This window comes from Streptopelia decaocto (genome assembly GCF_964273445.1).
Source record: "Streptopelia decaocto genome assembly, chromosome: 2".
Lineage (NCBI taxonomy): Eukaryota > Metazoa > Chordata > Aves > Columbiformes > Columbidae > Streptopelia > Streptopelia decaocto.
The window spans coordinates 39135864-39280042 of NC_138655.1; the positions used below are offsets into that span (position 1 = coordinate 39135864).

At 39.5% G+C, this 144179-nt stretch overlaps 1 protein-coding gene across 3 annotated transcripts; it reads left to right on the top strand.

Annotated features, from left to right (window-relative positions):
* Window positions 1-34855: 34855 nt before the first annotated feature.
* CA8 (carbonic anhydrase 8) lies at window positions 34856-89298 on the top strand. 3 transcript variants are annotated; one of them, XR_014183309.1, is made up of 10 exons: window positions 34856-35084; window positions 35430-35621; window positions 39541-39665; window positions 61788-61883; window positions 64347-64409; window positions 65782-65830; window positions 68378-68490; window positions 75062-75234; window positions 86382-86620; window positions 89110-89298. XR_014183309.1 is itself a non-coding variant. In XM_082045192.1 (9 exons), exons 1-8 carry the CDS (start codon window positions 35006-35008, stop codon window positions 75194-75196), a joined length of 852 nt encoding a protein of 283 aa, XP_081901318.1. In that variant the 5' UTR covers window positions 34856-35005; the 3' UTR covers window positions 75197-75234; window positions 86382-86978. The 3 variants fall into 3 exon arrangements, 2 of the variants coding, with proteins under 2 accessions (XP_081901318.1, XP_081901319.1); XM_082045192.1 differs by lacking the exon at window positions 89110-89298 and having other exon boundaries at window positions 86382-86978; XM_082045193.1 differs by lacking the exons at window positions 65782-65830; window positions 68378-68490; window positions 89110-89298 and having other exon boundaries at window positions 86382-86978.
* The last annotated feature ends 54881 nt before the right edge of the window (window positions 89299-144179 follow it).

Sequence of the window (144179 nt, forward strand, 5' to 3'; positions counted from 1 at the left end):
GAATTCCCTTTGAGAATATAAGCAATTATGGGTGGATCTCAGACAATTTATTGGCAAAATTTAGGTATTTGGAAACTTTAGTCCTTTCTGGAGCAAGGAGCTGCTGATTGGGGGCTTCAGGTTGATGAGTTTTAAATTCAGTGTGTAAATCCTTGACCCTAATATTTTTATGAATCTAACTTTATATTCCCACCCTTGCTCTTGTGCTTCTAATTGCTAAATGAGGGAAGCCCTAAAGAATGAGAACAGCCCCTTTCTATAATTGCAGGGTGAAATCCCACACAACTGGCAAGGCACCCATTGCCTTCAGTCATGCCAGGAATTCACATGTGGCTAAAAGATAACTGGTTTTGGTTTTATTGTGTGTCTTTCCTCTTTGTTCATGAGCATTAGCAGTGAACCTAACATAATGAGATTTACAGAACTTCCCTGGACAATATTATTAAGAAAAAAGAAAAAAAAAAGAAAAAGGAAGCTGTCTAATATATCTAATAATAACTGAATGATGGCAAACTATTCACATGGTTGTCTTTGTCAGCAGGGAATGTATTTAGGGACTAAAGGTGGGGGGGCTTCCAATCTTATATTTCTATGAAATATGCAAAGCAGTGAGCAACAAGGGTGGCAGAAAATATCCATATCCATATCCATATCCATATCCATATCCATATCCATATCCATATCCATATCCATATCCATGTGAAACAATGTAAATAACCTTTCATTAGAAAAATTCTGAAATAGTTAACTACAATTCCAAGTTGATACTTGATAAGCATTTAATGAGTTAGCAGACTTCTTTTCCAGACATTACCAATCAGTCTGCATTTATACATAAATAGCATTTTATGACGAAAAAATGTGAATAAAATGTTTTTGTGACCTAAGAATATTGTGTTTAACCCAACTCAGTCTAAGCATTTTTCCATCCTTTTATCCACAAAAAGATTTGTGCAGCTCGATTAGAAAAAAATGTTTATGCCAATAGTCAGTTTTGTTCTCATTCCCTCAAATATTTCAAAATTAAGTGTTGTGGCTACTATGACTAATACTTTATGGTTTCTATTTGTTCTTTTTCAGACTATAGGCTTTGTTGTTGTTACTTGTCATGATGTCTTTTACATTGCCTCCTTGTTTTGTTGCTAATTAAAATGTAATTGTTATGACCAAATTGTTCCTGCTAGTTAGAATACAGAGCATACAGCAAAAATTCTAGCACCTACGTGTCTCATGGGATATTTTAAATTATTGTTTTTCTTCAAATTAACTGATTATAGATTGACTCAATATACTTACTAGTTTCGTGAAATTGTTCTACATATGGCCTGTGTGTTTGTTTGGCTACAGGCACTGCTCTGCTATTAAACCCAAATTGGTTGTTGTTTTGGGCAAATGTTTGTGTAAGGTCCAAAGTGTTATTCACAACAGTGTTAACAAGTAAGTAATTGATTCACAAATTACACTAAAATCTGTCTACTTTGGATAGTTCTCTGAGTTTATATTGCAAAATAGCACAAATGTGGTCCTTCAGTAGAGAATGCCTCAGCTATTGAGCTGGACTCTTATATTTTTTTTCCTGCTTCCTTATTCCCTCATTTAGTAATTGACTTTACAAGGAGATACTTACGAAGAAAGCATTTCAGTCTGTGCTGTCACAATGATCAAGATTTTGATACTGGATTTGGTTACATGCACTGGTTTATCCCTACTCGCATTCTTGTGAAAAAGCTACACTTGTGAAGAAAATGTCATTAAAAATATTTTTGCTCTGTTATTTTATTTTATTTTATTTTATTTTATTTTATTTTATTTTATTTTATTTTATTTTATTTTATTTTATTTTGGTTTGGTTTGGTTTGGTTTTTTTTTTTTTACCTTTTTACAGTGAACACAGCATCTGCTTACATCTTCAACTACATTAATAAATATCTTTTTGGTTGCATATCTCCACTGTTTTTAGTTGAATGTTCAGCCACCTCTAGTTTTGCTGTGTTTTGCTTTTTCATCATTGAATCACAGTTCCACACTACTTAAAATGTAATGTTCCCCTTTTCACCGTAATTTCACATATTTTTGTTAGATGTGTCAAAATCCCCATCCTTTACAAAGCCCTCCATCTTATCTCTGTGCCAGTATCCCCTTCAGGCACTCCTTCTGGGTTCCCATGCCTTGTCCTTCACCAAAGTAATTTCTCTCCCTTCAGCAATGAGCGGGGCTTTCCTGAGGTCAGGCGAGGAAAAAGGTGTGCCTTTAAAGACCCTTTCTGCCTTCCTGCGAAGGTCACCTCCTGGAAGGTGATAAGAGCTTCTGGCTGTTGCTTTTGTTATCTAGGACAGCTCTTCTGCTGAGCAGAAAAATCATGCGGGCAAGATGCAGGATGCAGTGGCCTTTGTGCTGTTTTCCCCCTGAGGCACTGAGCACCCAAGTCTGCTTTCGGCACAGGCTGGAATCTTCTGCATGGATCCAATTATACGTAAATGTGTGGGACTCGGTTTCATAAATTGGATTCCAAACTGCTGCTAAAACCTTGCATGCTGAAATGTTAATATTTCATAATTAAGATTATTACACAGAAATTATGTTGTTATGTTATGTCTAATTTTTCCCATTCATCAACATTTAGATTTTACTTCGTGTCATAGTTTGGACGCATTTGAGCAGTTTTCATCCAACTTTGTTGAATAATTACTTATCTGTCATCTGTTAACGTCTGCTTGATAGCTTAACAGCCAAGCCCTGGCATCATAGCTAGGGACGTTTGCTAGTTTACTGCTGTTGCTTTCATATTCATTGTTTGTTCTGTAATGGCCCTAAAACATTTCCCATTCATATTTGGGCTAGAATGATTCTTTCAATAATGCCTTAGAGGAAAACAAGGTTCTTCTAATGGCAATTAAAATTAGCAATGATATTAGGCTCAGAATTTAAAATCACATCTCACTTCTGTGCAAATTCCCTTTTATCATTTAAAAAAATCAATTTGCAACAATGTTGTGTACCTCATGCATAATACACAGCTTCAGTGATTTACTTCTTGTTTTGGCACAGGCACAGTTGAATGATATAAGAGGTAATTTTGTTTTTCTGCTTTAATAGCTTGTATTGTCTGCGTAATGCACCCTGTCTGAGTTTCATCAGGAGAGTTACACTGTTCATATACTTTTGTTAGTAAAACATTTCCTGTTTGTTCTCTGAGAAGTTTGTCTTATCTGCAGTTTGGAAGAAGACAGTCACACAAATGCAAGGAAGAGACAAATCTATAGAGTTGTTTTTTTTGTTAAGATGGTTGTTACCAAGTGGGTGCAGGAAACAGAAATGTAGAACAAAGGTGTGAGGTCACTAATAGTATTGAAAGAATTTCCCAGCCATGCTATACATCTTGATAAATGCTTCAGACAAGGAACGGTGCCATGCGTGGAGAGATGCTCAAAGAAGAGACTTTTTGTAGCCAGAAGTAGATTTTTTTTTTTTTTTCAATAGAGAAGAATGGCAAAGAAATAACAGTGAAGTCTACCAGACAGATAAAGAATTTGAGATATCTGGGCTTTTGGGATGTTTGACCATTTGGCAGTATTTCAGAAGCTGAGCTCCTTTCAGTCTCATTTATAAAGAAACAATTCAGATTAAGAAATGAAAGTGGAAGCTGGGAGAAGCTTGTGCGACCTCCACTCTCCATGTTCATCATCAAGAAAATAGGGCAAATGAGGGGAAAGCAAGACTTATTAATACAGCTAAAGGAATACCAAAGGTCCTAGAAGAAAGAATGAATGCAGTTAAGAGTAGGTTACAGCTGGAGGGCAACAGAGCCACTGGAAGGCAGCAAAAGTAGGGAAAAGATCCGGTTGGGGAAGAGGTACTCAGAATGGTGGGAGAGGTACAGGAATGATGGAACTGCTCATATATTAATTCAGGCCAACATATATTGCTGATTTGTTTCTATGTTTTTGAGAGAGAGATTAGTATGTTTTTGTTTGCCTTAAGCTATGTAAGATTTATCACAAATATTTCTGATGAATAATTTTATGTTAAATAGATAAAATTTAACTTTAAAATAAGTATCTTTTACATAGAAAGTATTTGTAAGATTAGCAAGTGGATCAAGGTGTGGGAAAATTATTTTTGTAGTAATAAAAAATGTATTAGTGCATGCCTCTGTCTGCCTGGATTCAGAGTGAGTGTTTAGATCCTAAATTTATGGTGAAACATAGTGATAGAAAATAAACAAAGTCAGCGTTGAACAGACATCCTTTGCTTCATGCATTTGTGTTTGCATAAAACATAGAGGTTTCTCTGCTGGGTTATGTAGGTAGAAAAGGAAGCTAACACTCTCATTGTAGTAATTTCACTCATATAGATGGGATTCCCAGAAGCTAAATTGCAGTGAATACCAGCTTGAAATCGGAGGATGAAGGAAGCAAAATTGCTCTCTGGGGATCACATATGACAAAGACACTCAAAGAGGGCTTGCAGAAGCTTAAGGCCATCCCCAGTGCTGAGGGAAAGTTAAGCTTCTACCCTTTATGAAAAATATTGAGAGAATTGGTATAGGGTAAGTGATGCCATATAGTGCTTAGACATTTTCTGTAAATCTCTAACAACCATATCTGTCTAACTAAGCAGATTCCAGCTGTGAGAGTTGGGAAAACAAAACAACATAAAAAAGAAAGGAAAATTGGTTGATGATATTCTTCTTGTACACGCGCTTCTGGTTAGAGTCATTCATGTGTTTCCATCCCAAGCACTCTGTGAGAATAAACACCCATCTGATGCACTTTGGAGAATTTTTGTAGGCACTGAGAGTGATGATATTGCTTTTTACAGAGACATCTTGATGAGGCCTCTGTCAGAGGGTAGATGAAATACACTGGGGCTAAATTCCAGCATGACAAATCCAATACTCAAAGCTTGCATCTTTTTTACTATTAGTAGGTAGTTTTTTCTGGTTATAATAGCACTGTTTGTCATATAGATTCTGAGGATATGTAGCAAAGATGGAGCAGTTCAAGTTAAGAGGACAAAGACTTGTTCCTTTTATTTGTGCAAAACCTGGATGAACCAGAGGGATTTTGCTTGCATGGATACTACCTGAAAAGTACTTTTTGCATTAAGCTGAAGTGATATAAAACCCCCCCCCAAACCAGCAATAGGATACAAATAAATAATGCAAGTAAATAATAAAGCCTATAATATCCCTTCCTTTAGAGTTTGCATATTTCTTAGCCTGGTGAAGGAATAGAAATATCAAAGAACGCAAATTTTTCAGGTGATCTGGACAATCTAAAGAAATACCACTCCTAAAGAAACATTTGGCTTGAAGAAATAAGTGGGTTTTGCTTACTCAGCACTCAGAGCACTGTACCTCACTCATCTGTGGAAGAATAGAAAATGCAGCTATACCTATGCAAATTCTGGGACCGGAGGAAAATGTTTTTTCCTGTGCCCTCCTCAACTTTAGAAATTGCTCTTGACCTTAATTGTGGATTATTTTCTTCCTCAGGGCATGATGGAAAGCCTTTCTTCTCCTTTACTCCTTTTCAGGAGTTGAAGGAAGGGATAGAAAGCAGGAATAAAGTACAAGTCGGTCTTGTGTGATGATTACTGGCCATGGGATGAAGGCAATGTTAAGGAATATGTTGCTTCGGATATCTAAAGTGATAGATTTGGTTCTTAATAATTTCTATAAATAAGAGGAAAATATATATACTGTAACAAACATTTGAAAGGTTTTGAGGATATTTCCTTGACCAGCATTTCAATGAAGTTATGCCCAATGCTACTGCCTCACCCTGAACTGCAGCATGGAAATGTTTTCAATGGAGAAACCCAACAGCAAAAGGAATCTCTTTTCCCAAATCTTTCTGACATTACACAGAAACCACACACTTTTCTCTGCTTTTGCAAAATAGAGCTTGTCCATTATATTGTGTGAACCTTTGATATACGTTACCTAGAGAAAGTACAGCAGCTAAACCATGAGTCATGGCAGCCTGTGGTAATAAAGTCATGTTATCTCTGGGTGATGTGGAAATGAAGTGGTGCAATTGGCACTCAGGGGTTTCAGTTTGCTATTTACTATGTCTTAGTTGTCATGCAAAGGCAGTAGGTCATAAAGCAAGCTACCACTCTTTGATAGAAAGAGAATTAAGTTCTAATATTGTAAACAGAATTACTTGTCTATCCAGGTTTGCAAAAAACAAGCTTTCTGTAGTATTTACTGAACGTATATTTTGGATACGTTCTATTGCTCTTCATAATAGCATCACTGTCATGCTTCTCAGTATGAAAAGAAATAAGTGTGCTCATGATGTACAATTCTGCAGTATGATGGTCTAGTAAACAGTCTCAGAGAACAATCCTGTAAATATTCATATTCATTTAGTGAAGACATAAATTAACCATATGAACAGCCAAGAAAAATACATATGTCAAGTATGGAATTAAAAATTACATCTCCTTTTGAAAGTTTAATGTAACGAATTGCAATAAATCTAGGACCACCTTCAAACAGCCTAATCACCCATTGAATTTTGGATTAGTAGTACTCCCTGTTAACCAGGTGACTCTGAAGGCCTAGGGCTGGCCAATGGGAGACAATAGACCAGGGAATTTAGATAAAAATTGGGTCAAATGAATATATCTATAAAGCACATTTCAGAAAGTGTTCTAAAAAGTAAATCCAATTGTAGCACAAGCCACAGCTCAGCAGATTACACAACCTGTGTTTCACTATGAGAAAGTCATCTGAAGAGCAAACATTGTTTTTCAGAGCTAATAGGATAAACATATATATTCCAAGGGTTTTGAGAAGCCCATTTTGGGTCCTTTGTTGTTTAAGATCAAAATGCTGTCTTAAGCTTTTGGGCTAAGACTTTTTATTACTTTATTAAAATTAGAAAAAAAATAATTGAAAGTAGTGTATAAAAACATGATGTCAAATGTTTTGTTTAAAAGATATCATACCAAAATATTCAGTGCTTTCAAAATAAGGACTTTCATTAAAAAGGAAAATATGAAGCTAAAATATTGTGACCTTTTCATTCTCTGCAGTCAGTCTCTGTTTCTGGCTGAATTTATTAGCTGATTTTATCCGAAGTTCCTTAGTTCCAGTCCCCCCCAGAGTTCATTCACTTTACACAAAAGCTTATTTGCCCAGCTCTGATGCCAGCCTTAAATCTCACCTCTTTTGTAACTACTCCTTGGAAACAGATCAACTTTCTAAAGCTTGCAAGATTCAGAGAAGGGAGTTTGGTAAAAGACTATTCTCAAGACCTCTATTTCACTTTTTTGTCAAGAAAAAATGTTAATGCTGTTTTGCCTAGTCTGTGGTGTACAGATGGTGATAGTCAGTGGGTACAGTTAATATGTTCTAATAACATAATATTTCATATCCTGACCTTTGAATATATATCCTGCACATAGTAAATTTGATGGTTTCACAAAGGTTGGAGGAGTTCTTGAAGCATTGTGTTCAATATCAATGTGTATTTTGCACCAGTGAAATGAACAGAGAGATTTTATGAAAAAAGGATGAGGTTTTTCAGAGAGATTAATTATTTTTTGGCTTTGGTAGTCGAAATATAACGTGTGAAAGGGGACCACTTCTTTTTTCCTTTTCAGAAAATGAGAAGCATGTCTCTTAAAAGTGTTTTCAGCTTGAAACTCAAAAAACTAAGCTAGATTTTACAAGACTTTACAGACCACAATCAGCCTAGATGTATTTTTCCTGCAATGTTGCAGAATTTTGGCTTGATTTATTCGAACATGCAACATTTGTGATTATTATACTGATCAGCCCTTTACTTGTATGGCATCAGGCATGTACATTGTGCTTTGCATATGCAGCAAGGACACTGCCTATTGTCACTGAAGTGCTTCAGTGTAGAGAGCAAAGTAATCCTATGTTAGGGAGCTCTTGGCTCCATTTCCCCATACACACCTGGACATTTCCATGCAGCTGATACACACAAGTGAAAGCAGGTGGTCTTACTGTCATTCTTTCATCACGATTCCCAAAAACAGAGAGGAGGCAAAACAAAACAGTGCTACAGAAATAAGTTTTCAGGGGTATGTGCATCCCTAAGATATCTTTGAGTCTTCCCTCCGCTTTGCTTTCAACCAATGTAGCTGGATTATGTCAGTTATTATATTTGGGCTGTATGTACAGCACTACAAAACTTATTGCATTTGATTATTAAAAGAAATCTTCTACCATCTTTTTCAGACTGATGAAAATAATGTTAGATTCTAAACTAACTGAAAGTGAGTTAGTGGCAGAGGTATTACACTGAAATGTCACTGCAGCAGTCCTCACAGAAGAGAAGTAATAATTAAATGCCTTTCAAACACCAGGATCCAAATCCCAGAGCTACATCATTTAAAAGCTCTACCTCCTGAAGCCCACTATGAAGTACTGAAAGCACAGAGACTGACTGGCAGTCAGACTAAGCACTGACAGTCTGAAGTAAATAATTAAAAGAAGCAGTATAGTGTACAGCACAATTTACAGAAAGTCAGGATGAAGATAGGTGAGCATTCAATGTATACACTAAATTATACACATTGGTGACTATTTAACATCTTGTGTCTGTCACGTATTTGTTTTATATACTGTGATAGCTAGAAAGGAAAATGATCATAAAATATTTAAGAGTCAGTGTAAATGGAAAAAATGTTTTCCCAGGATAATGGACTCTTACAGCTATTAGGCAATGAAGCAAAGTAGAAACATTTATTTTCCAGGCAGAAGGCATTGCTTCTGAGATAAATTTCTGTGATAATGAACATAAAGCAGGCATACAATATAATTAACCCAAAGGTATCTGCTTTTATACACTGAGCATTGAACAAGCAGTGATGTTTGTTCCTTGTGGTCCGATTCCCCGTAGCCTGGCTGTTCTGCTCAAGCCCTGTTTCTCACCCAGGGTCTGCCACAGCTCAGTGTGCTCCACAGAGGTGCCATCAAGTTTACCAGCAGGTGGAGGGAGGTTGTCCTGCCCCTCTACTCTGCCCTGGTGAGGCTGCATCTGGAGCACTGCGTCCAGTTCTGGGCTCCCCAGTTTAAGGGCAAGAAACTACTGGAGGGAGTCCTGTGGAGGGCTAAGAAGATGAGGGGTCTGGGGTATCTTTCTTATGAGGAGAGACCAAGAGAGCTGTGTCTGTTCAGCCTGGAGAAGGCTGAGAGGGGATCTTATCAATGTTTGTAAATATCTCAAGGGTGGATGTCAAGAGGATGGGACCAGACTCCTTTCAGTGGTGCCCAACGATAGGATGAGGGGCAACAGGCACAGACTGAAGCATCAGAGGTTCCATCTGAATATGAGGAGAAACTTCTTTACCTTGAGGGTGCCAGAGCACTGGAGCAGGCTGCCCAGAGAGGTTGTGGAGTCTCCTCTGGAGACATTCAAAGCCACGTGGACACATTCCTGTGTGATCTGCTCTACATGAACCTGCTTCAGCAGGTGGGTTGGACTAGGGGTCCTTTCCAGCCCCAACCATTCCGTGATTCTGTGATCTTCAGCAGCATACTAAATCCTGGAGAATAATGCTGGCTGAAAATGTACCTTTCCTTTCTAACAGAAGTGATTTTTGTACGGGGAGTGAGGAGAAGGCTTTGACAGACTGCATTTACTGCACAGCTGTCCTTTATTTGTTTCCTATGAATTAAACCCTTTGTAACAGATGAAACTTCTAATCCTGTTTTCCAATGATTTTTATAGGTGACATTGCTTTTGCCCATGGTTACTTTTTATGCAGTAGCTGCCCGCCTGCCTGATTGCCTCAGAATGACACTTCCCTCAAACTTTCCAAGCAAACTTCAGGCAGGATTTTAAATCCTCTCCTCATGCACCTCTTGTGCTTTACTCTGGGCACAATTAGCACTTTATTTTCTTGCTGACTTCTCACAACTTGGGTCTCAACATCTGATTGTCTCAGACTTCATGTATCTTTGAAGGTGCAGACCACTTGATAATCTCCCTGAGTTGCCTACCTTTCTCAGCACTTCCACTTTCTTTAGTATTTTTTCAACATTTTAAATGTTATTTTACAAAGTATCAGATTTAAATGTAGTCTCTGGATTTTTTTTTTTTTTTAATTTTTATTTTAAGATCTGAACATAGAATCATAGAATAATTTTGGTTGGAAGAGACCCTCAGGATCATCGAGTCTGACCATAACCTAACTCTAGGACTAAACCATGTCCCTGTGTATATCTTTATAATTTTAGAAATATTTTGTTTTGCCTTGGTAGTAATTCCATTCCATTATTTCAGGAAAACCTTCACTAACCTAAACTGTAACTTGGTAAATGCATTTTTAATTATTGTATAAAACAATTCATTGGGATGTTATCACTAGAAACTATTCAAAGCCAAATAAATAAGTAAAACAACCCGGTGATAGTTGTAAAAATATGCAGGATAAACTTCAGGAATTAAGAATTAAATAAAAGTTTCTGTCACCCTGGGCAATAGGTCCTTTGCTTGGGCAGATCAGACTGAACGTGTCACAACTTTCCCTTATGGTTTGAAGTACATGTACTTGATGCTTGGACTATTTGTTCTTAAAATGTCACTGGGGCTATTTGTGCTGGGTCATATAGCTTCAAACGGAGTATTATGAACTCTTCTCCCTCCTTCCTTCTTATCTGATAGGTGGATAGCTCTGCTATTGTTTGCTGTAAAATCAACAAACACCACTTTTTTCTTTTATCTTAAATCACTGCTTTCCTAAATTGATACTATTGTCTACTTTGAAAAATTGATATTCTGGATGTGTATGTAATAATAGTAGTAAAAAACACTGCTAGACTGCCCAAAAGTGCGTTTAACTCTTAACATGTTCATTACCATGCTCTGTCTTATGGCCAGAGTCAGTAAATACAGAAATAACTGATGACTCACTACATCTCCACTCCACTTTCATATTTCATAGCTATTATTCAAATTATGTTAAAACATTTCATGACAACAATAGGACTCTGGCATTAGCTTATGCAACTTCAGGAGTCAACTTTTCAGTATTTTGTAGACAGATTTGTTTACCAGATTCAATCTTATTGGCAACGTGAAGATTTAGAAGAGTGTTCGTACAGCAGATGCAGGTACCTGATGCAGCTCTGCTTGACCCAGGGCCAGAGCTGGAAGTGTTGGGCAGCAGCGCTGTGGAGAGAGCCGGGGTAGTTGCATACAAGCCAGGGCAAGACCCGAAGAAGTGTGTGGTAATTCTGGTGAGGCTGGTCTATAGTGTTTACATGCACTGGATGAGAAATCAGTACAACATGACTACTTGTAGCATGGGTTTACCATTTTAGGTCTCCATGAATTTGTGGAGACAGTGATGTTAGTGCAGGCATCAAAATATTCAGGAGCATAAAACTAAGGCAAAAATATCTCCATCTAGCTGAAGGCAATGAAAACAGTTTGGTAAGAAATAAACATTCTGGGAAACTAATGGAGTCTGATAAAAGTCATATTGAAATGGTGAAGCGCATGCTATGCTTTCCTTAAAAATGACGTATTTATATGTGATTGTCCAATTTGGACTTTTAATTTAAATTTGAATGCATGTTTGGAGAACTTTCCCCTCCCCTCATGCAAGACTCATCCCTTTTAAAAACAGTAAGGTACCATCTCAGCTCTAGGAGAAACAAACTTTTTCTAGTATAAATTAGTGATTTGGCTGAAAATCAGAGGTGTAAGTAAACAAACATTTGGCATGATTATGATTACTGTCTGTAAAACTGGGAACTCAGTGAATTGAAGACTACTACTGGAGTAACGGGAAAGGAGATGTCTCCATATACATTTTATCTTCATTTAAGAAAATGAAATCTGAACTACTACTGAGGGTAATAGGGGTGAACCTTGGAAGTCTGAATTAGTTTGAGGGAAGCTCAGGAAAATAAATGTGGCCTTTCGCAATCGCCTTTACCTGTTGTTTCAAATTTCTCCCCTATTTAGATAGAAAATATGGAAAAATTCACATCAGTTCAGCTCTCGCAGACATAATATTTTGAAATGGCACTCACTGACTGTATTTCCAAAGCTGTGCAGGCTGGTAATATCTACACAAGGGAAAATAAAAGTTTAAAACAGTAATTATAGTTCCAGACTAGAGCTTCCTTTCCTGAGGAGCACATAGCATGGCCAAGCAAAGCTCCCCCCGATAACTGAAGAAATGCTGCTCTGCAGTTCCTCCTGACTGCATGTCTTTTGTTTTATATGACTGTGGTTATGATTATCATCTCCACAGTGCCCAGGAGGCCTAAGCACGGATGAAAACCCTATTCTGTACCTCCAAATAGATATTTGGAAAGACAACTCCGGTTCCAGAGAAAAGATATTGTGTTTGAAAGATGAGCAAGGTTGTTTTCAATACTGTCGGGTAAGCATACTCAGATAACACCCTCACAAATAACTATTATTTAACTGAAGCAGGCATTTTCCAGGCAAATAAAGAAACATGTATATTCACATCAATATAGGGATCCATGGTCTATCTCCTGCTTCTGAAAATTTGGCTCTGTCTACATGGAAGTGGAAAACAACAGCTGTGAATGAGGGAATTTGGAGCACAAATGAACACCAGACCCAGCTGCAGATTTGCATTCTTTGACATCTGGTGCTGAGTAGACTCTGGGGAATTCTGTGATAACATGAGATTTAATGCATCTGTCCGCTAAATCTAGCATTTCTCTTTGGGACATTTGCATGGATGAGGTTGATCTCAGAGAGCTTTTTTAAGCCAGAACAAAAAAGGAAGAGGATTGTATCTGATTTGGACTCTCAATTTGTATGCAGAGCTGGCGGGCTGCATGGAGCTTGCCTTGAACTGGGATCACACATCTGTTCTGCAAGAATTTGCAAGACAGCTTCCACAAAACACCAACATGTTTGATTTCAGAAGTGCTGTGGCTTGGGGTTCCGCTGACGTGTTTTGGTGCATAACGAAAAAGGTAAAGAGAGTGTCTGCATATGTGTGTGTATGTTGGAAACTCAACTAAAGGAGAGAGATCAATACGGTTTAAAAAGGGGATTTTCAACACTTTTCTGAACATTATTGGAATATCACAATAAATCCAGATACTCAAGGAAAAGAAGGGTTGTGATCACATGATGCAGTCTCTGGAACTAAAGTAATTCTGCCCTTACCTTTGTAATTTTACCTCATTCCAGTACAATTGGGTTCTTTTTTGAGATGAGAAGTCTTGTGCTTTATGCCAAGCCAGTTTGTGTAATCACACTTTACATGCAGACAAAGGAACAAGAGTTTGGGGGCCAAAGACATTACACATCATCATACATTGTAAATCCTCATGTACCCTCTTTAGGATTATCACTCTATATTGTTGGACCGTACACATTGTAAAACATCATTGCAAAGTGAAATTAGTTCACTAATTCATAGAATTTTATTTTAATCTGTACTGCACAGTAACAATGTCATTCTTGAGAAGGGAGCTATTCAGTTTGATTTTAACTGGATTCTTCTTTATATGCCATGAGGATAAACACAGACTTCACACAAAAGCATTTAACCTCTTTTCCTCATAACCCTGGATAATCAAGGATGGGTGTAGACTGAAGCTGGTTAGAGATGCTGTGAAGTCAGTGGTTGTGACCTCTCCACCTCATACATCCGAGTGCACACATTGTGCAGCAGACAGTGCTAATGAAGACTGCCCTTTCCTGATGTGCTCACGCTTCACAGTCCCTGTTATGGTATATTGTGTAATCTGGAATGATCTAAAAATGATTGGCAGTGTAGAAGATGAAATAAACCTTCCTCCTTCCTTCCTCATCTTCCTCTCGGGCTGCTCAAATGGCTTTTGTTTGGGGATGGCCTTTGTTCCAAGTGATTCCTGCACCAAGAGAAATGCAAAGAGATTTTTACAAATGCTGGACACCATCTATGTGGACTCATCAGATATCCATCCATAGGTCCATTTTTATCGTGTTGCCTAATCCTCATTATCTGCTCACACTAATCAAGTTTGAGACATTTTCAGATACAGTGATGTAATAAGTTCTAGTGCTCATTTTGTTTTGTTTTGTTTTGTTTGTTTGTGGGTTTTTTTGGGTTTGTTTGTTTGTTTTGTGTGTGTGTTGCTTGGTTTCTGTGTTTTTTTTTTCTTTTTTTTAAATGAGAAGTGCTATCACACTTCTGCCATGTGAATGTGAAGAAATACCCTGAATTGCTTTAACTGCCAGTTTTCTCTTTACAGAGTAATTTTTGTGCTACACGTGATGGCAAGTGTTTCTGTAATACAGCCCTTTACTCCTTTAATTACAGTTTATTACCCCATGAAGGATAAAAAGCAACTAAAGCTCTTAAATAGACTTTGTTAATGACAGCTATACATATTACTTTAGCAGTACTGAAATGGAATCTGGCGTGATGAATGCAGGTCCACAATTTTCTAAAAATACACTCCTGTAACTCTGAAAGAGACACAGGTGGAAATTTAGTGGGAGACAATGGGCTTGCTTGACACCTTGTGGCTGAGAAATGGTAAAACTCAATTTCTGAGAAATTATCTGTTGGTTATAAATTAGGCATGAGAGAAACCTTGCTCCCTTGAGATGACCAACAAGTTTTCATCCTGCATACAGATGCAAATTCTTAAAGGCAGAATGTATTTACAGCCTATAAGATCCCTGCTATTTTTAATAATACCTTTCAACAAGCAAATAATATACATTTTTCTTTACATTGGAAAGTCTTGGTATGTCTGTGTGTTGTGTGTGTGTGTCATGGTATGTGAATATAGCCCTTGCACATAATGTGCAGCCCGTGTGTGGCCATGGTGGGTGTTGTTCTAGTGTAATTAATGAAGTCCAGGCTCACCCTAATGTACAAGCCCCAGGGTGTGCACCCATCAACCTTTCTAAAACTGGAGCACTAGATTACAACATTGACACGCCTCAGCAAGGGACTGATGTTAACCTTGTGCTAGATTTAAATCATTCCAGGCAGTCTGTTTTGAATTTCCAAATGTGCCGTACTGTTCTAATGAGTTAATTCATTTGGTATCCACTTCCTCTTGTCAGCTGCTTTTGGAAAATAAATCGTGCATTGTTATCTTAGCCTTGTCCATCCTATTAATGTTTTAGAAAATGCAGCTGAAGATTATCTGGAGTTTTCTATGGCAGCAGTTGACCTGCAGCAACTAGACAACGATCAATCACATCTTGAAAGAGTCACGAACTGCAAAATTCTTATTCATTTTCTTTTCTGTCTGCAGCATAGTATTTAAAAAATGTTTTCTACCTTCATGCAGAGGGGTAAAAGCAAGAGTGTAATCTCAAGAATTTTATAAAAAATGTCAATTTCAGTGCATCAGTGTCACGTACCTAAAAAGGGTAGATATACCAATATACTACAAATTCCACCTTTGCCAGCAGCACATTGGAAGTCTTCTCTATTATATTCTTGTTCAGTTGTAGAGATTAAATTGACAATACCATGACAATCTGTGTGTACTTTCATAATGTTGACATTAGGCTTGGTGTGGAGCAGGGAGAGATGTAGGGCTTCCACCCCACAGTGTCTGCCAGTGCTGGACTCACAAAAGAGTGTTGTCCAGAAGGACCTTGGGGTTACTTTGAACGCTGGTCTCGCTTGGTTCCATGGCACAGCTTTCGCCTGCCATTTGTCAAGACCTGCTCTCTGTTTCCCAATATGATGTTAATAGCATTACCTGTATCCCCCAATTTTCTCTGGTGAGAGACATTACTGGTAACTGGTCCTACCTGAGTTTATAAAACAAAGCTAGCTGGGGTGCCTCTGATTCCTGCTTAAGAGCCAGAAAAATTCCAAAGAGCGTCAGGCTCCTGAAGAAATTCTTCACTATGAGGGTGAAGAGGCACCGGAACAGGCTGCCCAGAGAAGTTATGGATGCCCCATCCCATTCAAGGTCAGGCTGGATGGGGCTTTGAGCAACCTGGTCTAGTGGAAGGTGTCCTTGCCAATGGCAGGGGGCTGCAACTAGAGGATCTTTAAAGTTTCTTCCATTCTGCGATTCTTTAACTGGCAGCAGTAGCCCTTCCTGCTCTTTCCAATCCCTCCATCACTTCCAGAAACTCCCATTTTTTGCTTTACAAATCTTCCTCAGTTTCCTAGTAAGCATTTCAAATCTGGTATCTTAAGATTATTTCGGCAATTAATTTTTAGAAAAGCCTAGACATCTTTGATCTCCAGTGTTCTGGCTGTGTTGCCCATGTCAGCTCTTTGCACAGCGCTGCATGCTAACCCCACTGCAGCACACAGTACAGCATTACTTGTGCCCATACTCTCCCTTCTCCCCAACCACAATTAGATCATCTCAAAATATCTGTACTGCTTGGAGGCTCTAGATCTCATGTGAAGGTTCATAGATTAATTTAGCACAACTAGATTACCTGGGGATTTAAACAAGCTACTAATTTAATAGCCATGAATTTTTCTGGCAGTCCCTGTGCTGAAGTTCTATGCTTCCCCTAGGACCTGCAGGAATAAAGAGTATATAAAAAGAAAAAGAAGCACAAAATTCTCAGCCTTTTCAGCCTTTCATTTCCCTTTGACTTTCAGACAGTTCTGACTTGCACACTGGAGAGACACAGAGGTGGTTTTGTTTTTTTTTTTTTATTTCACAAGAAACAGATTGAATGCGCAGGTTTTCATTGATCTCAGTGCAAGTGAAGTTCACCTCTCTGAAGAAATCCCAAAGAGTCTAATGCACAGTGCCAGGCATAGTCAGGACCTTCTACTCCAGTCTGTTCTCTGCTCTGCTTCTGTTCTCCTCAGCAGGTGGTGGTGGGAAGACCTCTTTATTTTTCCTTATAATGTTTTTAAGGATTGCAAATGATTTTGACCATTCTAGCTCTACTTAAGCCACCAAAGTGGAGCCCTCAGATGCCCTTTAATCCTCAACTGAGAGCTAAGTGGGAGGAGAAGCTGCTTACACAATAGTGGGGAAATTCGTTCTCTGAGAAGGAATTCTCCACAGCTGTACATGGCGTTGCCTGAACACATTGCTCACCAGCGCTGCAGCGATGCACAAACATGAGCTGGGCTGAACAGCTTGCACCTTGTGCACATCTGAATTTCCATTGTTGCAGGGTGTTCCACAGTGCGTGCAAAAAACCTCTCCCTTGGAGATGCTGGTGACTCTTGGATGGCCCCGTGTGCCTGGGGTGGGCTGCATGTGTCTGGCTGTTTGCTAGTGTCTGTGGGTAGCTCATATTTTCCTTGATGTGGAAGAGCTGCAGCTGCACATCTGCAAGATACTCCACAAACAGCAGGACACAGTTTGATTTTTATAAATAGCCTCTCAAATCCAAGATTTGTGAAAGAAAATGCTGTCAATGCTTTTACTTAAATTCTATCCTTATTTTAGAACTTACTTCAATTTTAACAAAAAATAATAAATGTCCTGTATTCCCTTTAGCATATAAATATAACAATAAATTGGTGAAGTTCCACTGAAGTCTCTGGAACTGCATCAAATATTCTGGCACAGAATTTGGCCCATGAAGAGAAAAGAAGCCTCAATAATGCTGTGCTTTCAACATGAACATTCATTTTCCTCATTGCCTGTACCAAGAGATCATTTTCTCTAGTCAGAACTCCAACTGCATTTTTTTACTATCAAGAATATTGCTTTTAAATAGAAAAATAAAAAGTAAACTACAATAATTTTCAATAACTATACTACTGTGGCCTTAATTTTCAAGGAAAAACATTACCAAACTCAATTTCAGATAACATTCTATTATGCACAAACCACTGTTGATATAATAACTTCTATTTTAGGTTGCTAGTAAAGAGAAGAACAATGTGACCCATTTAAAAATGGGCTCTCAGAAAAATATTAGCAAGCCATTTATCATTTCTATTTAATATTGTTGATAAGAACCATTTGATAGAAACATTTCTTTGTTACAAAACTAACAGTAGCATAGGACATATTTGACACATGCACCTTGCAATTGTACTGAGAAAAGGACTTTCTGTTTGTTGTAAATTGTTTGGAAAAGAAATGAAAAAGGAAAACACCTTAGAACTCCTCAATAGGTGGAGCCTAAACTTTTAGAAATCTTCAAGTAATGGGTAAATCACACTCACACAACTGGAGTGCTGCAGTGGCTGGATACAGGCTCTTTGGGAAGGCCAGAAGTGGATGGTGAGGAGGGACAGTGGCCTTGTGTTTGAGAGAGGAGCAGGGATGCCTGGAGCTCTGCCAAGGGCCGTCTGAGAGGTGATGGGTCTGGGCTGGCTGGCAGAGCAACGTGGATGACCTTGGTGTAGGTTTCTGCTGCAGACTGCCTAATCAGGCCTCCTTCAGACAAGCAGAAGAAACTTCATGTATGCTGTCCCAGGTCCTCATAGGAGCACTGATATCTTTTGGAGGTAGAACATGGCAGGGCAAAAGAAATCCAGAAGGTTTCTGTAGTGCACTGATGACAATTGCCTGACACAGGTGGCTGAGGAGATGAAGAGGGGAGATGCTCTGCAGGAGTTGATTTTTACAAACAAAGAAGAACTGTTTTGAAATGTGAAGGTTGGGGCAGCCCTGTCCACCTTGACCATGGGATGGTGAAGCTCAGGATCCTGGGAAAAGGCAAACAGCAGGTTAACAACTCTGGATATCAGGAGAGCAAACATTGGCCTGTTCAGGGATTTACTTGGAAGAATCCCATGTGAGACCATCAGAAGAAGAAAGGAGGAGGCCAGGAGAACTGTCTGATTTTCAAGCATCACCTTGTCCAGACTCAAGAGTGGTCCATCCACATGTGCCAGAAGTCAAGCAATGGTGGCAGGAGGCCTGCATGGATGAATAAGAAGCTATTGACAAAACTCAAAGGTAGAAAAATAAATATTCAAGAGGTGGATGTAGGATTAGATGAGATAGGAGAAATATAGAGACACTGCCCAAGAATGCAGGGATCCAGTTAGGAGAGTCACAGCCTATCTGGAGTTGAATCTGGTCAGGGATTTGAAGGGCAGAGAGAGATGTTTCTAAGGGTACATCAGCAGCAAAAGAGAGACTGGGGAAAATGTGTGCCCACTGCTGAATGAGTCAGGGGACCTAGTGACCGAGGAGACAGAAAAGTCCAATGTGCTCACTGCCCTTTTCACATTGGTCTTGACTAGTAAGACAACTTCAGGCATCCCAGGCCTCTGAGACCTACAGAAACATCCAGAACAAGGAAGAATTACCATTGTTGGAGAGGGACCAGTTTATGGAACACTTAAACAACTTTGACACACACAAGTCCATGGGATCTGATGGGATGCAACCACAAGTGCTGAGGGAAGGCCACTCTTGATACTCTTTGAAAGGTCATGGCAATCTGGGACTGGAAGAAAGCAAATAATGCTCCTTTCTTCAAGAGGGGACTATAGACCTCAGCCCTTGGGGAAGAGATGAAATAAATAATCGTGGATGCCATTTGCAAACACATGAAGTACAAGAGGTAATTAGGAATAGTCAGCATGGATCTAGGAAGGCAAAATCATTCTTGACGAACCTGGTAGCTTTTTATGACAAAATGGCTAGTTAGGTGCATGAGGGGAGTGCAGTGGATGTTGTTTGTCTTGAGTTTAGCAAGGTTTTTGACACCATCTGCCACAATGTCATCATTGGCAAACTGATCAAGTACAGAGTAGGTAAGAGGAAGGTGAGCTGGACTGAAAACTGGCTGAACTGCTCAGCTGAAAGTATTGTGATCAGCCACATGAAGTCCATCTGGAGGCCAGTCCCCAGAGGTGTACGCTGCGGGTCGATGCTGGGGCCAACACTGTTTAGGATCTTCATAAGTTACCTACATGGTGGGACAGAGTGCACCCTCAGTAGGTTTGCAGATGATACATAACTGGGAGGAGTGTCTGGTTCACCAAATATTTGTGCTGTCATCCAGAGGGACCTTGACAGGCTAGAGAAATGAGCTGGCAGGAATCTCATGAAAGTAAACAAAGGGAAATGCCAAGCCCTGCCTCTGGAGAGGAACAACCCCGGGTACCAGGCAGTGCAGTCAACCAGCTGGAGAGCATCTTTAACAAAAAAGACTTGAGGGTCCTGGTGGAAACCAGGCTGAACATGAGCCAGAAATGCACCTATGCAATGAAGGCCAATTGCCTCCTGAGAGGAGTGTTGTCAGCAGGTTAAGGGAGATGATCCTGTGAGGACACAACTGGAATACTGTGCCCAGTTCTGGGCTTCCCAGTATAAGAGACTCTTTGACATAATGGAGAGAGTCCAACATAGGGAAGATGACTAAGAGACTATAGCATCCTTCCTATGAGGAATGGCTGAGAAAGATGGAAGATAAGGCTCAGGAGGATCTCATCAACATGAATAAATACCAGATAGAGGTGAGTAGAGAGAACGGAGCCAGGCTCTTTTCAGTGGTGCTCTGTGAAGGGACAAGAGGCAATAGGGCAATTGAAATACATGAAATTCCACCTAAATATTCAGAAAAAAACCCTTTTTAACTCTGAAAGTAGTTAACCACTGGCACAGGTTGCCCAGAGAGGTGGTGGAGTCTCCATCCTTGGAGATACTCAAAACTCAATAGGACATGGCCTTGAGCAATCTTGAGCAAAGTCAGCTGAAGGCCCTGCTTTGAGCAGGGTGTTTGGACTAGGTGATCTCTAGAGGTGCTTTCCAACCTCAGCCATTCTGTGAAATCGTTGCTTATATAATTAAAAAAAAAAAAAAAAATTTAAAACGTCCTTCTCTGTAGGAAGCCCCATATTGTAGGCACAGATACAGTCATGCTCTTCTGCGGTTAATAAGTTCTATCAGAAAGAATTCCTGCATAAGCCAGTGGGATGTAGGAGCATGCATGATCCTGGCGTCCAAACAGAGAGACCTTTTGGCACCTGATTCTGGGGAAGATGGAAGAGGCTTTGCCACTTGACACCAGCTGCAGTCCTTAGAGGGTTGGCTGTCCCATCCCCAGGTAAGGAGCACAGTGAGCATCACGACCTTGGTCCATCCAGTGTGCTGGAGAGGAGTGAGCTGCGGGTGGGGAACAGCTGGCTGTGCTGGCACTGTGGCAGCTGGGGAGCCCTTCTCTCAAGGAGAACCTGCAGCTGATTTTTCCATCCTACTTTCGAGACCTTTTGTGCTGATCCCACAAAGCACAAAGGGAATAGAGCAGGGCTGGGAATATATGAAAAAATACCTCCCCCAGCCTTTTAGGTATGGAACAGAAGGAATATGTAACAGCATGACTTTTGCACCAATTCCACAGAGAAAAAAACGCTTCTGAGAGCAGTTTTTGGTAGTTCAGGAAAACTCATTTTCTTCACAGGTTTGAATTATACAAGGTCATTTTATTTTTTTTTTTTCAGCTTCCTATTATTGTTATGATTATTATCACCAATGAATTGCTTTGAATATCAAGCATATGGAGCAAACTACACTTTTTTTTTTTTTTTTACATCATCCTTGTAATAGTAACTTTTGGTTTGCATTTTAATAAATGAGGAACCACCACTTACTCTGTTTAGGATTAATGCATTCATGAGTCTTATTTTCAGTAGCTATGAGGGAAAGACAACATTTTAAAGCAAATTGAGGTGGCTGTTATCTTCCCTAATGCATTTTTAATGTATAAGACATGGTAAGGACCACAAAAGCATTCAGTGCTCTGTAATACTATTTGACAACAACAATAAAAAACCCAAAGAAAGATAAAAACAAGCTAACAGACTGTATGGAAGAAGGAAAGATACAGTCATGCTATTAGTCTCTGGTTAGATAATTTTATTGAGACTTCTAGCATATGATGAACGAATATGATAAGTGGTGGGGGATGAGGATGTTGTGATATTAATAAAAATGTAATTCCATATGAAACTGTCCTGTGATTTATAGCTAATAATATTACTGTAATGAGGCTAATGAAGCCAATCAATCCTGTATAAACTTTTGTTTTTGTAAATCTGATTCTCAAAGACTTTCTGATAGAAAAAGGACAGATTTGTCTTCTCCTCCCAGCAACTCCTTCCCTGCTGACATGAGAAGTCCCACTGAAATCAACTGACAAGCACACTGTGGAGTAAATAAAACTCTGTGGAGGTTCTTCTGTTCTGCCCTACTTATGTGATTCCTCTCTCGTGACAATGTCCTCAGAGCCACATTTTCTTTGAGTCAGAACTTCTTACTGTCATATTTTCCAGCTTGCTTTCATCTAAGTAACCAAAATCCATCTTCAGTGAGATTTGTCAGATCCCTGAAAACTTACAGAGACAGGCACTTTTTGCCCTCTTTGTTCTCCTTGCCTCTAGTTTCACTACCCATTTTCCTGGGAAAGGAGAATGGGATTTAGAATATATATCTTTGTAGCATTTGGAAGAACACGTATTTCTTCAGATAAATGTCATGGGATATATTTAAGAATGCAGATATGTAAGAAATACTTGAAGTAATTTTACTTTGTTTTACTTTGCTTCAAGTACAGAACTCATAGTTCTCCTTAAAGAGGAATGACTACAATGAAATTACTAATCTTGTGAATTTTGACTACCATTCCTGGCAGAGAATGTGAAGAGAAGCTCCCACACATATTTATTTCCTCAAGTCCAACACCTTCCTCTCTAGGATTCTGGAAACAGGCAGTCTAGCAGAGGTTGCTGTCTCTGTCAACATGCTCATTTAAGTCAATGGCAATAACCTTTTTGATGTCAGCGAGGTCTTGCGTAAACAGCCAGCACTCACATCTTTCCTCGTCTCAAGAACCTTGTTGATATCTGATTTAACACCTTATATGTCCACCTCACCCAAATACATGAGTAGGCACAGATATGTGACAGAGAGGAGTTGTGATGGTGAAGAAAAGGATGTGAATATGAAGTTGGAATAAAAGTATGGCATTATGGACAAGATCATACCACATCTTTTCCTGTGTAAGGCTCTTTCTGGATTTCAGTTCCAAGCAGCTGCTGAGGCTAGTGCCATCACACGCAGGAGATGATTGTCAAAAACACATTTGAAATATCAGATGGTAGGAATAGCTGGCATTTCATCTTGATGAGAACAGTCTGAGATATTGCATGGACTGGAGAAACACCAGCAACAGAGCAAGCAAGTGAATGGCTACTGGTTTCAAAAGAAAAACAGTTGATTATGTTCTGTCAGAAAACAAAAGATTTTAGTTAGAGCCCTGACTGGTTATTTGTGTTTGAGGTTACTTATGAAAACCACTTACCACAGAGCAAATTAGATCCTAGCACTGTTATGTTGTCATCACTGTAAATTCATTAATGCTTCACTGAACTGTTCTAATGCCATTAGACTGCCCCATGTCACATGTGTTGTGTCTATGAATGCTCTCTTTGTCTCCCTGCTTAGCGTGGAAGGTGAAAGGCACTGGAATTGAACTGATTTTTCAAGCCAAGAATCTATGCAATCATAAATAGAATAAGTCCCTTCAGCTTGACATTCATTGCTTCCTTTCTCACACAGAAACAGATGGCAGTAAAAGGAGAAAGCAGGTGCAGAGTGCCTCTTTCAGCTGCTTTTGATGGAAAACAGAAAGTGAACAAGTCACAGTGAGGTGTGTTGTACGTATCTTTAGAAAGGCACTTACAACTTCTAGATACATTTCTGCTAATGAGGGTGTAAGACGTCAGCTCTTTGGAGGTTACAGCATACACTGTTGCGCTCTCATCAGGTCTGATGGATGTGGTTTGTATGGGAATATAATTTAAACATGAGGATATAAGGAATGATTTATTAAATTACTGGAGAAAGTACTTACGAAAAGAGGCCTAATACTAGAGAAAATGTCTGCCTTATTTGAATGCTATTAGAGCTATAGATTTCTTATAAGCTGGAATACCCCAAATGGAAACTCTCCATACTTTGCAGCACTGTCTGAATCTGCATATAAATATCCTGAAGTAGTACTTTTGAAATATTGCCATTCACAACAAACAGTTTCTTAACTCCTGAATCTAATGGAAGGCCACAATCCTATTGTTGCCAATCATATTATTGCTGTTAAAGTGAACAGCAATGTAATCTGAGAGCATGTTATGTTTGGGTGGGTAGTGAGGATTTGGATACTGCCATTTTCCTACTAGGCCATCCAGCTCTCATGCAAAACATCATTGTCTGTTTCCAATAAGGGAAAGATTAGACCAAATATGGTCAACAGTCTCTACAAGAAGCCAGATCGAGGTGAGTAGAAAGGAATAAACAGTGCCATAGCCTCTTTTCCCCCTGTTACCACATCTATCAAGCAGAGCTGGTTTGATGTGGGTGGAAACAGGCTGTTCTTTGTGAAGAGCTGGCACAATTTGCCCTCATTAGCAGAGCATGCCCACTTTTATTTGCCGCTCTTGCAGTACCTCATTCAAACACCATGCCGCAGGGATTTTTGTAGAATCTCTGGGATTTCAACTATGAAAGGAGAAGTTTTTTCTTGTAAACTCCTGCAGCTTCCTGGGCTTGATGCACTGCATTGCCTCGCATGGATTTAACTTTCCCCATGACGCTGAAAAAGCACTAGCCCTCCTGTCACAGAACAACTGGCTTCAATGCCCCATGCTAGCAAAGAAGCTCTGTGATAAACAAGCTTTTAATCTTGTATTTCCACACATCTAGTTTGTAATTTGCAACTTGACAAAGCTGTGTGTCAATGACTGTGCCAAAAGCTCAGCCCTGAACAGAGACGCTAAAAGAAGTGTGATGGTAGGGGAGTAAGCGCTCACAGGAAACTCACAGAAGAATTGTACTTTGTAGATGCTTTGATTTAGTGCCATTGGTCTTATTGCTGCAGGTCTTCTACTTAGTGCTAATGTAGACAGTCCAGGAAAAGCTGCAAGAAACTAAAATGATGCCTTTCAACCTGAAAAGTATCTTCTGCCTTCCTGAATGCCAAGGAGGGATCTGCCAGAGCCAAAAATGTGTGGGGACTCATGAGGAGCCAGCCCTTTCACATGATAAGGTCTCTTTGGAATTAATTGTTGTTTAATCAAAGCATATAGGTAGCCAAATCTTATGGAGCATCAAATTTTCAGCAAAAAGCCCTGCTGGCTCCTTTGTATGACGCCAGCCCAAGTGTGTCAGGTAGAACTGCTAGAGATGGGCCACCTTCTGCGTGAAGGGAATACCTGGTGCTCAGATGGGTATGTTAACATACCCAAGACAGGGGTTTTCAGTGCCAAAATGAGATTTTAAGTGCTAAGCAGGAATAAAAATAGAATTCAGGAGAATTTCAGTTCACTATGAGGATTACTGACCCACAGCTGGGAGCCAAAGATCAGCTAATTCAGAGAAAGTGCTTGCACACAGATGAGCAGTTTGGGAAGAAGCACAGGAACATAAATAGCAGAGGACCTTTTCACAGAATGGCTGGTGTTGGAAGGGACCTCTGGAGATCATCTAGTCCAACCCACCTGCTGAAGCAGGTTCATCTAGAACAGATTGCACAGGAATGTGTTCAGCTGGGTTTTAAATGTCTCCAGAGAAGGAGACTCTGCAACCTCTCTGAGCAGCCTGTTCCAGTGCTCTGGCACCCTCAAAGTAAAGAAGTTTCTCCTCATGTTCAGACGGAACCTCCCATGCTTCCGTCTGTGCCCATTGCCCCTTCTCCTATTGTTGGGCACCACTGAAAGGAGTCTGGTCCCATCCTCTTGACACCCACCCTTGAGATATTTATAAACATAAATAAGATCCCCTCTCAGCCTTCTCTTCTCCAGGCTTACCTAACAGTAATTTTGTTCCCTGAAATCTTCACCATAATCCTGACGGACTGCACTGTCTCCGGGTGCTCCTTTTCCAGATGAAGAGAGGCTAAACTTGTCTGTTTTGGAGATGCAGATCCAACAAAACACACTGTGCTAATGAACTAACTCCCTTCCTGTGGAACAAACATAAGGAAGCAGCTGAAGAGATATTTATGATTCAGTGTAAACCAGAAAAATGCCTGCTTTCAGATTCTTAAACAGGAAGGCCGAGACTGTGAAACACAAAATCTTATGGGAAAAAAGAAGAAGGGTTACATCAATCTTTTTTTTTCCGAAGGAGTCTTCTCTGATGTTTTTTTCTTCCCCTCTTTTATATAAAACTGCCATATATGGATGTATTACAGGACATTGATAAAATGTTAGAACCACTGAATAATACTGCAATCTGGGGCATTTTGGGCAAAGATTTCATATTCAGTGTGTAAAGGGATTTTTATTTTTACTGGCAGCTGCCTGTTGTTGTTCAGTGGCTTTGAAAGTTAACAGTCCCTTTGCACTTGTGAATATGAACATTTTTGTGTCTGTGTAAGTTTTTTGAGGTTTGGGATACAAAGATCCCTTTACTGATCTTTTTTACAACACATCTAATCTAAGACAGGTATGATTACATTATGTTTTATTGTATCATCACCCTGGAAGAATACTAATTCAAGAAATCATTATTCACTATTCCTACTCCAAACATTTCAATTAGAACAAAATCAGTTGCTTCTTCCTAGTTATCTACATTGAAACATGATTAATAAATGGTCAATTTAAATCTGAATGGAAACATGTTCTGTTCTGAGGTTCCAGCTAAAATGTTTTGAATTGCAAAATTCAGAATGTGAGCTAAGAGTCTTTCTAGCAGCATTACAGTGTTATTTCACACCATTCTCTATCAGTTACTGCCTGGTGTCCCTTTAAATACTTGCTCCTTCATAATTATTATCTGCAGTTGACCACTGGACTTTGAAACTGCAAACCAAATTGCTTTGCATATCTTTTGCTTCTTGCCATATATACTTTGAAAACATATTGTTTGTTTTCTGTCACTAAGATACAGGTGACAAGACTTGAGAGGAAAAAGGTAGGCAACGTTCAATGCAAATAGGGAGCCCTATGATTGCTATAAAATGTGACAAAGTGTCACAACTCTGCAACTAAAAAAAAAAAGAACAGCTGTGCTTAGGATCTAGTGCTGATTCAATGGTGAAGGGAAAACTATTTAGAAATAAAAAATATAATAAGTGGAAAAAGAAAGAAACAAATATTGATATGAAGTAGAAAATGTGGACTATAAAAATATTGATCAATACTTCAGGAAAAACCCATAACTAGGTTTCACACAAATAACTAAGTTTTCTAACCACATCAGTAAGAAAAGAAACCAAAAGTCAATTACTCACTGAGACTCTGAATTTGTTAATGATGATAAAGAAAGAAAATATTCATAAATATTCGGGAGGTTCCATGTTTGGAGAGGACTCTGATCTGCTTACATCATGTGTGGGTAAAGAATTTTGCAGTTTATTAATAGCTAAGTGATATTTTACAATGTCATAAAACTTAGAATTTTAAAATCTTATTTAAATCTATGTAATCACACCCTAGAGTTCTATAAGAATTGGCTGAAGGGATCTTCAGTCTTTTCTGTAAATTTTTAACAAATCCAGGAAAATGTTACAAGACTTAAAGAATTGTAACATGATGTAAATGTTAAGTAAAAAAGAGATAAATGAGATAATCTAGGTAATTACTGTCTGGTTAGCCTGACAACAGTTCGAGGAAAAATACAAAAAACATTGATATGGGATTACAGTCTTAAAATCTTGATGGAAAGGAATATAATTAATGCTAGTGACAATACTTTTACTGAAAATATATCTTGTCAAACAAACATCTATAACGAGATTAGAGATTTTTATGAGGCATATGATTTACTAGTGTAAAAGATTCTAGTTGAAAATGAACACTGGGAATCTTTCAAATGAATGGCATTTTAGGTCAACTAAATGCAAACCGATAATGCAGGCCGTGTCCACATTCCATAGACTGGCTCCTGGATACCCTGACTCAGAAAGAGGATTTAATGTTTATACTAAACAGCAGCAGAACAAGAGCTCCAATGTCTGATTCAACAGCAAAGAAAGGCTAATGTGGATCATCAATGTGCAGATAAAAAAAAAAAAAGAAATTAATTAGAACACAGGGGTGAAAACATGAGCTATGCAGGAGAATTCTGGTGTCTGTATTTTTAATGTGGAAAATGGGAAAATGTGTGGAAAAAAGCTAACAAGATATCCTGGTCTTAGCCCTCTAGTAAGTGTTAATGAGCTCCTCTTGTTTAGACCACACAGAGGTGACCAGACCAAAGGCAGTGAGAAAACACAAAGCAATAAAGGCCCTTCTGTCAAGGCAAACAAGCATAATGTGAACCAGTGGCTGGAAGTTAAAGCCAGATAAATTCAAATTAGAATTGGCTACCCATTAGTTAACACTGAAGGGGACTAACCACTGGAACAAACTGTCAAAATAATTAATTCTTCATTTCCTTATGTCTTTAGGTCATGCATTCCTGGAAAATGTGCTGTGGCAAAATGCAAATTATTATTTATTGAAAGTCAAATAATTAACTTAATACATGAGTAACTGCATGACATGTAATAGCTTGTGATATAGGAAGCCAGATTGCTCTCCGAATGTATGATTTCACAGCTTTGCCAGAACGGGGCATGTGAGCACTTTGTCATCCATGGGTGTTTACACATTGATAAGAAAAACTTGGTAGAATGAAGAACTGCCTCTCCTTTTGACATCATTTTACAGACTCAAATATGTTGTTATTCCCTTGCTACTTTATCCCGATCAGTGCTTCCCCTTTCTCATGAGCTTTCCAGGTGAAAATCCAACACCTTTAAGCCAATACCTGCTTTTGCTCTTATAGTGAAAAACTGCTCAGGCTCATTATTTAGGTCATTCTGTCTTTTTGTTTTAAAAAGTAGAAGATATTATGCCTTTCCCTGATTCCGTGCTTCTTTTTTTTAAACATTTAATTTGCACGTAGTGGATTTAACATCTATCAGTTCCACTGACAAAGAGCCACTTCATTTCAATAGGTATTAGATGAAACTTGTAATCCTTCAGTCATCTCATCTAATGTTAAAGAGCTCAGATTATTACAGTTAGGTAAATAATATTCATCATCTCCTCATTGCAGATTTTTCCTCTGAGCTTCCCATCTTCTTCCTTGAATTTGGTTCTGGGTATATCTTTAGTTCTACTTCCTTCCTAAAGAAATAAAAAAGTACTTACATAGGAGTTTTGCCATGTCAGGGCCCTTGATTATCATTTGCATTCTGTATTTCAGAGAGATCCTATTTCATCCTTTAACTCTTTTTCCTTTTAGCACACTAGGGGGAAAAAAAAAACAACCCTCATTTCCCTTCGATGCTTCTATTGTCTGCAGAATTTCACTTTAGTTTTGTACTTATTTTACTTCATCAGCAATTCCTGTTGTCTTCACCAGTTTTTACAGATTTCTCCAGGGCTAGACCCTGTTAGGGAAAAGAAAAACTCCAGGAGACTACGCTAGATTATGCTCTAATTTTTTTAGTGTGCCCTTACTCACACTGTATCTTCTATTATTTCTTTGCTTCCCTTTTGACTGTGGTATTTTTAGTCCTTAGAAATGCCTTCCTATTCCTTGGGTTTTCTTTAAAGAACTTGAAATTATTCTGTCGTAGTTTTAGTGTCCTCTAGCTGTAGGTGTGAATTCTCGTGGGCACCCATAACAGTCCTGTTTTATACATTTGAACACCGGGACAACATAAGACAATTATGCCCATTGATTTAGAAATATTAGCTGGTTCCCATTTTCCCTTCATCTCTGGTGCATTCTTATAGACACAATTTTGCATGTAAGACTTTTATACTTGTACTGTAGAAAAACTTGTGTACATACTATCAGATCAATGTGTTGATCTTTAAATTCCACCCAAAACTATGTATATTATGAAGTGAAACATGTAAAGTGTGCACAGGACCAGCCCTCTATCCTATTAGCTGGCAAAGCCAAGAGCACAAATTTACACTTACAGACCATAAAACACACAATGCCACTGAAACTACCCTTTGGTGTGGATAAGGGGGAAATCGGGATCCAGCTGACATATTTTGCAATGTTTGCAGGACAGCATTTGCCAGTGTAAACCTGACTTGCAAACACAAGGAGCAGTTCACTGGAAACAGTTTCTCTTTGCTATAAATGGTGCCTTTATTGAAAATCTTCTCTCTTTACCTTTTTAATTCTGGACTATTTATACTACCTGACCATCCTTTTCCTTTTTGTAACACATTACTTCAGCTGCAGAAAAAATGAAAAATGATAGGCAAATAATATTATTCCAAGAATACTGAAATATTATTCCTTGTAATGAACAAGTTCCTTTTAAAATGTGCAGAGATTTTCAATTTTGTTATATATAAGCTTGTATTTTAATGGTCATATGCAGAAATTTTCTGCTTATGCTTCTAAGTTTGGAAACTTATTTGAGAGAGTAACCTGGCAAGAAATAAAGATAGAAACAAGTTTATGTGAGAGGTGATTGCTGGCAAACCTCATAGTCCAAAACAGAACACAAAATAGGAAGCCCTGTTCACTGAAAAAGCTGGATGCTGCTGATCCCTTCAGTTGCCTGTGCTGCTGTATGGACACTGCCTTGTCTTTCAGGACACCTTGGCAAGAGCTGAAGTCTGGCTTAGAGAGGAATAAATGTACCCTAAATTGTCCCAAATGGAATAGTCTAATATCCCACATAATATTTACCTCTAATATGAAGTCCTGTATGCCATCAGCTACTCTTCTCTGGCATTAAGGTAATAAAGAAAAAAATGAATAATAATAATAAAAAAAAAGATCCTCTCACAAACTGAATTTTTCATCCATCAAATCAGAGAAGTAACCATCAGTTCTGCATCCTGCAGAGAATCTTGCAGGTAAGACTTTATAGTTTAAAATAACTTGTAGGGAATTCTGCTTTTATTTTTCTACAGACTTCGTCGTGACCTGTACAGTTCTCTGCATTGGATTTTCTTTCCCCTTCAGAGTGGTGAAAGCAGTAAGTACAGTTGTTGAAAATGAATGCCTTAAAAAATGTTGCTAGTCATTAACGATAATTTACGCATATAAACGTCACAGTGTTTGGATGCAGAATTTTTGTTCAGGCCTGGTTTTCCCAGTATATAAATTTTAAGGTGTTTAGGAAAGCTATATTGTCTTTGAAAAAAAACAGTAACTGTATATGTATATAAAAAAAAGTATATCTAGATATAGGAAATACAAGAATTGTTGTTTGTAGTCTCACCAGGATTAAGTATTATACCAAACATGTTTCAAAATGCCACTTCTTATTATTTTACAAGAGAGAATATCAGAAGCTTTGCTGCTTCTGAACTACTGTCCTCTGAGTTTAAAGAGGAATTGTTAGGCCTTGGATCTATGCCTGAGGGTTTGTTTTGTTTTGTTTTGTTTTTCTTTTTTTTTTTTTTTTTTTGCGTTATCATCAAAGGGTGTGATCATTAATCCCAGTTAAACAAGACGTCAGTGTGTTCCACAGAATTAAAGGCTGAACTGGAGAGAGGAGAGAGGTGGCCTGCTCTTGCTTCTGCTGGTGAGGCGACATGTCACAAGGGTCATGCTGGCAGGGCTTCTCCTTCTTTTCATCTATCAATTTGATACAAGCTTGAGAGCTGTAACTATGCCTCCCTACAGGTTTTTCAATACGCTGAGCCAATGTAGCAATCTCTGAGGAAAAACACCACAAGCAGTGCATTTTTACAGAATAAAGAGTGTATTTATGTGTATTATAGTTATATATTTAACATCTTTTTACAGTAAAGTCAACTATTGGGAGCTTCTGCACAAAATTAAGCTTTAGATATCTAGCAATAATAAAATTTCTGAAGATCAATAGAAGATTAGTTTAAGAGAGAGACAGACAGCTGATATAAACCGTATGATCCCTGCAAAGAGTGCACTTAATTGAAGAGGAAAGACCTGTAACGTGGAAGTGGATGCCTTGGGACAGCTATATCTGGTGACATAACACTACAACCAGATGATTGCACAGTACAACATGTGGCAAAAGCCAGTGCGTAGGGCACCGCCAGTACATTGTATGTGGGAACAAAAATGCACTGACAGAGAACACAACACTTTCAAGAGTGCCTACAGCACTAAAGGACACCGATTCCCACTGATCTTGAACAAGGCTTAGATCACGCCACTGTCTCCATTTGATTGTCTCAATCCTTTTTCTTGAAGCTGGTTTGTGCAAAGACCAGTCAGGTCGATATCTGTATTTGTGGCTGGAGTTAAATGTGTCCCATGCTCTGTTTCACTGTTGGGATATACCCTTGAACTCCTCTGTTACTTACACACTTTACCATCAAATATGTTGTAGGAATCTTGAGCAGATCTAAACTGCTGATCAGTCATGCTATGCCTGACATCAACTACAGAAGGATATTTGCACAGAAAATACTGAGCAGACATATAACAATAAAGGAATGCCCATCATTCAGCAAGGCTTTACCTGCTATGCGTAATATCGAAGAGAGATTTGGGAAGAATGGGAAGGTTGAAAGGAAGGGCAACGAATATCAAGTAGCTTAGTTCTTGAGTTATGAATGGAAACGATGGAAAGTATGGAAAGCCATGAAAAGTATTTATCACAAAACAGGAACTTTCAGGTCTGATTATGTTGCCCCTCATAATTGTGAAATTCTAGAACAGATGTCCCACAGGAAAGCTACTGCAGGAAAGGAATTAATAGAGGGCATGAATGAAGTACTTGTGCTTCAAAGAGCAAGGGAACAAACCCAGCCCCCTAGGACTGTTTTTTTTTCAAAATGTGTGACTGTTTGAAGAGGAAAATGAATTTCCAGTCAGATGGACCAGAGTCAGGGATGTTTAAGGGGAATATCTGGTCTTTTTTTTCCTCCATATGGCTGAGCAATGATTCAAAGTAAATGACATGAATAGGAACAACTAGTGTGTGTTTAACAAGTGATTAGGAGAGAAAACAGCAACCAACAAAGCCAGGTAGGTAGGGGAGACAGGTATGCATATACAACATATCTCACGTGACTACAGTTCATGTTAAAAAATCGGAGTCTTCTGTTGGTACTGATATCAGGTGCTCAGTATATGAAGAAAAAGGTCTATTTGATTTCTTGCCTCAATAAGCTGCACCATGGTCGTAGTTTGCTTGGGCAGTATACACTCGTTTCAATCATCAACAGTGAAGACAGTAACTAATGATCCTGTAGAAGGAAACTTGTGTTTCTGTTCTGATCTTGAAAAACCCCCAACCCAGTACATTCTACATGTTTTGTCCTATTTTCATTTCACCTTGCACACCACTCAGGGATCAGTACTCTCTTCCTTCAGTAATGAAGTTCCAGCTCAGTCCTCCTTCTCCTTCCGTGTCACTTTCACACTGATGACAATTTCTGCTACAATGTCAGCCCTGCACAGATACCACTGCTGAGCTGGGGAACAGTACAGCACAATGAGGTGTACACCTAGATCAAAGTCTGTGGATCAACTGCACAGGATCGGGATGTTTTCCTCTTGGGATACTAGAATGCAGGGAGGTCTGTCCTCTATCTGTAAGTGAGCAAGGACAGTAAGCAAAGGGCACTTCCACTTACCATTGTAGCAACTCTATTTGACTGCCTCTTTTACCTTTCCTGGTTGCTGTCAGGGATTGCAGATGGTGAGTGCTGGGTTTCCATTCCTCTTGTTGTCACTGATGCAAGTGTTTGGGTTGCTGCCTAGGGGAGATCTCTTTTATAGAGGTCTCTTCTGTCCTTTTTTCCCTTGATAGAACGAGTGTTCCCTAGGTTCATACATGGCTGTTGTTAAGGAAGAAGGAAGAGTCCTTTCATATGCCCAAACTGAGGCTTCCTCTTGTTGGGGAGAGACTTTCCTGTATATTCTGCAGGAGGCTTTGCCTAAATGAAGGGCTGACTGTAAAGATTGTGGCGGCATTGATCCTTCTTCAGAACAGAAGGGACAGAGCAGGGTTCCCTTGCTTTTTCAGTGGCTCCCTTATCATCACTGAGGGCCTCCATCCCTCCATAGAATCACAGAATGGTAAGGCTGGAAGGGACCTCTGGACATCACCTTGTCCAAGTCTCCTGCTTAAGCAGGGCCACCCAGAGCAGGATGCCCTGGACCATGTCCACAAGGCTTTTGAATATCTCCAAGGAGGTAGTCTCCAGAACCTCCCTGGGCAACTTGTGCAGCACTTGCTCACCCCCCCACTGAAAAAGTATTTCCTGATGTTCATAGAGACCCTCCTGTGCTTCAGTTTGTGCCCATTGCTTCTGGCCCTGTCACTGGGCACCACCAAAAAGAGCCTGTCCTATTTGCACCCTCCCTTCAGGTACTGGTACCTATTGGTACCTTCTCCAGGCTGAACAGTCCCAGCTCTCTCAGCCTTTCCTCATGTGAAAGACGCTCCAGTTCCTTCATCATCTTCATGTCCCTACGCTGGATACTCTCCAGTAGCTCAACACCTCTCTTGTACTGGGGCGGTCAAAACTGGACCCAGTACCCCATATGTGGCCTCAGCAGTGATGAATAGAAGGGAGGGATCACCTCCCTTTACCTGCTGGCACTATGTTGCCTAACGCAGCCCAAGATATCATTCACCTTTTTTGTGGCAAGAGCACATGGCTGGCTCATATTCCACCAGGACTCATAGGTCCTGCTCTCCAAAACTGCTTTCCAGCCAGTCATCCCCCAGGCTGTGCTGGGGCCTGGGTTGGACTTTGCCCTTCCCCGTGTTGAACTTGCTCTCCCGGGTGTCCCCTGGCACACAGGCCGCCTCTGTCCAGTACAGGGGGGCAGCGGGAGCTGCGGGGACACTTCCCCAGAGCTGCGGCTCCCGCGGCCGCCCGGTCCCCTCTCCCCGCTCCACCGGCTGCAGCCTCCCCCGCCCCACCGCACTCCTGGGACAGCAACCGGCTCCCGGTCCCGCCCGGCGGCTGCGCCGCGCCCCCTGCCCCGCCACACGACGACACCCGCCGGCGGGGGCGGGAGGGCGGAGGGTGGGCCGGGACACGCTGCGGAGCGCCGGCAGTCCGGCTCGCCCCTCGCACACACACACTCAGATACATACACTGACACTGACACAGACACACGCACACACACGCACTCACACGCACGCCGCCCGGCCGACGGGAGCCGGGGCCGCTCGCAGGACGCCCGCCCATGGCTGACAGGAGCCTGATCGAGGGCGACGAGCCCTTGCCGCGCCGGGAGGAGGCTCCGGAGTGGGGCTACGAGGAAGGTGAGGAGCGGGCGGCGTCTCCGGCGGGGAGAAACTTTGCCGGGGGAAGAGAAGGTGGTGGCGGTGGGAGGATTTCGGTGGCGGAGCGGAGGGAAAATCGCCCCCCGGCCGCCGCCAGCCACGGGAAGCGGGGAAGCGCCGGCCCGCAGCGGGGGGCCGATCTGTCACCGCCCGCGGGAGAGCAGCGCCGCGGGGCCGCCCGGTAGCGGTCGGCGGGGCCGGAGGGACGAGGTGCGCGGAGCGGCCGCCCCTTCCCGCACCGCTGGGCAGCGGCGGGGCGGGCGGGGAGGGTCCGGCTGGCGGGGCAGCCGGGTCTCCCCGTAACAGCCTTCCCTTGTGTCTCAGGAGTGGAGTGGGGGCTCATTTTCCCTGATGCTAACGGGGAGTACCAGTCGCCTATTAACCTGAACTCGAGAGAAGCTAAATACGATCCCTCGCTCCTGGAAGTGCGTTTGTCGCCAAACTACGTCGTGTGTCGTGACTGTGAAGTGATCAACGACGGGCATTCGATCCAGATTGCCCTGAAGTCAAAATCAGGTAACGCGGCCTTTGCTTTCCCTGCTAAAGATTATCTTGCCTTCAGAGTGTACATGTATCCCGGCGCACTGGAACAGCAGCTGTGCCCAGCAGTGAGTGATTGTGCTCACTGGGCACTAAAGGACACCAAATCCCACTGATGTTCAACAAGGCTTAGATGATGCCACTTGATGCCACAAATCTCCATTTGATTGTCTCAATCCTTTTTCTTGAAGCTGGTTTGTGCAAAGATTGGTCAGGTCAATATCTGCATTTGGGGCTGGTCAGAGTGGTGTTGTTGACTTCAGTAGAAAAAGGAATAAGCTTGCAATGAGAGCTCCAAGTTTTGACACCGAACTGAATGGTCAGTCAGATTGCTTCAAAGCATGTCCAGAATTTCCTCTTGTGGTGGTGTCCTCCAGTTCACCGGCATCAACAGTTGTCTGCATTCAGAAGCTGTCCAGACTATTACTCAGCCACTGTCATGCCAGCCTGGCAAAATTTGCCCTTGGTCCAAAGACTATGCAATTTAAAAGAGCATCTTCTATTAATTTGGGTGGCATGTGAATACAAACTACAGAATTGGGCGGCTTTAGATACTCCAGGTATACATGCTTACAGTATTGATGAAGAGCAGGTAGCAAGGCAGTCCGCATTTCTTAAAGCATTTTTTGCTCTCATTCATCAAATAAGAATTAGAAGCAAATAACAAAAGAAACAATTCCAACTTAAGTCAAATCGCAGTATCACATTCAGACCTTTCATCTGGACAAGCTATTCTGTATGAAGGAGGCAAGTGTCAAGAAAGTAGGAAGAAAAAGAGTCCTTTGTGCTTTCCAGCACTGTGGTAGTTCTTACCATGTGTTTGGAAGAGCATCCAAGTTATTCTAACCACTCTTAGCTAGTAACAGCCTTTGGGGGGCATTTAAACAGCTGAACATTGTCAAACCACGAGACATTCCACTTGTGTTTCCTTCTGAGATCCCAGTAGTCCTGGGAGTGAGGGACTCAGTCCAGTTCTACACTGAATTTTTAAAGAAGGAAGGGTTTGTTATTTTAATAATGATGCTTTTCTTTATGATTTCCTTTCCACAATGAATTCTGTTTTTTTCCACAGAATTTTGCAGATTTTCAATAGAACAGAAATTTTGTACTTCCAGTCAGCTTTACTGCCTTCATCAGGAGCAAAACTCTTTTCCAAAGGAGTCAGGTTCTGTCTGCAGGGTCAGGAAGGTTCTTGAATTCTGCCGTGGAGGGAGTGAGAGTGACCGAAAATGCTGTCATCACTTGCATGCCACAATGCAACTGTTCAACCCTACCTTTCCGAAGGCCAGTTTGTAACTCAGAAGTAATAGTTAATAAGAGGGGACCAGCACACCTAAATGCATGTGCAAAAACCATTGGACACTTAGAAGGAAAGACTTGATTGCAGTGTGATGCCAGACTGATGAGTCTTGAAATATGGGAAAATGTGAAACAGAATAAAAGCTTATAACTGAAGTGTGGAATTATGATTTAGGAAATCTTGTTTTGGTTTCAGCTCTTCCATAGATTTCATGTTACATAATTTCCCATTTCCCATTTGTAAACTGGGGATAATTTTTCCATTTTTGGGAGGGAGAAAACAACATTTGTTAACCCTGCCAAGAGGAGAAAAGAGTTAATAAGCTGTGTTTGACCTAGTATTCTGGCCAATTTTTAGGGATTGCGGAAACTCCTGCAGCTTCTTTTCCTCACGAGGGATCTCTGATGACAAATCCATTTAGCCAGATTATTTTAATGGGAACTGTTGAGCGCTAAATGCTTTTGAAACTCTGTGCAATTATGTGCAAGAGATCCTCATCTTCTGTAATGTTAACAGTCAAAGAAAAACTTCTTTGTGGAAAAAAGTAAACTGATTAAGACACATATTTAAAAATCAATTTGTCATTACCGGTGATTGGTTTCATCCTTTAATTCAGGACATGCAGTCCATCTGGAATTCCCAAATCCTTGTTATTTAATTGCAAACATTTTCCCAGGCTGCTTCAAGTTTGATCATTGTACATATGTTATGCGTTAGGTGGAAGAAGCATGACCAACTGTGTAAGGCAATCGTATATTTAAAAATGCTTTAGAGGATATCCTGTTGACAGAGGGACTTCTGTTAAGACAGCAGTGGGTTGCACAGTGGATGATGGTTTCAGAATAATTTTCTGATGAAGATCAAATATTGCTGAAAGGCAAAGCAAAGTTAAATGTGTTTCATGCATTGACAAGGATCAAGATTGGATGAAAGGCAAAGGAAGGATAAATGTGCTTCATGCATTGAAATACTTTTGTCACTATATCGATGTTATAACTTAAGCCTCAGAAATAAACTCTTTGAAGCTCCTGCAGATCCAGAACTACATCATATAGATAATATCAGTTCTAGTTACACTTTCTGTAAGAGCAACATTTTAAAACAGAGAAAAAAAAATGCTTCATTTTCCTAAGAAACAGCACTAATTAAGTATAATGTTTCTTTTTATTTGCCCAGATTTCCCTAAATACTTTTAATTGGTTGTTTCCCCACAATGTTCATCAGATCTGTAGATTTTCCCTGTAGGATATAGATATAGATAGAATACAGATAAAACAAGTTTAAGAAGCAAATCTGATCTGTAACTATATTCCAGACATTTCATTTTAGAAACCCTAATGGCTGTTAGATTAGTTTTGAAGAATTGTTAAAGGAGGATTAATCAGTATATTTTACTTTTTTCTCCAATGTAATTGCTTATGAAAACCATAACTGATCAGTATCCTTTCAGATTTTTAATAGTTCTGTACTTTTGTTTTTATGTTTGTACAGTTGCTGAATTATGTTTTTAGTGTTTCACTATGTGTTGTGCTCCAAACAAAGACTGTTTACTTTGTGTGTCAAAATAACTTTGTATTATGGAACTGTAATTCCTTGAATCCATAGGTTATGCAGTTAAATAATCCTAATCAATTAGCAGAGATTGTAAAAGATTCATTCAAAGTCTATGAAATGTAAGCTAGATTTAATGGATTCTAGGGAAGATTGTAATTGCTCTTAAGTAAAATCTGACCTTGCCTAGGAGCCAGTATTCAATGATTTCAGTGGGAAGTTGCCTACAGGTTGTGGAGTAATATTTGATCTGAAGCATATTCACAAATCCCTGGGCAAAATGCTTCCGTTGATTAATTCCAAAGTAGATTGGGCCTTGCAAGGTACAGTTGCGTGCTTTTACTACTTATGGTGGAAGTCTCTATTAATGCAAAAGTATTGAGCTATTATATGATTTTTTTGTGTATGTTGCAATTGAGGATAGATGCTTTTAAGAAATTCCTGCTGTTTACATAACTGAAGGAAAAAAGTCGTGGCTGCCTAGAAGCTGTTTTTAAGTAGATGAGGTATGTTGTTGCTCCTGTGTGTAGGTTTGATTATATGTGGACATGAAGGCATTCTGTCTTGCAGAAACCTGACAGGTGGTATATGACTGAACACCTAGCAGAATATTGGTATTCAAAAGTTTTCTGTCAGTTTCTGTGACACATAGCAAATACAGGTGATGGAGATTAAGCATTCGGACAAGGTGGAGGTAGTTACCAGTTCAATTCAGAGCCCTCGCCATCTGTTTAGAGCACACAGCTACTGTCTTGATAGGAGCAATAAACACATTCACTCTTCTGGCTGATAAAGGTACAGTGTGTTTATTTTGTGTTGTGACCAGCTGTTCTGCCTCATAAAACAGTGCCTAAAGTTGCCTTCTGTACTTGCACGGTACTTCAGAAGTAAAGATGTCAAGTCTGTCAATTTTTCTCCTCTCTAGTACCGCTGATAATAAAGAAGCTAAGCTTGCAACAATCTCCCCATTGTATTTGGAGAATATGTTCAGTGGCTTGTCTGCTTTGGAAAGCCAAGTTCATTACCATTTGTCTTCTTTCACAGTGTTAATAGGGGGGCCATTACCTCGAGGACATGAGTTTGAACTACACGATGTTCGATTTCACTGGGGGAGAGAAAACCAGCGTGGTTCTGAGCACACAGTTAATTTTAAGGCCTTTCCCATGGAGGTAAGAGTGACACTGCATTGCATAACACCTGCTAAACACAAAAGATTTTATTTCATAGCCTGGATTCCTGGTAGTTCAAAAGAGAGTTTCTTTGAGCTCAGCATTTTATTGCTTTATATTTCAACCACAAAGCTATCTTGCTGAGGTGTGCTTTAGTGCAGGTAAATTAGGATATGCATCTGGAATAGAATGCCTCCAGCACTCATCACATTGTGTGATTAATTGGTCATAAAGTTAACTTGCAGAATTATTAACTTCTGTCTTAATAATATTAGTGTTCTAACAAGATCTGCTGTTTCAACACTTCCTATGTCACCTTGACTAATAGTTATAGATGGGGAGAACTAGCCAGTGGAAATATTTCCATGGTGAATAATAACAAATTAGGTAAATTTGGAGTAAGTGTGGAGCAATTTGTTCATGAAATAGCTTTACATACCTGAAAATTGGAGATTATACGATATTCAAGGGTATGTTCTGTAATATCTCAGTGAATTACAAAATTTTGAAACACAAAGTCATAGTTCAGCCTGAAAACATTCAGCTGTTCATGGGGTATCAGTCTGGGCTCCTAGGCAACCCAAAATGCTGGGACCTACTTTTCCTGCCCCCCAGTAGCTGTTCATCATGTTACTTCACTTTCCACTGTACCATTGCTTACACTTGTAAAGTGGCCTGGAGTATCTCTTAAACCCTGTGCTACAAGACTGGTTTTAACAGATGCCAACCCTGATGTTCGGTGACTTCAGCTTTGCATCTTTTATTTGTTGTGTGCTATTGGTTGTGTGCTATTGCCATATCTATCTATCTATCTATCTATCTATCTATCTATCTATCTATCTACCTATCTACCTACCTATCTACCTATCTATCTTTTTATCTATCAATCAATCATAATCCCTCATGAGTCTGAAACTCTGTTGCTGTTTTCTTTCTGTTGTTTGGTGCTAGGAAATTTGTTATTGTAGCGTTATATTAATGAATGCCAGACTACTGGAATAGAACTGCTTTACATAGAAGGGTATAAAGAGATTAGAGCAACTACTGCAGAGCTAAGTGTAAAAAGCTTGTGCACTTACACCATCAGTCTAATTCTTAGGATTGTTCAGGTACTTTCTTTAAGAGTTGTGGGTCAGATCTTGGTCTCTGCTGTTTGCTATTTTTGCATTGTTCATTGAAAAAACCCTTTAAGTGACTCACAGGGGCTTTGCAGGTTGATTAGAGGCAGATTCTGGCAACTCAGGAGAATTACTTGGATGGGGAAGACTCGTCAACCAAAGGGAAGTACAGGAACCACCTCTGCATCCTGGTTACCTGGCATAGGATATAAAATGTGATTTATATGGGCAGTAAGACCTTCAGGATACTGCAGTGTTCCTCTGAGGCAGGTAGTAGCTTGTTCATTATGAAATAGCCCTGCTTAGTGCTTTTCCTCAAGGTTGATTCAGCATGTGGTGATCAAGAAATACTGATATGAACTATGTCAAGAACTGTACTTGGAAGTCTATGAGGTTCTCCTGTCTCCTTTTTTTTAACAATCACTTTGCGAACAGTCTTGGTGGTGTATGGGAACAGTCTGTTGATGATCTGTAGAAACCCCAGAATTCTCTACTCCAAATCAGTCCAGAGAAAAGTATACTTGACCCAAATATGCAAAACAACAAACTTAGTCAGTCATGAAGGGATTTCATTCTTCGCTTACTTTAAAAGCAGCATGGCAGCTGCACAAACAGAATTCTGGCACAATGGAAGAACATCACCTGGAGGTGTGCAGGCTGGTGATATCCTGTCTCTTGCATCTAAGCAGCTTTTAGCTAGACAGATCTCCAAGAAATAATTACTGATGCAAAAATTCTGTAGCAGAAAAAAATTGACTTAAAGATCCTTATGCAGGTGATTTCTTCTGGCAGAAAATGACAGCGGAGCTTGTCGTATCCAAGGTCAGTTGCACACAGGTGTATTGGTTAAGTCAGTTCATCATCTTATGCCCCATGTTGCAAGTAAGGGATGGGCAGTTTGTTTGATGGCTGAGCTGTATTTCCTTCTGCTATATGCACAAAGAGCTGCTCTATTAAATCCATCTCCAGTTGTCCAAATCAAATATTATACCCGAGCAAAAATGAAACAGGTGCTTGTGACCACTATAAATGTTTATGAAATGCATCTGAGACTCCAGAATGGAAGATTTTCAGTTTCCATTCCAGGGATTGCTGCCCCTCACCCCTTGGCTTTTTTTTTTTTTTTTTTTTTTTTTTTTTTGTTGGAGAACAATCCTTTTGATCAAGGGACCAGGAAATCTATTTTCTTAACTGTTAACATTAGCATTAGTTAATACAGTTGTTGGAAATCAGCTTACTCTGAACGTATATTTGGCTTGATTTTCGCTGGCTTTGTTAGTTACTGAACACAAACAGCGCTGGGTGCCTATTTTGGCTATATTCAAGCAGTTTGAAGTAGTTTGTGCACTTGTCCTGTACTAAATGCAATGTAAGCTGTCAGTTTTTTGTGCACAAATGCATGCCTAGGAATACGTTGAACACCAAGTGTGTAAGTTGGGATCTTGTGCCAGTGGAACAAATCTAGTAGGACATTTTCCTAAGAAACTAGAAAAGATGTACAAAGCAAATGATGGGGATTTTAAATTCTCCTCTCTTTATGGGAGAAAGACAAGTCAAGGGGATAAGCAGTAATATGAAAACATAAGTGCTTGGTTTAAGCGTGTACATTAACAATACAACCAACTAGGTCCAGATTATATACTCCATTACACTATTACTGTAACGCCTGAGCAGTTCTACAGAAATGAACTTTGACTTTGAAGAGATCTATTTGAGATTACTGTCTAAGACTCTTTGTTGACTAGAGCAGTAGTCTTTTTTTTTTTAGGACTGGAGACTGTAAGGTTTTATTTTATTACATTGGATCAAATGGTTGTGGAACAGCTTCAGATTATCAGTTTAATGGTCTTTTTAAAGCCTGACTTTAAAAAAGAGTGTTATTTTTCAAAATTTGGAAGAGCACGCTTCAGTTACTTCTGTAGTCACTTCACCTTTGATACCATAACTGCTTTTATAGAAATTAGGCAATATCCTGTATTAGTTGGGTAATATCCTGTGTCTCTTAGTTCAAAAATCTATTATTTCTTACTAGACAGCTGGTTAGGATGTATAGGTTCTTGGTGAATTAGGTTGGACTACTAAACTTATGTAACCTCTGGAACAAGTTCTTGAAATAATTCACACTGTTGAAAAAATGTTGTTCATGTGGCTTTGAGGCTGAGTTCACCGTTATTTTTGTTATTATACGAAATTCAGCAAAGATGTGTTTTCCAGTTTCCTTGACTGAAGAAACCAGAATGTTGACACTAATACAACAGTGTTATAATTTTCACTGAAACATCTGTGTTTGCAATCAGTCAGGAAAGCAGGACGAAATAAATAGTTGTCAAAGGTAAATACTGTAGCACATCTTTTTAAACAGAGGAGAAGCAGAGGGCTTTATGTATCGGTACAATAGTCCTCTCTCTGTTCCATGGAAACAAGAGCATGAAGTCTGTTGTTGCCTTTTGGCCAGAAATTGGAAGGAGACATTTGTACAACCTTCTCCAGAGAAGTTGTGTTCCTTTGCCTTTTGGCCAAAGTTACTCTGGCCACCATTTGTGCTAAATATTTAGTCATGGTCTTAATATCGAGAGACTGTTTCTTGCCAGCAAATGAAACAAGGTACCAAAGATTAGATTGTGCTTTACAGCACACATTTCCACAGAGCAGTAAAATCCACACCCACATGTGAGTTACCTGGACCTGATTTAGGTGTAAGAAAGAGAGGAACTATTTGACATCTTTATTGCTCTTTTTTGTGACAGGAGTATGGATTAGAGAAGGAGGAAGAACAAATGAAGAACTAAGAAAGCTCTGACTCTCTCCCTTACCTTTGATAGATAAGAGGGAGATAGAGTGGGACAGAAACAGCAAATGACTGCTGTTTATTTTTGTTATTAACAAAGTTAAAATAGAGGTAGCTAAAAATGGAGGCCCATTGTACCTGATCTCTGTATAAACACAGCATACTATAGTATCAGGCAAAATCAATTTACAGTCAAAAAAGTCAGGAAAGACAACAGGAGAAAATGGGCTGTATGATGGCATCAGTGCTGTTTTATGAGAAGAGAAAAAGTTTTCACTGTTTCTACAGTGAAGAGAAACGGAATATTATGCCTTAAATATGTCTCTTCCTCCTAGTTAATCAAGTGGTGGTGTGACGAAAGGCACAATCTGGCCATGAGAGAACAGTTGTTTCCAGGCTCCTGCTCTGAAATAAACTGTATCTGAGAAAATAAAAAGGTTCCTTTCACCACTCATAATATGACCAGGAGGATAATTCTCTGTAATCTATCCTCTTTAAAATGTACGATTATATTAGCTGTGAACCATGTGAAAACTCTCAGTAGAAGAGGATTGGCAGAAAATCCGTTAAAAAAATGTTTCCAAGATGTGCAGGAAGATTAATAACTGTATTATTGTCTGTCCTACAGTTTTGAGTAGAACAGAAGAAAATCCAGTTGCCTGAAGGGCCAGAATCGGTTCTGTACAGAGAAAAAAGATGTTCCTTTCTATTGTGTAAGGAAGAGCAGGCTAATTCATTCTGTAGACTCAGAGTTACTGAAATACCTGCTGCAGTAATGTTAAATATAATACAAAAAACCATACCCTACCCTCTATCTGATTTAAACCATTAAGTTTTCCTTTGTTCATGTACCTGCCTAAGGATATCATCAAACAGAGTTAAGAGCTTTAGGGCCTCAGGTTAGGTTGTTAATATTAAGTTCACCTACTCAAGCCTTTACAGTCTTGGTGTGGGGATTTCTCTGTGCCCTTCTCTGAAATCAGATACCTGCACACTGTGCATCCTTTTTCTGTCATTTCTTGATAGGAGGTGTCATGCTTTCATCACAGAAATGTTATTCTTTGCCAACGTTATTTAATCTTGCTGTTTTAATCAGTTTCTTGTTAGCAAATTATTTTGGTTAAAAAATGGAACAGTATTTGTAATGGTGATAGAAGGCGTGGGAGATCGTGTACCTCTCCCTCTTAACCCAGAATCTTACAAACTGCATGGGGGCTGGATTGGTGTGAACAGCAAGCAGGATTTAATCCATAATGACAGTAGTTTCTAATATGTGAGTTCAGTTCGGGTATTTGGGGATTTTTGCCAGTAGCTTTAATGGGACTATGATCCTGGTCATAAACCCTAAAAGAAAAGCTTTTAAACCAAGGACTAACACCTGTTGCCTTATCTGATTGCATTGATTACCTGTTTGTGAAAAAACAAAAATTGATTCCTCTCGCTTTGGCAGCACTAGAGCTATGAATGAAGAATATCTTGCTTAGGCAGTCATGAATTTAACAGGAGGCAAAAAGAACAGATTCCAGAAAAGTTTATGTAGCTTCATGCTGGGGTCTGGAACTGCTCAGAAATTGTCCAAGTTTTCTGGTGGAAAATTATCTTGTTACTCAAAGGCTTGGCTGGTTTTCTAAATTTTGGAATAATTGCAGATGAATACTGTGAGCCATGATTAAAACAACGTGTCTTATAAAAAAAATGATGACATTCATGTAACAGCGATAGCCTTGACAGGTTATGAATAACAGATTAGTAACAGTTAAAAGTGGATATGCCCATTGGACATTATCTAATTTCTGAGGGCAGAATTGTGGAAAAACACAGGAAAATCAGGCCAGTATCTAAGCAGATGTTTCAGTTTTCTGAATCTGCACTGATTTATACAGAAGCAGAATCTTTTACTCATTATGTAGATGCCATTTACAAACATAACAATAATACTTAGCTTTACACAGTGCTCCGTGGGCAAAATTGGCCCTAGCACCAGTTCTAGGGCTGCCAGTGAATTGTATTATGTAGGATCCTAGCCCCATACGTGCAGCTGTTTAAGTACTTTTCTGCATTTTTCTATATACCATACACTCTGTGGTCCCCTAATTGATGTGACCTCTGTTGGGATTTTTTTCTGGTGGTACAGAGCCAGGAGGTCTCCATCCCCTCCCATATACTGGGAAACAGAAAACCAACAACAAGCTAAAACAAAATTACCATCATTGTAAAAGCACACATGAGCAACTTATGACTCTTGAGATTGCTCGTTGCTAAGCTCTTTCTGTATTATATTTTTATTGTGGTTGAGGGTTAATTTGACCTAAATAAGCACATGAAGTCTCTGAGGTATGCTTTGTTTCTAGGTAATTTGTCAGGATGTGCTTGGATTGGCCCTTGTTTTGCTCAGTCACATATAGTTTGAATTTTTTAGAGAATTTATTTGTGTGCTTTGTATTGTGGATTCGTGAAGGAAAGCTGGTGCAAAAATAGCTTGATGTGCTGGCACAAACATGGTTTTTGCTTGACTAGTGCCTGAGAAATGCTCAGTTAAGCTCTGTGGAAGAGCTATACACATCTTCAGAGAGAGGTAGCAAATCTGATTTCCCTTCTGTGCAAAGCCTGCAATTTATTTATTGGATTTTGTGGAAGACATAGAAGCTGCCAGACACCAGGTCAAAGAAGAGTGGCATTAACACTCTGTACCGAAGCTGCTTTATCCTTTTGTCTCTCCTTTAAGAGTTACCTTATTCACAGTCGGTCATGTGTGGAGAAGCTTTGTGGCTCGTATGCACCTACAACTCTTTTGAGGTGGCAGTTGTGATAGTTTGTGATTTGTATCTTCTACCAGGATGGAAAATGTCAGTATTCTTTTAAGAAATAAATGGTCCAAATTACAAATGACTGAGCAGAATAGGAAAAACTCTTCTCCTGAGAAAAACTATTCTAATGGAGAGAAGTTGGGTGAAGGAAATGAGAATGAGAAAATGAGGACTGACTCAAGAGGGGAGCCCTTCTGTGGGCTTCCTGTTCCATCTTACCTCAGCTTATTGGTTTATTTCTTCTGGGAGCTGAGGACAGTCTTTGCACTTTGATCTAAGGAACATTTTGCACAAAATTTTCCTGCAGTCATGCTGGGCTAAGATGCAACATTCAGTTTTAGTAACTGGTTTGGTGGCACTGTGTCCTGGTGGAGACAGGCAAGTAATCTTGAAGGCAAAATAGCCCTTAGCAATCCCTGTCTGCAGTGGAAACAATGTAGCTTCTGATACTTTTTAAAAATATGTGAATCTTTTCTACTTCTTGAGCAGAATTACAGCTTTGCCTTCTCCTTACTCTGCTTTTTCACAGAAGTGTCTTGGTGTCTTCACACTAGACATGAAGAAGAAGTTTTTCACGGTGAGAGGGGTAAAACACTGGCCCAGGTTGCCCAGAGAGGTGGTAGATGCTCCATCCCTGGAGACATTCAAGGCCGGGCTGGACAGGGCTCTGAGCAACCTGATCTAGTTGAAGATGTCCTGCTCGTTGCTGGAGGGTTGGACTAGAGGACCTTTGACAGTCCCTTCCAACCCAAACTATTCTATGATTCTATTTTATGATTCTATGGTGACACTGCCTGTACACATTGATACAGATGTTGCTATAATGACATCCTTTATTGCAAACATGATTCCTAGTTCTAACAAGGTTGATACTGACATTTTCACTCTCCTGTGGGAAAAGAGCTTCTGTAGTCACTTAGAAAACAGGACTTCTGAAGATGAGGTAAACCCAAGTTTAAGCACCACAAGAAGGCTGCTGAAGTCTTTTCCTTGCTGTTTTGCTTGGCTGTGTGCCCTTGATGTGAATTGCTTCAGTAGTACATTATTTCCTAATTTCTGCCATGATTTTTGCTGGCACTCTGCTCGCATTTTGCCTCAGTTTCCTGGTGCCTTGGTTTTCCTGTTTGGTTTTCCTTGGCACTTTGCCCCAACCACTAGACCTGTTTTCCTATCTAAGACCTGTCACTTGTGGATTAAGCTGTGAGAATCCTTATTTTCTCTCTTTCCACTTTGTATGCTTGTGTCAGGACCAGTTCCTAGGTTGGCTCCAATGCATCAGTGAATACTTTAAGAGGGAGATAATAGCTTTCTGATGCTCACCGCCAAATTTTATATTCTTTGTGCTAATGGTGCACACAAAGCTCTTAGGAGGTAAAGGATAAAACTTACAGATCATCTAAAAGCTGAAAACCTTTGAAGGCTTCAACAAGTATTTGCTGTCATGCCTGAGTGCTTCACAAGGAGAAATCATGTAATCCTTAAGACATAAGTGCAAGGGAGACAAATTTTTCTATTGCCAATGAACTGGTAGAAAACAAGTTCAAAGAGATTAAATTGTTTGGGCGTGGTCACACATGATGTCTTTTTCAGAACTGACAGAGAACTTACTTGTGATTCCTAGATGCTCGAATTGTAGTAAGACTAGAAATACTAGTACCGAAATACCTAATTTATGTTGTAAATCCCAGTTCAGCAATTTAACCACAGAGCTATCTGATGCCCTTCTATAAGCCACGCTGTTGCCAGTGAGATGGCTTCACTGGTCATTCCCGCCTTTTTGCTGTGCCAGCATTAGGCCATGTAATGAACTGGACTGGGAAGCAGTAAGTTTAATACAATTTGGAGGTTTTAAGGAACTATGGGAGCCCATTTTGCCTCATGTTCAGTCTCTATATAGCTATTGTTTTTCTATTAAGTTCCTATTACATTATGCCTAGTCTTGTTACATTAGGCCTAGGGGTTTTTAAGACACTTTTTTTCTTTTTATGAAGAGGAGAAAAGTGATGCCGTCAGGCAATCTACAAACTTGCAGGTCAAGAGAAAACTGCTAGAGATGCATAACAAGGTTTATTATTTCAATGGAAGCTTTGCCAACATTACAGAAAAAAACCTGACAGTTTCCTAGAGGAGTATAATGTGAAAGAGCGACTCTTCACTGGAGACCAGTCAAGATTATGACTTAAGATGATAATATGCAGCTGCAGATTCTCAGCTCTTTAGAGAGACCCTTAGCTTTGTAACACAGAGAACTGTGGGATTCAAATCAGTTATTAATAAAACTTACTAAATTAGCAGGGAAGGAGAGCTAGAGAATCCATTAGAGAATCTTTTATTGAAATTTAAATCAGTGTTTTAAATCATTCTGCATACAAACAGTCTGGTTTTAAATCCAGGACAACAGATTGCAGCAACACTTTGTGGAATTGGACATGCCTATATTAAATGCTTAGTCATATGAATACTTCCAGAATTAAGTACTTAACCCATAGCACTTTGTGTTTTCTGTCTTCTTGTTGGCATCGCTAGTCTGTAATATCAACTGTTTGTCATGGGCCAGTCCTTTTTCCAGGCTTCACTCTTTCTAAATGTAGAGCTATAAAAACACATGCAGACTCACACATACGCCCACTCAGGGTGGCAAGAATCCAGAGTAAAAGCAGGATGGGTCCTGCACTAAAATCCTTGCTTTTTACTTCCTGGCCTTCATAGTTCAACAGAAGGAAGAAGAAAGTCTTGAATGTGTATTTGTTGCTGTTACCACAGGTAAGAGCAGACCCAGGACACCTCAGCCTACATGTTTGCTGGGGCCAGCTGTGGTATCAGGGAACAATAAGCTGCTCTGTCCTGGCTTCACATGCTGAGCAGAAACTTGGCACAGTGAAGGGTCTGACCCTGTGAATTATGGTAATAACTGTGGAACTTTTAATTTTCTTACTGATTGGGTTGATAGTGAAAGTCAGCAATCTAGAGACTAGGTTGTTCTGGCTTTTTCGTTCCTTTTCTTAGCCCGTACAATTTTATTATAGTTGGAAAAATGTTCATTTTTCATTAATTCCTGTTTTGTTTTTGGAAAAATGTTCATTTTTTAATTCCTGTTTTCTTTTCATCTTCTGTGCATGCCAGTAGAAATAGGCAGTGTCGGTGCTTTCGAACGGGAAGAAAAAATAAATACACACAAATTACAAATTACAGCATCCTCAGTTTCCCCCACTCCCTTAAATGTTTTGCCAACAGTTTTCCTAAGCAGGGAAGCTAATGTCACATGCCAGCAGCCTCTGTGAGCAAACCAGGAAATATTCTGATCTTCTGTTCAAGGCCTGGACAAAAGGGGTCTAGGTGTCATTCGCAAAGGTTTCTGCCAACTGGTGTCCTTCACAAAAACTGGGATGGGTAAAGACATTGGTGTTGTGGTTGCATTAAGCATGAAGATATATCAAGTTTATGCCCATGTCTTGCCTCCCCATGAGTGCTGAGAGAACTGCTGTGGTGTTTGGGTTTGTGTCAGCCTCCTTGCATCCACCTTCTGGTTCCTAACCTTGTATACTGTGGAAATGAAGCCTCTCCCTTAAGAGTTAGTCTATCTGGTTAGAAGAGGGACACAAAATCCATTTTTCCCTTTTTTATTACATTTAAATTAATTTTATTTTAGGCTTTTAGCTTCTTTTGCCAGAACAGAAAGAAGAACACGTGGTTGGATATTTTATGGTTCCCATTATTTTTTTCAGCTTGCTGTTTGTAGCTGTAGGCTTTTGAATCTCTGCATATACATATGTACTTCCACTGTTAATTTCATTTCTTCAATAGACCATGAAACGTACATGAAACGAGGCTACTACATGTGATTAGATTGTTCAAAGGGAACACAGATCCCTCACTAATATTAGATGTGGCAATGTTTTTATTATTCTTCTTCAGCATGGCTTACCAATGTAGATACTTCTTTAGCACAAGTGATTTAGAATCATACAATCATAGAATGTCTTGAGTTGGAAGGGACCCACAAAGATCGAGTCCAACTCCTGTCCCTGCATATGACAACCCCACAGTTTGCACCATGTGTTCTGAGGGTGTTGTCCAGTCTCTTCTTGAACACTGTCAGGCTTGGGGCCTCCCTGAGGAGCCTGTTCCAGTGTCCACCACCCTCTGGGTGAAGAACCTTTTCCTAATGTCCAACTTTAACCTCCCCTGGCACATCTTCCTGCCATTCTCTTGGGTTCTGCCATTGATCACCAGAGAGAAGAGTTCAATGCCTGCCCCTTCTCCTCCCCTTGTGAAGAAGCCGTAGACCGCTATGAGGTCTCTCTCAGCCTCCTCTTCTCCAGACTGAACAAACCAAGTAACTTTAACTGCTCCTCCTACGACTTCCTCTCCAAACCCTTCACCAACTTCATAGCCCTCTTCTGGACACTCTCCAGTAGCTTTATAACCTTTTTATCCTTTGGCGCCCAGAACTGCACTCAGTGCTCCAGGTGAGGCCGCACCAGTGCGGAGCAGAGCGGGACAATCACCTCCCTCGCCTGGCTGGCAATGCTGTGCTTGATGCACCCCAGGACATGATTGGCCCTCTTGCCTGCCAGGGTACACTGTTGGCTCATAATCAACTTGCTGTTGACCAAAACCCTGAGATCCCTCTCCACAGAGCTGCTTTCCATCATCTCATTCCCCAGTCTGTATGTACAGCCAGGGTTGCCGTTTCCCAGGTCACAGCAACTGTGAGAGTGTTTCCTGAGATGCTGCAAATAATTCAGTAGACCCACTTTTTCTTACCTTTTCAGTGGCACACCTAAAAGCATGCCACACAATTTTCTAGACTACTTTTGCTGTTGCTTGGCTAGCTTTTTGGAAAGAGAATAGATTTTGGAAGGTGTCTTTGCAACTCTTCCATTTCTGATCTAACTAAAATAATTCCATTTACATTACAAATAATTCCATTATAGAACATTACAGTTCAGCCCTCTTTCAAAGATGTTCACAGAGAGGAGAGCACCAGTCAGCAAGGGTTCTGGACTACCCAGATGCCACAGTCGACCATTTGTTCTGCATGTTTTAGCTGTGAATTTAGCTTCTGACCTGAGACATAGTATCTCACACTTGTGACTGTGAAGTTGTTTAAACAGTATCTCCAGGATACCTTGTACTATGCTCCAACTTTATTTGTTTGCACTTAATTTCTCTGATTTTAGATTACAGACTTCTTTGTTTGGGGAATGTCATCTTGTTCTGTATGTACTTGGAGCCTGACAGTTAAACCCACAGACTAGACCTGCTATGTCTTCATCGCTTCCAGTAAATTGCAACAAGCAGAAGTTCAGCAGAAGCTGTGCTTTCCCTTCTCCCACGTTACATTAATCGGGCATTTTTAATGCTAACAGTCTTGTCATCTGTGTTTCTTGGCACTGCTTTCAGCTTGTCTCAGTGCTGAAATTAGCTTTGCTTTCAAAGATAGGCACAGAGTTCCCTTTATGTCATTTTTATGACAATGATCTATGTATGAAGTTTTAAAGAAGATTTAATTTCTACTGAAATTCAGTGCCATTTTGGCACCTATCCACAATAGAAGCCTTGAAAAATTCCAGTCTAGGGTATAAACCAAGTGCACTGATTAAAACCAAACTCCCTTGGCTACTTCGTCATCCCTTTCTTGATTTTGCCCAGAGTTCGTGATCTAGTAATTTGCTTTTAGTTGTATTTGCACTTTTAGAGGAAGCATATTTACCTTGATTGAACTGTAATGTTTAACCATGCAGGCTTTGTTACTTTATGGGTTTTGTTTCTTTTTTTTGGTGGCATGGAGAATGTGCCTGTACTCTACTTCTCCTAAGATATTTTTCAAACAACCTCTCTATCAATTCCATTAACTTCAATTTCCTAAACCTCTCCTTCAGGCTGTTAATAACTAACTTTCTATTTTTCTAATAACTTTTCTTGAAGCTGTGTGCCCTGGCCGTATCCTTGGTTCAGTCCCCTTATGGGGATTTGGAACTTAATTACTCTGTGTTATGGTCACTGCCAACAGCTTAGTCAATTGCTTCCTGAAACAATCTGGTGCCAAGTCAAGTATCAACTCATAAATTCTTGTGCACATGTATAATAGCAAGACACAATTTTTCCACATTTTGTCCTCATGAGATTTTTTTTGTGCAATACTTGTGTTGTTGAAATTACACGTAATTGCTGTACAACTAGGCAGTCTTGCCTTCCATTATTACTAGCTGAAATCCTCAGCTTCTTTTCATCCCTCTCAAACTAGGAAAAAGACATTCTGCTGGCCCTAGTTCGGTAGCCAGAGTTTTCCATTTGTACTGTTCCTTTTTCAGCTTTTGTGGCATGTTTGGAATGAAACTGGAATATACTGGTCTCTGGCAAACCTGGGTGAGTCCAGGAGAACAGTTCTTAGCTCTACAGTTGTTAGCAGAACCGTGCTAAAGCTGCTTTACTTTACCTTAAAGATATAGATTTGTCCCGGTGGTGGCGTTTATGTGGAATCAAAACAGTTTCAACTCCACTTGTTTTCTCAGCAGTAACAAAAATATAAGAAATGCAATATGCTCAAAATTCCCAGACTAACAGGTTTTAGATGCAACTCTGGTTAAGACATGGTGATGCACTATTCTTTAATAATAACTTTAATTCTTTTGAGGTGCAGCCTATATGAATTGAAGTAGGAGTTGGGAAGATATGAGAGCAATAACGTATCCCTCATCCTTAAATGCCTTCTTGTCCTGTAATATTACCAGACTGAGCAGACTTTTCTGGTGCTTGTAATTGCTAGTTGCACAGCTGACAAGAAATAGCTGTATAACCTAGTTCTGACCAAGCAACAAAGCTTTCCAGAAGATTAATTTACACATGATGCAGCATGCATTGAAGAAAGAAGCTTTTGTAATAATTAGCTCCTTAGTAAAGAGTTAAGAGTGTAGAGAGTCGAGAAAGTACAATAGGCAATTGCAACAGCAGCATGGATTCAAGCAAAGCTAGTGACGATGGTGTCGGAGTCTGATGTTCTCATAGTTTAACATGCAGATCTAAAGAGGATTTAAAAATGGTGGTCTGCCGCTGTTTGTAGAGCACAAACAGAAGCCTGTTCAACAGAAGGATCCCCCCATATCACCACCTCCTGCAAAATGGGCTCTGGTTACCCATTAGGTTGAAGTAGATCTACATCCAGGCTGGGCAGGTGTTTCATGTTTCCTCCAGCTGCCTCAGCTGCTGGTGATTTTATTGTGCATAAGGTCCCCTGGAGAGTCTGGTTCTGGTGTTAGGGAGGTTAGGAAGGGTTTGGCTGTTGCTACAATTCCCTTTGACTCTGGTGAGGTGTGGGCTTGGTGCTTTGTTCCAAACTGCCTGGCTTAGCCAGTGGAAACACTGCACATTGAACATTGTTTTATAGGGATTCCCAAAACCAAATTAGGGATTTAGTAGTGTAGCAATAAGTATTCACAAAGAAAGCAGTTATAGGGTATGGACTCTTTTTTCTCTGGTAGCAAGTCATTCCAGATTGTGCAGGTTTATAGCAAATCTGTAACACTAAGATTATGTAAGAGTGCAGAAATGTTGGAGCAGAGAGACCTTCTTCTCCCCTTAGCATTAATCAGATATGTCATAACAAAAGATGAGCTGTGATTTCTTATCCTTATTTCTTTTCCTATAATGAATGAGCCCGTCTTATGTTTGGTCTGGCACTTGGGTGAGAGATACACACCCGCATATCACAGTAAGGCACAGAGCTAGTAGTGATTTTCCTGATACTTCAAGAGTTGGGTAAGCTTAGGTGAAACATGATCACTCACATAGGTGAATGGCTGAGAGGATCTGAGAAAGATGTGTCATTTACGAGTCAATGAAGAAGCGTCTCTCTAGTGGTCATGAGCAATTCATGCCTGGGCTCCTGAACAGAGACTCCTGAGGAGCATGAAAGGGTGAGAGACGAGGGACACAGGTTACAACAAGAGAGATTCTGATTAGGTACAAAGTGAAAAAAGTTCTTCACAATGAGGGAGGTCAAGCATGGAACAGATTACCCAGAGAGTCTGTGGGGTCTCCATCCTCGGAGATATGCAAAATTTAGTCTGACAAGGCCCTGAGCAACATGATCTGACTTGGAGTTAGTAGCTGACTTTGGAGTTGGTGCTGCTGTGAATAGGGGAAGGAGGTGTTTGAACTTCAGAGGCCACTTCCAACTTAAATTTTCCTGTCATTATATGTTTTTATGTGTGAGCTGGGAATAAAGTAAAGTCAGCAACAGAACTTAAAATATCGTTTTTGTTCTCAGTGAGCTCAAGACCCTGCAGATTTCCACAGAGCAGTCAGTGCCCCAGACAGGGGAAAAATATACATGGCTTTTATTGAGAGAAACTGGCTTGCTAGGTCATATACAGTGACTGATTCCTACCAGAATTTGTCATCCCAGGGACTCTGATTCTGTGTAAAAAAAATATACCATCCCAGGCCATTGCTTTTTGTATTGACATAAAGGATATTTCTGTGTTAGAGAAATGAATGTATTTAAGTGTAGGGTTTTCCTTTGTTTATAATTTTTAAAGTCAGAATCTCAGGTCCTTACTCAATTTTGAGAAAGTCTTAATTTGAGACAAGCCCCTTTTTCATGTCAGTGTCAACTTTTCCTAAGCAAGGACATCAGGAATGGGATCAGTAGTCTTTTGGTGGGGGGCGGCAGGATGAAAATTGGGAAGATCCTCAGAATTTGTTCCATACAGTATAATCCACCTGCAGTGTTTGCTCTGGAATAATTTCTTAATCTTCCCTCTGAAGGAGAGTCTCTCCAGCTGTTCACAGAACAAATCAACTTCATCAGCACTTTATTATCATTTGCCTTCATGAGTTTTCAGTTTATCTGATTTTAATGAAGTCACTGCTGCAATTTGATTTACAGCTGGAATATTAAAAGGCTCCATGTTTGGTTTTTTTTTTCTCCAAGAGAAAAATGGATTTTTGGGTGCTAAGGAGTTTCTCACAGATTTCTGATTATTTTGTAGAAATATACTGCCTGGCATGGTTAGGCAGCCTCTGATAATTGGTAACAATATAGCTGATTCATTTTGCTTGTATAGAACAGTCATAACTATGGAAAATCAAAACATTAGCTAACAAGTTGAGCAGAGCCCCTCCTGGGTTACTGACATGTGCATCTTGTTTGTACTCCAAATGAAAACCACACAATGGTGAGTTGCCAGTACACTGCAGCTGATTATTAAAAAAAACAAAACCAAAAACCAACAAAACCACATGGTTGTGTTCATATCAGAGACTGACACCCCTTGCGAGTGTACACTTTTTATATAGCTGTCTCAAATCAATGTAAAACTGAATGTTACCAAAATACAGTGTTAATCTAATTAATCTAATTAATCTCTCTGGCTCTTGCTACTTATAAGATACAGATGCCTGGGTATGAAGTTGTCAGTGTACACAGGCATTATATTCTATTGACTGTTTCAAGATTTGTAAAAGCACTGGGGTCTTTTGTCTGCACACATTTGATTCCTATAAATATTAATAGGAGTTACAGGCCATGTTGTTTCTGTACTGTACTCTCCAGAGTTCAAATTTTGTAATGTTTTTAGACCGTTTGCCATTTTTTTAGCTGTTGTCTGATGTTTTCATCTGATGTTGTATTACAAATAAAAAAAGAGCAGACAAAAGGGAGAAGAGCTCCAGAGAACCACACAATCACACAGGATAAACCATGATTTGAAAGCAACGCTTTTGCTACAAATACTGCAGCCTTATTGATTCCTTGCTAATATTTCACTTTCTGAATCACTTTTTCATTTACTTACCCAGCCCCTATCTAAGCTATGTTTTTCTTACTCAGTAGAAAAATTCATTTGATTTGAGTTCCATTTAAGTGCATATTGACATCCGTTCATTTACTTAAATGTCCGTGCATGAGCTTATCAGAGAGCAAAAGATGTGAGACCTGTTGTTAGGAAATATTATGGTATTAATTATTATTCTTCCATTAGGTTGGTTGTCTAATTTCAGTTTGTAAATCCCTAATGACAGAACCTTTTCTGTGAATAGCTATTCTGAGTATCACCTTGATTCAGAACCCGGGAACATAATAAATACGCTGCTGAATCAGGCCAGCAGTCCATCATAGAATCATAGAACAGTTTGAGCTGGAAGGGACCTTCAAAGGTCATCTAGCCCAACCCCCCTGCACTGAGCAGGGACATCTTCAACTAGATCAGGTTGCTCAGAGCCCCGTCCAGCCTGGCCTTGAATGTCTCCAGGGATGAGGCATCTACCACCTCTCTGGGAAACCTGGGCCAGTGTTTCACCACCCTCACTGTGAAAAATTTCTTCCTCATGTCTAGCCTGAATCTCCCCTCTTCTAGTTTAAAACCATTAGCCTTTGTCCTGTCACAGCAGGCCCTTCTAAAAAAGTCTGTCTCCATCCTTCTTATGGGCTCCTTTTAAGTACTGAAAGGCTGCAAAAAGGTCTCCCTGGAGCCTTCTCTTCTCCAGGCTGAACAACCCAAACTCTCTCAGCCTGTCCTCATAGCAGAGGTGTTCCAGCCCTCTGATCATCTTGGTGGCCTCCTCTGGACCCTCTCCAACAGGTCCATGTCTTTCCTGTGCTGAGGGCTGCAGAGCTGGACACAGGACTCCAGGTGGGGTCTCACCAGAGCAGACAGGGGCAGAATCACCTTGCTTGACCTGCTGACCATGTTCCTTTTGATGCAGCCCAATATACGATTGGCTTTCTGGGCTGCAAGCACACATTGCTGGTTCATGTCCAATCTTTCATCCACCAGTACCCCTAAGTCCTTCTCTGCAGGGCTGCTTTCGATCCCTTCATCTCCCATCCTGGATTGATACCAGGGGTTGCCCTGACCCAGGTGCAGGACCTTGCACTTGGCCTGTGCTCTGTCCCTAGCAGTGCCAGTAGGAGATGCTGTGTAGGGAGAGCACACAAGCCTGACCACTTCTTGTTGTACTCCCTAGTCATATACAGTCGTAGGACGAGGAGTGCTAGAGGCTACAGCTCTGCCTGCTCTCTTCAGTGCCTGCTTTTGGACTTCTTGTCCATAATTTGTCCAATCCATTTATGAACCTGCTGATAGTATTTGGCACCACGGTGTTTATAAGAGTGAGTTTACAACCTGCTGTAATAAAAGAAGATTACTAATCTTCTGTAACTATTGCCACCTCTGATGAAGTAACACAAGAGAATCTTAAATGCAGACCAGAAGTCAGTTCTACCTTGGGCTTTAGAAACCCAGTACACAATGATGATTCTTGTTCCAAGGAGCCTACTGGGTATTTAAAGCCTCCTTCAGTAGAACCTCAAAGTTACAGGAAGCATTGGACCAGAAGTGCAGAGTGCCCATTTCAGTACCTTTAGTAATGTTGATTACTACACCTGAAGCTAGTCAAAGGGTGTCTACATTAGCCTTAAGTACATTCATTTTTTGCCTTTGTGATATGTTTTTTGTTTGTTTTTGTTTGTTTTGGTTTTGTTTTGTTTTATTTGTGTTTTCAATATCTATCTATCTATCTATCTATCTATCTATCTATCTATCTATTTATTTTTGTGTTTTAGTTTTTGTTTTTGTAGACCATCCTAACCTCTGTTGAGAGGGTAGAAATGATGGAGACCCATAGAGGATGGAGAGACCTAAACATACTTCTAAAATGGGTAGCTAATACTTAACTTACTCTCCTAATGCCCCTGTAGATGTGGGAAGAGGTGCTGGCTAGTGAGTATGTTCCTTGGAAAACCGTTCCAGCTGCAGGACGTTTGGCACTGTGCTCCCCCTTGCATGCAGCAGCCAAGTGTATTTTGCAGCATATCTTCCTATCAGGTTGCTCATGCTGCTGCACAGACTAATTCTAGACCTCTTAATGTTTTATAGTATTACACAGAGGTTTTGCTGTCATTTTTCTAGCTGATAGATAAGCTGTATCATAGGAAAGTCTCTCTCCTGATGAGCCTGCTACCTAAGACAGGACAACAACCTGTTTCCGGATAAACTGGGGTCATTGCTGGTACGTTCTGAAGCTCTTGCTCATTTTCCTCATGCTGAGGCTCGACGCTTTCCTTTCAAATCTTCAGAAAAACCCCACTGTTGTCAGAATGCAGACAAATGCCAGACAAAGGAGCGTAACATGCTGCTGAATGCCATGGTAGCTTTAGCCAAGACCCGCCTGTTGACACAGCCAAAGTCATGGTCTCTTTACATTTGGCGATCGCTCTCAGCTCTATTGTCCCAGCCGCCAAAGGACAAGCTTGCTTTGACATTTCCAACCAGCCGAGTCGTGGTGCCCTGCGGTGCTGTTCTTGCTGCACCAAGGACATTGCCATCCCCGCTGCAGTCACCCCAGCCTTATTTTTTCCCCTTTTCTTCTCACATCAAGATTTTGGGGAGGCTTGTGGGACTCCGTGAGTCCCCTCTAGTGGATAGCTGATGCAAACTCCAGTCTTGTCTTGAAAGATGCAATGCTTTCTCTTTATCTTCTTGGGTGGTGGTAGTTCTGTGTCTGCTAAAGTGAGCATTGGAGACTGAAATCTCATTATTTGATCCTGTGGTTTTGTTACTTTAAAAGCCAAAAGCAAATCAAATGTGTAATAGAGCTTTTTATTGATGATAAAATACCTGGCACCAAGTATATCCATCAGCAATAGTGAGATGGCTTCATTCTTAGAGGGGAAATTTGTGTCTAGAAGCTTTGTAGTGTTGGGCAAGTACATTTGTATTAGACTTCTTATGTGCAAATGAATTGTTATATTTTTTTTAAGAAAAAGATTTCATGTTTTTACCACAGCTGATGCCTTTGATCCGCATGAATAGAATTATTTGTGTGATAATTTGGAATTTAATTTGATTTATAATACGTTCATTTAAAATTTTGTATTGATTTTTGAAATGACAGTCATCAAGAGGAGTGCCCAAAATTCTCGTCAGGGATTAAATAAGGGGAGAGTGATCACTTGAGGAACTGATCTTCTGAAACATTGAGGTGCCTGAGTGAACGCCTGCTGTATATGGCAATAAGGCAATTACAGGCCAGAAATGAAACACAAAGTAAGAAGAGACACTATCTGTTTTAAAAACTAATTTTGCTGAAGGAAAAAACAATGTAAGATAACAGAGTGACATTTTTAACTCCTTAGACCAGGGGTGTCAAATGTAATATAACTACTCCTACATTTACACAGTCCTAAAATTACATTTGGCCCTTTGAAGGCAACTGTAAGGCTGATGTGGCCCCCCGGTGAAAATGACTTTGACACCCCTGGCTTAGACACGTGACTGAGCAAAACATTTATCACAATTTTACAATGGGATTTGAATCTAAGAGCTTGTACTTTTTAAACTGTTTTATCTATGTGAAATGTGCAAAAGTTGTTGGCAGATAAACTGCAAAGCAGCTGTGCTTTGGCTGTTGAAGCTTTGCAATTTTATCAGACCCAGCAACAGCGATTACATTTTAGCACTGGTGCTGGAAAAACCTGCGTTTGAAATGCCTATTACCTCTCAGTAAATACTGCTGTCCCTTCTTCTTCCTTTCCTTTCCTTTCCTTTCCTTTCCTTTCCTTTCCTTTCCTTTCCTTTCCTTTCCTTTCCTTTCCTTTCCTTTCCTTTCCTTTCCTTTCCTTTCCTTTCCTTTCCTTTCCTTTCCTTTCCTTTCCTTTCCTTTCCTTTCCTTTCCTTTCCTTTCCTTTCCTTTCCTTTCCTTTCCTTTCCTTTCCTTTCCTTTCCTTTCCTTTCCTTTCCTTTCCTTTCCTTTCCTTTCCTTTCCTTTCCTTTCCTTTCCTTTCCTTTCCTTTCCTTTCCTTTCCTTTCCTTTCCTTTCTTCTTTCTTCTTTCCTTTCTTCTTTCTTCTTTCCTTTCTCCTTTCTTCTTTCCTTTCTCCTTTCTTCTTTCCTTTCTCCTTTCTTCTTTCCTTTCTCCTTTCTTCTTTCCTTTCTCCTTTCTTCTTTCCTTTCTCCTTTCTTCTTTCCTTTCTCCTTTCTTCTTTCCTTTCTCCTTTCTTCTTTCCTTTCTCCTTTCTTCTTTCCTTTCCTTTCTTCTTTCCTTTCCTTTCTTCTTTCTCCTTTCCTTTCCTTTCTCTTTTCCTTTCCTTTCTCCTTTCCTTTCCTTTCTCCTTTCCTTTCCTTTCTCCTTTCCTTTCTCCTTTCCTTTCTCCTTTCCTTTCTCCTTTCCTTTCCCCTTTCCTTTCCCCTTTCCTTTCCCCTTTCCTTTCTCCTTTCCTTTCTCCTTTCCTTTCCTTTCCTTTCCTTTCCTTTCCTTTCCTTTCCTTTCCTTTCCTTTCCTTTCCTTTCCTTTCCTTTCCTTTCCTTTCCTTTCCTTTCCTTTCCTTTCCTTTCCTTTCCTTTCCTTTCCTTTCCTTTCCTTTCCTTTCCTTTCCTTTCCTTTCCTTTCCTTTCTTCTCCCTCTCCCTCTCCCTCTCCCTCTCCCTCTCCTTCTCCCTCTCACTTTCTTTCTCCTGGTTTCTTTCTCTCCTTCACTTTCTTTCTCTTTTTCCAGCTGTCATTCTGTTTTCCAGCACATTTCTCTTTCCTCTCCTCCCCCTGTCTCCCTTCCCACTCTCCTCCGTCCCCTCCCTCCCTCCCTTTCCAACCTCCTGCTGGTCTGTCTTCCAGCCCTTTTCTCAGACACCACTTCCCAAGTCAGCGGTGACACCTCCTCACCATAACAGACTCCATGTTTACCACCCAGTGCCAGCTGCCTGGCCTGTATTCATGCATTAGCTCCTACAGGCCCTGTTACCCTGCAGAAGAAGGCAGTTGAGGGCTCGTGTTTTACACTTTAGCATCCCTTTCACTGCTGGCCCTCAGGTGGTCCTCCAGCCATTCTACTCTTCTTGACTTTCTCTATGTTTAACCTTTCCTGAAATCACTTCTTCTCTTACTACTGACATTTGAGTGACTCATCCTGGGTGATATGTAAGATAAGTGACATTAAGATAGTGCAGTCAGCCAGTCAGACCTGTGTTTGCACAGCCGGTGTCCATAATCATGCCCCTGCTGTGGAAGAGAGCTGGCTGGCGGAGAGGCAACACTGGTGGCTTGAAAGTGAGTGAGCTGGTAAATCATCATTAGCATCACTGGCATAGTTATCCACACCTTTGTTGTAGATATTTGGTAACTGGCTATACATCCCTTTCTCTGCAGCTATTTTTTGTGGGTGGATTCCTGATGTTTGTAGTAGTAATCACAGAATCACAGAATGTTAGGGACTGGAAGAGACCTCGAAAGATCATTTAGTCCAATCCCCCTGCCAGAGCAGTGGGGAATCCCCTTATGCCAGAGGCATGCACATATGTATATTCATGCATGCACATACACATGCTGAGCCTTTGTTAATTGAAGTTAATTGCTGGTGGTTTTTTAATAACAAAACATGTTTATTTGTCTATTTGCACTGCTTTGTTTTAGCTTCATCTAATGCACTGGAACTCCACACTATACAGCAGCATTGATGAGGCCGTAGGGAAGAAGCACGGCATAGCTATTATTGCTTTGTTTGTGCAGGTAAGTTTCCTGTGTTGCACTTCTTATAATGCACTATCATTTGTCTGAGGAAAATGTGATCCCTTTCATTTTCTTTCATTTTTAATGATTTCATAAAATAAAACAGCGTATGACTGCTGGTACTCTATTCAAAAGATACTTTTCAAGTCCTATCTTCTGTGTATGTGCTATGTAAGTATTTCTTCTTTAAATGGGATATTGAAAATATGTTAATTAAAGAAGGGATAATGCATAGTGGGCAATCTCTCTCTGTGACTCTGGCTATGGGAAGACATCCACTGTCCTTTCCTCTGAGGGCAGAACGAGGGCTGTCAGGAGGTACAGGTGCTTCACTACCTCCATAGTGTGTTTTTCTCCATTCCTGACCTGGCCTGCTGTCCGGGGATTGAGGAAATGTACTGAGGAGAGAAAGAAAGAGGATAAAAAAGCCCTTTCTAACCCATCGGCACAGCCAAAAACTGGTAGTATAATAGGATTGTGCATTTCTGAACACAGGGACAATGTGAGGTGGGGTCATATTACTTCAGAGACACCAGACATAGTGTAACAAGTCTCGCCACAGACCCTGAGAAAAGCCTCCGACAAGGAGGCTAAGAGCTTGCTGGAGGAAAGGTGTAATGCAATCTGGGAAGTTAGCCCCATAAACTAATTGCTGTTAGAGGTTTTTCAAGGGCTGCACCCCATAAAGAAGATTTTTTGTTTTAGTCCTCAAACATCCGTTTCTCATTCTCTTTGTGAGAAATGCAAACTGCTCTATTTAAATGGCTTTGGAGGAAGAGGTTTAGAGTTTGTGCATAGATCAAATGGATTTTCTTTCCCAGTGATATTATTAATTTGTTGTATTTCATAATGAGTTTGAGTGCCTTTGAGCTTTACCTCTGTTTGAATTTAAAGGTACATTGGTTACAGCTCCAATGCTCAGAACTGCTAAAAATGGAAGTTAGAAAGTCTTCGGTTTTGTATCCTAGAGGGCTGTGTGATAATTGCTTGTGTAAGTCACCTTCTAATTCCAGCAGAGGTAACCTTTGAGTTAGTTAGAAAGTTATATATAAGTTCTTAAATAAATCTGAAACTTCAATGATACATTTTCCATTTCTGGTCTCACCTTCATCAAGAGTTCTTAAGCATTCCAAAGGGCTTTTTCATTAGCCAAGAAAGGCATCCTATAGTTAAAGTTGACCAAGAAAAAATAGTATTTATGCTATTTATTAAAGGAACAGGGACGGAAAATGTGCTGACCATTTTTTTCCTGGTAAAATCATGGATATATAGTAGTTTTGCACCACTGTTCTCCAACACATCATTATAAGGTCAGTGAAAATATTTTCACTGATTTAAGGGACAGCCCTTGGTGATTATTAATTGAGAAACAGCATCTTTCAAATGATTTAAATATCTTTTACACACTTCAAAGATTTTAAACTAAAACCCCATTCTGAAACAAAATACTCTAAAATTCCTAGAAATAACAAATATGTTTTGTTGACATTCAATTGTTTCCTTCCAGTGACTACTGTGCCATTCTATTCCAAGAGAAACAAGGAGCAAACACATTTTTCAGCGTCCAGCTCTCCAGTTCTCACTCGTGCCTACTTCGTTCCTCACCTCATATATGTACACACTGGCAAAGAAATCAGTTGGAAGGAGTACTTTTCTTTCCCTGTTTCTTTAATACACAGTATAAATACTATTTTTCCCATTCTTTCTATTTTGACAATTTTCTGAAGGTAAAATCTAGGGTCCTAGGATGGTTGACTTAGACCAGAAGCAGCTGAAGTCAGTGGGCAGAGTGGACAATGTTCATGGAAAAGAAGAATCTCCTATTTCAATAGCAGGTTTCTTTTGAAAACCTCATCTTCTGTGCCCTAAAGTTGCTCGGTAAAGGCAGTGCTGGAGGCTGCCGGGACCCCGGCTTTTGCCAGCAGGATCCCAGAGTTGCCATGAGGGAGAGGATCTGCCATTCCACGCTCTGCAGGCAGGAAAAAACACCCCCAAGATACCTTGGGCCAGATTTGCAACGCTGTGGGAACAAATTCAAAAAAATGTCTGTCGTGCTTGTTCACTCTGTTCCTTTCTGTGTACTTTTCTGACAAAAACTGGTAAGGACAAACTGTATCCTTGGCATTTATATGTCATAATGCTGCATGATTTTGACTACGCATGCAGTATATGCTGCAAAACAGGCTTAGTCAAAACTTACCAGAATCAACTATGACTCTTTGTTGTTCTCGGGGTTTCTGTCTCTGCTTTACAGTTGTCTGCACCTTGATTACTTCTGACTGGTGGCTTTATAATGATTTAATTATTAGGAGTTGCCATCTATCAGTGTATTTGGTTAACACAAGGTTGTGTAGCTTAACTGAAAACAAGTATAGAACTTACTGTCCTGATTGACCTCTGTCTTGCCTCACAGTTTCTGAAATAGCACAATACTGAAACTCATCTTCGCTTGCTGTATTTCAGATAGGGAAAGAGCATGTGGGCCTAAAGGCTGTAACTGAAATTCTCCAGGACATCCAGTACAAGGTAAGGCATTGTCTGAAGAAATGCTTCCTTCACTGACCAGAGAGAAAGGGAGCGAAGGGTCTACATGGAGCCAAGAGAAGGTTTTCGGATGTATCTGTTGTAAAACCACGTGTGAAAGCCATCATTTGGTGTTCTGCATCAGAACCTCAGCATTTTACAGTATTCAGATAAAATACAGTCTTTGTAGTTACTTCCTTTTCTGGTGGCCAAAAAGTTTGATCTCCTATGTTAGTAACTGATTGCAAATACTGCCTTTTCAGTGATTATCACAGAGTCAGTGTGAATGCAAGCACTGCAACATGCTTAGTGAACACCAGCAGCAGTATCTTCAAACTTATCTGGTTTTAATTTGTAGTGGAAAAGAATAGATGAACTGAGCACCCATATTAACTCACAGTGGGTAATCAGCAAAAACACAATGCTACCTTGTCAGGTGGATTATGTCTGGTGATCCTGAAGGACATGAAGGATAGATAATAAGCCTAGCACTGAGGAGATATGAGTGCTCTCCAGAATGTTGATACTATCTTAAATGACCTTGGGCAAGTTACTTCCATCTCTCTGCTTCAGGGTCTCTGTCTGTGACATAGGAATAATCATACTTACCTTTGATTTCAGAGGATTTTGAAATGTATTAATGAGATGTTCTGTATTGGTCTGGAGAGATTAGCCATGCACTTAAGTGGATGCTGAAGTGTAGAAAAATTAGAAGCTATTATTAGAAGGGAGCTGAAAATCTTCTTTTAGTCAAATAATATAGGTTAAACTTCGGGCATGATGCTTAATATTATAAACTCATGTTTTATGAAGGTGTCAAAGAAAACAATAGTGTATGAAACTCTGTATTTTTATTGCTGAAAGGACAGCCAAGTAGAGGAGGGCCATGAAAGGTCTTGTCATTGTGAGCCTGTTATACTAATGACTTTCCGAGGGTCTGCATCAAACATAGTTTTGGCTCACATAAAATTTTCCTGCATTAAATATGTGTAACTAGCTTTATTTATTAAGTATTATCCACATCAGTCAAGAAAAAGCTCACTTTGGCCATTGTTTTTTAATCTCATTTTGTATGGAACCCCTGAATTTAATGTAGAGAATTTCAAGGCTGGGACCTGGAAGGAGCCCAGGTACTAAAGGCAGAAAGTTAACAAATTGCTGAGATAATCTTAGAAGTAAAATATAAAATAGAATTTAAAAAAAGAGGTGCAAGGACAAATGCAATGGTGATTAAATAGGGGCTACTAATGACGTTGCTTTGCCACAGGAACTCAAGGCTTAATGTTATAAGAAGACACAGTGTGTTTTACCTCTCAATTCATCATCATTTTAATAAGAAACTAGAGATGAGATTGATCTGTATTCATTTTTTCAGGGAAAGTCCAAAACAATACCCTGTTTTAATCCCAACTCTTTATTGCCAGGTAGGTGCCTTTGCTTCCTTTTGTATGGGTGGATTACAAGCTAATTGCAGAGGCTGGGACAATCTTGGTCTGAAGCATAGTCTAATTGCAAGCCTAAGAGCATATCACTTAAGGCAGTAATGCATTTTGCACCTAGTGCTGCTAACAGGATAGGGAATTTAGGATTTGGAATTTAGGATGAATCTGCACCTTCATGTTATGAGTGGGATGTGATGCTGTAGTCTCTGCACTTCTGGCAATGCTGCAGCTATTAATAGCTTTCTTGAGGATTTATCGTCCCACCTAGAGGGGGAGCTCTGTGTCCGCCTTTCTCTACTTCAGCATAAAATAGGAAGTGTAAGGTTACCAGTTTACCAAGTTAGCTTTTGGCAGTATCAAAAGAGAAGCCATAATGCAATGACAGTTGTATTGCATACAATGAGTAGTGACAATGGGCGTTTCTATGAGGCAAATATTTCATAAGGAATCCTCCTGAGCTGAATTCCATGGCAAGATCTTTAATTTTCCAAATTATCTAGGTCTGCATTCAACTATATTAATTATATCGAAATAATATTGTTTAGGTTGCAAAGTCAAGTGCTCAGCAATTAGGAATTGCAGGAATTAAGGCTGCCTGTGCCCCTTCATGCATATACATTATAAAAAATCTTTTTGATTGTGTGACCGTAAGTTATTTTTTACAGGACCTCTGCCTTGCAGTTCCTGTGTGATGCTGATCAAGTCACCTAAACCAAAATTTTCATAAGTCATCTCTAACTATGTGTTCCTCATTTTCTAGGTGCCCGACTTGAGATCATGGGGTCTGATTTGCAGAAGTGCTGAGTGCTTACACCTCCAACTGAAGTCAATGGGAGCAGTGCTCTGACTGCATTAAGTGCTATAGAAAGTTAACTACTCTGAGAAATCAGGTTCTAAGCATCTCATATTGAACACCTCAGATGAATAGATGCATTTGACCTTAACTCCTCTGTGCCTCAGTTCCCCAGCTTTAAAGTGTGGGGGTAATCTGTCCTTCCTCACCGAGCTGGGGTGTTGGAAGGATAAATTAATTCATGTTTGTGAAGCACTCAGACACTGAAGAAACGAGTGCATTAGAAATATGAAAAATGAGAAAATGTGGTCCTTCTAACAAGCAGGATTTGAATAGCATGGGAGAAAGAAGACCAAGGACCGCATTTTGTACTGAGAAATCCAAATGTTATTAGATGCTTTTCAGAAGAAAATCATCCATCTTTGCAAGTAAATGATGAAAGGTTCTCTAGAAAAGACATACGTGATCATATAACAAGACGGTGTCACAATGCATGCACAGGATGGGCTGAATTAATTCTTGCAGTTCTTAACTTTCGAGTGTTTGATAATGCAACTTGCTCTCAATGGATTTGCTGTGTAACTCCCTGAGAAGGGAAATTACACCAACAAACCAAAATCCGTTCACTGGCAATCACAGGGTTCACTAGCAAGATTTAATTGTACTGATATTCCTCTGAGCTAGTAGTGAAATGGCAATAACAGCTTAGGTCAACCAAGCAGGTTTATTCCTTTCCAGTCTTCCATTCTGTCCTGGTCAAGCTAGTCACAACCTTCCTCTTAGCTCTCCGTGCCGTGATTAACCACCCTTTTCCTCCCATTCCTCTCTAGGTTTGTTTCTTGTTCCCTCTTTTACAACCAGGCAGTTTCCTCTCTGTACTCCTTTAGCTGTGTCAGGGAGTCATTTGTGAGTATGGCCTCCAGCAGCAAAGGGCAGCCCTGTGTAGTCTCACTTATGAAGTGCGGTGTGACTGAAATCTTTGAGGAACTAAAATTAAAATAGTTAAAATGAAACTTCTGTGTAGAGGTAAACTCTGCTTGGACGAACAATTGCATGTTTTCTTGTTAGGCAACTGTTTATTCTAACAGTTATTCTATTTATACACCTATTAATAAGTTTGTAAACTTATTAAAATAAACTTATTCTTAAATAAGCCTTGATTTTTTTCGCCTGTGAAATTCAATTCACTTTTCCAAACCTAGAAGGCACCAGTGCATCTCAAAGAATGTCACAAGAATTGCAAACTGAAATGTTTGGCTTGAGCTGTTTTCACTGATTTTTAGAAAAAAATAAAGAAATTCATCCTTGAGACAAATAATAAATGTAGAAGTCAGCTAAAATTTCGTGACCGCAGCCCCGCTTCATTCAAAATGGGATATCTCTTGGAGCTTTTGACGCTAAGAGGAGTTCTTTCCCACTGTATTATTACATCTATTTGCTGTGTTAGTTTAAGGAGTTGTGCACATGTTATTTTTCATTATCTATAAAGTGGCATTTTTATCTTTTAAATACTTATCTGCAGGGGGTAGTTACTGTAATATAATGACCACAAGCTCATGTACATTCACATGAGAAAGTAGCGGACAAAATTTGACAGGTTATCAATTCACACCTTAGCTGACTCCCTACTAACTTCACCATACGAGCAAGCCCATGGCTGTCATAAGCTGTCATAATTGGAAGACGTAATTACCTTCCTTAATGTCATTAAAATTCCACATTTCTTTTAATTTCAGACCCTCTTCTGCGTGACTACTGGGTGTATGAGGGCTCTCTGACCATTCCACCCTGCAGTGAAGGTGTCACCTGGATATTATTTCGTTATCCTCTGACCGTGTCCCAAGTGCAGGTAACAGCTGTGCTTAAAGTGGCCTTGGAATATGGTTATGAGCTAAAGGTTATAGCGTGCAAATACATATATCAGGACATTATGTCTGTTCTCCTTGAAGATCCCATTAGATCAGTACATGGCTTTTCAAGTAAAGGTTAAGCCTTTTGAGTCACTGAAAGCAACGCAAAGGTCAGAGATGAAAAACCTTGTTACCATTTATCATCTGCATTTAAAATAATTCTTTATTTAAGTTAAAGAAGAAGAAAGAAAGAAGTCACTGGGCAAAAGAAGTTCAGTTCTTTGTAATTGTAAGCTTTCAAATATCACTGCTTTTTGATGTTAAAGGAACAAAAAAGCACAGGAGGACACTATGTCCTGGAGAATGAAAAATATTAACATAGTACAGGCTAGCTATATTGCATTGAACTATATTTAACACTTACCTTGCTCTTTTTAAATTCTGTTTTATAATAAATGTCAAATGGAAACTACCTATTTAAATTTCATTTCACACATATGTATTCTAAAGGTTTTTTTTTTAATTATATCTGACAGTCATGTGAGCCTTTCTATAGAAAATATTTGAAATCTCTCTACAAATAAGCCCAGTAAAACCAGTGAAAACTCTTGATGAGTATTTTCCCACAGTCTGTGAATCCCAGCTGGAGGAATGTGGGTTTAATTTAAGTGAAACTATCGGGAAACCCTGAAGCCAAATGCATTAATTTTCATTGCCTACTCTGAAGCATGTGCAAACAGAAGGGAAAAAAGTATAAAAGGTGATAATTCAGTTTTGAATCATTTCAGTTTTAATAACCTGAAATTTTGCTAGGAATCCCAGCACAGTATTTAAAAAAAATTAGCTGTCTGAAATTGGCAGTGTTTCTTTTCATATGAAGAACAAATTCTCATTCTTACAATACGATAAAAGCAACAGCTCCCAATAAGCTTATTGGTATGGTAGCTGCAACTTTTATGTGTCCCATCATGGATCTGGTACTTACATGCTTATGAAAGGATAAGTCTTGTGGCTGCTTACTCCTGAGTAAATGTTGGCATTATTAGATTCAGAATAACTTTTGAAGACAGAATGCATTTTGTAACTTGGCAGCTAGTTTTCCAGATATGTTATGGATAAATAAGAGGACTTGATCAGAAGTATAAAGACCACAGTGATTACACTGAGATATTGTATGATGTTTTATTTCATGCTAATTGCAGATTTTGTAGTCTCTATTCCAATTTTAATCTCTATTTTAATCCAATCAATGCATGGAGGAGGGCACAGTTCAAGCCATCCACAGGGTAGGAGATGGCGAGAATATGAAAGGAAGGGGAATTAAACAGAGAGGTGCAACTTTAGTTACTATTATTATGTACTCCTTTACCACAAGAAAACAAGATGTTGGAATGTGGTGTGAAGGGGATAAGTCTCCAGAGGAGAATATTGTGCCTGGGAAAAGGAGTGACCCATAGTGCGTGGGTAAAAGAATGTGATTCGTAACCATGGCTGCCTTGGGGCGAGGGGTAGCTGGCTTCAGTTGCTGTGTTACTTTGACTGGTATAAACCAATCCAACAAGAACACTGCAGTGATGAAGGGCACACAAGTCATGGAGGGGCTTTTTTTCCTGCCACTGACACAGTATGTGGGTGAGATGTGGCACCCGAGCAGGGAGAGATTGGACCGGATTTATGCCAAGATGGTCCACAAAACTTTGTACTAGTAGATCAGCATCAATTAGAAGAAAATCCCTCACTGCTAGCTACGAATGCAGCAGCATTAGAGTTCAGGCTGTGCTGAAAAAAAACTTATTAAGCATATTAAGGACTTGGGCCAAAGTGCAATAAAATTTTTACTTATATCAGATACTGCTTTCAGATGTCAAATGATAATAAATATGAGGACAAGTAAGTGAGAGATGATGATTCTGAGATTCCAAAGTCAAAAGGGACTGAGAGTTCTCCAGGATGCCTAAAATAAGATTTTGGGGATGCCAGAGTATTTCGTTATAGTGTAGACATCTAAGATTTTAACTTGTAATTAGCATTTTGCCTGCAATTATCTGGTCTCTTTTGTGCATGTGAGCATTAGTGCCTATGAGGAATTCCATTTAAGGGGAGATTAGAAATGCAAGGGGTTTTGTCTGTGGAAAATAAGAAGGTGTAACATAGCATATACCATTCTGAATCATCCATGGAAAGCTGGTAAAGGCATTTAATTTTATTAAGCTTGCTTGTAGTATTAAAGCATAGATTTCTGTGCAAATGCATTTCTAATGGATTTAAATACATTATTTTTACATGTGTCATTAACTCGTAGAACTTTCTTATGTGGGATACTAATGAACATAGCTAATGAAACTTCAAATGACTTCTCTAAATACTGGTAGCATCTGTGGTTGTAGCCAGTGAGAGACAAATTCAAGGCTTTCTATTTTCATCTTTCAGTCCGTAAAATGATAAACTTCAGAGTGTCAATAACAAGTAACAATAAAGAACAACACAGTCTGATATGGAAGGGGTTTTATTACCTTGCTCTGATGAAGCTAGTTAATATATTTGAGATAATATACTTATTCACATTCTCATTTTCTGTAATTAACTAGCAGTATTGATTAGCTTAACAAACTGTGGGTCATAAGGTGAAAAATGAATAAAATTGCAATTCCGGTTCATAATCACTCATTTATTTTCCCGTTTGCTTATTTTGAAACAATGCAGAAGGAACTACAGGGTGTGTCAATAAGATGGACCCCATTTGAAATCACTGTCTCTCTGCAACCATGAGCCGCCCATGAATGAAACTCTTACAGTCCGTACAGCAGGTGGAGAGAACATAGAGCATTTATGAAAAGGTTACTAAAACTTGATAACTCATTAAACTGCTGTAAATTTTAGTGTAATTATAACATGTTGAGTCCATCTTTTTGATTTGACATAGGCATAATAGGCTGACCATTGCAAAGTAGAGAATCTTCTGTTTCTCTTGAAGGCATTTGTAGACAGTAAAGTTCAACTCATGAGTTGATTTTCTACTGAACTAACTCAATGTTAAGTGAAAGGAGATTCATCTCCATATTGCACCTCACTTCAGCAGCTGGAATCTGAGTCTGTTGAGTATATGAGTAGCAAAAGAGCAAGCCAGGACTGTAGCATCAGGATGTGCTTTCCTGGAGTCATTTTCTTCAACATGAGGCTTCATTTCCACCGATGAGCTGTTTCCTTCGTGGGTCCTTCTGTGAGGTCTGGATAAAGCATGCAGGTGGCTCTTCTCCCCTGGAGAATAAGGGCTTTGCAAATCTGCTTTTGGAGTTTTATTAGTGACCTCATTGGAAAGGTGCTTATCTGGAAAGCTGCACCCTGCATTGCTCTTTTTGCATATTCCTGCCCTCTTTTTGTGGGTTTTATCATTCTCACTTTTCTTGTGTTGAAATATCCAGCCCAGAAGGAACTGTGTTGACTGCTTTTGTGAGACACCTCACCCATGCATGTGCACTGCTGAATTGCAATGGGAGAAAATAGAAAACTCCCTCCTATTAGGCCAGTAAAGAACAGGAAATAATTGGAAAAGACTTGCTTGTGCTTCTCTCTGCTAATTTTTTAAAAATTTGACATATGTGAATAATGTGCTTTGTGATTCACTGAAATACAGATGAAGTGCATTGTCTAAGCCACTCAGAGTAGGGATTTTAAACGATGATGCAGCGAGGAGCTGTTGTTCTGAGGTACTCATTGTCAGAGTTAACTGGTTTTGCAAGGTCTCTGGTCCTTTTGTCCACCTCATTCACAATCAAGACCTCCTAAAGGACATAAATAGTAACTAGCATACAGAGCTGGAATTCTGCAAAATTTCTATAGTGTGTGAAATAAAGCCTCTGAGAGGTTCATGGTATTCTGTTCACTGGGAAGCAGGTCTGTGGCCTGGGAAGGTATCATGGAGGCACGTGAAATTTTCAAGCAGAAGGGTAATGCTTCTATTCCTCATACAGAAGAAACCTTTGTATAGAAAACATGCAAATTCTTTGTTTTGTGTGTTCTGTTCTTCAGCAAATATTTAAGTGAAAAAGAATGCAGTATTCAGGATCTGAATACAGGGAAGTGGTAAACCCATTCTCACATAATTCTACAAAATACAAACTAAATGCTTTTACTTCATAGAAATATGACTATTAACATTGTGGATTTGCTCCTTCACCGTTTGGAATTTGATCCTGAATTTCGATATGAACAGGCCTAGGTCATCCTTAGTGTCTTCTGGGCATGAGAAAAACTTTTATAAATGGCTATTCCTTTGGAAAGTGTGTGAATATCCAAGAGCACTTAGCTGTGTGCCTCTAAAATATCTATTTCCTTGGCAGTCCTACAGGGTTCTTCACAGCTCTGACTTGTAAGGGGTTGGGAGTAGATGATAAGTGTTCCATATGAGATGAAGAAGAGTGAGTGGGGCACACATATTGCCTAATCATGTGGAAATTTAATGGAGAAAGTAGTGTCAGCACTGTTAGTGTCCTTTTCTGACAGAAGCACTTCTTAAGGGTGAGGCAAAGCACCATGTGTATAGAGGATCAGTGTCACAGGGGTGTGAACCATGATGTGAAGGACTGAACGAGGAGGCTGATGATCTCCGGAGCAATTGCCCCTTGGAGTAGGGCTACATTTCTTGCCTGCATTGAAGACTAAAGAGCAGGCACAGGGATCGGGTCAGTCCTACTTTCCTGACTGAAGAAACTGGAAGCTGCTTTTTCCTGGAGAAATATTTCACTGTGGGAACTGGGGCAGAGCATTTGTAGTTATAGTAGGAGACAGTTCACAAACGCCAGGTTTGCAGAGAGTCTGCTCTTCCCTCTCCTTCATCTGTGTTTGAAGTCTCTCATTCTCAGAAGATCAAACAAAAGCCACATTTTTGTAAAGAGCTCCTTCCTAAACTACAATTATTTCAGGCTTTCCGGAGTTGATTCAGATGGTAAAAGACAGTATCTTTACAAAACTCATTCAGCAATTTACCAGCACTTGACTCCTGAAGACTTTTTCAATTCCTAGCCTGTAGTGGGTTTGTTTTCAGTTTGCTTTAAATAAACATAAAAAACCCAACCTTCCAAAATAAGGATCTGCCTCTAAGAGCACATTCAGGGAGCTTTACAGTTTGTTCTGCTTTTCATATTTTCAGTCTAAGCTGTTGCCTTATATCTCAGCTGCGGGAAGCTGAGTGTTGATTTCTAAGCACACTGTTTTTTGGGAAGACATGACAGAGCAGAACTAGCCTCTAAATCAAGTAAATAAGTCTGGATCAATTCTGCTGTAGAGCAGAAAGCAATGAAGGCAGTTGTCTTCCATGTTGCAGTACAAAAGTATTCTCTGAAGACAATATAAGAATAAAAATACCATTACCTGCTGTTTAGTACCTCATTTCTTTTAATTGTGGAACCACACTTCCTTTCTCACTGTAATCCTTCATAGGGTGTTTTTCATGGAGAAATTAACTCTCTGTAATTTCTTACATGATAAAATGATTAAATACTTCAGGTTCCACTTCAGTTTCTGTGTAGCTTCAGTTTCCAGTGACAGCTGAGCTGGTCAGAGCAGTGTCCCAGGGTCAGTACAAGAGCAGAGGCTCAGGCCAGGGAGGCCTTTCAGCCTTCAGGCAGGTTTGCTGTATCCAGCTAAGAGAGTTTGCCAATATGCCACAGCAAAAACAATCACAATTTTGTTAGTAGTTTAACTACTTATTTAGAATACCAGACTCTTAAAGATGGCACTGTTGAACAATAAGGTCTGATGTTACTGAGATACACATGGATTTTCTTAATTTTTTATTGCACAGAGCTTGATGCTGATATGCTGATACCAGCGATGGAGATGGAAGCTGCTCACATTCTTCCCTACAACAGATTAGGTTTAGAAAAATCTAAAAGGAGTCTATAAACCAGAAATATTTTTAATTTGCACCAACTGAAATGTTTTATGTTGATTTTTGACTGCATTTGATTTTCTGAGTACACTTAGCACCCACATCTACAGAAATTTTGGAGTGGTATGTTGTTTTGATTGAACAAACCACATTTTCCATATAAGATGTCCACAGACTTCTTCTAAAGCTGAGAGTCTTTTCAGAATTCTCCTGACTTAGAAAATAATTTTTATTTAATTGAAGCAACAATTTTAGGCAATAAATAAATCACTGGAAGAAATTCAAAACAATTTATAGTTGACTAAATTATTCCTGAAATGTGCTTCTTTGGTGAAGACCAGAATGATTACTCTCATGTCACAACTGTGAGATTGATTAATAGTATGAAATCTACAATGGCTAAGAAAGTTATAGATCCTGAAATAAGTTACGCAAAAGAAAGGGTGTTTACCAAACCATCTGCATGAAAATTCTTATTTTTCTCTATATGTTAAACGTTTTGACAGTACTAGCAACTATTTAAAAATGTTATTAATGATGTATATTGACCTTAGCATATAGTGCCTGAACACTCCAATTTTCAAAGCTGCAGAAGTGGCTGGGCAGGGCTTATTTTGATCATTAAACCCATCTTGAAGAATGTGTCTCAGCTTCTTCATGTCTGTTTTTCTACCTTTCAGATAGAGGAATTTCGTAGGCTGAGGACCCATGTTAAAGGTGCAGAACTTTTAGAGGGCTGTGATGGAATCCTAGGAGATAACTTCAGACCAACTCAGCCACTTAGTGATAGAGTCATCAGGGCTGCATTTCAGTAGCAGAAGAGGAAGAACAAGAGAAATAAATCTTTATTCAGGTAAGTAGAAGCTTAGTGGAAAAATCAAAACATTTAAATAATTTTCATAGGGGAGATTTAGCTAAAGGAGAAAATGCACTGAGTTCATTTCAACTAATGTTATGATATATTGTCACAATTTAAATTTTGACACTGTACCAATTTATTTTATCTCTAGTATAATAGTTTGGTTACTATTTGTTCTTTAGTGGCTGGAATAGTTTGGTTACTATTATGTTCTTTAGTGGCTGGAATGTAATATGTGATTTAGTTAATTAAAATGTTTATGTTTACTTCAGTAGGCAGTGGATCACGCAGTTAGATCACAATGACTTCTTGTAGCTTTAAATTTCTCCTACTGCAGTGAGCAACAGCACAGCATGGTTAGGTTATGTGACAGATTCCCCCACTAACTGAGGTTCACTGTTTAATTTCTTACCGTGTTTTTAGAAGACCGGTCACTGGTGAATCTTTCTACTGTTATCTGTTGAAAACCAGAGTGTAGTTCTGGAGGGAGGCCTTTCATTCTCAAAGGAGGCCTTTTTTGGATCCCTTCTCCCTGCTTCACAATGCTTCTCTTTCCCAGCCAGACCAAATCTTGGGCAAAATGAGTGCAGATAAAAGAGGAAACTTATTAACTTCTGTCATGGCTAATTTTTAGTATTTCAGTCATTGAAGTAGTTGCTACTTCTCAGTGGCTCAGAGAGCAAGAATTTAAGGATGATGTTGTATTCAGTGCAAAAGGGTTAATACACAAGTGAACCTGCATTATCCCCACTTGAGTTATTAAAACCTCCCACATCATGTTCCCCTAGCCTTTGTCAAGTAAAGGCAAATTCCCTCAATGCCCAACAGTTATTCCTAAACCTCATTATACTTAGTCAGTCAATGTTTTACTATAGTGAAAAACATGGTAATGAGATTCTTAGAGAGTTAAAGAAAATTTGCTATCAAGACAACTAGTTACCCTGAAGGTAGTGAGTCAAGACACCAACATTCATGGCTGATTTTGTAATGAAGTGACCTTACCTTGATACACATAGTAAGACAGCTAATGTGGGAAGTCTTCAAGAAAAGAACAAATCTGTTCACTTGCTTTCTTTAATAAGTCCTGCTACTTTTTAACATTGTAAAATTTTTCATCTACCATCCTACAACATAAATAATAAAAACATTGGGTACTCTCCATTACCCTATTTTGCTGGTAGGATCCATTATATAAAAGTGTCAGTTTCTCACTCAGCACGTTTCTTCAAAGCCATATGCTCACAAGAGAACCAATCCATACAGAGTTTCACCTGGAAGCATGCTGCTGAAAGATTTTTGATGCACACTTTTGGGTAAGGACCATTATTTGTACTTTAAATTTTTGCCTTGTCTACGTTAATGATGGAACTCCTTAGTTCACGTCAGGCTCTGCTGTAGAGTTAAGCCTCTACAGAGCATGCTCTGGGTCTGACCACCAACTTCATATGAAGTTAACAAATGATCAGGCAGCAGATAACCCCTTAAAGAGATTAATAATTTGATGCTTCCAAAAATGGATCCATTAAAACTAAGTGGGAAGATCATCCTTCCTCCTGCATGTGACAGAAATTATTAAATGGGCTGAGATAGTGGCCAACAATTTCATGGTCTTTCCATACAGCATAAGCATTCAATATGCATCTAAACATTTCTAAAATAAGGGTTTATTTGTATTTTATAACCCTATTTAATATCTGCATTCCAGATTTAATCTAAGAAAGTGAAACATTAGTCCCTGTATTAATATTGTTTTCTCATTCCCATATTTAATTTTGGACACATCCCTAAGCCCAATTCTCAATTACATGGTTCTCTGCAGTCACAGAGTGTCGTCACTTTAATCTTGAAATGGATGATTCAAATTCATCCCGGCTTCTGCATAAAAATTACTTGGGAAAATCATAGCAATATTAAAGTACAGTTTTTCTCAGAGGGTGAATAATACCTTCAGGCCAGTGCAGGTAATTCAAGTTTGTAACAGTGGAATTACTTGACATGCTGAGTTTGAATTTTAAGCATGAAAGAGTTTCCTTTACAATGCTGGAATTGAAATGTAAAAATTTCCCTTCTGCTTTCATGTTCGAAATTTTATTACATTTGTCAATACTTAAAAGTTTTGTTTTAAATAATAAGATTTATCTTGGCCATGCTTCACAAAATAATCTGCAGTTTTAATTCTCAAATGATAGAATTTTTAATGTAAAATCATAGTTCTCACTGTAAGGCTATACTAATTATGGACTCCCAAGCACTGAAAAAGAACTGTGACTCCTTGCATTGTGTAGCCCACAGGAGAAATGGCACTTGGCTCTCTACACCTGGTTGAGTTATTTATCAGAAATTCATTTGGCCAGTTAGTTTTGAATGCATCAGTCCAAATAGCACTGAACCAATCAAGGGTTCACAATATGTCCTTGGTATTGGGTTTATCTCTGGGGAGCTGGATACTAGATATACGAAGTGTAAAAATAAAACATGTGCTTTTGATCACCTTTCTTCTATGGAAAAAGGGAGAAAGGGAAGAAAACAATCCTGCCTATTTGTAGTGATTTTTTCACAGAGTTCTCTCCAGGAGGAAGATTTTGAGTAGCAGGAGTTGCTCACACAGACCTCAGGCATCCTCAGAAAAGACACTTGTCCTAATTCATGGGAATGGGTAACGGACCTTAAACTGGGACTGCTGATATGGGTTGTATATTTCTGTGAAGACTCAGTAGCAGATGTGAAAGTAATAGTTTGCAGGGTGGCATCTGCATAGTGATCCAAGAGGGAGCATGTCTTCCTTTCAAAGAGGAGATTACCTTATATTCTAAAGGTCTGGCATGTCTTGAATATTACAATTACTAACACAATGGTGGACTTCTTTTCTGACATGATGTACCTCTGCCAAGGCTGCTGGAACTCCTGTTAATAGACTTTTCAATATTTCTTTTATTCCAAGCCAGTGTGGTATAGCCACTTGAAGGACTTCATGGCCTCATCATAATGTTAGGGGAAGGAGGAGACAAATGTTTCCAGAAGTGTTCAATAGACATGAGTAGAAAGAGGTTGCTTGAAAGGTCTAATTCGTTTGGATGGAATCAAAATGCAGGCTCTATGCATGCTGTGCTCAAAGTCTTCAGAACATCTACTCTTCAGCATTGGTTTAAACCATGATGGAACTGAACCCTCTGTGGCTCATGATCAAGTGGCTTATGTTGATCTTTGATGAAATTTATGGTAATTTGTCAAATTGAAAGCAGAGGTGACACAAACGTGATATATTGTGGTGTGTAATCTCAGGTAAAGAACTGATTTTTTGTGGGAAAGCCTGGATCTGAAAATATCACCCTCCAGTTCTAGAACAAAGTTTGGCCAGGCACTAGAGGGAGCCTTCAGGAGGATGAAACTTCGTAGCTTCACTGCTCTCTTTAATGCAGTGGGCTTTGTAATAAGTTTGTTGCTACCTGGTTGGTCTCTTCTGGCTCTGATTTTTCTGCTAAAAATACATCTGTCTCATTTAGCCTGGGGTTAATGCACCTTTAGACTCTCTTGTATGAGTGTTTTTGAAATACATCCCTTACAGAACAGTCTTTACATTCTTTTTCTCCTGCAGTTGCCAAAGTTTTCACTTATGTTTCCTTCCAAAAAGCCATTATTTTTCTCTTTTTCTAACCTCTTTAAATCATATCCAGTAGTGACAGATTCAGTCAGGTGTCAAGGAATTTGGAGGGAAAGCTCAGTGCAGATTTGCTTTCAGGTATGCAAGGTGCAAAAATTGAGTTCAGTTTTAGACAGTGAAGAACAACAGAATCACAAAATAGTTGCAGTTAGAAGGTGCCCCTGGAGACCTACTAGTCCAATCCTCTACTCAAAGCAGCATTAACTACAGCAGGTTGTTCAGGGCCACATCCAGCTGGGTTTTGAATATTGTATGGATGAAGACTCCACCACTTCTTTGAGCAACCTGTACTGGTGTTTGACACCCTTGCAGGGAAAAAGATTTTTCTAAATTTTAAATGAAATTTCCTGTATTTAAGTTTGTACCCATTGCCTCTTCTCCTTTCACTGGATACCACTGAAGAGTCTGGCACCATCTTGTATACATGTTCTCATAAAATTGTACACATTGATGAGATCCCTCTTGAAACCTCTTCTTGAGGCTGAACAGTCCCAGCTCTCTCATCTTAATCAACTTTGTGGCCTGTTGCTGGACTCACTCCAGTGTGTCCATGTTTCTTTTGAATCAGGGAACCCAGAACTGGACCCAGTACTCCAGATGCTTCATCATTGCTGAACAGAAGTGAAGAATCATCTCCTTATACCTGCTGGCAATGCTTTTCCTAGCGCAGCCCAGGAGGCTTTTGGCCTTCATTGTCGTATGGGTGCATTAATGACTCATGTTCAATTTGTTGTTTACAAGGACTCCCAGATCATTTTCTGAAGGAAAAAGAGAAAGGATAACATTGTGACTTCCTCAGTGTTACCACAGATACTTCATACTTGACTCAGAGCCATTGCTGTGGGCATCAGGCTATATCTTGATAATCTCAGGAGATGTTGGAAAAAGATTAGTAATTCTTATTGTTATGCAGCAAAGCTCACCCATGGAGACAACAAATGCTACCACTCCTAGAAATCAAATAAGGAGAACATTAAATCTTCTGTTTCATTAAAGGCTAATATTTTGGCAATTTGAGTCCTGACTCACTATTTTTTAACATGTGAATTGTGAGTATTCCAGCAGGCTATCATGTTTTGGGGCTTGCCACCTTACCTAATGTATAAATACTTTTCCAGTGGCATAAAAGACAGCATCATTTGTGGTTTCCAATGGTTTTATTACCCTCTCTTTAATCCTTGTTGCTTCCTATCTAACTGATTTGATAGACATCCCTTTCTCCTCTGTTATATCAATGGAACAGCTTTATCTCTGAATGAGCAAGATGTCTGATTTCAAACACCTGAGTATCAACTTGAATTGATAGTGATACTGAATTCAGTATGACATGCCTCCGTGTCTTCATCCCTTTATAAATCAGGGTGTATAAGTATGATTCCATGTATAGGATAATTAAATGGCATTGCTCCTATTTACTATGAGGAGGTCAAATAAGTACCTGTTACAGAAGTCATTGAAATCAATGAGATTATTTTAACAGAAGGCAGTAAGAGCTAGTTCTAAAAAATAGCTAAAATAATATTGTAAGAATATTATCTTTTGAAAGTGATAAACTTTAATTTATTTTCCACTAAGCATAATTAATAAACTAAGGAATTTTATTTCCAGTGTCTTGTCTGAAAAGTGCACATTTCAGACACAATTTATTTCATATCTGTGAATAAAGAATTGTCCTTCAAGTGTGATGATGGCTTATACCTACTCCATCTATCTATGTACATTACTCCAGTTCTCCTGAACATTTTTTTGGGACTGATTCAGAAACTCCTGAAAAAGCATCAATTTGTATATACACAAATGCATGTACACATTCATACATACACATACATATTTGGTAGACTTCAGCTTGTAAGTAGCTCCAAGTTTATCCAATGTCCCATAACTTAGGATAGCAGAAATTAATTTGGATTAAAACCCATTCTTAATATAATTACCATTTTCCTAGTCGTACATTCAAGATTAGAGGAAAACAAATAAATGACATCATTAAAATACCAAGCTTGTGCTAGGCCTGAGGAACAGGAAGGAGTAATTTAGGGTGAGAGGAACAGAGACTGATACTGCAGAGACTATCTGCATGAAATTGAGAGCTCTAAGCAGAGAAGCAGAAATTGGCACAGCATTAGTTTCACAGCGAGGAGAGGGAGCAATGTGGTGACTGTAGCCGGTGCATTTAGGGAGTGAACAGTGCAAATAACTTGCTTTTGAAGCTGCTGAGCTGCTCTTGTGGCACAAAACTACACTGCTCTTTCTGTAGGACATTGGACAGTGTTGCCAGTGGGAATGAGCTGGTACTAAACACGTAGTGGTGCCCTCCCCTCTGTCTGGCACTGCATATTGTATGGTAACTACATTATAGAATATGAAGGGAAATTAAAATACAGAGTAAGCTATGGATCTGTGCCTTGCCTTTGAGAAACAGAGGGAAGAGTAGCAGGATGCTCTGGTCTGTATTTCTTCACCTAAGCAGATCTCGGTTACCTTTGCATTTCAGTGGAGGTTTACTTTACCAGTCAATGTATACCTTTATTCTCAGTTTACTAGTAGCCTTTGTAGCTCATGAAGTTCAGAAAGAAGTTTCTCTGCTGACGTTCCAGCACTTGGGGATTTTATGCTTTCCTGTTGTGTAGATCCAGAGCCAGAGTGAGCTTTCAGCAGCCATCATTAGGCTACTATGACTATTCTTCTCTTCTTCCTGGTTTAAAAAAAACCTACAAAAACCCCCAAACCAACACAAAGATTATCAACACTAGTTCTTTAGAAATACAAACACCAATTTCCTAGATTTGATAAAATACAAGTATTTATGCTGCTTCTCAGTGAGTGATTTTTCATCAGTCATTGTTTGCCTCCATGAGTTTAGGTTTTGTGCTTAAAAGGTGCTTGGTTTAATTGTTAGGTTTCAGTCTTTGAAAGAAACTCAGCTTCGTGTTATCAACAAAGCTGACTGTTGTTCTTCTGTTTTGAAGAGCTTATGTATAGTGCCCAGCACTCTGCTGCCACTTCAGAGTACTTGAGAATGTGCTCACCTTTGAGTGCGAGACGATAGGACAGAGGGCCAAACACCTTTGGCTTTTGACCCACACGCCATAATCAGAGACCTGCTGGAAACACACCAAATCTTTTGGAGTGTTCAGGGGACCAAGAGCTCCAGGAATGGCTGAAACATGGTGCGTTTTCAGGTTGCTTCCCACTACTTCATTGTAATGGGAGGGGGTGTGCACTGAGATTTTAGGCTAACCCTGTGATGTCAGTCTGACTTGTTTTCCCTCTTCTGAGGATTCAAATTAGTGAGCAGCAAAGCACTTATGTTGCTTATGTGACATATTTCTGACACAGGAGCCACAACTTAGGCCTATGGTAGACGAGGCAGCCCAAGAATCGTAGGATGGAAGAGGAAGAAAACCATTTTGAGTTGTATTTGTTTGTAGAATGTAGAATTTGTTTGTACCACATTGGAATTGCCCTTGTTCAGTCCTTTACTCAGCTCTTCTAGAAATACACAAATATTGGTGGAGGAATGGAAAACAGTTAGAATTCCTTAGCATGTAAAGAAGAAGCCAAGAAGAAACAAAATACTGTGTTTCCTTTTCAAAACTAAAAAAGTCATAAGGTAGTTGAGGAATCAGACCCTGCTTATGCTTGAAATACAATACTTCATGTTGACAAGGGCTCCCACATTTCTTCACTTGTGACTCTCTATTGGCATCACACATTCTTTGCTATCCACAATGCACTGTTAATCATCAGCTTTTTTATTAAAAGCATTCTAAGAGTGTTACTTCCAGCTGCTTACTAGAAACCATGTATGATTTGTACACTGCTACTTGGGATGTGATGATGTAGTTGGGAGTGCCTGTCATAAAAACCACCCTCACAGCAGGTTTATTGGCAATTTCAACACAAAAGCTGGAGTCTGAACGCAAACTGAAGCTCCACCATGTTATTTTCATTTGAGGGGAAAATGGTGCACATTGGTGCTGAAGCAAAATGGTCGGAAGCTTAAATCATCTTTGATAAAACTGCACCTGTTTTTTAAAACATGGAGACTCTAGATTAGTACATGTAAAATATAGTAGTGTAACAGCTCTCGAATGTCGAGGACGTTATTACTCCATTGGAACTGAGGATCCGGGTAGTTACAGAATTTGTTATTCTAATTATTTACTATCGATGAAAACAATGCAGTGAAAGTATGCAAACAAACTCTTGCTAAGCAGACAGCAACAGTTTGAAAATAAATAGCAAACCAAACCAACAAAGTTATTTGGGTTACTGAAAATGTTTTTGCAACTGATAATTGTCACTCAAGGAAGAAAATACCAGCATTGACTGTTCGCAGCTTTATATGACTAACACAACAGTTTATGACAGAGCAGGGCTACAAAGCAAAACCTGCTGTAATTTTTAAAAGAGCTCAAGAGAAACAAAGGTAAACTTGAGTTTGATGTTGTTAAATGCCCACAGAAATAGATGTAGATTCAATAAATTGTGACCTTTTAATGGAAGGAATGTGAAGTGCTTCAGGAAAGAGAAGGATTCATAAGGTAGTCGGGTTTTTTTTATTTTTCTTAGAGACTATGAATCCATGCCTGACCATACTTTGAGGTGCTGTTTTGGGAAATGTATCAGATAAGGGTGATGTGTGGCTTTGCTACCCATGTCCTTTGATTTTTTTAAGCTCTTAAACTTTTTGGTTTAGCCTGCTGTTAAGGAAAAGGAGGCAAGATGCTTCTACAAGGAAAAAATAGAGACATTGTGTGAAACAATAATGATAAGGAACATAGTAAGACAAAAGAAGTGGTGGAAAAGCTCCTCAGAAAGAAAGCTGACTACTTTCAAGCAGCGGAACAGTTTTTGATCTTGTGTAGTGATCTTGACCTAAGGCTGCTCCGGTGGGACATCTTACAGTATTTCCTTCCTATCAGAGGGAAAGGCAGATTATCATGGCCATCCTATTTCATTTGCACTTTCTCAACACTTTTGGAAGACTTTGAAAAATAATCCTTTTTACTGAAGATTTCTTATATCTTCTCTTTTAAATGTAGTCTGCCTATTACTATGAGAACATTGGGACTTTTGGTTCTTAAAATTATACCAGCTTGGCCCTATCTTTGCTCCTGCCACTGCTCCTTGTTTCTGAGATAAAGTTACAGTCTCGCGTTTATCCCAGCTTTGTACAAGAAAATTTATTCTCTGTGAAGAATCTAAGTATATAAATATATATATATATACACACACACCATATATATATTTTTATATATATATATATATATATATATATAAAATTATTATATGAAGGAATTAGAAATAAATATTATTGGAAGCATAATGTTTTTTTTGCATTCTGATGACAATGTCTGAATTTTGATTGACCTTTTTAATATTTCTTTTTTTCTTTTTAAACCATGGGTATTGAAATAATAGCTCTCACATTTCCCAGGTATTTACACATTATGGCTGAAAGCTTTTCTTTGGGGATGGTTGTCTGATCTGTAGAAGTCTCCACCAGAAGCAGTGGGGCTCTATTTAATATATGTAGGACTCAACCCAAGCAAAGGAGATTTCAGAGGCAGAAATACAATCCATAAACAAGCGAGGCATCTAGGCAATTTTCTCATTATAATACACATGCACATTTGTGCAATTGTAACTCAAATATTACCTTTCCAAAACTTTTCAGAAGACTAAGAGAAGCAGATATCTTCGTATCTACATAGATCTTTAGCCTAAATAGTGTATTTACTTGACTACATATATTATGGAACGGTACTAATAATTTAACATGGTAGAAAAATTACTCTTAAACAAGAATAAAGGGTAAACATGAATAATGACACTACCAATAAATACAATCAGTCATTTGCCAGACAATACATTAAACATTTCTATAACAAACACAACTGAAATCTTCAGACTGGCTCATAATTAGGCTCCTTTCCAAAAGTAATCCATTAATAGAATAGCTGCCCAAATCCCAGTTCAACTTAATTTCACTGACTTTGATTTTTGGACCAAAAGCATTAAACTCGAACTAGTGAAAAACATACAAAATGTGCATTCAATTAAGGAGTAATTAGATACTCAGTCACCCTTACATCACACTAGGGATTATCCAAGAAAGAAGAGAGATACTACTCACTGCAGTGTATAAAACAGTTTTGTTAATTAGTTCAGCACTAATTGAGATTGAGAAAGTGTCATTGTGTCACAGCATTAGCTTGCCTACACAGAACCTTAAGAACACAAAGTTTATTGTTTCTTTGAGCTTACTTGGTCAGATTTTTCAGTCTAATTCCCTGACCCAGTATCTTCTGTCCACGCAAGAGGGGCCTTTCTTTTCACTTAAGGGAGGGGGTTGGTCCCTGCACCCTCATATCAGCAGTCCACAGAGAAACACACCAAGAGTTTATTCCAGAGATGGAGAATAACTTGTTATTTTTACCTGTTCTTTAACATTACACCTTTATACCAAACCCTGGGTAGATAAACTGTAACTGTGGCTATAACCAGCCACTCTGTGAAGGGCTTACAGCCTCCCTTAGAAGGTAGCTGGTAGAAAGTTCTTCAGGTTGACCATCAAATGGTCCTACTGCCAGACACCATGACTTTTGGGGGTACTGGACAATAACCAGGAGACGCATGGAAATCATGGCACAGGTTGTCTCATGGGTAGATGCTGAGTTCTTAACAGCGCTGCTGGTGACTGACAGCCTCTACACCCCCTTCCTCTTTAAGAAGAAGAGTGGGAGCTCTCTAGAAATGTGTTGACCCTGCAAGCAATTGTAGCCCCAGGTGACCATTTGCACCGAAGCACTAATGGATTTTTTGTATGTACGTACTGAGCTACAGTTGGCAATAAAATAACCTCAGGAGCCTGAGGCAACCTGAGCAGCTGATTTTGTAAGGTTATGCTGAAGCATGTGAATATGTTTTTGCATGAAACCAAGTATTGATTTATCTCTGCTGCTAATGAATATTACTGCCATTAGGAGGGTCAAATTGGGTGATTGTTTTTTATCTCCTGAGCTCACCTGACTCCCATGAGAGCTATGTACTCAGCACTTCACTTGGTAGGGCCCCTAAAATAGTAAGTGGTAAAAATTTCTCTGTGACAAGTGTATTTTGCTTTCTATAATAGTTTACTGCCATGCTCTCCACATTAGAATCAATTACCTGATTGATTCAGAAAGCCAATTGTGAAGCTTTGTTTCAACTTATTAATTTTACTACTGCATCTAATTAGTTGTTTTTATTGCCATTTCCTCCATTGCTAGTAAATCTTTCAGCACTGGCTTCACCCTAAAAAAGAAGAATCAGGACCACTATGTCACTGAAGTACATACCCTGAAACTGCCCCCACCTGCTGTCATGAAATCCCTGCTTTTAGTTTTCCCTGTCTCCCTGGCTGGACATAAACAGTCTTTCAGACCCACTGCGGAGGAATTTCAGTAACATAATTGTTCCATTCTCTTTTCAGAGTGGGGGAGGACAATGCTCCCACAGTGCCCATGGATGAGAAATGGAAACTTTTGAGGCTGCTGCTTCAGTTGAACCACAAAGCCTGTATTGTTCATCTTCATCTAATTCAGCCTTGATAGACAGCTGTGACAGTTGGTCTGTCCATACCGTCCAGTGAAATTCTGGGAATGGGGCTGTACATTAAAAGAAGAAAACACGTTAAATCTTCCACTTCACACTAGTAACTATTTTTAAATGGTAATTATCATTGCTTATATAATTTCTTTGCCATAGCATTCAATAGTGGTCTGTGATCCAAATAGTATGAATTTTAAGCTTGGTATGAATATTAATATGTAGGAATACTCATTATTGTTTTAAATGCTAGATTTAATTTTTTCTGTATCATCTCTTGTGCTGTCAGTAACCGTCTTTTCTGTAGAGGGGAGATGCATTCCATAAAGCTAATAAAAACATTGTTTCTTCACAGAGAGTATTCCACAAATTCAGAATTAACTTTGGGGCAGAAAGGAGCACTTCTCTGCCAAACCTATGTAGTTAACATGGTTTATCTGAATAAAGCTGAATGACATTTGCATTACTAGGAATTTAATGAAAAAAAGGACAATTCTGAAATAAGGAAAATTAACCAGTATAACAATAAACAGAATCATCTGGATTATTTTCTACTTGGCGACTCATAGAACTTTGCAAAGAAATGTTTAATTCAGGCAGAAAATGATCAGCCTTTGTTCTCCTGTGGATTATGACAGTTTCATTTGTTCTGTACATTGGTGAGGATGGTGGTCTGGGGACCTGCTCTGCATGTCCTGAGCTCACTGCACAGTGTGGGGCTTGCCACGTGGGGCCACACGTGACATATCTGACAGAACAGATAAGGGAATGGTAGTCCAAGCCAGCTAGTCAAGCTCATATCTTCTGATTCCTGCAAAACACCAAGATCCGAAGGACAGAGTCAGTAATGTGGTGGGCTATAGTTTTGGTCACCATAGCTATTGGCGAGGCCCAGTTTACTAGCATGAGGAGGACAGGTTGATGCAGAGACCTGTGTGAATGGAAGAACACCAGAGGGACAGATGGCAAGCTCCAGGCCAGGGCACAATGGAGGTGCAAACTGGGGGTTCACAAAGGGCAGGTCACTCCCTTGGTGCAGATCTGTGAGTCATGAATCACCAAGTCATCACCAGGCCATGGTTAGTGCAGTGTCAGAGGACATGCCTAATCCACCTCATCAAGGGCTGTGGGGAGAGCTGCTGCTGAATAATGAGTTATGAGTTCTCTGAGTCATTGATGTGTATATTAGGGACAGCAGAAACAACAGAATCCTAGAATCAAAGAGTACCAGGTTGGAAGGAACCACAAGGATCGGCTTGTCCAACCTTTCTTGGCAAAAGCACACTCTAGACAAGATGGCCCAACACTCTGTCCAGCTGAATCTTAAAAGTGTCCAATGTTGGAGGAACCACCACTTTCCTGGGGAGATTATTCCAGTGACTGATTGTGACAAACCCACATGTGAGCTGGGTGAGGGGGAAGGGATACTGCTGAATGCTCAGGTGTTCATGACTGTGTGTACTGCAGAAATGTATTTCCTTTGGAGAGACACACAGCTTCCCTTGACAGTATGTGTTGCAATAAATGGGTAGAAAATGTACAGCAAGCAGCCCACTGTGAAGTCATCTGTTTATTTTGGGCTTAACAGAGTAGCAATTGGCAAATTGCTCCTTGGGCCTATAGAAACTTGTATTCCTTGGGTTATGTTTAAGGAACTTCCTCTCTACCTTCTGCCCAAATTTAATGAAATATAACAGTATACAGACTGGGGAACGAGGGGCTGGAAAGCAGCTCTGCAGGGAGGGATCTGGGAGTTCTGGTCTATGGCAAGTAGAACATGAGCCACCAGTGTGCCCTGGCAGCCAAGAAGGCCAACCGTGTCCTGGGGTGCATCAATCACAGCATTGCCAGCCAGGCAAGGGAGGTGATTGTCCTGCTCTGCTCTGCACTGGTGCAGCCTCACCTGGAGCACTGCGTGCAAGTTCTGGGCACCACAGGATAAAAAGGATATAAAGCTACTGAAGAGTGTCCAGAAGAGGGCTGTGAAGTTAGTGAAGGGTTTGGAAAGGAAGCCATATGAGGAGTGGCTAAAGTCACTTGGTTTGTTCAGCCTGGAGAAGAGGAGCCTGAGGGGAGACCTCATCATGGTCTATAGCTTCCTTACAAGGGGAGGAGGAGGGGCAGGTGCTGATCTCTCTGGTGACCAATGATAGAACCCAATGGAATGGCAGGAAGATGTGCCAGGGGAGGTTTAGGTTGGACATGAGGAAAAGGTTCTTCACCCAAAGGGTGGTGGACACTACAACAGGCTCCCCAGGGAGGCAGTCATGGCCCCAAGACTGACAGTGTTCAAGAAGAAACAGGACCATGCCCTCAGACACATGGGGGGTTGAAGTGAACTGTGGGGTTGTCATATGCAGGGACAGGAGTCAGACGCGATGATCCTTGTGGGTCCCTTGCAACTCAGGACATTCTATGATTCTATGGACCCCATTACCTAGTCAAGCAATTCAAGCTTCCTGAGGATCTGGTCACCAGAGCCTGGCCTCCTGCCAGCCCATGTCTTGTCACAAGGCAGGGAGGACTGCCTGCATGAAGTCTGCTGCAATGGCCTGTGGGTGTCAGGCTGGACTGTCTGCAGTTACTGACAGGAGCCTCCTCATTTGTTCTAGTTGTCATGTTTGGCACTAAAATCTTGGAAAAAACACTGCAAGATGGAGCCCTACAAGGTGGAAGTAAACTGATTTTTGCTGATTGAAGACTTATTCTGATCTTCTTGCACCCAGCAACGAACAGCAATGAAAGAATCCTCTGATAATGGAGTGAAACATGTTCTGAACCTGGCAATTCCCAGGTTATATGCACAGTTAGTTTAGAAGATCTTTTCCCTTTGCACAAAACACATTGTTAACTACTGAGTATTAACTGAGAGGAACTGTAATATTAATACAGCAAATATTGACATTATGATGAAATCTGAACTAGATATATTCTCTAAATAAATGTGTTCCTTATCTTGGAGCTGGCTGATATTATTCTGGCTGCGAAATACAGATACATTGCAAAGCAAATGATGTAATGTCTCCACGGAAAAATGGAAGTCCACTATTTCCCTTTCCTGTACTCTCTTCCTGTGTTTGCTGTTCTTTCCTGCATTGCCTTATGCAGTGAACTTCTAGTCATATAAATACTACTACTGAGGAACTGGGGTTAGTAAATTTGTCTCAACATTTGTCAGACTCTTTTGAATCTTTTTTTCTTTTCTAGACTTGGCTTTGAAAAAGGAAAAAAAAAAAAAACAAACCACTGGTGAAAATACTTATAACTGTATTTTGTCTTTAGAAGCAGATCTAATTATAACAAGCTCATTCACAATACACACCCATTCTAATTACAGACTGGTCAACCCACATTCATGGTGTGTTGGGAAAATTAAATTATTTCTGGTTTTGGTAGGAATTTGCAGGAAGGGCTTTCTGTGTATTGCTTCAGTTACACTGCACCCAGGAGAGGTTTTATTTGGTGTGATGAGGCTCTGCTACTCTCCAATTAGAGTTCTTCACATCTTCTTTTGTATTAACATTTTTAAGAAATCATAAAAACTGATAAAGGTGTTCTGAGGGTGGTATAAGGCCCTAAAATGATAATTTCCTCTTCAAACCTTCAGCTGCTAAAATTCTTCCAAATCAGATTGCTGTCTGCACTGGTAGTATTTTTAAAGGTAAGTATCAATGTCTGTGATGCTCCATGTAATTTAAAAGATTTATTAGAAACATGAATCAGAAGTTTCCAAGGAGGTGTTGAGCAGTTGCACATTTGTTGATCAAGAAATTAATGACATAATACTTTAAAGCAGCTATGGGCCTCATGAGGTACAAACTGGCTCTGCAGCCACCTGGTAAACTTTAGGATGGTGCAAGGAATGAGAAGAAATCTAGCTCTTGGGAGAAGGCAGGTGAGCTGGGGCAGGACGTCTACTGTCGGTGACCTTCCCTCTGCAGCTGACTTGTTCTTTGGGTTCCTCTGCAGTTTTCTGGAGCTCCAGTGAAAATTTAGAGGCTTTAAGCTCTTAGTTTGTATTTAGACTATGGTGCAATGGGCTTTGCACCCCAGGCTGCAATCCCAAGCTCCTGACAGTTCAGATCAGAGAACCCTCTCAGAGAGCACCACATGTCCATGTGTTTGCCTTCAGCTCTGGCTCCCATGTTTCTTCCTTTGTGTGAAGAGCAAGGCACAGGCAGAGCAATAATGAATACTAGGGCTTAGGGCTGTCCTCAAAATAGGCCTGGCAGGTGACCAGGCATAAATTGGTGTGGGTTAAAGGACAGATGTGATCCCAGACATTACAGTGGCAAGCATGGTAGGGTAGCTGTGTATAGAAACAGGCATGAACTAGGACACTGAATCTAAGAGAAAATAAAGGTGGTCCCTGGCCAGCAACACTGTCTATCTCCTAAAGGTCAATTCGTTGGTGTTCCTGAATCCCAGAGGGTAATTGAAGGCTGTGATGGATGCAGTCGACCCTCCGCAACCACACCAGCAGCAGTTTGGTCCAGGCTCCAGAGGAGGGAAGGGCCTGAGCTGCAGCCAGGCCAAGAACTCCTTCCAGGAGACCCACAAGGAAGCAGAACAGCACACTGAATGCCAGTAACCTGTGGGCACAGGGAGTCTCGTGCATACTTCTCCTACTGTATGCAATTGACTACGAGTCAACAACCTTATTGTATAAATACCACAGCCTGGATGAGCTCACTTTGAGCTCTCCCTGCTAAATAAGAGAGCTGTATGGCAATCGTTTTACTATTCACAGGTCAGTGGATGAGCCCAAATCAAGCTCAATATTAATAATTTTGTTGAAGTAGATGCATACTAAATGTAATTAATTATTTAGAGATATAAGGTTGTATGATTTTCAATTTACTCTTTGCTTCATGTTACTTAGTAAGCTGGATTTGCTAAAATTTTAAGCTGTAAAGTTCTGCTCATATTTACCAAAAGCAACTACACTGAACACTTATAAGGCCTATTTTGCACTTCGCTGAGAAGAAAGGATTTATTCAGACAAAACAGTATCTGCAAGGCTATGGACCATAAACAATGTCAACATCTGAACAAAGCAAAGGCTCACATGGAATGAGCGAAAAAGATCCAATGAGAAGCTTCTTAGGTCCCAAAGTGAAATATTGCCTTTGGGCTGAATCATGGTATGAATGGTCTGTAAAGTTATAAAGGTTTGTAGTTTTCTATGCTCGGGGGGACCTCTGCGCAGCTACCCAGCCTAAGCCAGCCCTTTTGCAATTCTACTCCATTATTTTTTTTTATTTTCTAAGAATCTTGTCTCCTGAAAGACTGCTCTGCATATGGTTATCGTGCCTTGCCTGAAAATTTGTCTCCAGAGTTCCAAGACACAGCCCCCAGAGTGAATGGTTATCAGGAAGGGAAGGTGCCTGAAAGTTTGCTTCATGAATGGGTACGGGCATCTGGAGAGAAGGTAAGCAGCATTCAGCTTGACATATTTCCCCCATGCAGTAAATAACAGAGTGAACCCACCACCGAACTCTTTAAGTTGCACTTCTCTTTAAGAAATCTAAACATTGTCCTGCAGTACGCACAACCCTGAAATTACTCCCCTGCAACAAAGACTACCATTCCTGAAGAGTTAGAAGTGCGTACCAACAGGACAACATAAAGAAAAAATAATTTTACTGAGAAATTTCAGCTGATTTTGCTGAGACTGCAGAAGAAATGAGGAGGGGGAGATCCATGCACAGGCAGCTTCACAAGACATCATATACATCAGTATTCTTTGGAACCTGTCAGGGTACAGCTGCTGTAAGCTCAGGCTCACCTTCATTGAGTTTGACTGGTAGGCACAGTGCTGGTGCAGTAATGGCCTTGTGCAAATTAATCATTTTGTGGCTTTCACATCAACTCCAGTGTGAATGAAGCTTCCTTCCTTGTAGAAATAGGAGAATCTCATGGTGAATGATACCTGCAGAGGAAAAAGGGAAAACCCTTTCTTCGGTTGAGAACTCTGGAAAGTGGGCAAATTTTGGCCTGCCTTTTCTTCCTTGGCTGGGTTTCTTGGTGGTATCATCAGCCATGGAGTCAATCTTTGAGATGCGCTCTTCCTTTATATACCTGTGCTGCCTGCCCAAATGTCAGGCAGCTGGAAGACTATACACCACACCTGAGGCTGGGCCATGCAGGATGTGTTTAGAAATGTTTATGTGCACATTTATCTGTGAAACTGTACCTGTCATTGTAAGCAAACATCTGTGTGTATATTCATATCTTTAGAATTATACACATAGAAAAAAATAGTTTTGAAACACAGATAATTTAAAATGAAGACTGTGTGCCTAGCATCAGTTCACCAGCACTGTGCATATACAGATGGCATTTGTATGATTGGATACTTTTCTCTTTGCACAGTGAGCATTTGCTAAGTCCCTTCTCTTTTCCCTTATTGTTCATTATTCAGTTCCAAGTCCTTTATACTGAATGCTGTTTGAGACTTGCTCTGAAGACATAATCATTCTTTTCCTCTCAGGGCTTTTTCTCTTACAGTTTTTGTTTGAATGCTTCAGATGTATTAATGAACTTATCCTGACACTTTGCAAATGCCTTCTGCCCTGTATCACCTGGGGGATATTCCTCTCTGATCGCAGACTGGCTATCTGTATGGTGCCAGACATGAGAAAAAGACTCAGCAGTCAGCCATGTTAAAAAGAGACTCTTCATCTTGACCTGTAACATATGATGTCCCTGTCTAGGAGAACTTGCTATAACCTTATCTGCAAACTTAAAGATGAGGCATTGACTCAGTAGTCAGGTCAACTCTTCAGTCTTCTCCGTGACAAATTTGCTGAGATGATGACTTCCATTGAAAGGTTTGTTTTTCAGTGCTAGGTCATTTTTTGTGGCTCTTCTATTCAGCATCTTCACATCCTTCTCATCACTGTTCTTACCATGCTATGTCCAGATACAGTGGCACCTCTTCATTTCTGCTTGGCCTTCCCTAAAGCCTGACCCCATGTTGAAGAGGCCCAGATATCAGGCAGATGACTGAAGATGGGGTCTGAGAATGGAAAATATTAGATAATCTTGAAAATAACTTTCCCTATATAGTACACAATGAGCTATTCAGGCCTTGAATAACAAAGAAGTAAGAAAGCATAAGAATAGCATAAAGTCAAAACAACATAAAGAAACTTCCTTATGTGTCCTTTTCTCTAGCAGGCATATGGTTTGAAATATTTCTTCTCTACTTCATCTCAGCTCAATTGTGTTGGAAGTCATTGAGTAGAACCAGCTGATGAATCACAGAATCACACAGAATCACAGAATGGTTGGGGTTGGAAGGGACCTCTGGAGATCATCTAGTCCAACCCATCTGCTAAAGTAGGTTCACCTAGAGCAGTTCACATGGGAATGCGTCCAGGCAGATCTTGAATCTTTCTGGAGAAGGAGACTCCACAACCTCTCTGGGCAGCCTGTTCCAGTGCTCTGGCACCCTCAAAGTAAAGATGTTTCTCTCATATGCAGATGGAACCTCCTGTGCTTCAGTTGGTGTCCATTGGCCCTCATCCTATCGTTGGGCACCACTGAAAGGAGTCTGGTCCCATCCTCTTGACACCTACTCTTGAGATATTTATAAACATTGATGAGATCCTCTCTCAGCCTTCTCTTCTCCAGGCTGAACAGACCCAGCTATCTCAGTCTCTTCTTATAAGACACTCCAGGCCCCTGATCATCTTTGTAGCCCACCACTGGACTCCCTCCAGTAATTCCTTGTCCTTCTTAAACTGGGAAGCCCAGAACTGGACACAGTGCTCTAGATGTGGCCTCACCAGGGCAGAATAGGGGGGGAGGAGAACCTCCCTCCACCTGCTGGGCACACCTCTCCTAATGCACCCCAGGATACCATTGGCCTTCTTGGCCACAAGGGCACATTGTTGACTTGTGGTCAACCTGTTTTCAACCAGAACTCCCAAGTCCTTCACTGCAGTGCTGCTTTCCAGCACGTCCACCCCTAACCTGTACTGGTGCCTGGGGTTATTCCTCACAGCCAACTCCCAAATCAGATCTTGCAAGCTTTACTCCTAAACCTGATGCTCTCTTATCCCTCTTCCACCAGTGCCAGGGAGCTGGCTGCTCGTCCTTGGGCAGTACACACCAATCCTTATCCCAACCCCTGACTGTTTACTACATCCCCTGTGTTGTGTTAGCCACCCGCCCCTGGAAGACAATAAAGACATAAAGTCATAACACAAACTCCATTCTCTTAAAAAGTGAAGCACTTGAAAAAGCTGGAGCTTCAAGGGCATAGGCAACTCTTGCGCTTATTATTTAAGTTGGTGTTTGTGTCTGAGGTGGAGACAAAAACACCTTGATCTTACATAGACACAAACTCCAGGCATCCTTCAGGCTTTATTAAAAATATACACTACAAACAGTGCTTTCTGAAGTGCCTCCCATGTAAACATACAACAGTGGTGAGCATGAAACAGATGAAAGCTATGATAAGTCAGCGAAACACATGGAACTGCATATGATACACTATGTCAGCAGCGTTTAAATAGAAGGTATAAAGCTGTTTTGGAAAATGTATGTTTAACATCATGTTGTGAAGATACCATATTTTTTTTTTTTTCATGCACTATATGTCAGCTGAAAGCGAATTTCATTATCTTAATTCATAATTGGGCAATGGGTGCAATCTGGAACACAGGAGGTTTCACTTAAATATGAGAAGAAACTTCTTCACAGTGAGGGTGACAGAACAGTGGAACAGGCTGCCCAGGGAGGTTGGGAAGTCTCCTTCTCTGGAGACATTCAAAACCTGCCTGGACACCTTCCTGTGTAACCTCATCTAAGTGTTCTTGCTCTGGCAGGGGGATTGGACTAGATGATCTTTCAAGGTCCCTTCCAATCCCTAACATTCTGTGACTCTGTGATGCTGTGATAATTAGAAAAAAATCTCAGTCTCTTTATTTGGACAATCGTATGTGTGGCTGAGCAAGAAGGAAAAAACAAAAAAAAGCAAACTAATGGTAGTGCAAAGATTTATCCATGGCTTAGAAACATGTAGTAATTCACATAGATAAGGAGATGTTTACTTGAGACACAAATCAAAAACAAACAGAAAAAAAACCTTGAAGCTGTGTGCTCTTGGCAGGGAAGCCAGTAATGATTATCAAGTGCATGAATCTCAGTGTGAAATTATAGGCTGTGATTTAGCAGATGTGCTGCAGCATTTTGAACCTTCCTGATTTCTTGGCATTTTATGTGATGACTACCTCAGTTCCACACTGTTTAAAATGAAATCCTAGAAACACATGAGGCCAGAGCATCTCAAAATACCTGTGGCTAGAGCCATAATGAATGAAGAAAGGGGTTGCAGAGCCAAATAATCTGTTTTCAATAGGACTCAAGATATCTGGCCTTTAGATTATGATATAACTGTGCACGATTTTTACAAGTGTCCTGTAAAGATGTTTAATTGCACTATATTATCCAGCCACTAGATGTCTGCATACTATAGAGCTTCAGGCAGGGTTTTGTCCCCAGCATTAAAGACAAACAAAGAAAATTCGTATCTGTGGATATCTCTCTGTATCATACTTTGGCATCTGTTTGTTTTTTTGAACCTGTGCCTCTTGTTCAAGGAGGGATCTGTGGGGAAATAAATACTCTGCAAGAAAAATTACATATATGAAAATTGAGGCCAGTTTCTATTAAAAATGGAAAAAAACCCTACGGTAGATTAAGCTATTTGTCGAAATCACACCTACTCAGATAAAATTCACAAACAAAAGCTGGAAATCAAATCCAAATTGCCACTACCTAAGTCATTATGAATCCCAACTAAGCAGGTCATGTGGTGCCACGAAGCAGCAGTAACATGCATTGAAGACAGCGGCAAGTCAGGGTAGCTACAAAGACAGTCCTGAGACCCCAGTGGGTGCTCAGTGCACCCGTGGTTCGGGGCATTGCTCGCCTGGCATGGCTGCAGGTGCATATCAGAGATCTTCGAGTTGGTGGCTGCAGAGCCACCAGTGGCTTTGAGGAGCACCATAAGTCCCAGCACTGGTTTGCCTCCAGTTCTTCAGGGAGTCCCATTGGTTTTGATGCTTCTTACTTGTGAAGTGGAATTTAATTTTGATTTTAATGCAGTCAGTGCTGTTAGGAAATGCAAAGCTGAGAGCTGTGAGCACTGTGAGCTCAGGTATACACCCCAGGGGCTTCCTCTGTAATAATAAAGATAAGGTAATAATTTATTACACTAAAGCAATGAACACCCCTTTCCTGAACAATAGAACAGCCCAGCATGAGTGTGCACTGCATGGGCAGATGTTTACATACCTGTTTGGCATAAACACTTTTCTCATAGGATTTCCCCAAGGCACAATGACAGGCAGCCTTTCCTAGGTATTCAGTGTGCTGAAATGCCAAGAATGGGATGGGGAAAAAAATCCTCTGCTTTCAGGGCCCTTGCCACTGCCTGGAAAGCAAGTATTGCTTGGATTTAGACATCCGCCTTCAGACGTCCCTGTTATCTGTGTTCACAGTGAATAAGTGAAGTTTGTGAAGTTTTGTGAATACTACTGGTTTACACAAGGTAGTACCTGCAGCGCCTCAAATGAGCACCACTATACAGGCAGATTGTGTCCTATAACCCTTAAATTTGAACTGTGCCTCCTCCCTCTAAGGCCTCTTGACACCTGCATTATGCTGCTTCTGTTTGTTTGCCCCAAGATACAACTTCCTCTTGCTTCTCCTGTCCAGACGCCTTCCACTGCTACTGTGGGTTCTTTCTCAAATGCACTTAGTAGTGAGTGGCTACAGAGCACAGCAGCCTTTTGTGTGCCACTTGATATTATATTATTTACCCTTTCCCAAAAGGATTTTAGCACTATATTGTGTTCAGGCTTTCCCTGCTGCTTTACATCTCTTGGTTAGCTAATCAAGTAACAGTTCTTAAATCCACTTTCTCATTAACAAAATTGAATCTAATATTAAGGATTCATTCTCATTTTAGAGTTGATTGCCATAATTGCAGTTAGTGTTCCATCACAATTAACTTTGTTTTTAATCACTAAAAGGCTAACAAGCTCATTTCAAACCCTTTTCATTTGGTAAATGCAGAGAAGGAAGATCCAATTGGTGTCTTGCAGTTATGAGTTGCAGAAACTTTTGCTGTCCATAATAGTAGGTGTCAAATTTGTGAAGCTGGAGGACAGAGTGACAAGGACATTTTTCCACTTTTAAGAAGTGGAGGTGTAACCAGTAGGTTGCCATTTCTTTTTGAAAAAGAGCAGAATCCCATGTCCTTTTATGTGAGTGCTAAACTGTGGCATTCATTGCATTTCTGTACAGTCAAATTTGTTTAGTTTACAAAAATCCTGACATTATTTTGGATGGATAATCTGTCTTGAGACAAGAGCCTACAGTGTGTATAATCTTGGAGTCTCGAAAGTAAGGATCCAGTGAATCCCTTGGAAGATGGGTCCTTGTTTTACCTGTAAGGAAAGAGTGCCCTTTTTGATATTTCTAGGACTTTTCTGAACCAGAACGAAATCTTATTATATGTCAGTATAATCTAAATTATCGAGATTTCAAATTTCAATGAGTTTTAGTCACATTCTATAGGACTTTTGTTACATCAGCTAAATTTCTCTTTTCACTTAGCCTCCAGTTCCTTTCTAGACCAACCTGCATTCTACCTTTGTTTTGTTAAATAATTGTTTTTATTTCTCAAAGAGAGAGAGAAAGAATGCTCTTTGAGAAAGGATTTGGCAGTTAGTTGTCCTGTAAATGACAAGAGTGACAGTGTGTGGTTACATTACTGTGTCTAAACAGCAGAGACTTTGTGATCTTGAATACACATCTCATCTTACTAATTAGCCAGTTAGAAAAGAGCAATCTGGTATTACTTTCTTAATCTTTTTATACAGAAAGACATCCATATTAATGATGAGATTGCTCTTACTGTTTATTTTATAATACTTCTTTCTCCCCAGTTTCTAAGAAAGAAGAACCCAAATATATTTGATTTTGGCAAGCTCATTAGGCAACAAGAGACAAAGTGATGAGATACCCCTATTCTCCTCACTTTCCTTGTGCCTGTCCCTTTCCCCAGCAGCCAGAAGAAGGTGAGAAAAAAACTCAAAACATGGTCTCCTTCCCACCAGCAATTTCCAACTGACATTTTAGCTGTGATGTTCATCTACATGCAGGGGTAGAGCTATTGTAGCCCGAAACAAAGCAGTTGCACATGTAAGAGGAGGACATTTAGCTAGAGGAAGGAAAGGACTTAGAAATCTGTCAAGTCTAAATCTGCTCTCAAGAGTTTTTCAATTACTAATTTAATGAGGTCATGTGGTATTTTTTTTATCTCCTTAGTCTCTTAAATTGTCTTTCATTAGATTTTAATGAGATTTTCTTCATCTCCTCCAGACAGTGTCCTCCCATTTTATTGGTGCATTTTCCCTATTTGTTTCCAGCTGTACAGCCTTACATTCAGAGCTGTAGTAAAAAAAATTCGAGTCCATATGTGCAATCCAGACTGCTTCACTCAAGTGACTCGCAATTACTTCCAATCAACAACATTAAAGTGGAAAGGTTCACTCTATTTGGCCTGGTCTTCATAAAACAGACCACAGATTTTCACCCAGTAATTCCTTCTTCAAGTCGAGAAGCTTGCGTTGACCTTCTGCCTAGTCTTGAATTACCTTTAATCTGTATTCTCAATGCTTTACATCTGGTACTATGTGTAACCATGTTTGCATTACATGCAGTTTTGTGCATGGTTTTCACATCTGTTGTTTCACGTGCTATTTTCTTTTTAAGTCAGATCTCATTCTTTTTTTGCTTATCAGCATTCGTACAGCTTTTTTACTTCTAACTTTCTTCCTAGATTCTTTCTGTCACATACCATTTCTGTCAACAGGGTGCATGCAGGCTGTGCTTCCACAGTGTAAGATCTGTGTGCTCCTGGATCATCCTGTGGTACAAATCTGATTTGAATAAGGAACAGGCATATTTCTGATGAATTAGCCAGAGTACAGGGTATGGATGTATGCCAGGCTTTATCCCAACTATGGGTAAACAGATGATGTGTATTCGGCATAAAATTAGAGTGGGCAGGATGAGCTAAAAACTGATCTGTCAAGACAGATTGAAGTTGTACTAAGAATTCAAAATATTTGGAACAAATTTGAACTGACAGACTGAAGTTGTTTTAGTGTTTTGTGTCATATGGCCACAGGGTTTTTGATCTTGTAATAAGCATCTTAAAACAAGTTTACCATCTTGTTTGACTACAGGCTCAGTAACACCAACGTCAGTGAAGTAATAAAGTTTATGGTATTAAGACCAGAAAGAATACTTCAGGTAATTTCAGCTGATCCCTGAACAACCCGGAAAGTAGAATTTCCTTCATTAATCCACATTGTGTCCAATAACCTGCTGTCATTCTTTAATATCAAGGACCCATGAGAGAAAAATACGTGAAGCATCCAGTAATACAATGATGTTTGGCCAATACAGTCAACATGTCATTTGGGCAGTATGTGTCTGGGACTTGTACTGAACCCTGGCAAACCTGCTAGCTTAGAAACAGCCATCCTCAACCTGAGCCTTGGCACTATGTCCTTTCAGAGGGTATTTAGCCTGGCACACTGATCCATACTGTGCTGTGGGGAGAGGCTGGTGAGACACATGTGCCCTAGGACGCTGCTCCCAGCTGCCTTTCAGTTGCTACTTGCACCTCAGCCCTGGAGCATGGTATGAGAAGGCTCTGCTGCTCAGCCTCTTCTGGGAAACTGCTTTCTAGGAGACAGGGGTGTGGACTGAGTAGGAGAAGTCACTCATTTGGACCTCACCAAGAGGCGGTACTGCCTGTTACCTTCTTCCAGCAGAGATGGGGCAGAGTGGGTGTGTTGCTTGGCTCGGCTCGGCAGCCCTCTGCTCCCCTGGTGCTGGCAGCCAAACAGCCACCAGTAGAATAGAAAGAGGAGCTTAGACAAGCACTGGTCTTATCAGAGAGAGGCAGGCATCAGCAGCTGCCTGTGCTCAATCTGTCTGTGGGAGCTGTTCTCTGCCATTGCTGTGCCACAAGCTGAGTGGTGTGGCTGCCAGCATCAGCCTGGATAGGAGATGAGAGATGCCAAGGCTGCCTCCCACATCTGGCTGGCATCTGTAGCTTAGGGTAAGGCACCAACTGTGGGTAAGAGACAGCTGTGGCTCATGGTTGTCAAACTGGGTAACACCATTGCCTGCTGCTTGCCAGCTGAGATCTGCGTTTGGCCATTGGAAGCTGCCTGCTCTTGCAAGGAGTTAGCAGGCTCGACACATCCAGGCTGGTACCTCAGCCAGGCACAAGATGGAGATGCAGTCTAAGAGAGCACCACCAGCCCTGGAAACTGCAAAAGAGAGCAGCTTAAGTAGAAGCTCCTCCAACCATTACCAGGGGGAAGCCAGAACTGATGACGAACTCTGAACTTCATGAGATAAAATTTGTCCCTGCTCATTTGTATATCTGAAGATTAGGCATACAATTAGGGAGGCAGCTGAGTGAGAAGATGAGAAGGAAAACAAACAGGACACAAATCAATCAAAACAAATGCAGAATCTGCAATCAGATGATGGGTCTTAAGTGAAGAGCCAAAAAAGGGTGCTGGCCACTCCTGACAGGGACACAGGAATCTCTTTTTGGATGTACCAGGAGTGAAAAAGATCTTTTTACTTTTATACATTTTTAATACAATGATTAAACAGGGGATTATAGATATAGAAAAGAGTTTATGCACTTATTAGGAAAAATGTCTATCCCTTTCTACTCACTTAAGTGTGTAAGATGCCTTGATCTGATGGTATATGGATTGCATTTGGCCAAAGTGTAACACGTTTCTCTGAAAATGACTGAGTCACCTCTGTAATCTAGTAAATACTCTACTCTGGGCACATTCAGGCATCACCTGACAGAAATAAGTCTTACTTGCTTCTGTTACTCCTTCAGCTCCAGCTGCAGGACAAATGGGTCTGTTCTCTTTTTCTGACTCACAGATCTTCAGGATATGTGTTTTTAAACAAGGAATATCTTTGTTTATTTCCTGTTTTCCAGGTACTGGAGGATCATTAGGGATGGTACAAACTCTTCTCTCCTTCAAAGCTCTATTCAGGACCTCTGTCTTACATGCTACCTCAGACAAGTCATCTCTGAGTCACAGAAGGTGGCCTAAAAGTGACTTATTGTCTGCTTATGATGTTCGTTACGCACTTGCAGAAGTTTTCCTCTTGCCAGAGCTGTGGTAAGAAAATCTAGTACCCAGAGTGTCTAATAGTTTTCTCTTCTAATAATGAATTCTAAATAAAAAAAAGTTCAAATACTTAAATTCTCAGATAAATATTTAAATATCAGGGTTACAGACACCTCTCATTGATTCTTCACAGCAAGTTACTACAAAATGACATTGATTCTGCCAAACCATGTAGTCAGTCTCTTGAAAAAGGGATTGCTGGTATGGCTGGAAATGGCTGGGCTCAATGGTACCTGCAGTCAGATCAGCTCTGCTTTGGGAAAGAAAGGCAGAGCCATCCCAGTGGCCTCGATGGGTCTTTTGGAGGTCTGAATTTTCACTGCTGGATCCAAGTGCTCAGGTCTTGAGCTGGAAGGACATAATAAAAATGCTCATTCTTTTCTGGGAGGAGGTTTGTAAAGGAGTAGCCAAAACAATGATTCATCCACTCTCCTATGGATTCTACTTGGGTGAAGTCTGAGGAAGCATTTCCAAGCAGACTGGACAAAAGCATTTGCTCCCAGAGGTCTCCTCTTGCTGTGCACAAGCCTGTTGCTGCTGTAAAAACGCAGGGATGTTGAGCTGCCCTGTCTAGTCCTGTCCTAGAACTGAGGCAAGGGTGGCTGATGAGTATTTGTATAACTCGCTTTGGAGGGCTTCCCATGTGAGCCTTCCCTGTCTCATTAGAAAGCTTTTCCTCCATGCTGACCACACTCAGCTTCAGTGACCATGTTCTCTTACTTTGACCCCATCCCTCTTGGGTCCTTCGGGGAATGGTCATGGTAATGCAGCAGGACACCATGAGGACTGGGGGCTCCCCAGGGTGGCAGAGCAGCCTCTTCTGTTGCACCACCTTAGTCAGAAGCAGCCAGGGGCACCAGGGCATCCCCTGTCCCACATCAGGGACCTCCCTGGGGACAGGGATGGGTCTGGCAGCAGCCGCAGGCAGAGACACTGGAATTTGTCCTGTTCCTAACAGCCTGTTACCCACCTCAAGGCTGTGATCTCATCTGCCAGCAGTCCTCTTCTTGGAAGAAAGACTGGTGCCCACCTCCACTAGTTTCTGTACCAGACACTTTTCCTCATCTTGTTTAGTCTGTAATCTCTCTGGTACAGGGAAGCCACCATTCCACCTGAGGACTGTGGTGATGACCAGGTGCTACTGATCCCACCTGGCACCATCTCCAGTGATTCCTGATGCCCCTCTTTCCCATCTGCTCTGTCTCTCTCCCAGGACTCACCCCTGGGGGACAGAAATTTACCCTCAGCCCAAACTACTCTCTGGGACTGAAAAATGTGCACAGCTTATTTTCGTGGGCCTCGTCAACATGTCTTGGGAAGAAAGCAGCTGATTAAGTAATAATTACTCTCTCTTCGCTGTTAGAGTGGAAAGTAGTACAGTAAAACATTTTGTATGTTGTCTGTCTCATGAAGTTAAAAGAGCAAAAAAGAAGAAAAGGAAATAACAATGTTTTGGGTAAAACAAAAAAACCTCCTGGTCAGAAAAGGAATTATTTAGACATGCTCCTCAGATGATCACGTGCTAGCCAATTTTAAATTAGCATCATTTCACACCTATTCTATAGCTCTTTCTTCTTTCCTTGTGCATGTTATTGATCTGTAAGTGACACCGTTCTGCTCATTGGCTTCCAGTGGTGAGGAGGAGCAGCACCTGGGCTGCCTGGGAAGCATGGAGAGATGAGGAGACCTCACAGTGCTGCTTTTCAGCATCCAGGCTGTCACCTTCTGCTCAGTTAGGCTCATCCATCCTAGTGGAAAACTGCTTCAATAATCCTTATTTCTCCTGTTTGCATTAAATACAGAGAACTGAGAGCACGTTCTCTTCTATATTATCTCCTTCCCTGGTTTGGGGTTTTGCCACCTGTGTGTGCCCTGAATGCCAGCGCTTCACAAAGGGCTGCTGTGTTTTCCTTAGGCATGAGGGGCACTCTGGGGAAAATTAATCACAACCAAAACTTACAGAACTTAGCTTATGTTCCATGAAACCCTAACAGTTTGAGGTGGCAGGATTGCAGAAAGGGGTGCAAATGGAGAGCTGTGGTGTGATTATACCATCAGTCCCTAAGACTCATGCAGTGGACAGCCCTGTGGCTGGCAGCCCATCCCGGGGCAGCCCAGTCGTGGGTGGAGGTGGTCTGCTGCTTCCCAGCAGCTCCTTCTGGACACTCTTGCCCACCAGGTCACCCGTCCCTAAGTGGGGAAAAGGTGGCTTTAATATAGGAGGATGGAAACTGGAGGGTCAGTTCTTTGCACACCCACCTGATGTTTCCAGGTGTTGCCACCAGAGGATGTACCAAGCACATTTTTGCTGGATCAACGCATAAACAGATTAAGATAGCCAGATTTACCAGCAGAGGTAGCATAACTTCTGTATAGAGACAGGACATTTCAGTGTAAACAACAGTCCATGAAAAAGCAAATACATAGAGAGAGGCAAGGAAGTTACACACTGTATTTTCTGATGCATTTATCCCACCAGCTCTTGAATCTTTAACATATTAAATGGTAAATGCATTTCTTATTTCTTTAATACATTGCTAAGACTGGGAATATCTAGGCTAGGCCACTTCCAGTCTTTAATGCAGTTTTTTTCAACGACAGCAGCCATTTTGATGGTTGAATATTTTTCATTGCAGTAATTCATCTTCTAGATCAGGCATAGTCAGCAATTTAGGCACTGGGCAGATTCAAGAGTGTTCAAAGAGACAGTGGCTACTAGTCTGAGGCACTGACTCAAAAGCCATTTGAAAAAAATGGTTGCTATAAAAAGGAATGGTAAGAACAGCAACTGTAGATAACAAGACAGCATTTAAAATTGGTGTTCTAGAGAGAGATTTGTAATCTTCTCAAAGAGAAACATCGAAGATTACTTAGTTGCTACATCCTGCATCAACAAGAAAGTATACATTTTTCAGTGAAAAACGAATGAATATCCTCCCAGCACTTTCTCCCCTTATTACAGACACTGAATATCTCTAGGAAGCCACAGGTGTACTTCTAAACGTAAATTCTAAAAGTGTATAATATAGTGAAATATTAACGAATACACATTCTGCATTAGTTCTTTTCAGACTTTGTTAATGTTCTGACTCTGATGTTTCAGTGTCTGGTTCAGTGGCAAACCACCCCATTCAGGGGAATAGGATCAAGCCTTTAAAAAATATTTTTAAATGAGTGTTTTGTCATTGTACCCTGAAATGAAACTGACTCTTTACAGGAATTTTATCTTACATGGATAAACTGAGTTATGCAGTTGTGATTGCTTCCTAGAACTGACTATGACTAGTTGTTTATGTTTCTGTGTTTGTTTAGGCATGAAGTCTCACCTAATAACTCAGGAGTTATTAACTTTCTAAAACAACCTGTTTACTCAGTACATGTCCTCTCTGTATTATGATAAACAAACATGAAATCAGATGGATTAAGGAAAGTGTCACTGGTCTATACTGGAGTCTGCAGAGAAGAGGTATTCTGGATATGTGGTAAATTGCAGTTATCATTTACTTGAACAGGCTCATCAGTATAAAAATTAGCAGAATAGTTTTCCTTCAGTTATAGTGCTCACAACATCTGTAGTTGCTGTAGTAGAAAGCAGTGGATGAACAGGTTAATCTTCCATATTGTAAACACAGTCAGGTTCTTTCAGCCCGCAGCATACTAGGGTTTATTTTTTAACCAATCAACACCTTTTCAGTTATTGGTGCTTTCACTAGATGCTTCATCCTGTCACTTTGAACTCAGCATGCAAGTGGTAGGAAGCTTGAATGTTGTAGTAAACTTGTTTATTGAGCAGCCAATTATAAAATGAGTATTTTTTGTTACTTCTTCCTAATGGCAAACAAGCAAGGGCTTTTTTATACTCTCATCTTCTTATGGCCAGTGTTAAGTATCTGTCCGTGACTGCTGGAGCCTCTGGCAGTCCCGTAACACGTCAGGTGCCTTGATCTCTTCCTCTGAAAATGGTAAGTCACTATTCATCCTCTGTCTCTATGAGAGCAGACAGATAGGGGAATTCGGAGCCCTTGGCAGCACAAGTTACACTTTGGCCCATGCAACTGACAAACTATCACCAGAAGCTTCTCATGGTGTGTTCTTGGAAATCAGTTAGCTCTGAGAAGTTAGGATATAACATCTCTAGTCTTGACTGCCTTTGAATCTTCTCTGTTTTCCTTATTTGAATAATACAAAAGGAAATCAAGCACAACATAGGAGTCTTATACATATGTATACACAGCTGAGCAAGCAAAACTCAATCATCTAAGGCAGAGAGGAAGAGCACCATTCAAATATTAGTGTTTTTCTGTTGTTAGACCCTAACCACATCCATCCTCATTCATGCACAGATCCAAACATGCTGGGGTAGAGGAATCCTCTGGATTCACAGGACTGCATGCTCAACTGTACCCCAAGCAAGTCCATTACAGCCAGAAGCACTGGGTAAGCAGACAACAGAAGCTCCACAGGGTAGATGGTGAAGAGATTGCTTCTGAGATCCCTGTCCATGCAGACACTGGAGAGCCAGGCACATCTGGTCTCATCCAGCCATTTATTGTGATTAAGCAGCAGCTGTTTATTGTCACCATGGATCCAGCTGCGCAGTCCCACACCTCTTGAGTTTCCACCTGAGCCTCAAAGCAGCACAACTGCCAGAGGATCCTTCAAGCAGGGCTTGGGAAGCATGCAGGCCAGTCCTCTCTCCTGCTGAACCGTGCCTGGACCCAAACCAGGATCCAATTCACTGTCCTCTGGAGCACCTGGTGCAGATCTCTTTTGCCCTTTCATTGGCACAGTGCTCGTAAGGAGGTATTGTCACCGAAGAGTAGGCAACCCCCCACAGGATACAATAAGCAGGATAATGTGTAAGAAACTACATCGCCCAGGTGAACAGCACCAGCCAGAGCAACCTTTCATCCTGGCAACACTTTCAGCTCTGGGTTTTATATATATACCTCTAAAACTGAGTTTCTCTCACAGGTGTGATGTCAGAAACCTCCAAAGTGTTTTTGTTAGTTTGTTGTGGGAGACTTCAGTTTACTTCTTGTAGTCTTCTCCTCTGTAGTGGACATGTCTGGAGCCAATTTCTGGTCTGTACCTTCATCCAAAACTTCACTGTAATCATTAGCACTTCGGGGGCTTCTTAGATGGGTGGCTGACAGGAAACTGCGGGGTTACACAAGTTTTTAACACACCTTTCAGCTAACTCTGAGACCCAAATGCAAAATCTGCTAGAACATGTAAGGACGTCATGTGGATTTATGATATTTGCTTGAGGATTCTAGAGCCATAAACCAATGAATGGATTAGACCGAGATAAATATAGTATTTTCTTCTGCCAAATGCAATTCTCTCCCAATAATTTTCACTGCATTATTTAATTGAAAGCAGCTCCCACTTTCCTCAACTTAGCAATTTGAAAGTTTAAAAGATAAGCTACATTTCTGTGTTTGAATATACTGTCAAATGCATTTGAAAATAAAATGCTCAATCACGATAATGTCGTCTGCTCCTTATGTTTGTGGATTTAAAATGTAAAACCTAATAATAGTTCTTTTTTGAAATGAGGCCAATCCTACTTCACTTGAAGTCAATGGGAATTTTGCCAATGACTTAAATGAAAGTAAGGTTAGGACCTATATATTAGCTTCAGGCTTTAGGGCTCCACAGGAGCCCAGATCTTCAGCTTTCTGGAAATCAAATATTTCCAACTGCATTGAGCTGTCTGATTGCAAATTGCTGCTACATCTCCAAAAAAGCATTAAAACGAACACTGACAAAGAGTGAAATGTGTTTTTCATACAGCTGCCAGATTCTGAAGTTTTAAAGCAACAGTGATAAACTGGAAAAAAAAAATATATATATATATATATTTTTTTTTTTTTCCTGGAAGAGTTGCATTTCTCGAAGACATGAGATACAGTGCCAGTCCTGCAGGCAAATACGTACAAGGAGAATTGCAAAGCACAGGTACCATGTGCTTGTCTTCCACAAGCCTGTGCACAGCCTGGGAGCCCACCTACACAAAGTAACTGGGTAGCAAGTAGCTCCTATAGCTACTTCAAATATTTTTTGAAGAAAAGTATCTTTCAACAGATTATTAAAAAATTACAGAGACTTTTTTTAGTTCTGATCTTTTTTCTTTATTTTGACAGAATGGTTCAAAAGGAAAGGTAATAAAGTTTTAAACACTTTTGTTGCTAATTCTAATTAAATTAATTTAATAAACTCTTTTTCAGTTATTATGAAATCCTAATAAATTCAGTAGGCAGATGAAAGACCGGATAAGTTTAACCTGATGTAGGGAATGAACAGTCCTTTCAGCACTTGGTTCTTTTTAATGAAGAGTCAACATAGCTCACGGAAAATAGTTTCTCCATTTGGACCAGCATTCTGTGAAATGTCAAGTTATTTCAGCCAATGCTTTAATTATGTCCTGAGAATGTAAGCAAACATGAAGGAAAGCAAGATGGAGACAAGGCCAAACACAGTACTTTACTTATTCATCCAATTTAAGATGTCAGTCTCCCCAGACACCAAATTAATCTCCTGGTTTTGGAGAGGCTTCCTCCCTCTCTTCATTCAGTGATCAGAGATGAGCACTGCAGCTCAGGTACAAATCAGGTACCTCAGTGACACAGTGTCACTGTCCCCTTGTGTCTGGTTTCCTAGAATCAGCACATCTACAAGACTCAAGCTGAGAGTTTATCTGCAAAGGAGTTCAGAAAAATTGTGAAGATATTTCCAAAATCATAGAATCACAGTATGGTTTTGATGGGAAGGGGCCTTTAAATACCATCTAGTCCAAACCCCAATGACATGGATGTGTTTTTTTTTTTTTTTTTTTTGTGTGTGTGTGTGTGTGTGTGTGTGTGTTATTTCAGCACAGATGAATACTAAAAGTAATGTTCTGATTTCCATGACATATCACAAGTTGTGGTCTGTGTCCCTCCACCCCACATTCTAGAAGAACTAATCTATCCACTACTTGAAAACAAAACCCCAACATTTTACAAATAGCTGAATAACTCTGCATCCTTTGCAGGGAAGCTCAGACAATTCACCCTCTCCTTTACTGATATCACAGTAGGTGGGGCCTGATTTAGAGACTCAAAATGTCTAGAGATCCAACAGACTTTGAGTACTTCTGAACAGCAATACCTCCTGAAAACCAACATCAAATGTCTGTGTGGAGTCCTTTGCACAGCAGGACATGCATTTGCCAGTTCTACTCGAAACATGTTAGAGGTACTTTATTATGTCTTTCTATGAATTACATGAATTTCTATGAATTACATGAATTACACAATAATAATTCCATCTTATTTTAGATGGATAATGACAGATTTGCTTTATTTATTTGGGAAGGATGGAGTTTGGGATACAACATAGTGGTTAAATAATTGCCAAGTCACCATAAAGACATTACTCTGTTTAATGTGCACAATTGTATATTCAGTCAACTGATGATACAAGCCAAGCAGAACTAATCAAAACATTGAAGGTGGGTGCTTGCTGCCAGGATCTCTCATGCATTTACCAGGCAAGCTATTTACAAAACTAGAATATGAACTACTTAACTGTGAGTGATTTGAGTTTTAAAAATAAAATGTAGCCAAAATTAAATAAAAATGCTCACTAAGAAGACTCAGAGAGTTACAAGCTGGCTACAGATTGGATTTTCAGCAGGCATATCATTCATCAGCAATAGTATCTTCACTTCTAGGCTGTTCACTGCCCTCCTGCAGCCCACATACCCATTGCTATGAAGAAATAGGTGTTATCATTAGATTTCCCAAAATCTTAGAAAACACAGATGAAAATAACCTCGGAGGATCATCTGCTCAGCTCCTCAACAGGATCAGCTGTACCTAAACCATTTCTACGGGAAGTTTACCCAGCCTGCTCTCATTTGTTTAATGTTGTGTCCCTGTGAGCTGACACAGATCTCTTCAGCTGATTCCTCCAAGCTGGCACTGGAAGTGATCTCTTTAGGTGATCTCATTAGTTTGACTGTGCAACCATAAATGTGGGGTTTTTTTTTGTGTGTATAATATAATTAGGAAAAAAAAGATAAAGGAAATCTGTTAGTGAAACTCATCTAATGAGAAGGAGGATTATAAGGGTTAGCTGAATCTATTGACCTGTTTTGTTTTTAGTGACAATCTGTTGCCTTTTTATTTTGGGCAGAAATATACTGATCCCTGGGTTTGTGGGAATAGCAGGCTGGTATATTTGGCCTGCTACATCACAGTAACTAGTAACTAGCTTTACAGTTACTTATACATCTGCCCTCAGTGGTGAGATGTGAGGACAAGTATCATTATCTGCATTTGGTACACGTGGAACTTGGGTGCCAGGAGACCAAATTATTTCTTTGAGACCACAAGTAACCAAGACATCTTGTAACTCTGGGTTACTGAAACTTGTGGCTGCCTGTTTGTACACACGTGTGAGAGAAGAGGTTCTGCTTCTTCATCAGAGGAAATAGTTACCCTCAGGCTATGAAGGCAGGGGATGTTTATTGACCTCCTCTGCAGGAAGAATAGATCCAATCTGAATGTAGGACATAGACAGGTTTTTTACTTACTGAAGCTTATTTGTGTCATTTGCACTAACTTTACAGAAGATTTCAGATTTGTTACTTCCACCAAGATAATTTATGGACAATGTGTCATTCTTTCAGACTTATCTATGTGTGCTCATGTGTATAACCTGACCAGTTCTTTACCTATTTATTATCTTCTTAAATATGTCACAGCTAGTGTGAAAAAGAAAATAAGGAGATACTTGTGGGTTTTCTTGATTTTTTTTTTGATTGGCAGAAAAATTTGTTGCAAAAATTAAAGAGAAAAGTTTGATTAAAATTTCTTCACCACAAACTAAAGCAAACCATTCCCAAGCATAACTAATTAATAATTAAGTGAATGGATTACAAAATATATTTCTAATTTTGTCTTAATTACACTAACAGTACTTAGCTGGTATCACAACAGGTAAATTTTTTATTCATCAGACCTATAAATTTATACAAGAAGTTAATACATTCTTCTTGTATGTTCCCTTTTCAATTAAATAGTAGTCACCTTGTTTGATTTATTGAGCTATCACAAGCATTTCATGAAGTTTTATTTTGTAGTAACATTTGGTGGGCTAAATACTTCACTAATGCCACCTCACATTTTCCTGTGAAGACTCCTGTTCTACTCATGCATAGAAGCTGAGCTTTTTTTTTAGAATTTGCTTACTCCTAATTTGTATACATATTTCTTTAGAGTGTAACAAAAATGGCTTCTCAGGACGAGAGCTAATTAATGTTTTGCATATGCCTGTGGGTTGACCTTGGCTGGCCTCCAGGTGGCCACCAAACTACTCAATCACTTCCTCCTTCTCAGCAGAACAGGGGGAGAAAATACAATGAAAAGCTCGCAGGTTGAGATAAGGACAGGAAGATCACTTACCGTTTACTGTCTTGGGCAAAACATAATTGATTTGGGGAAAATAATTTGATTTATTGCCAATTAATAACAGAGAAGGACAGTGAGAAATAAAACCAAAACCACCTTCCCCCTGCACCCTCCACCATCTTCCCAGGCTCAACTTCACTCCCAGCTCTTCTACCTCTTCCCCTCTGAGCAGGACAGGAGGATGGGGAGTGGGGGTTGCAGTCAGTGTGTAACATTCCTTCTCTGCTGCTCCTTCCTTCTCACGCTCTTCTCCAGCTCCAGTGTGCCAGTGTGGCATCCCTCCCATGGGATACAGTCCTACACCAATGGGATACGAACCTTCACCAGCTACTCCAATGTGGGTCCTTCCCATGGGCTGAAGTCCTTCAAGAGCTGCCCTAGCATGGGTTCTTTCTATAGGGTACAGTCCTTCAGGAATGGACTACTGCAGCATGGGTCTCCCATGGGCCGTGGATCCTGCCAGAAGACCTGCTCCTGCGTGGACACCTCTTCAGGGGTTTCAGCTCCTGCCAAGAGCCTGCTCTGGCATGGACTGTCCAAGGCTGCATCGTCCTTTAGGGCATGTCTGCGTGCTCCAGTGTGGGGTTGTCCATGGGCTGCAGGGTAGATATCTGCTCCACTGTGATCCTCCATGGGCTGCAGGGGGACAATGTGTGTCACCATGGCCTTCACCAGGAGAATATCTTCCCTGCTGCCTTGTGCACCTCCTCCTCCTCCTCTTTCTTCAGTTATGTTAGTGTCTACCTAGTGCCTTGAACATTTTTTAACTCCTCTCTCACATCTACCATGCAACATTTTTTACCTTTTCATAAATATGTCATCTCAGAGGCACCACCAGCATTGCTAATGGACTCAGCTTTGAGCAGTGGTGGGTCCATCCCAAAACTGTCTAGAACTCTGTCAAAAATGGGGGTAGCTCCTGATGTCTTTACATGGAATCCAATACCACAGCCCCCCAGCTACCTAAACCAGTACTTTCAGTAGAAGACAGCAACCTGTCACCTTTTTTACAGATGCTGCACATTCAAACAATAAATTAAATATCAATTAGCAATATGCCCTTTTCCTCTTCTCCTCACCCACTCATGTTGTTAACCGTCTTTCTGCCTTGGACTAGATAGTCTGAAATCTTTAACTTTCCATTCTCTGTGTGGTTTAACATGGGAATTAGTTTAGCTTCTTGCATCATCAGTAACCACCAGTCAGTGATGCTGTCCCTGTTTAGCTATAGGTTCCTCCAGAGATGCTCACTACTTCGTCCTGAGCTACTCAGTGATCTTCTGCCACTGCTCTGCAGTGCTGTTGGAATATCTATACCGTAGGTATACTTACCAAAGGACCTTAATTCTGAAATACCTGTGAAAATATCGAAGTTGTAATATTTATAGAAATATGGTTGTTCTCTATAACAAGCTCATTGGGAATCTCCAAATTTGGCTGGAGAGCAAAACAGATATTTTGCTTGTAATATGCATGTACGTCATGCACATTAAAACCAAAGTTTTTAAAATTAATTTGATTTTCTTAGGTGGTTAATGGTTATTCATGAATGTAGGACCACTGCCTAAGCAGTAGGCTTCTTTTTAGAATTCATTTAGAATTTCATTTAGAATTTAGGATTCCATTGTCACATTTTTATCCAGAAATCTCTTTCTCTAGTAACAGCCAATATTTAAGCATGCCTTTGGTGCTAAGAGTCAGAAAAGGGGTTTTATCTCTCTGAAAAATATGTCAAGGAAATAGAAGGTGGTATGGAAATACAGCAATATTCCAATATAACCACGTATGTAGGTTTCATAGAGCTGCTTACAATTTATGTATAAATTTTGACATTTGGTTTCATTATTTGTTTGTTGTTTATTTATATTCCTCTGCAGGCTTGTGGATGTTCTCTAGTGTATATTTTCATCAGCTATCTTTCTTCTTAACCTGTAAATCTCATTTTGATTCTCCTAGACAAAGCATCTTCATCTGATATCAGCCTTCTCATATCAGTAAGTCTATTTCCTTCTTTGAAGGGTCTGATGATCTGGCTGCCTGGTAGCCACCACGATTATCTGACACACACTATATCTATACTGCTTCTTTCCACCATTAAACCAGAGTGGAAAGTGATGTCAGGAGACAAGAGGATGAGAGAATTATTTTGCATTAGTAAAGCCCACAGCCATGACTGACTGATAAGGAACTAAGTGGTGATTGCGGAAGTATAATTTCACTCTCTAGATGGATGGAAGAGTGAAGGTATGCCTAAAAGTCATCACAGCGACAGCAATTGGTCTTACTCAGGCATATCAGTACATGATCAGTGAGCAGCTTAGTGAGATGCTGAGTGATGAATCAAAATGGTCAACATGTGTCTTGGGCATTTCATTGCTCGGTTACGTGCAATTGAGAAAGACTGGCATTGAAAACCCTGTCCATCTCTTTGGTTAGGATGTTCCTATCTCCTTAACCAGAGATTAAGGTGAAAATAATAAAGAAAACTCTTTTTTTTCTTTTTTAACAGAAATGAATAAGCCAAACATTGGTAACATGAAAGAAGTGCAGTATTCCATGGGTTTTTGATAGGCAACAGAAGACTTCTTCGCTAGCTGCTGCAAGGAGAGCCGCACACCCTATTTGTTTCACATTGGCTATAGAAAGATTAACTTTACATGAGAACAGGAAACTGCCTGATGATTTTAATATTGCAACCAGAAATGGGCTCCATAAAATAGGAATTTTAACCACAGTGTCTATGTGTAGTGATCGTGACTGAGGGTTTGACATTCACATAGTCTGTGACTAAGCTGGGGAACCAGGACCATTTGCAGGCTCATGGACAGGTGCGTGAACATAGGCTGTGTCCTAAATTCAGCTAAGTCAGCAAAAATGGAGACAAGGGATACGAAATGCCAGCAACTCATGCTCTGATTAGGTCTCCAACCTAGAAGGCTGAGACCAATCTGCATGTGTGCCCTTCTGAGGCAAACTCATCAATGCTTCTCATTTTATTTAGATTTAAATATAAGTAATTATGATTTTGCTCAGATTTTAAAAGTTAAGTAATTTTGGTTGTATCTGTGAGCCAAAAATATCTTGTTGTAGTACATCAGCTTTCTGTAACTTAATTTGTAACAAGAGTTTAAAGCAATACCCACAATACTTTCTTATTTATTCCCTTGCAGACTTATGTTTGTATTTTGCATCTACTCAATTAATTTATGATTCTTTTGAGCTAACAATAAATATTACATTAATTATAGGATGACCCGCAATGAATATTGAACTCGTGATTTTGGCAGTCTCTGCTGAGAGTCTTGGTAAGAAAAGATGAATTCATGACATAAAGTCATGAATAAGTATTTACCTAAGAATAACATCTAGCATGCTGAAGTTTTTAGGTGAGAAAAGCAAAGAAGGAGTCCAAAATATGTTGTCACAATAAATCTATACTTCTCATCTGCTCCTGGTTTAGCATTTTTACTTGACAGATTAACAGAGATGTGTAGCATATGGATTGCTCTGCTATGAGTTATTGCATGTGCTATTCAGGCCTAAAGTACATAACTCTTTTAAAATGATTGACAATAGAAAATTGTTAATAAATTTTTCCTGGTTAGATCAATGCTAGTTTCTGTGACAGGAAAATAAATTTAAGATTCAACTAGACCCAAAGTTTCTTGAAATTCACAAGTATGTATCTAAATCTATTCATTTATTTGTTCTTCTTTCTCATTTCTGGTGTTTCTGGTTACAGCTCACAATGAAACCAAAAAAGTACCAGAAACTGCAGAACCCACACCCCAGTCCTCCAAATAAGGTTTTTCACATGCTGTTTATGGCTAAAACTGCAATGAAATGTATTTTAAATTAGCCACGGATGCACAGTGACAATGCTATGATGACAATTCAATTACCATAATGCATTCAACACAGAGTGCACTTGTGAATTTGTGACTTCTTTTTTTTTTTTTTTTAAATAACCCTACTGAGAGGTTCCATAATTTTAAGCAACGTTTATCAAAGGTCCTGAGTAGCTCTTTCTAGTGGTTTAGACAAAATGAGTGAAATCAAGGCAACTTTTACGATATAAATAGTGGGTCCAATATCTGCATATTCCAGTTCTCTCTCTCCAATAGACTGTAAATAGAGATGCTAAGAGCTTATGGGACAATTGAGGAATGCTCCTGGCACAATCCAGAGAGTCCTTTGCACACTTGCTAACGGTATTTTTGTTCTTTGTCTCAAGAATCTGATTCCGAGGGCTGTGATTTTGTGTCCCATATCATACTATCTTTAATGACTGCAAAAAAGAAGATTAGGTTAGGTCTTTATTTGAATTCTCAGGGGCATCTTGTATTTCAGCATTATCCTTTCATTTTACTAATTTCTGAATTTCACTTCACTACGTTTATTTTAAACTCAAAACTAATAAAGTCTATTGTGTGGGCGATCAGAGCTGTGTTACAAGAATTTTCCAAGCAAAGCCTATATTTAAAGTGAAGTATCTATAATTAGGCTGAAGAGAATGAATTTCACATGTTTTAAAAAAATCCCTTTTTGATATGACTCATGGCCATGATGGCAACTACAGTAATCAAATGTACTTGCAATAGATATGAGTACGTACCTAAAATCACTGTCAGTTTAGTTTGCTGAATAAAATAAATTTATAATAATTAATAGCTGTGAAAAATACCAGCCTTCCCATGCACATCTGTGGGTTTTTAATGTTTTTAGTCCACATACATGAAAATGCTATTATGTAAAGACTATATTTTAAAACATGTTTAAATAGCAGGGCAGATCTGAGGGCATATGTTGCTGGATCACATAATTTTTGACTTGGTTAGTCTGCATTGGCCTATTTTCAGACACAGAATCTATAAAAACTCACACAGGTAAGGCATCTGACTATTGAGAAGAATACGGTCTCAGTGAAAAAGTGAAGTACATAACAGCTACTCCTGAGTGTCTAGGCTAGATGAAAGAGAACAAAAGGATGGATGCATGTATTTGTGGTTGAATACATGTTGAAAATGTATGTAGAATACTTTTGCAAAGCCGTAGATACATTAGTACCTCTATCCAAATCAAGCTGAGTATGTGATGTGAATGAGAATTGTTTAAATAGTAAAAAAAATGTATGGTTAAGTTAACATGCTAACAATTACGGTGTTTTACTCCTTCAGTACTTTCTCATAAACATTTAACATCCATCTCTTAAGGATAATATATTTCTGAAAAAATAAATTCTGGAGTATACAACAACAACAAAAAAAGCTCAAGTCAAGGCTAGTTATTTGAAGTTCTTCTTGAAGTAGAATATCACATGCCAACATTGTGTTCTTCTATTGCTTCTGAAATGTGTTACAAACTTTGGAAATCACATCGCCTCAACTATATTTTTCCTTTCCCCCAAATAAATAACTCTGCTCAAGTAGCTTCTTTCAGTCATATATTTCTTCCTCAAGGAAGAGAAATTAGGTATTTGTCTTACCAGTGCCGATACTTGCCATCAATTAAAACAATTTTGCCTTACTTTTTTCAATTTCTTTTCACAGGCCTCATTGCTCTTCTATGGATAGACATATTGCCCATTTCTGACATCAACAGATGCAGTGCTTTCAGACTCTACAGAAAGTAATGGTGCCTGACATTTCTAGGGTGAAAGCCTCTCTTTGGTTTTAGTGCTAATGGAAACAGACTTTTCATCTTCTTGAAAATCCAAAGCCAGAATGTAAATGGCTATGTAGTAAACACAACAGATTCTTTTTTTAATCTCAGAAAATAAAGTAGAAGAGTGAAAAAAACCTCTTATTGCAAAGTTACAGCAAAGCTTTGAAAAGCACACTTTCTCTCCAAAGCTTGCTTTCTTTGATATCGATTAGATATCCATTCATACTGAACAACTACCAATATTTATACTTTATACATATGGGAATTTGATAACAGCATGCATTACATCAGTGGCCAAGTATGTACGAATGGGAACAAATATCAGACAGATTTGCTATAGTGATCCACAGAACCGTTTTGTGTAAGAATGAGGTGTTCAGATGGCTTACACTAAATGAAAGTCTCAGATACTTTGAATTAGTCCTACAGCAGTTCTAAGGGCTAGATTTTCTATTTAGTGAAAGAGATCGGATAAATAACATTTTATTTCTTTTCTTAGGAGCTAAGGATCCAGCACAAATAATTCTCTGTGATCCAAAACAGGAAAAGTAAGAGGTATTTTAGACGACCATTTAAAGGAAAGGGAGGTTTTGTAATGGAAGGCTTCTTAACAATGGTAAATGCCTATGCAGACTTAGAATCTGGAGAGTGATATTTCTTGTAAAGTAAGTACCTAACAATGATCCTTGGATATCTAATGCCTATAATGACATATTTCCAGTGCATAGGACAACTTATTTTGAATTCTTGCTTCAGGCCTGAAAATCTATGATAATCTCAGTGTTTGATTGCCATCACATTTATTTTATACTGAAAGATATTCCTAAAAGGGTGCTGTTACTCAAGGCACTAAAGCCTTAACATCCCAAGACACATCCATTCTGCTGCATCTGTGTAACACATATGCAACTGAATCTAATGGCATGCATCCACACTTGATGTTAACTGCACACTTCAAACTCTGTCAGACAATGGCCTAAGTCCATAAAAGTCATTGGTGATCAAACATCAAGCTGACCAGAATGTCTCAAGTTTTGTAGAGGTACTAGATTTTGGATGACGTTTGGATGGGAAAAATACTTCTGCAAAGACCAGTCCTTAGGAACCAGAGGGTTCCAACATTCCAAAGAAATCCAGCCAATTTTAAGAAGTGTTTCAAGCAAAATGTTTAAGGTTCCTCAGTTCAATGAAATATTTCAATCTTGCAAGGCAATCTGAAATAATTCTAATTTCTAATTATATAATCCACATGAAACATATAATTTGTAAAACCTGCATGTTCCATCAGAAGATTTGTTTTAAACTTCAGCTAATGTGGAAGATATTTCCTTCCAGGTTTTAACCTTCTAAGAGGCATGTATTGACACCTTAAATCAGAATGCAGCTGATATCAGGGGAATAGTTTGGTACTATCAACAACTGTTCAGAGGTATGATTTTATAGACATAAAAGAAGCAGACTCTGAGCAATTAATTTCTTGTTGGTTGTGCTCTCCTGGAAGTTTCCAAATCACATGAGATCATTAGGTATTCTCTTTTGAAAGCTAGGAGTCAAACACACTATTATAACTTTTTCATTTAAGTTTTCTCTTTTATTGTTTCATCTAGCCTGTTTCCTCGTGGCCTTCATGGTGACAAGAGTATCTTACGATGAATTCAAAACATGGAGTCCATTATCATCTAAGTCTCCTTTGTCTGTGTAATGACTCTTAAATTCATGATCTCTCAGATATTGATGGCATGCCTGATACTATTTGGAGGCATTTTAAAAAGACCATAGTGCAGCTATGTAGATATTGAAAGAGTTGTCCTAGGTATCAGACCAGATCTCAGCCTGTCTCCTGCAATACCTTCTGCATTCACTTGGCTGTAGGAACCAATTTTTCTGGTAACTTCGATTGTGTCAGCAAAGCAAGGAGCTAAGCTCAGTGAAGCAACTTCTTACATGTGCACACACACACACTTATGCACACACACAAAGTAAACGGTAGAACAAGAACAGGGAACTTACACAGATAGAAAGACACTGAACTCCCAAACACAGTCATTAATACAGAATATTGTCACCCACAGAAGTCTTGATATTGATCTGAGTCATATTTGCCATTTTGCCTCTCAGTCTTTCTAGCCTGATTAGCTTCTCAGCTTCTTGCATGTGGTGGTTTATTGGTTTCCATTGATTTGGAAAGTTTACATTTGAGAGTTGTGCATTGTATTTTTTTTTTTGAATGCTCTGCTAAAATTTCACCAAGGAATTTCATACTTCAGTCTTCTGTTGTTATCTGTTACCTCTTCAAAGTCAACAATGATCAGCTGTGCATAGTCACTTCAGAGCTCACCAGGAACAGTGACTCCAGAAGGTGTCACATTCTTGTTATAAAAAGAAGATGCAAAGCCATAATGAAAGGTTGTTATAGAAAAGAACTCACAACATAAGAATGGGATATATACACTTGCACATATGTATTCCACAAATGGTCACACCATCTTTGTGTAACCTGGATCAATGGAAATTGTAATATCAGTGCAAAGTTATGTTTCATGTTAAAAGAGCATTTTCTCCAACACTTAACAAGATTTTCTTTTGCATGAAATGAAATTCAGTGGCCCCAGAGTGATGTGAGTACTAAACACTCAAGCATTTCAGTACTTTCAGGGAAACAGATAGACAATCAGGGTCTTTATTTTGGCAATGCAATGCAAAATATTATGTCTAGGGGTTAAAAGAGTTAAAGTGAAATTAGAGACAGGGCAACACTTTTTAACAGTGAGGTAAATAATTTCTGATACAGACTACCAAGAGGAATATGAAGATTTTGAAGGGAGATTTTGTTCCCTTCCAAGATTTAGTATCTACCTCTGGAAACACCTTCCTTCAAACACAGGAATGTGGAAAACATCCCATGCTTGATTTAGGTTGTCTAAAGCTATCTGAGAAGCTCTAGATGTGATCTGGTCTCCAGGTATTGCACAAGTACAGGTCTCTCTTCACATTGGTGTCACAGCTGCTTGTCCTGGGTGGTTGTCTCATACCATGAGACACTACATACTTATGTCTGAGCACCTTGCATAACAGGAAAAAAAGCTGATTTGTTAATAGCTGGTCTTCCTGTATTAATTCCGAACATTTTCAGAAAAAAATGAAAAACAGCTTACCGTTTCATTTTTCTGTTCTGTAATATCAAACTGGCAAATTCATGAAGAGAAGACAGTAGTCTTATTCTTGGAAATTTACAGGAAAGCAGATGAGTTTATTTTCTTTCTGAAGCATTTTTAATGGGTTTGTTCTGTGCTGCCTCATAACAAACGTAGGTTCATGTCAACAGCAAGCAATCACTTAAAGCTTTGTAAAATTGATACTCTCATAAATTTAAAATGGACATTCATATGAGACTGTTTGAATCCAGCCTTCATTTTTGGCCTCCAGGCCAGATCTAAAATCCTTAACTAACTAGCTATCTAAGAAAATAACTAACTGACTAAAGATCAAACAACGGACACACTATTTTCCGGTTGCAATTCTTATCTGGATTTTTTAATTAATTTCTGAGTAATGCTTTTCATCTAGGAGAACTGTATGAAAATGTGAGTGTAAGCACTACTTATTGTGAGCCAGGAACAAAGATAGAAGCAATGGATTCAAGGCTTTTTGCCTATAATGTGCTACTTTCTAGATAATGGGCTGGTGTTAGAATGAAAAGCAAACATATCATTAAGAAAGACCTCCATAAAAACTGCCTGTCATATATCTTAAGCTTCATTAGTTTAGATTAATGACTTACTTGATATACATGACAATATGTGAAGCAAATCTTTGTTTATTTATTGACAATTCAATGTAACTGTGACATGCATAAACAAGCTTTCTCCTGATTAGTTCCATGTTTTAAAGTAACTTTGTGTTATAAAACTTGTTAACTACAGTATCATTTTATTGAACTCTGCTCTGTGAATGATGTGATCTACATTGAAAGGCATCAATATTGTAGCCATTCCTGGCAGGCATTGGAGCATTATGCACACAGATTGGAGTAGATATCTCATTGTACAAATCCACAGACCCAGAAAATGTCCAGTTACTGAGAATGCACAGAGAGGACAATGTTCTATTCATAGGATCTGCAGCGCAAGGTCAGAGAATGAAACTTGAACTAAGTGTAAGATTCAGATTAGTTTCACAGTTTTGCAGAGGACCTACCTGAAATTTAGGACTCTGAAAGCACCAATCCTTTCCCAGAGGTCTCTGGCAAGGGTTCGTAGCACGCAGCACAGCATTTGTATGAATAAGTAGTTGGGGAGTGACTTCCAGTGTGAAGCTCCTGTAAATCTCAGCAAGAGGGAGAAAGAGAGAGTGGTAGAAAAGAAATTTTAGGAGGCTTTTGTGGCAGAACAACTTTTTCAGAAAAGGCATATGGAATGATGGTGCAAAGGTGTTGAATTTTGACATGTTTTTTGCCTGGATGAAATAATTTTATTTAGATTTGGTTATAGTTTGGAACCTGAAACTTCCTGAAAGCTCATAGCTAGAAATGGGTTCCTTTAACACTAGCAATTTTAGGCAGAACTGGTAGTGCTGTCTCTAATTATGTCAGTTTCTCACTTTCCATTATAAAGATCTGTTTTCACTGACTTCTAAATTTGCCAGCTTTGCTGGGATGATATTTTACATATTGAATGTTGACTTCAGGTTGCATTTACTGGAAAAAAAGCCAACCAAAACAGTTCAAATGAGCTGGCATAAGCATCAAAGTTCAAGGTCAAAGACAAGCTCAAAGAAAGGAGGAATGGAAAAGAGTCTTTGCCCAATATGTACACTGCTGGGTGAACAGAAGTGTCTTGAGTTTCACTATTGTTCTGCTGCTGCAGTGACAATCTCTTATCTCAGGGCTCCATAGCCGACCTGCAAGAACCATGTTGCTGTTATCTACTCTCTGCTAAAATCTCCAAAGTTCTTCTTCAGCTCTGTTGTCTGTTGTCACAGAACAGAATTCTCTCCCTTTTTTTTTTAAAAAAAAATAAACCCCAAACAAAACAAACAAGAGTTCACACATAAAAACACACAGAAGGAAAGCTAATAAGATTAAAAAATTATTTTTCTTTTTTCTCCTAAAATGGGAACAAAAAGCCTTCAAGAAAATATGTAGGTCTAATAGGTGATAAAGTTGTAAAAGAAGCATTCACTAAGGTGTTGTTATTGGAGAAAAAAATATATATATATATATTTGTGTCAACATTTATTCCAAAAAGGGTCAGAGAGATTCCTACTCCACAGCTATTCTTTTCTGGAGGATAAGCCCACATGATTTTTTCCCTCAGGAATTCTTAAGCAACTGAAATAAGCAACAGCTGAACTATTAATATTAACTGTGAATAATAATCCGTCATTTAAATGAGTTGTGTTACCTGAAGAATAGAACGTGACAAACTTCATATCAATATTTTATAAGATATTATAGATTAACTCAGATAATTACAAACCAATAAATTATATCTGTATAAGTGCAAATTTGTAGGAAGATTCCATTCTGTAAGAACAGACTGAGTAATAAAATTAGAAAAATATTATATACTAGGGAAAAAAAAAATGTAGCCTTTGCATGGAGAAGTCATGGCCCACATATCAGTCAGACATTTTTAGAGGATCCACTGAGCATATGGTTCAGGTGATGCAATGTACATACATTAAAAATACCCATAAACTTTAGAGAAGGTCTCATTGCAAAATGTCTGGAAGAAACTAAGCTGTCACAGGATGAAAGAGAAAGTCCTGTGGTGGATTAACAATTGGTGAAAGAAACAGATGGTAGGAGTGGGTAGTGGGTTTTCAGAAAGAATGAAGCTCAGATATATTCCACATATGAAAAGTGTGCCATTTGACATATTCATAAATCGATGCCACTCGAATGATAAGGAGAGGAAATCTGAAAATGATACAGAATTATTTGGGATAATCTAAAGCTGATTGTGAGAAGTTGTCAAGGAACCCACATTTATAAGTAGATTATAAAAAGCTATATGAAATTAAGTGTTAGTAAGTGGAATATAAAGCCCAGGAAAAGAAATAACCTGCAAATATTAATATATGATGGCCGCCAGTTTAATTATAACCAATCAGGAAAGAGATCTTGAAACTACTGCAAATTGTTCTTCAGAACAACAGCTTAGAGTTCAGTGGTGTCTATAAATGTAACCAGAATGTGAAGAATAATTAGGAAAGTAATTAGGAGCCTAACAGAATGCATAATCATGTCCCAGTGTACATTAATCTTCTATTAATATTTCAAAATTTCAATATTCTAAATTTAAGAAATGAAGCTTGTCATCCTGGGCACACCATAGCAAAAGAAAAAGGTATAACAGAATTACCAAGGATCTGGACAAAGACAATGAAAATAAACAGAGACGTGGATTTTCTTTCATGCAACTACAAAGCAAATTAAAAAAATCTGAATTTGGGAAAAAAGATGGCAACAAAAGAGAGATTTGTAGAATAGAGAAGATCAATAGCAAGCAACTCTTCTCACAGTGCAAGTAATTTCATGTGGCCATGTGCTACTCCCTCCCGCCGCTTCATCAACCACCACCAGTGGTGGTGGTGATGGCTGCTTCAAGCTCAGGTTGGACTTTGGGGAGATCGATGGCAACAAAGCAGCCAATAGCCATCTGGTGCAGTGACCCAGATGTCTTGCTGGAATGTAAATATGATTATAAGTCAATCATCTCACTCCATAAATAGTGGACAGTCCAGAGGCTGTTGAAGTCTCCTGCATGGCAGCAGGCTGCACACCAGGATCTCCCCTTGAGTAAGGATGCCTTTCAAGGTTACTCCTTGAGGTTGAGAGAATCCTTATCATGTCAGATATTCTGTAAGTGAATTGCAAAGAAGCGCACTGAAAATTTGTAATCTTAGTGAAGTGATATAAAGGATTGATTTTGTATATATAATCCTTTAGACATAAACTGTTGACTTAGATTCTTCTCTGAGAAGGAGTTTAGAATGCAAAGGTGTCCTTTCTGAACCTCATGACTCAACAGGAGGGTGTCCCTGACAGTTTTATCTGACCCTGTCCTCTATGCAGTCAATAGTCAAGTGTACCTTGCCATCGGCTCTTGTTCAACCACCACTGCATTTATTATACTATCAAACTTTGTTAAATCACTGGTTTATATCAATAAACATATTCCTGCTTCTCTCTTGCATGTGAAGTTCACCACTCTCCATGACATGCCACCAAATGAAATTGTCAGAGTAGACTTTGAAAGTCACAAAGGATATACTATTCTAAAGTATTTTAGAAAGGGATCAGATAAATAAGTGCAGACTAGATCCACTATTGACTAGTACACACGATGAGTTGTAACCTCTAGAATAAGAAGCAAGTCAACAATGCTGGAGGTTGGCTCCCTCTCTACACACCCTGCCCAATGAAGATATGAGGCTAGGCTCACCTTTGATGTTACCTCTTCTGGCAACATTTACATCCAACATTTAAATTCAACATTCAGAAATGAAGGAACTGGAAAATTAAAGTTTACTGTGCAACTTTACTTAAAAAAATATTTTTAAATAAGTACTGTGATGTCTGTTACAGGCTGTTTTGCCCTTTTAATCTCCTGCAGTCACTACAGTACAGTACTTTCTCAGTAGAAGCCAAAGAACAGACTGGAGAAGAATTTCTTACAGTTTGTTGACTCATGTGTTCATGCTCCAGGCAGGCAGATTATCTACAAACTTCCTCTTGCCTTTGAACTGCATATCAGCAGTAGCATAATGCAGCCAACCTAGATGGTTAGGTTAGATGTAGGATGGCAGTATGGTCTCCATACCCTGGTCCCTGCTTCTAGGCTCAAATCCCTTTCTTAAAGAGGGACTTAAATCTAGACCTTTTGGGCAAATTTAGGTTCCCAACCAGAGGACATATAGCTATATAATGAGAGGAGGTCGCATCAAATCAGAGTTTTCACAGCTCATGACAAATTTTTACTGCAGTACTGGAGATCTGATTCAGAAAAGCACTAGGAACTTGCAACTTCAGCTGAAGTCAATAGGATTATGTAAGCAGTTGTATGACATCAAGTGCTCTGAGGAGACTGATCTTCCTCTGTCTAAAACTCTACCTGCTAATCAGTGGAAATATTCGTTTTCACATATGCGTTCAGGCACCTTGTCTATAAAATAATATTCATGCCACTATTCAGCTCACAAAGATGTTGTGAAAATTAATTAATATTTATGTTTCTCTGTTATGGAAGTGATGAGTGACATTGAAAAGAAGAATTAATTTTTCTGTGCTTAAGTCTACATTTTAGCAACAAATATGGCTTGAGGGTGCAGACTGAACAATAAGGAGAAAACAGAGTATTGATTAGATTATTCTTAAGACCATTTTGCATGCCAAATGAAGTAGGTCATGTGTGAGGAATTATTTTCTGATTATATAATTAAAGACAAGAATAGAAAAATGTACACACAACTGTACAATGGCAACATTAATTCTGACATTTCCTAACTATTGAGGGCTTGCTTTGAAAGCGTATTTTTTGAACATATTATTTGTATGTGTGTAATATAAACCATGAGGTTTATATCAGCATTGTTTGTTAGAAATTTTATATGTATCCATCCCACTCTTTTACTGTAATGTTTTTATATAAATTGAAAATAAACATATTCTAATGGAATTTTAGAAACATTCACATTTTATGGTTTAGCCAGTTCAGAGTAGTGCTAGATTTCTGCATAATAATATCATCACATTCAAAAGAAATAGAGTTCAATGGCGAATGGGCTATTGCAGATCAGTGGAAACCGAAAGATTGTTTTTTCCCTTCATATAAGGTCTATATTTAGTAGAGTGTGACCATGCCATCACACCGTACAGAAAAAATGATAAAAGCAAGTCTCTACATCCAGGCCACTTATCTTAAAAATAATTTACTTTCTATTATACCAAAGTGGTGAGAATAATGTTGCCTAGGGATTTTCAGTATTTGTAGACTATAGTTGCATTTCCAGTCTCTTGGGGAGCAAGAGCACATACTCTGCTTCAACAGGTAAAGTTTGCATAACATTGTAAATTTTTTTTTTTTTTTTTTAAAAAAAACCAACAGGTACTAAACCAATCACAATAGCCCAGAGCAGAAACCACAAAATCTGCTTATAATTCACCGTTCTCCACAAGAAATTGGATTCCTTCTATGACACCTTAGCAGACTCAGGCCCAAAGTTTCAAAAGGGTGTTAGGAGAGATTAAAAAAAAATCCTTCAGCTCCAAGATGTAATGAGAAGCGTGGTCATCTGCTGCCTTTACTGCTTTCATATCCTACTTATTTGAAATAACTCAACTTTTTAACACTTCTAAAGTTTCTCAGGCAGCAGAGAAAAAGAAAAAATCCATATTCTTCTGTCCTTCATACGACAGTCCTGGAATAAATTGGCTTATCCCTTTAGGAGACTGTTAATGAACTTGATGGAAGGACAGTGAAAATGAATTTCTATGTCTTGTGTATAGGGTTCTTTTTTAAAAAATTAATAACTGTAATTTATCCTTTCTCTAGCCACCTTTTATGTGGTTGCTAGCTATCTTGTATCAAAAACACCTGGAAGATAAATGTTTAGAGCATGAAATATTACCTTCATCGCCTATCCATGCTGCAGATCATACATTCAGGTTAATGTTAGCAAAATAATCTGTAGGTAGACTCAGGGAAGCAATCAGAAGGAACTGCTTTCAGGTCAGGAACTGATATGTGCAATTTTCCTTTAAATTTTTTTTGTAGTGAGGTGCTTCAGCTGTGATGTGCACAGAGGATTCTTGGTCCCAGGTCCCAGGATTCTTGGGTCTTCTGAGTCACACTGGTTACTGCCCAAATCTGATGTGATGTGCTCTTTGCCATTTAGTTGTCTTTCTTTGAGGAAAAATCTGAACCAAGTCCCTTCATCGAGCTGCTGATATTGTCTTCAGCAGATACCAGCAGCAGCAGGAAGGCACAGAGCTCAGCACGTGGCAGCAGTGCGGGGTCCCTGTCCAGAGGAAAACAACTCTTTCTAGCTCCAGCATCTACAAATTTGCTGATCTCAGAAGCAGTAAGGTTTATATCCCTTTCTAACTTAAAACAAATCCTGTTTAACTGAATTTAAAGCGTGCTTACTGCCAGTATAAATGCATGATCCTTTTCAAATCCTACTAAATCACTGGTCTCAGTGATTTCCCTGGCATGGGGAGGGACAAGGGAAGCTCAGCGCAGATTAGGATGTGCATCCCTGACTGTGAAAGAATGATCTCAGGACCAGGCAACTGAGACAGGCATGTGTTAAAAAGTACAAATCTTCTCCCTGTCTGGTTTGGGAATGTTCCTGTTTCAGTGTGGCACAGGAAAGAGATTTAGACATAGCTAGATGTCTAAGACACATCTATTCAGATATCTATAGACAGATATTTTGCCCTACATGGCCCAATTCCAGACAATTAAACCATTTTTTCCTTCAGCTCAATAACTCCATATGACAGGACATCCATGAATTCCCTTTATCTAAAAGGGAAATGAAGGTTGGAAAGCTCAGGCAGATGGAGGTGTGGGTGCACAGTGAAAGTTTGTAAGGCCAGCTCTTCACTGTTTAAATCAGCTTGGCATCGATGCCTTCAAGGAAAAAATGTCAATTTACATTAGTTGAGGATTCAGTATCTAGTGATATACTGAAATGAAGGGAGGTTTTTTCCCCATCACTCAGGTGCCTAAAACAGCTACTAAACTGGGAGAAAGGAAAGTCTTCCTCTTGAAGGGTGACTCTGAATCTGAACCTGACCTTGCTGTGCCAAATTGCTGCTCAAAGGAGCCTGCTCCTGTCCTTTTGTCAGATTGTAAGAAATCTGGTCACCTGCATGGGATATAATAAGTACCTGAAGCTGAGGAGATTGATTTATCCCATAAGAAAGGTTTTTAACTGAAAATTATGTTAGAGCATCTCCTTGGTCAAAGAGAATAAAAATATACACCAGCCAAAGAGACACCCAATCTTACACACACAATCTTTAATCACATGAATAATCATACTGAAACCTAGAGAGCCCTGTAAAATGGCCTACTGGATAAAGAACATCATGTTTAATAAATTTGATGTACATTTTTTCCCCTTTGAGAAAGAACAATAGAACACATCTAATTCATTTCAGTTTGGAAATGAAAGAATGACTCAGAAGCCACAAACTGATTAGCAAACAGGAAATGGAGAAAGACCTCTGAGTTGTAATTTTGAGACAATATTCTACAGCTAATCTCTTTGAAAAATAATGGGACCAGACTTTAATATTAACCTGTCATTGCACTGGAAAGGGATCTAGATAGAACCGTAAGCATTATCAATTAAATTAATCTAATGACATTTTATTGTTGCTACAGACCAGAAATCCAGAGATTCAGCAGACAAAAGGAAAATATTCTAGAAATTCTTATGGAATTATGCTGTTGCAACACTTTTATAGACTATAGAGTAAGGTAAAAATTATGTCATTTCAAATTTAAAAGTCCGATTTTCATAAAAGCCCTGTTTAGCTTGGTTGTGTGATCCTTCCTTGCTGCCAGAATAAATTCCAGCAGTGTTCTTGTCAAACAGGGTGCTCAATACTTTTCACTATGCTGTTAAAACTCCCTCCACTAGAGCACAGACATGTAAGAAGTGTGAGACCCTCAGAACTTAATCCAAAGCTTTTTAAACCCTCCTTATATCAGCTTGAGTTTGTCTTTATTAAAAATATGACATTTATTTTATAAAACAACAATTAGTGTTCTAATATAATTTAAATTACTGCCTCCAAATAGGTCACTAAAAGAAAAATGCATAATTCCATTGAGATGGTGAATAAAAACAAATAAGAACAAATGGTGGTATTATCCCAGGAGAAAGAGTCTTCTGAATCTATCTATTATTTCGTGGCTTGAAATGTGCCACTATTGTACTTCCACTTGATTATGAGTCTTGTTATCACTTCCTCCAGCTGATCCAAACTGAGTGCTTCTGACATTTGCGAAGTTACATATTCCCCTGTGCAGCAGGGAAAACCCTGTTAATGAAGAAATAACAAGCAGAAAAAATGAATAAATATTTAGTTGATTATAAAGAGGTACAGTTGCTGGTATTTAAATGCTGAAAATAGAAAAGCCTCCAAGTCACAATACCATGCTTGCTCATGTCCTCTAAAAAGGGTTGCTGGTGGTGTTTCTCTCCGTGCCACAGGGCACTTTCATTTCCTGATTCTATTATATACTAAGTGGCCACCTGAACCTGCCAATGAACTTGTTCTGTTGTGTTTTTCTATTTTTAATCCGAAAGGAGTAAACACATTTCTCATCAGATGTGTCACACACTGCTCTACATTGGTGAGATTTATGAAGGTGTCACAGAGTTATTACAGAGCCATTCATTTATAAATAGGTGTCCATTCTTCAGGAAATCATAAATAATAGGAGTATTTCCACAGTTTCACAAAATCTGTATTGTAAGAAGGTTGCCTATTTGTGTTTCTTTTTGACTGTGCTACACTGGTGTAATTTGTTTTTTGTCCCTTCCCCCTCACCCATTACTTCAAGGATTTCTCTCTATGATTATGTTCAGCCAAATTCATGCATTGGGTGGCTAACAGCAGTGCAGCAAGGAACATAACTACTATTTCAATATTAATTTACAGACAAAAAACAACCAACCAACCCACCAACCCAACCACAAAAAACCCCAAACCAAACCAAAACCAACAAACCCTCAAAAAAACCTCTTTAACCAGCCAGGCTTGAAGCCAGCTGTTCTGCTCTCTATATTTTTTTTCCTGGTCTTTAGAATTTGATGTAAGGGTGCTCTTAGTAGGTATCCTTCATTAAACACCTCCCACGTCTGCCCAGGAGTGGATATGAATGCAGCTGTAGCCATTTAACAATGACATCTCTTATGATCTCGAGTTGTATTTCTTACTTAGGAGGAATCTTTCTCTAATATATCATTAGCGGCACTTTAAAGTAATTTGAGAAAAAAAAAGCTTTGCTTGCTAATCATGGGGAAAACTACACTTATGGGAGGATTGCCCCAGAGACATTAGAAGTAAAGGCAAATTGTAGAGAGCAATATACATGTTTTGGAGAGTTCAGGAAGAGCAAAAAAGGAGAAAGAAAAACAAAGTATTAGCATCCTTTAGATCTACAATTCTTCTAAATGTCCTATGGAATACTACGGCAATGTAATTAGGTTGCATTAGAAAAGACTGGAGCACTATTTCCTGGCTTATTAATCTTTCTTTAACATTCATTTGGCACATTATACAGCCTGTCACGTTTTTTACTATTCAAATATTATTTTGACAATCACCAGCACAACAATATAGAAGAAAAATGTTTGCTTAGCGTGTTGTGTCTCACCAGGTGTAGGGTATTTCACCTAAACCATCTAAGTAAAAATGAAGATTCACTTTCCACAGTGTTTGTTTGGGTTTGTTTGTTTGTTTTTTTCTTGTGTGTGTATGTGTGCATGTGCTTCACTTTCACTAAGAAGATCAGGGAAAAACCCAGAACAAAACCTTACCTTTGTAGACGTCATCTAAGGTTTGAAGTCTTTCAACCCTCAAAATTTGATTTTCATTTGATATAGAGGAGTAACAATGGTACCTTTTAGCCACTGCTGTCTGTCATCCTCAGCTATGTCCTCAGCAAAGTTATGATTTTGTTCTGACAACAGGAGCTTTGTTCTACTTTTGAAGTCCTCTTTCACGCATATAGAACATTGTGTTAGAAAAACAAATGCCTTCACTCTGGCACCAACTTTAACAGCCAAGAAATATGAAAATCCATGTACCATCCAAACAGCAAATGGTATTGATTGACATATGTTTAAAATAGATCTCTTTTTGCACTGTGACTGGTTTCCATGCCCAATCTTTGAAGTCTAAGAAGCACCCATGAGTGTAAAGTCTGTCTGGGCTCAAAAGGATGATTGTGCCTGCATGTGTGGTGTGTCAGATGAGAACTTTGTGCTCAACTTTGCAACATGCTACCCTTAGATACAGGAGGATCCTTGCTTCTTAAGCTGAGCTACATTTACAAACCACTGCAAAAAGCAAAGAGCTTCCAAAAACATAAAAAAGCTCCATGGATCTTCTGTAAGCATATGGGGTGACAGAGGTTCCACAGACTATCTGATAGCACAGCTAAAGGCACAAAAAATTTACTTGGATAAATAGATTTAAGAAAAGACAAGAGTTGTTGTTTTCTTTTTTTCTGATTCATCCACCCCTCCATAATGAAGCTTCTCTCCTCTTCAAGTCTTCCCACTGTCTCCCATTCACTGCAGAAAGTGTCGCTTCTCTCCACTGCTGCACTGCTATGTCTGTGTGCTTCTAGCTTCTCTGATTTTCCCAGTCTCCATCTTCTCATTTAGCTCTATCTACACATTTTTATTCTCTCTTTTGTGCATTTTTTTCATGGTGATTATTAATAAAGGGATTCCTTCTTAGCCTTATGGATGAAAATATTAGATTGTTTCTGCTCGTGTCCCTCTTCAAAACCCTCATCTCCTGTGCTACCTAGCAGAGCTGTCATTCACCCGTTAAAACAAATCAGCCTATTCCAATGGAAACGTGCACTGGCATAAGTTTCTCTCAGCTTCAGCTGTTGGTCTGCATCAAAGAGAGAAATCCCACTACACTTGTCTTTCTTTTTCTGTGTCTTGCTTATTCTACTTTGAAGACAAGTAAGTATACCAGAAGAAACCCACAAAGGCTTCTAACCTTCACTGCATTAAAAGAATAAGCCAGTAGTACCTTTAGCCTGAATCCAGCTCTTATTGTTTCGTGTTGTAGCAGCAAATAGGTTTTCATAATATCTAGATCTACTACTTGCTTTTCCAGTGAAACATATAGCAAGATCTTTGGGCAAAGACAAGTTTCTTGCTCTGTACAGATCTGCTCAATAAGTAAATAATAAATGGTTCGGCCCAGGGGCATTAACGGCAATCAATGCTACCATACTTTCAATGTGATGATGTCAGCTATATTGTGATTCTGAGTTAGATACAGGCAAATGTCAGAGTGACTTATTAGTAATATCTGATAGATTAGACTTGGCTCAAAACATATCTGTGAAAAAGGTGACACAGGATGGTGGTGGTGGGGCTTTTTTGTAGGGTTGTTTTTTTTGTTTTTTTGTTTTTTTGTTTGTTTGTTTGTTTGGTTTTTGATGTAGAGGGTATGGCATATCTGAATCTTGGTCTGCCCTGTGGTTCAGTAACTGGCACCTGATGTATCAGTCCTCCCAAAGGAGTGAGCTTTCATTCGTGATTGTTTCTTCTCTCACTTGTACCTAGCAGTATTCTGCATCTAGTGAGGAGATGGTGCTAAGAAGTCCTGTATTTGAATTTTCCCTCCTGAACTTCGAACTTCTTAGAGAAAGAAATTGCTTTCATTCATTTTATGGAATAACACTTTTCTGACTGACACAGGGAGTAGGAGGAGCTGATTGCAACCCAGGCCAGTTTTCATCATGTGGTGTTGAGCCCTGAATAGAGTATCTTTAGTTATTACAGAAGTATACAAAATCAATGACCTGAGTACAATAGCTGTGACCCAGAGATTGCAGTGGCAAGGAATTTTTCCAGGATACAGTGAAAACTGAGTAACTAGCAGCATCTTATTTGCTGTGCCTGTGGGCACACAAAAGGCTGCAGGTGTGATTTAACAGAACCAGTCCATATTTTGGAGAATTAATCCATAGAATTAATCTAGATTATTAGAGAGCACGGTGTTTTCTGCCATGCCATATTCCTCTATGCAAAGGGGAAAATGATATTTTAATGGATTACATGTAAGAAAAGGATTCATGTGCCAAAGCATTGCAGATAATTTAGGTAATGCCTGTCCATCCTTGCAGCTTATGCCCACCAGGTCTAGGAAGCATATAATACATGATGTGTGGGAAATTATGATCTTGTCATTTTTTTATCATTATCTGAAGACACGAACCTGCAAAAAGGAAGCATAAAAAATCAGTATTGATGATACCATACTATGGTCCAGTATCCCTGGCAGATGATCTTCTTGTATCTGCATAGTGGTGGTGTTGCAGGAGCTACATAAAGACACTTGCAGACCATCTGACTGCTTGCCTTTTTACTTTCCTTTTGCAGTCCTAGATTTTTCCATTAAAACTGACATTTGAGTGAATGAACAGGGGATTTTAAATCTCCTGTGTATTTGGCACGTATAGAAAGAACCTTGGTGTTATTTCTGCTTACAGACTTGCAGCTGCACTGAAGCAGAGGTAGAAACTGCAGGTTGTGGCCATGTGTCTGACAGTGGAAAGCACATATTTTGTGCTCCAACATGGCCCCAGAGGATACTGCGGCATCATCCCAGACACTGTGTGTGACTCATTCAGTGTTTATGGACAGCTAAACTATGTACATTTTAATTTATTGAGGAAGTTAATCTTACAACCTACTGGAAAAGAAAAAAGTCCATTATGAGAAATTTGGACTTGAAGAGCATTGGGACTGGGGTCTGAGCAGACAGCTGGCAAGATAATCAACTGTGTGGTTCCTTAGGTCATGCACAATTCAGGTGTACAGGGGTCTACAGAAAGTTATGTTCTGCAGGAGTAATATATACTGTAAATAAATCAAGCTAGAATAAATTATTTAGTCTCTTTCTGATATTTAGCAGCACATTGCCCTTCAAATTTAGTGGAAGTGGCAATTGCTCAGCCTTGGAAAAACCTGACTCTTCTCTAGCTCAACTGTGAGACTAACTGTATCTGAATTTTTATATATAAAACCAGAAACACACAGTTTTTTATATTTTTTTTTTCCTTCCCCAGAGAAACAGCCTTCGCTGTAGGTAAGAAGCACCTTCAGTGGAAATTCTTGAGTTTTGGAACTGCAGGCTAGGCCATGCAACATCTCTCTTAAGATTTTTTTACCTTAGGAGGACAGAAGGCCACACCAGCATGCTCTTTCTGAGCCCCGTCATAGCAAGCCAGATGCCCCGTGATTTGGGGGCAGCCTCACCTACTGCTCAGTGGCACCAGCCACAGGCCACTTGAACCTATTTTTCTGTTCTGTGATTTAAGGGGTCAGCGGGGGAAAGGGGTTGATGATATAATACTGCCATCTGGTGACCACTGCCAGAAAACCTAATCTCGAGGAGAAAACCAAAGAAAACATAAAAAATGTGGGATTTGACTGGCCAGAGGGTGAGGAAGGGGCGAGGAAGCAGGGGCGGCAGCTGCTGGGGCAGGGGAAGCATCGGCCCCGTCCCTCCCGCCCGACCCTGCGCCTGGGCCACCTCTCCTTGTCCTGGTGCTGGTTTTAAATTTAATTATCAGGAGAGCTCAGTCATTTAGGCACTAACAGAACCTGAATATGCAGAACATAGGGTTTATTTTTTTTCTTTCTTTTTTTATTTTTTTTATTTTTCCTTTTGAGAGTGGCTTAAATACAGTTTCCATGGCAGTTAATCCAACTTTGACCCAAATTAAATTTCAACGTCTAAAAATTCATTCAGCCAGAGGACAATGTTTCGCCCCCTCTGAACCAGGCAGAGCTGTGTGAGAACATTTCTCCTCCCCTGTTTTGCTCTTTGCAGTAGGAACCTGTATAATCATGAAGCCAGTTGGTGTTGCTGACACCCTTGCCCGGGTGCAAGACACAGCCCAGTGACCTTCCTCGGGATCCTGGCCCTAAATATGACCCACTTAGGGGGGTGCTGAGGATTTGGTTGCTTATCACAGTCTCACAAGGCAAGGGTGGCAAAGGCAACCATTCAAAAAATACCTTATTGCTGTAAGAGACTTGCGTGTTCAAAATGAAGATGAATCCATTTTGTGTCCTTCCAAGAAAATAATATTCTCATTGATGTCCACTCTCATAAAACATTCTGTGTTTTATGACACTATCAGTACAAACCAAGTAATTTAGATATTATAACAGTATTTTAGATGATACCTGGTATCAAAGACACCTTAATGGTGGTGAAGCACAATAGAGATTTTATAATATAAAAAGAACTTTACCTGTTATCATGCTGATGGGGACACAGTCCCTGTTTCAGTCCTGCCTGTAGTGGCAAATTACTTCTAACATACTACATATTTCAATGGTATCTAGTTTCACTTTCATTATGACATCTCAGTATAAAATATAATGTACTATTTCTACCATGTTTTCCTACAACATAACCGTGGGTGAGATTTTTCACATTAACCGCAATTGCAGAAATGACTGATGTTTAAATCTGAAGACAATTTTAGTCATTATTAAACTTCATTATAAAATAAAGTACGTGGGTGGAATTGTGGTTTGATGCTTTTGTAATTTGCTCTACCTTTTCAATGTACTTTTCAGTTACATTAACTGAATCATTTCATCTTATAGATGCAAAGATGAAGGAGAAGAACAAAAACATGCCCATTAACTGAAGCAGTGCAAATGTGCATAGTTAATGGAAACCATTTTGACATTTTGTATTTGATTCCATGGTGTGTCTACTCAAACAATTTCAATGGCATATTAGAACAAAATGCTACATTGTACTCTTCACTAAGAACGCAAGCAATAGACTTCAAAAATTACCTTTCCACTGAAAGTATTATCTCTTGGAAATGAAGAAATGTTTTACTTTATGAAAGGCTAATAGCAGTAAGGGGGAGCAATGGCTGTAATGAGAATTCAGGCAGAGAGGTTTTTTTGACCCTGTGTTTCCCAAAAGCATGTGTTTCTACAAGCTATGAGAGAATTGCTTAGATAGTGACATAAACTCTGGTGTTTAATGACAATTATTTCACTGTGTTACAATTAAAGGCTTCTTAATGCAAGATCATGTTAAACATTGTGGTAATATTTTTTTCTGTCACAGAACAGGTAATGGATTGCTTTTCCAAAACCTGGTCTTGTTGTTGTTGTTTTTTTCTGTTTGTTTGTTTTTCTTTCCATGATTGAATCAATTCAAGGACCAGATGCAGTCCAAAATATATTTCCACTCTGATGCAAGGTTTACCTAATAAACAAATAATCTGTTTCAACACAGGATAATTTATCTGTTGGTAAGCATATAATAAATAATTTTTACATGCATTTAAGCCTGATGGACGAAAGTATTTCAATTTCTTGTCATTTTCAGGCCAGCTAGAAATTGCTGTATCTTAAATTTCACATTTGAAAATTCATAAAAGTACTATTCTTCTGATTGCCTCAAAAACGTTACTTTTTAACCACTTCTCTGTGACAATACACCCAGTATACTTAAGAACAGCTGGACTGCAACTCTGGAATGCATCTACAAAAACAAAAACCTCTGTATATACATTTCAGTTAAGTGTTGGTTTTGGCATTTCCATGAAATGTTTGGCTACAGAATTTTGCCTCATTCAGGTTCAGGATTGAGTGTTTGGCTGATGGATAGACTGCAAGCCAATTCAGTTTAACAAGAACTTAGGCTATGCTTGCCTTCCTTCTGTCCTCTTGCCTACTCTTCTGTGTCAGGTTTTCTTTCCAGGTGATGTCTGGAAGTTCCACAACTGGCATCAAAATATTGTTATAATTTCTAGTTGTTATCCTTGATTCACTTGAGAGAAGAAGGTTGTCACTTTTTGGCTTCACTTGATTGCTCTACCATATATGTACCATTTCTGGTGACTATTGCAATCTTTCACGAGAATGAGATCAGAATTTCAGTACTCCTTATGCATTTCAAAAGAGAATTAAGCCTCATTCCCTTCAGCTTCTTAGTCTTTTCTAGTTCACTGCTACTCAGTCTTTGTTCTGTAAGTCACTTCTGCCTGACAATCAAAAAGTGAAAACACTGCAAATTAAACAAGAAAAAAAATCCCCCTTCTACACACATTTACTTCCATGCAATAAATAGAACAAGCAAGTTGAATGAAGGAAAACAGAAGCAAGAGGCAAACATTTAGGCTAGAACTTATCATATTGGTGCCGGCTGAAAGGTATAGGTGGGAGCCAACCACTGATTCATATCAGTACCTGCCTGCAGGCAGAGGTGCCTTCGTCACTAATTCATTTTTTATCATAGTGTACATTTAATATTCCTAATGCTTGCATAATGGTAAGTATTTTGGCTATAAAATAATTGTAAATGGAAGAGTGGTATTAATATCTTCAAAGAAAGGGGAATGTTACTTCTGCTTACAAAGCTAAGCATGTTAACTACCCTCTTCTGCCCCATTACCATCTGAATTGGGATGAAAGATAGTCTATTAATTTTTTTCCTAAACCCTTAAGCTATTCTTGAGGTAAAAAAGGAAGAAAATACCTGCTTTGCCTCTTAGAGATAATTCCCATTTATTAAAGACCTCAGTTTTTACTGACTGCTTACTACTTTTACATAGTTTAAGACCCCGTGGAAAACATAACCATGAAGCAAAACAGCACATATTCAAAAAGTTAAGGTAGTGCATCAGTGCTATTAGTGCTTTATAGTTTTTTGTTCTATCTACTTGTGTAGAAATATTGGAAATATTACAAATCTTGTGTGTTACAGTCTTAGGCATCCTGATTATAAAAAGAAGTGGAAGTGCCCCTAGCTAATGTATCTGCACATGGGCGATACAGTCTCAGAGACAGATTAGCCATGGTGTTATTCACATTGTATGCTACTGAAATTGAACTGACATAAAACTGGACTAACAAACAAGAAAATTAGGTCCTCAAACTCTTTTAACAGAAGCTGAGCCGCTTTGTTGTGTTATCCTCCTATCCAGAGCATAAAATATGTATGAATAAGGCAGTTTCTGTTGAGTCACCGTGTTGAAAACATTCTGTTAACTCCAGCCAGAATAAAGATTCACAATTTTTCCTGAACAAAGGAGGAATTTGGGGTCAGGACACGGGTGGACCTGTGAGAAAAAGACTATAAGGCAATGTTTGTGGGAGAGAGGAGAAACGTTGCAATTTTTATTGTTGTTGAAGTGGATAGCGAAGTCAAATTCAAGTAAAACTATCAGAAAAAGTAATTGTAATACAGAAAACAAGTTAATTTTACATTAAACTGCTAGGGATAACTCCTACCTGAGCCTCAGATACAAAGTTGCAAAGAAGCGCCAGTACACCTGGAGATATGGAGTTCGATGCTAGGCAAACACACCTTCAGTGCAGGAGCTCTTCTTTTGTTGTCTAACTCAGTATAAAGCAGCTTTAACACGAAGGTACCCATCATGTGAACCAGATTTGTCAATCAAACTCTGTGCCAATTTTTTCTAAACTTTACCCTATTTTTCCACGTTAACCCTAGCCTAAAATTGTGGCCAGTCTTAATTAGCAGAGGTTAAATATTCTTTGCAGCTTCTGCTCTTGCCAACGACTAGATTTTGTATTTTCTTTCCTCAAAATTTAAAAGCTTTAAAAATTTTATTTCTAAAATATCCTAACATTATTAACTAAAACATCTCCACAGGTCTGTAAGCTTTTTCCTCTGGTTTTATTTTTTGCTTTTCCTTGTTACTTTTTGGTTCAGGATCAGCTTTTGGTTTTGTATCTGACTTTATTTTATTTTATTTTTTTTTAAGGCAGCATAAGGTGATCTGGATATATGACTTGGTCTTGTTGATGCTAAAGGCAAGGTAGGACAGGAAACATAATCATCAGAGCTATAATGCCATTTGAGGTTATGACCAAGTTCCTGATAGACAATGAGCATATATATATATAACTGAGCACAGCCTATTTTCCAGCCATCCACTCCGTTACTAAACCAAGTGGTAAATCACCCTTTGGAAAGTAGAGAAGTGCTTACAGTCCTGTGACACATTAGTTTAATATTGGCAAGTCCACCTCTGCTTTAGTCATCTCAGAGATCTGTAATTTTACATTTTGGCTAGTCAGCTTTCAGGTTCTTCTTGGCTACTGTTCTCTTCAGTGGAAGAGATGGGATCTTAGTAGATTGATTTTTCTTCTCTGTCTCCTTAAAGCAGTGCGACCATCTTTTATAACATTAGTACCACAATTCCCAGATATTAAATTCTTACTGTCTTCTTCACGCCCATAACCAACACATGATAGGCCTTACTGGAATATAATTTTTGGCAAGACAATGAAGTTAGCCTAGTTTTAGGTCACTCCATACTGGTTTTGTATTTAAGCCTTTCATATTAACAGCAGTTTCACTGCTAATAATAGCACCTAAAAATTCTACATATCAGCAGAAAGATTCCTCACAGTTGCAGCTCTCAGGAAAGACGAGAATTTAAGTTTATACTGTGCAAGAATAAGTGACAAGGAAACCCATTCTCAATCACCCAAAGCTTTCCTCACGTGAAGGCCCAATTTAGCTTATGTAGCACCATGGCACAGCTTTGAGTATGTTATGGCATTGGTTTTAGCTGGGGTATAACTCATGGTGTCTGAATCTTCAGGACCTTTAATCTCCGGGGAACCTTATTCTTGAGGAAAATGAATCTGTAGCATGTTACATTACAAATTTGCTGTAGTTTGAGCAGTTTTTTTTTTCTGTAAGAGTCTGGCTCAGAGGAAATGCACCTACACACCAAAATATGTGCCTTTCCATAACTGGGACACCAGCTGGAATACCAGGCCATGGCACAAGGGCACAATTTCACTCTGGGCAGATGTGCAGGGTAGACATTTATATACTTAAGAGTGTGCTTCAAGAGGAGTATTCAGGTGCCACACTAAACAGTGCTGAAACGTGCTAAAAGTTAGGTGGGTCTTGTGTAGTGGAAAGCACTGAAAGTGTAACTGATCAGGCAATAACGTTTTGGGCTTATCTGTCCCTCTCTGAAAATACCTCCTGGGTGAAGACTGAACAGAAATCCCCAGTTTCTAAAACAAGACTATGCTAGATGCAGAGCTATTCAACATAAGATGGAGCTGATGGCACAGTTCCAGGGGGAGCTGAAATGAAAGAAAAAGATTAGGCACTGCTGGTATCAGGTGGTGGCTTACTGAGGCTTTTTTCAGATCATGATTTTGAGCTGAGGCGTACTTTATTGGATACAGACCTACATCAGTAGTCTTATACGTAAACTTAACAGGTTCTGCAGCTAATTCCTTAGGCTTCTTTAGGACTTACAGCTCGTGAGATTACTGAAAGAATGATACATATATATGTATAAATACAAACATATTTAAAAATCCATACAAAGGTTATGATATGCTTTTAAGCTCCACTGGACTAGTCAGAGGACCGTAAGTATTAATATTTTCTAGACTCAAACAAGAAGGCATAAAAAGTCTGTTGAGAATATCTTCTTGTTCCATAATACACTTGTCCTTCTTTCCTGTTGTATATACAAAGCCTTGGCTATTTGTGTTTTGTCCTTGTAGTTTCAGCTGGTGACAAGTGTATGTTCTGGAGAAATCAGTTGGGTAAATTTGGTCAGACATAACTGTGTACCTTCTATGTTTAAGAGTTTCTTCATGAAATAAACAGAGACCAAACATTCTAAGTCATCTGTTCATCTTTCTGTGTTTATGGGACAGACTGCTTTTAGCTTTTGTTCTGGGAACCACTTTTTCTGGTTTTATTCCAAAAAAGAGTACTTATAAGCCAAACATACATACACACACACGCAAGAAATTTGGGATTGTAGACTCAGCTTGTTACCAGCTTGATCATGAATCAAGACAATTTCTTTATTTTTTATTATGCTGCACTTACATTTTTAAGGATAAAAAAGTGTTTTCAAAAACTGATAGGTGAAATATTTTCCTCCAAGTTGTGCATAAAGACAAATATACATGATTTTTTTAAAGAACTAATATTTTCTTAATACTCAGATTTTGGTTTTCTACTTTCATATATGTAAGGCTTCATTTTCATGGTCACATCATTAGGCACTTTCTAACAAAGCCATTCCACTAGAATGATCCAAACTGGCATTTCAAAATGTCTGGAGTGAGCTTCTCCACAGTACAAAATATCCAAGGACTACCCCAAATTTAACATACCACTACTCCAGAGAAGAGATTAATGATAAAGACATACAGTTTTCAGGGCTTTCTGTGTAGATGTGACACTCCTGTGCAGTGCTTTATTAGAACAGCTTTGCCAGTGAGTTAGAGCTTTTATTAGCCAAAAAAGAGAGTGGACATGTTTCTTTCCGTCTGCCTTTCAAGCTCTCTGTTTGTTGTTTTGCCTGTTAAAGACTCACTTAGTTTCAGGCACCAATAGAGATTTCTCATTAGCCAGTGCATCAGAACACCACAACGGTGTAAATTCCATATCATTAAATCTTTGATGCATCTGTCAAGACTACCGACACCACCTGTCATAACTGTAAAGGAGATATTCATCCATGGGAAATGTGAATAGCACTTTGAATTTCTATCATGCAGGTCCTTTTGCAACTATCACCTTTGTCTGCCATCAAAGACAGGTCAAATGGAGTGCTGGATGTGAAACTTCTTGGCCTGTTACACTTACTGGAAACTCAAAATCCAGATTAAACTATAGCCCTGGACATCAAAATACCCAAGTCTATTTGTGCTCATTGCACATCTGACGGAAATGTCCCCTAATTTAAACTAAAGACCTAGCAGTTGGGTTGGCTGGGATTTATTCCATATCCTGACATAGGTCTTCAACAGCAAGTTACTTGATTCTTTCCCATGTCAACAGTTTCACTATGGGTTTTGAGGTGCACAAACTAGACTAACTATTTAATCAATATGTTTTGCATATTTGTAACATTTAAATTAGGAGCAAACTTGCCTACCCTTTTTTTCTTTTTTAGTCGAGTTTTCAAACTCATATAAAAGCAGTAATTTGTTTCTAGTATTAAGTCATCTGTGTTGATTTGATATCGATTCTGAGATAGCCTCAGAGGCAGCACAGTAGAAGTGCAAGTTATTTATTTCTTTAGCACTAGACTATCAGACTATTTTCTGAATATGAAAAATTAGAGAACATAGGAAAGAAATGTATTATAACTAAAATTTACAGGATGTCTACTGTCATCTAGTACTTACCTGGAAAAATTCTGTGGTAGAAAAGATCATATAAATTGCACATTGGACAATGGAACTAGTGCTGGGGAAACAGATATTCCTGAAACAAAGGGAGAAATCCACTAATTTCAGCATTTGGAAAAACACCGTTGGCCTTACTCTGACATACACTGTAGAAGAACATCAAGCAAACCAAAATGTAACAACCTTTGAGAAAAGCAAGATGGTGCTAGAAAGGTGATGCTGGGAAGAACTACTATCTGTCTCAGAGTCTGAGCCCATGTCCTCCTGGAGGCCACCAAGGGTACAATCCCAGAAACTCCATTGGACGTGGAAGCCTCTTCCAATTTACAGGCACGGGATTTTAATAAATTAGGGCCATGTATTTACATGTACACTATTCCATAGTTAGCGCCAAGTTGGATCCTGAAAACACAAATACCCCCGCAACTATTTCAGTACCTCATTTGCTCTTTACCCAGTGACTTACGTACCCAGCTTTTTTTCTAACATTGCAACCCATCAAATAAACAGCTGCCATTTAAAACAACAAACCTACACGAACACAAAGATGTTTCTTCAAACTACAAAAGGGTATTTCCCACATTCTTCCCCCAGGGGTGCATCTGCCTACAGTGATACAAAATTGATTCTGATTCACAGAGAACTGCATCTGAACCAGTTTAACCTTTTCCATCTGCCCCAAATTTCACAGCTTCAAGGCTGAATCTGCTGTAGATTTAAGATCACTTCAGACAGCTTACTAGAATTACTAGACTAACACTACTACGGGTAAACTCATACCTGGAGGAGATAGATACAGGAGTGTTACATTAAGGGTGATGTTTTGATTCTGGTTGCTAATCTGACTTGGAGTTCATTTGAACACCCTTGTATGACACTGCATTGTGCAGGCAAACATTATCTTCACGATTAAGGGCTACATTGATCAAGGTGCTTAGACATCTAACTACCAGTAAGTCTAATCTTAAATCCTCAGAAGCCTTGAGGAGCTGCCTCAGCTCCAGAGGCACCAATATTCCTGGTTATAAAATCCACTTAATTTCTGTCACTCAGAGCTGTGCTCATCATGTTGATGACAGGAAAGAAAGATGTCTTTACCTTTGAAGAACACACAGAAGGAGGAAATGTCTAATATATGTCCTTTAAATTTCCCCTATCACTGATTTGCTGCTGGGAATTGAACAAAGTTTCTAGGAAAGTGTGCTAATGACTACATTTTTATGAGATGTCTCTTCCTTTCCTCTCCTTAATAAAGCAGCATGACTTTGTATATAATAAATATTCACCAACAAAACATTACAATTAAAATTAATGTCATAGACAATTAAAAAGTCAGAAACTGTCAAGTTTATAATGTTGAACACTCAGTTGCCTGTTGAAAACAATGCACACATGATAAAATGAAAATTACTATAAGTGACATTTTTTTTTCTTTCAGTGTGGGAAAGATAGAAGAATCTTTCTTTAAAAATATAGGTAGGAAGACTGGGAAGAGGCTTTATGAAAAGATTATAAAGTTACACTGTTCAAACAGGAGACAGCTCAGTTCCTGGGAAACAGCAGTGACTAACTTCACAAGAGTTTGCACTTTAGGATCGGTGATCAAAGCATTGCTTAGATCAGACTCTACTTTTTCTTTTGAGCTAAGTACCAGCAATTACCAGCATACACAAGTGTACCTCTTTGTTATCATATCGATGTTGCTATGGTTTGCTTTATGGGCATCAGAGTTGGACCTCCTGTCTATGAAGTCTGTGGCAGTTCTTCCATTGACTTACAAACTTCTTGCATTGAACCTTTAGGAACAATACTAGTAGGCAAAGTGGGTGTAAATGAATCTACATACAAATCCTTCCTATGGTATACTTCATCAGTAGCACATGAACAATTTACCTGCCTATCCTGTCCTGCTCTTAACATGTCCCTTTAGTTAAAACTCATTAGTTTTCCCCTTCCCAATACCATTCAGCAGAAGGATGCTTTAACTCATCCACTTTGTTTGCTGCTCCAGCTGCCATGATAGATGTTCTGACTAACTATAGGCCCCAGCTATTTTTTTTCATACCTTTTGATAATTTAACATTGAAGGGGATCAATGAATTATTTGATAAATATCAACATTTGTTATAAATCTGCCCTTGTAAGTTTCCAGTTCTTTTCCAATAGTAAATAAATTATGGTAGTGGGTTATTTGGATGTTGTAACATCGGCTACAATTTCTTAGCCTAGATGGGCAGAATTATCATCCTGCATCCTGGTCCACTAACTCTAGCATCCTATTCCCATGAAAGATCACAGCAAGTCACATGAGAT

Bases quoted from the DNA above. Each gene is read 5' to 3' on its own strand.
- CA8 (XM_082045192.1), top strand. From the start codon at position 35,006: ATGGCTGACAGGAGCCTGATCGAGGGCGACGAGCCCTTGCCGCGCCGG. The intron at 35,622-39,540 runs GTAACGCGGCCT...CTTCTTTCACAG, and splicing joins TGCCCTGAAGTCAAAATCAG to TGTTAATAGGGGGGCCATTA. The intron at 68,491-75,061 runs GTAACAGCTGTG...TCTACCTTTCAG, and splicing joins TGACCGTGTCCCAAGTGCAG to ATAGAGGAATTTCGTAGGCT.